This window comes from Pollicipes pollicipes, unplaced genomic scaffold (genome assembly GCF_011947565.3).
Source record: "Pollicipes pollicipes isolate AB1234 unplaced genomic scaffold, Ppol_2.1 Scaffold_7261;HRSCAF=8764_pilon_pilon_pilon, whole genome shotgun sequence".
In the NCBI taxonomy this organism is placed as follows: Eukaryota; Metazoa; Arthropoda; class Thecostraca; order Pollicipedomorpha; family Pollicipedidae; genus Pollicipes; species Pollicipes pollicipes.
In genome coordinates this window covers 5,094,637-5,238,815 of record NW_023597054.1, presented here as the reverse complement: position 1 = coordinate 5,238,815, position 144,179 = coordinate 5,094,637, and the positions used below count along the sequence as shown (strand labels likewise).

Sequence of the window (144,179 nt, the reverse complement as noted above, 5' to 3'; positions counted from 1 at the left end):
CGTCGACACGCCGGCGTTTTCCCATGTCTGTATCGGGTGCAGTCATGCCCCCAAACAGGCGTTGTCGGCCACTGTTGTGTCCGGCGTCGTCGACACGCCGGCGTTTTCCCATGTCTGGATCGGATGCAGTCATGTTCTAATCAAATAGCGCGCATCAATGCAAGTCCGACTGGTGCATCACTCTCTTCAGACCACGATTTACTATCAATCAGTTACCATACAGCAGGTGTCACTCGCGGGTCTGCGTGCCGTATTCCACAAGCGGGTCTGCGTGCCGTATTCCACAAGCGGGTCTGCGTGCCTTATTCCACAAGCGGGTCTGCGTGCCGTATTCCACTGGCGGGTCTGCGTGCCGTATTCCACAAGCGAACTGGCCCTCGCCGCGTCCGTCAGCTGGCGTCAGTGGCGCTCTCAGGGGACGTCCGGCGAAGTCGTCGACAGATTCGCTGTCAGGGTGAGGGAGAAAAGAAGAGTACAGCAAACTCAGTGGTTTCGCTATACTCTGCAGCGGATCTGGTTACCCCGTAGGACGCGAGGGACGTTTAATTTCATATAATGAATAGTATGGTTAGTCATGATACTTAATCCGACAAACGCAGCTGTCGCTGTCCATAACCATTCCCTTCACTGGATGTGGTAGCTCCCAAAGTGATACTCAATCCAAGGCCCGGCACGAAGGATCAAGATTTGCATTCCAGCGTACAGCACACAGCTGCATGCAAAGTTTTGCGTGAATACTTCATGAAACGAGCTTTCTCTCTGACGGACATTTACGAAAAACTGTGTGTACTTCCATCAGATATCGAAATATAAACCTTCGCCTGAGCTCTTTTGCCAAACGAACGTTATTGCTGACTAGGATTTGCGCCCGAACACTTGGATATAGCCGTTTGCTTACGACCTCTTCGGCCTCTGTACCAACTTTTACTCGTGTGGACATTGTCGTTACAAACTAGTTTACAACGAAAACTTAATGCTCCGATCTTAAGCCACTGGTTCGTACTTTTTCCATTACGAACTTCTGCCGTGGCAAACAAACGGCCCTACGTACCTAATGCTGACGAACGTCACGCACACAAAATTTACCTTACGACCAACTGACATGTCTGCCCTTCTCCGCGTATGTTTATCCTCAACGCTTAAAATTCACCGATGCGGCCAATGACCTGCACTCACAAGCGAAGAAAGAATATTTCTCTTTGATATCTGTCTTCCTTCTTCCTAAACGTCTAACTTCCCTGATGCAATAACCAATCTGAAAGGAACTAAAGCTAATCATCATACACTGGGTGAGCCATGTCACTCGCAGTGAGCACAGCAATCAGGTTCCGGATGGATCCTTCACCTTGAATAGTCCCTTGCTTTGTCTCGTGCACGGATGTTATTTCATACATGAAGTGCTGATCGCAGTCATGATCATACATGATCTTCCCTTCATGATCATGGTGAGTAGCAGTCTTTCGCTTTGCACCGTGCAGGTATAGTGCGCCGGAACAAGTATAGAGCGCTGTGTGATGTGTGTTAAGCATTTCCAGCTCGGGCTTGGCGATCTTGGCTCGTTCCAAGGACGATTACAAGCTATAGGTTATGTCAACCTTTACATACAAGTTGGCACGATAACGGATTGGACCTGAGGATGTAGATACACGGGAGGCGAATACTTGGGAGTTGCAAAATCTTCAGTTATAGAAACAACGGTCCAAAACCGGAAATCGGAAATCCAATTCTGAAAACGCTGTCGTGTCTAGCAAGCCATCATCTAAAAATGCTACTGAATGCATTGGAATAGCTCTAGGCTCAAGCCGTCCAAAAAACTAGTCATCCCTTGACAATGTTTGGGGTGCATCGGACTGAGTCACACGGCCTGCGTCTTATTACCATGCATTCATTACCGCCGGATCTAACTCCTGTGGTTTCTGTGCTTCCCGCGAAGTCACCGCGTCGCTCTTGTTTGCTTTGGAAACAATAGCAAAACGGACCTTTCAGCAACTTTGACAGTTAAAGGTGGCGCCGCGTATCATCAGCAGGGAGAGAATATGCAGTTATCCAGAAAGCTTCCATCATATAAGAGACCTCCTCAATCTCAAGGCGGAGCTTCTCGAGCAGAGCGGACCGCCACGCTCGATGTGCACATAACCTCAATTATTCAGCCCAATTCTTAATACGCGCGCGGTTGGCAAGTTGAATGCGAGGCACTTGGGGGAAATTTGACCTCCCGAGACTAAAAAAGGCTAAGAGAAATTGAAAGCACCAAGTTTGGCTAGCTAAGCCTGTATGCTAACTATTTTGTGTCAAGTTTTCAGATCATCACGTTATGACCCTCGGGCTAAATAATGCAAAAAATATTAAACTCAAGGTCGTCGTCCAAAGTGCCTGCAGATCGTCGTTCAAAGTGCCTGCAGATCGACGTCCAAAGTGCCTGCAGACCACGTCATGCGCCTGCCTTTGCCATTGATGCATATTCTAAACGAAAGGTCACTGGCGTTAATTTCAATTCATGGGCCTTTCTGACTTGTAAAAGACATTTAGGTCATAATGACCAGAAACCTACCATACTTTTTCATTTTATTCATTGAGATATGCATGAAGGGTTACCTTACGCTGCATGTTCCACGAAACACAATGTCGATAGAGATCATTATAGGTCATTATCTCCTCTGACCTTCAGCATGCTTAAACAAATATCCGTCGACGTCTCTGTGATCAAGAAATTTGAAATAAGGTTAAACACTGACTTTTAAAGCAAGTTCTCAGCTAAAAGAGCGGTTTGATTTTGACCTCGGTTGATGATTTTCATGCTTAACCCAAAGTCAATGTGATGAGTCGTAAACGTAACAGTTGAATGATGTGGTAATGCTCAATAACTGTTATATAACGGTACTCAATGTAATCGTCATTTGACGCTAAAACTTCGCTTTACCAGTACCTTCCCGTATATTCAAGGTGGTCAACTCAACATAAATGCTTTCAATTCATTGCACCGGGAATCCAGGAGCCGAAAGATGCCAAAAGATAGTCTATTATATATGTTTTTTTCCAAAAGATTATCCATTCAACTGCCAACAGCTATGCCAGTTTTGGCGTGGCTACGCAACACCGGTTCGCAAGCACTGGGAAAACCTTCGGTCGGATTGGCCCCTACCTGACGGCGTGTTTGTTTTCGGGACGTAGCTCATCACTGCGTAAGTGCAAGACAAACCCATGTGCACCACCTTTATCTAAGAATTACAGCCAGATAAGGTATTCTGAACCCAATAAGCATCTTATTATAAAAGCATTGTCTGTGCGTGTTTGGAAATACGTAAACCAAAAAACCCTTGAGCTCTTCCTGGGACTGTTCGGTCTTGCCGTTTCTGAAACAGTTAATTAGTTTTGATGTAGATGTATTTGTAGCACAACATAGTAGTAGGCACACTGTGTAGTTACTGCGTTAAAGGTAGATAGGCGCAGTCCACTTCGTCCTGCAGTTTCTGCGCGCATCGTTAAAAACCAAAGCATGGACACCCACGCAGAGTGGCACCATTCCTCCCTACATTTTTGTTGGACTTACAAATGCGCCGCTGGCAGAAACGTTGAGAACAGTTAGCCAGTAAGTAATGACATCGGTTGTCATAAGTCTCGAGTGAATGCTATACGACGTTGGGGTTCGAAATTTTATTGCAGATTGGAAGCTTTCCAAAAATTTCCGAATTTCCTATACCTATCCGAATCCGAATCAGAACGCCAATTCACCCATGATCGGATTTAAATGACAGATTGCAGGGTTTGCTCAGCTCTAATGTGAGCGTGTTTTTCCAGCACTGCAGCTAATATAGGCTTTGATAGACCATCCACAGACGATCGACAAGCAATGGGGAAGCCTAATGCCTCTTGAACTTATGCTATGAACATCGCAAAGCGGCTTATGTTAGGGTAGGATCTCGGCCCTCTATTCACGACACATGGTGATTAAATTTACATAAGCTCTGTAGTAAGGTCATTGCTAGTGAAGCCGATGGTCGCGAATATGCAAAATTGTTATTCAAGACAGCTATATTTTAGAGGCACACCCTGAACGTGCCAAGGCTGGTCTCAACTTGCCTAGGCCTTGCTCGCTTGGAAAGCAATTGCGCACTGTCATTGTTGTGAAAGCCCTGTAGTCGACTCAGTGATCCGGTACCTACTCAGGAGTGTTAACGACATCAGAGAGCCTCTTGACAGTCTCTAGGTCGTTTTAATACTTCAGTCTCTGATAACTATTCAGTGTACAACCTAAGATCTGATAGCATTTTGGGAAGTGATACAAATTTTGTTTTCTTCCCCCACTGAACCCAGTCTTCCTTCAGTGCCCCATCTGATTGGATGGGCGAGTTCATTGCAACTCGGACTATCCTCTAATGTTGAGACGAGAAGCATGCGTCAATAAAAAATGAGTAGCTTGACTGGACGAAGAATTGAACGGACTCTTGCATCCAATCCGATTGCATATAATTCAATGGTGTCATATGTGTTGAATATGACGGCATTCACTTTGCGAAAATTTACCACTTCTGCCCTGCTTGGCGACAAAGGTTTGCAATATGCGTTTGAACTGCTGGTAAAGCTTTCTTTTTCCCCACCTCGAATGCTAGCGCTTAATGATACCTACCTGTCTCATTCGGTACTGGAATCGTATTGTCGAGATGCGTCCAGGCCAAAGATTTCGAATCCACCAAAGCTTTTACTGTTTTCCCCGTAGACAGCAATGATACTAGGTGTTTGTAGATGTTGTTTCGTTTGCGCTGTTGTATTTCACGTCAGAGATTATGACGCAACAATGATAGCAGCTAAATGCAGTCAAACAACGGAATTGATAAGGCTGCCTGTCGAAGAAATCTAACTTTGCCCTTTTGCTGAAGATAAAACCGAGTGTTGGGAGCTAGCACAGGTTGATGGTTGATGCAAGGTGCCCTGCTTTGTGCATGGGCATTTCGCAGCATGTACAAGAAAAAACGCGTACAAGCGAGTTATGCAATGCATATGATGAACACACCAGTGATGCGATGCCAATAAAGCGGTGCATAGCGACCTTCACGATTTACGACTGAGCTGGGATCTGGAGGGAGTTTAACGTTCTCAGCGTGTGGTCGGTCACACGTGTATCGAGCACGTCTCTCCGCACGCCACCTCGTGACTGGCGCTCTGCCGTTCACCTCGTGACCGGACCGTGCTGTCCACAAACGCTCAGGGAGGTCGCGAGACACGGCCGCCGGTGGCGTCACATGGGGGTACCACGTGACGGCGGACCGATAGGCGGGCTCGCCGGGCCGGTCCGGCGCGACCGCCAGTGTTGCTGGGGGACTGCTGGCGGGCGCTGCCGACGCGAGACGATGGCGAGCAGACGGCTGATCGAAGCGCTGGTGCTGACGACCTGCACGGTGCTGGCGCAAGCTGGTTAGTTGCTGCTCGCCGGGCGGCGCTCGGTCGAGCTGTTTAGCTGCTGTTCACCAGGCGGCGCTCGGTCGAGCTGTTTAGCTGCTGTTCACCGGGCGGCGCTGGGTCGAGCTGTTTAGCTGCTGTTCACCGGGCGGCGCTCGGTCGAGCTGTTTAGCTACTGTTCACCGGGCGGCGCTCCGTCGAGCTGTTTAGCTACTGTTCGCCGGGCGGCGCTTGGTCGAGCTGTTTAGCTACTGTTCACCGGGCGGCGCTCGGTCGAGCTGTTTAGCTACTGTTCACCGGGCGACACTCGAGCGAGCTGGTTGGTTACTGCTCGCCGGACGACGCGGTTGCTGTCACAAAGCAGCCTTGCTGAACTGTGGAAGGCAACATATGCCTTGCAAAGTCAAAAGCGTGCTTATGTTTGACGTGGATCAGTTCATGTATAAGGCGATGTTGTCAACAACGTGGGGGTTTTCTACGACACATGTTGAGAGCTCGGACCTGTGCTCGGTTGTGTCGTACACTGTCGATATGTTCATAACGCCGCAAAGCACCGCTCAGCCGGTTCTGCGTATCTCGGGTGTCCTACAGGCTGCGTCTCTTCACTCATCATAGGCCAAAAAGAGCATGGTCGGAAACAGTTGCGGGCCCAGCCGCACCAAATCATAAGGTCACGCACTCTGAATTGACGATGTCGACAGTGCGTAGAGTTTTCCCCTCGACAACGAACCAATCCAGTTAAAAACTGCCGTACGCTTAAACCATCTTAGCGGCGGGTTCGACAGAAGCGTTACAACTTTTCAAAAAATTCTCTTTTGACACTCAGCTGCATACAGCAGCTTGATCCGCTGGTTCAATGTCAGCTTGATTAGAGGTTTGTCCAATACCGCCAGCGCCTCCCAAGTGTTTGGTCTGATGGCCAGCTACGCTGAAGCTCAAACCTTAGGTTGACCAGATCGCTTGCTTCGTCTGCCTCGTGGAAGTTTGTGCGGGTTGATAGCAACTGGCGGTAAAACACGACGTGGACAGTTCCCGTAGTTACCTAAAGGTATAACAATTCCGATCTTCCCTAAATGTCTTTGCAGGCAAAACATTTTCCTCGTTTCCAAAGTAAAACGGCTACATATGTTCATCACATGAACATATATAAGAAAACACATGTTCATTCCCAGAGCTTAGGTTGACCAGACTGATTACTTCGCTTGCCTCGTGGATGTTTGTGCTGGTTGACAGGAACTTTCGGTAAAGCACGACCTAAAAATTCCAGGAGTAACCTAAAGGCATAACAATTTTGACCTTCCCTAGAATGCCTTCACAGGCAGGACATCCTCCTTCTTTTCAAAGAAAAGCATCGAAACGTACTGCACTGAGAAACCCGAACTTCACGGCGATAAATATGGGATAGCTAAGGTTCAGTTAGATGACTAGTCCACGACAATTGAGAGAGTAGTTAAAACGCATACGATTGGTCGCCGGCTTAACGAGAGCGGTGGATTCCACGAGCTTTGCTTGCATTTCATACGTTGCATTTCACACACTGCATTGTCTGCCTCCTCCGAAGAGACATGCGTAACTCGAGATTGAAAACATCCTCCAAGTCATTCACTACACATTGCCCCCCCCCCCCTCCCCTGTTTGTCACGCTGTGGTTGGAGGGAGCGGCGCACGCATGTGTCTACAGTGAATGCATTTCGAGCAGAGGTGAGCGTTATGTGCCGAGTTTCTTACACTTAACAATTCAGGAGATGAATGCTGTATAATGCTGGCACCGCGAGTGCTTTAGCGGCCAAATACGTGTTATTCCACTGGGAACAACTGGGTTACGTGCAAGCGACCCCAGACTTGCACGCACGACCCCTTCATTATAAACGCGGCCCGCTGCCAACCGCGCCACCGATGCCGTGCGGCGTCGCCCGTGTGTCCGATGAAATTTCTGCTTGTTTGGGAAACAATTGACAGGATGATCGTTGAAGCCCAACTAATTAAGTCAGCTTATGGTGTTAAGTTCATTGCAATCTTCTGAGTAGGACAGGCCGAACAGCTTTTAAAAAATAATGGTTGTCCGCCTGTACCAAGCGAGGTAGTAGAGCTACAACGTTGAGCCACGGAACTACCACCTGAGTTCGGCTGGGGTCTGGATGCACAAGAAGTTAAGAAAAAAAATTCCGCTGTTGCATTTCGTGCTGCGCCACATTTTCGCACGAACCAGTCAACGTGTATGCTGCTAAGTTCCTTGTAAAACATGATTTTGCCTGGAAACTTTTGACGGGCGAACTCCAGAACTAAATTTGTTTTCTGAACAAGTGTTCGTTGCCTGTTCTATGCAAATGCAAAGACCCATGATTGCAATAAAAAATCTAAAAGCATTACGGTGAATCCCGGATCACCGAAGATTATGTGCTATGATGTGCTATACTACACGCCAATGTGCTACACTACACTATACATATGACTATACAGGCCTTCGTTACTTGCGGGTTGCAAGACCAAAGAGCTAGCCCTCGTCCTGATAGTTAAGGGTCGATGCAGCCTCCCTGGAGTTTCTGAGCATGCTTCTCCGGCGTGATGTGTAATCGCGCCGAAAGCTCGTTGGTATCCTCTGGCGTGTCCATGGCGCATGTTTTTGACGCCAGTAACGTGACCTTAGTGTATTGGATTTCTCAGTAGGGACGGTTGTCTTGCAAACACTGCACGGCGATCCGCGGCCGGTGCGGGCGACAGGCGGCGACCGACGATGCCGCGGAACGCACATGGGGGGCCGATATTGTCACACCTTAACGGACTCTTTAGCATAAGTGTGCGCTCAAAATACACAAAATACATGCCAGTGTACTCAGTATTAAAAAGGAGCACTCCTGTTCAATTTTTGCCACTACGAGACATGGTGCTTTAAATAGGGGCATGTACATAAAGTTAAAAAATCGATTGAAGAAAAAGTCGTCATTTCTTTTGGTTTACGGAGGTCAAATATTGACCTAGAGACATGAAAAGCATTCCTGATCGTGAGATCTCGTTGGGACCAGCCCACTGTTTTTGTCAGCCATCTCGTCTTTCTTGGTTTTGGAACTGCAAAGGCCGGGGATGAATCGCCCCCCCCCCCCCCCCCGCCTATCAGCCCAAGTTACGAAAACGGTGAATCAAGGCGGTGGCTTAAAGAAATAAAATTTTATCCTCACCTGAAAATACTACCGTGATATAGGAAAGGCATACTCCACATAACATAGCACGTACCTCCATGGACATAACATACGGCAAATGCATAAATACGGAATACACAGCAAACCCACTGCGGACTTACAGACTGAAAGCTAGGCAAGTTCCCAGTTGTCATATTCTTTGCTTTAGCTTTGATACACCTTTCGTCATCGAGCATTTGCATGTTACGATCATTTTTACCTCATCGCGCGGTTTCTGTGAAGTTGTTTGTGGGAGGAGAATGATAACAGTGATCTAATGCTACTTTGCACGTTCCAGATCCGGGCCATGAATGGACATATGAAGGCGAAAGCGGTAAGATAATCCGCCATCCATCGACCGAGCGTTGCTTGAGAACAATGTGCGGTTCCTAAGCATGATAAATTTAGGCCACGTCAGAACACTGATTCCTTACAGAATCCAAGGTAATTTACCAGCACTTATTCACAAACAATCATACAAGACACGCAACAAACGCAATGACCGCCATATTTTAACTTGGCTTATTTCAACAACAGTGTTGTTGGTGCAATGATCGCATTCCTTAATCGCCAATGCCACAGTGTTATTGGTTACGCCAGCAATGCCTTATCTGTATAACGACAAAAATAAAATCCCTTAGATCTTGAAAAAAAACAATGCTGCGAGTGCGGTTTCCGCTTTTATATCTAAAACACACTCCGTCTGGGGCACGATCATGTGTTTACCTTCCTTAATATAATGAAACTATTAACAGAAAGCATGCATAAACTTGGTAAAGTGTTAACAAATATGTGTATGAAACACACCACTTACTACGTGCTACCAAGGTTACGTAAAGTCTACTTTCCCAGCGTCAGGACAAAATGGCCTCTAGGTTACTCCAGATAAAGCTGGCGTGCGTCGAGCACCACATATAGATCACGAGAGCCAAAGCCTCAAACGTTTGGAGCGGTAATCTGTCATGTGCTCTCCATCGTTTGGAGCGGTAATCTGGCTTGTGCTCCCCATCGCTTGGAGCGGTAATCTGTCATGTGCTCCCCCATCGAAATGTCTCCGCGATATGCACCCGAATGAGTACCACCTGCGCACAATGACACCTGGCAGGGCCGGACCACTGGAGCAAGATGGGCTTCAAGAACTGCGAAAAGCACCGTCAGTCGCCAATCGCCATTGAAACCAGCAGCACCATCCGCAAACGCTTCAAGCCCATGGAGTTCTATCACTTCGACGAGATTCCACTCAACATGAGCCTCACGAACAACCGCCACAGTGGTGAGTGGTTCACCTTGCCGATTTATCTTTAAGTTAGTGATAAATATGTTTTTACCGCACAGTTTTCAGTCGACGGGCGCCGCATCACGTTTGTGGTTCGTCTAGTACATGACTCGACCAAGTTGTAGGGCTGGGCCGCTCTTCCCCAACAGCTACGGTGTCAGTGCCGACACGTTTCTCCGTTGTAGTATCTCATGCAGCACTGCCGTCGCCGCCCCGATGCTCCTCGCTTGGGATCCCTCTGACTTTGGTCCGCCGCTGGCACTCGCTCGGGGATCCCTCTGACTTTGGTCCGCCGCTGGCACTCGCTCGGGGATCCCTCTGACTTTGGTCCGCCGCTGGCACTCGCTCGGGGATCCCTCTGACTTTGGTCCACCGCTGGCACTCGCTCGGGGATCCCTCTGACTTTGGTCCGCCGCTGGCACTCGCTCGGGGATCCCTCTGACTTTGGTCCACCGCTGGCACTCGCTCGGGGATCCCTCTGACTTTGGTCCGCCGCTGGCACTCGCTCGGGGATCCCCCTGACTTTGGTCCGCCGCTGGCACTCGCTCGGGGATCCCCCTGACTTTGGTCCGCCGCTGGCACTCGCTCGGGGATCCCCCTGACTTTGGTCCGCCGCTGGCACTCGCAGCCGGGGCCGTCATGACCACCAAGAAAGTGCCGTTCATCCGGAGCGGCGGACTGCCCGGCGAGTTCGAGGTGGTCGGCTTTCACTTCCACTGGGGCCAGGACAGCACCAAGGGCTCCGAACACATCATTAACGGCAAAAGGTGGGTCTCGCTCCTGCTCCCCTCCTCTGCATCGTCCAATACATATTGGGTGAATGCGTCGCAAACTGGACGCATTCACCCAATCGAATGCGTTGCAAACTGGATGTGTTCACACAATCGAATTTGTGAGGGACTACCGTGAAGGGGCATGAACGTTTTCACAGCCGACCGTCTGTCTACATAGTTACAACACTCCTCGTCCTCCTTGTCTGTATTTATGCATACACAGTGCTGCTCTTGAGAAATAATGTCTATTTGAATATATCCCAACCACGAGAGCACTGTCACATGCAGGAGGTCATTGCACTGATTAGAGCACAGTCTAAAAACACACGTCAAACAACAACAAAACAACTAAAACGGGGACACAAATGGGTTGCACGTGGGCGAAGTCCGACGAGCGCTCGTTGTGCGCATTCCAAAACAGCACACTCACACATTCCTCATTCTGTTCAACAAGATATATTCGATTCCTTATTTGGTATTGGTCTTCCGGTGTGCCACCCGGAGGATCAGCGCAGCACTCAGTCCACAAATAACCGTGCCGTACGTAGCATGCCTGTGATGCGTTTGGGCATCAACTCGCAGTGACTGGCACACAACGGTCACTGTTGCAGCTACCCACTGGAGATGCATGTCGTGTGCAGGAACACCAAGTACACAAAGCTGCAGAGGGCGCTGGACCATCCGGACGGTCTCGCCGTGCTCGCGGTCTTGTTTGAGGTTTGTTACGTAATTCCTTTCTTGTGTCAGACCACAGATATGTGTCATGTTTCGAGGTTTCTGACAGATACTGCGTGCCATATCGTTTTTTAACGATGGATATACCACTGGCTAGTTGGGTGCATTCGCTTAAAGGTGGCTGTTGTGTGGCTGGTGACAAGTTAGAGGTGATAGCACAGAATGCTCTTCTCTAGCACGTATTTTTTGTCACGGGGATAAAAGCGCCTGCCTGACTCGTTGATTGTCACCAGCGCCAGGATGCAGTGCAACTAACAACGCGTATTACAAATATGCACCAAAAACACATTTACCACTCCCCGTATCGAGGCGGCGATGGCCGGTCCCCGGTGCCAAGCGAGCAGCTGGCGGTGCCTCGTCTGGGCAACTCCACCGGTCGACAGGTCAGCGATGTCAACAACCGCGCCATCGGCCGTCTGGAGAAGGCGCTGAGCGAGATCACCGAGGGCGGCGACTCCACCGTGGTCGAGGACCCTCCCCGGCTTCTCGAGCTCATGCCCTGGAACACCAACGACTTCTACCGCTACGACGGCTCGCTTACTACTCCGGGCTGCTACGAGGTCGTCACCTGGACCATATTCCAGCACACGGTCAAGGCCACCGAGGACGAGGTACGTGCCTGGTGTACTTCGGGAGACACGGTCTGCCGGCAGGTCTGCTTCGGGAGACTTCGGGAGACGCGGTCTGCCGGCAGGCTTCTGCCGGCATGCAAGAACTCCTTGTTGCCATTCGTCTCGATGAATACGCGATACCGACTGATTTTGCTTCTCTTGATAATAGACTGGTGACAATCTCCAGTAACGCTGACGGCCGACCGGTGACGACCTTGGACCGCGCTTGACCGCCGGTCTGCCGTCCACAGCTGCGGCTGTTCCGGTCCCTGAAGCGGACCAATACCACGGTCATCGGCCACAACTACCGGAACACGCAGCGCCGGTACGGCCGTCAGGTGTACCTGCGGCGGCCCGAGGACGAGGACGAGCTGGACTACGCCCTGGGGCACTCGCGGCAGACCGGCGGTGCATCCTCGCTCGGCGCCCACCTGGGCTCCGTGCTCCTGCTGGTCGGCTGCGCACTGGCCAGGCTCCCAGCGTAAAGCCCCCCCCCCCCCCGCGTAGGCAGATAGAGGTCGAGCAGGCCTTCGAATGGGCGCACGGTGCGGATCTCGTCGGAGAGTGATGCTAGGACAATGTTGGCCGGTGATATTTGCCGGTACGAATGTTTTTCCATGGCGTAGCGTGTAGTTGACCTGTTACGTGTTTTCGTTCAACAAGCCCGTGGCACCGGCGCGCCATGTGCGAGCAGACGCAGTCAGCGGCTTGTTGCGAGCAGACGCAGTCAGCGGCTCGTTGCGAGCAGACGCTGTCAGTGGCTTGTTGCGAGCAGACGCTGTCAGCGGCTCGTTGCGAGCAGACGCTGTTAGCGGCTTGTTGCGAGCAGACGCTGTCAGCGGCTCGTTGCGAGCGGACGCTGTCAGCGGCTTGTTGCGAGCAAACGCTGTCAGCGGCTCGTTGCGTGCAGACGCTGTCAGCGGCTTGTTGCGAGCAGACGCTGTCAGCGGCTCGTTGCGTGAGGTATTTTCGGTAAACAAACATTGCATGCCGTATGCTGTATTCACTGCATGCTGCTGTGCAGTTTTGTAATTTGAGTCGCGCTACTCTGAAGCCATTATCGATTTCCTAAAATCCACTGCTGATGATGCATGACCGTACTCAGTGTCTGCGTATTGGGCCATGCCACTGGTGACAGAAGGGCACTTCTCAGCTTTTCTTCTGCCAGCATTAATGACAGCATTTTATTGTATTGTTGTCAGGTCTGTTTTGTTCATGCGTTACTTTGTCAGCAATAAGCGGAAATCCCTGCTAAACAGAAGCTCCGTATGTACCATAGCGCATTGTTCTTTTCACCATTGTGATCAAAGTACCAACACTACACATGCACTCTTTTATCATGGAATTTCCTGCACTTGTGTATCAAAGCTGACGCATTCAGTGTGCGTAGCTTTGCATTCTTTTATTTGTACTGAAAGTGGCTACTATATTGCACTAGTGTCCGTTTAGCGTTGCAACAATGTCTGCCAGATTGCGTATCACTGGATACAAAGCTAAAAGGCAATTACTCTTTACCAAAAAAAGAAAACACGAGCAAAACCGCATTAGTTTTGCCACAATTCACTTCAGTAGGTTTACGGTTATAAAAACTCGCGTAGATCATAGCCCCTGTGACTTTTCCTCCATGTTTGTCTGCACTCATCTCACACCTGCTGCGTTCCTTCCTCCAGAAACATGATTTCACTGAAGTACGTACAAATCTAATTTCGCACTGCACTGTGTTGCGTCGCATTGTCACCCGCTGATGTAACGAATACACTTTGAATCGTCGTCATGCGGAATTTACGAGGCTGGTTCTTCTCATTCAGCAATGATTTCTTTGAGCACCCAATGATGTTTGAGCACCCAATGATGCGAAGACACCAAACCGTCAACCGATGCCAACGTTGTTGGATTGGGACAATCCGATGGTTGTTTACAGATGAGTCCAAAAGTAACACATCACTTCGTTCACCCAGTGACGTGACAGCGACCCCCACCACACGGAGCCCAGATGGCAGGGCGGACAGCTGCTGTCTGGGTGCAGCCGCGCCTAGGGGAGGGTCGCGCGCCCCGCCGGCGGCCGCACGCTCCAGCGTCCCGGCCCGGCCCCCCGTGCCAGTCGCCGGATGTAGAGTTGTGGTCACCGAGCACCGTCTGGATGACAACAGCTATAGCAGAGGTGGGCTGTCTTACATGCACAGCCAGTTCGCAAACGTTAAACCGGCACCGCGTCGTTATCATCATCAGTCACACAAAATTACATTTATGCGAGTTACTGAGCCGCGGGCCACGACCCGCCGCGCGTCCTTGAGGACCACCGCGTTGCAGCAATGCTTCCTAGACGTAACTGAGGGTCATTGGCCCTGTTAAGCACTGGCTGCTGTCTATAAATACGAAAAATGAATATTCGATGTTAGGATATGCTTAAGCCGAAGACCTGTTATGTAATACATCTATGACGACCGCGTCTGATACTTGAATGCAAAATGATAGATAGCAAATGAGTTAAAAGTGTAATGCATCGAGACAGGGTGTGTGCACAAAAGAGGCTATCAACACCGGATTTGTGCTTCCTCCGATTTGTGATTTCTATGATTTTCTCTTTTTTCTCTTATTTATGTTTATCAACCTTGGGTTTATGCTTTCAGTGTGAAAGGCACCGTATGTGTGTGAGGCTGGAGAAAGGTACACAGGGACCGTGTCTAGCTTGCTAGCGACATTTAGGGGTCAGAGCTGTCGCCTGCTGGTATGGTCAGAACTGTCACCACTGCACAGCGGTAAGATCGTGGCGCAATAGTCCAATAGGGCCCACATGCTCCTATCAACTACCTCTTGCACAACCTTCGGCTGTGCAGGATGTGCGCGCTAATCTGTAATCCGAAAGAACCGTGGGATTTTGAACTTTTTATAGAATTTATCAACTCGTTTCCAAACTTTATTCTCGAACTGGTCACTGGAATGCGTCATATAAAGTTCATGGTCGATTTCACGAACCGGCCTCTTTGTAGCCGCGCGCTTTCGAAAAATGCTCTTGACTGTCACGACGTCGCCTGGAAGAATCAGCCTTGACAATTCAAAGTGTAGGCTGCTAAAACTACCCGGGCCCGTTGTTAGATATGACACCCACCAAAAAAGCTTCGATTGCGAAAAAGATCCTTGAGGTCAGCACGTGACATTGCACGCCAGCCCGGGGCCCGTTATTTCTGCGAATGATCCCGCGAGATGTGCGAGTTTTGCAAGGCGGTCTTCGGAGAAGGCGCACGCGTACAGCAGCCGCCGACGACCAGAGCCTGTCGCCGCGGTCGAAGGACGACCGGCCGGGCCGCCGCTCGGTCGCCGCTGATTTATGCTGTGTCTCCGGCTGTTGCCGTGCATGGCCGCCAGACAGTTAGTTTCGTGGAGAGCGCAACAGTCGGCTAGATGGGACGCCCGGAGTGCGCCATCAGTCGCTCGCACGTCCGTCCGTTATGCATGAGCGACGTGCTGCTGAATGCTAAGGAAGTCGCGACGGAGGTGCCATGCCTGCAGAGAGCACGTGATACGCTGGGAAAGGCGGCCCACATCCCGCCACCGTCAGCCGCTTTCGATCGGCATGAGCATGTGTTCCGGTCCATGTTGCCAGCCACGATTCGCGTTCCCTCCAACGGAAGACGGCGAAGGAGATCGCTATTTTGTTACACAGGCTGCCAATATGGCCCACTGTACGTCTGTGCATATTCGCAGATAATGAATGGCAGGAAGACCAAAATGACATTCAATAATCAAGAGTACTTCTCGGGGCATTGCCTCGCACGTTTGGATGCATTGCTACTTAACGTCGACGGACCTGCCTATGTCGTAAGGTCCGCGCAGATCTTATCGAGCTCAGTATGCAAACACGTTGCGTTGCTCCACGATAGGCAGAACTTCAAAAGTGTGCATTGCCCCTGAAAATAAGATTCCCTATTGTTTTTCATAATAAGAACCCCCCTCGGCCATAGAGCGGACGACTGATTGTGTTTCAGGAGCGTCGGTATGTGTGCATTATTGGGGGAGGGGCGAGCCGAGGTCCCGACTCCTAGCTTCTCCCATACGTATGTTATTTATCAGATTTATCCACTTTAGCTTGGCGAACGGCAAGTTGTTTTTCATTTTGTATTTCTGTCCTCTATTGAAACCCACAAATTAAACATAGCCAGGACAAGAAACCCCAGGAATATAGGATTGGGGTAGGATTTGACTTTTTTCTTATTTCGGTACCATTTCACAAAAACATCAAGGGACCCAAACATCAGTGGGTAAAGCGACAAGGCCTCACAAAGCAAACAGAGCTAACCACATGATGTGCACTGTTTTAGTGCACGACGGAGCAAGTAGTACATGATACCCACTGCAGACGTGCTCGAACGGGAAAGCCTTCGATAGATCGCCGTGCAGTGTTCCTGAAGAACAATGAACAGTCGCTCGCCGTTACTGTTCCAGCTCCGAAGCTAGAAAACATAGGAACATGTACATGTCTCTTGTCAGAACACGTGCAGTGGATGCCCTATAGGCTACTAAAAATTTGAGCGCGATGGCAAAACATACCGGACAGATATCCACAAAAACCTCAGGGGCGCTGGTTTACCCCTTCCTACCATGGGGATGGAATGTATTGTGATTTGAAACAGCTCTGGATTTCTGGTATCAGCTTTTCCTGATTTCCTGATTCCTGATCCCAGCAGAGCATGGCAAAGGTGTCAGCGGGATGTATCAACCAGCCCGAATCTTGACCCAAAAGCAATACTATCTTACTTCATTTGTGGCACTCCCGTCGGATAAGTGTACTCTAACAATGAAAATCTCACTAGATTTCAAACATTTTGGATTGACATACCGAGCTTATCCCCAAGGGTTATCTAGACCAATCCTACAATAAAATTTGGTTCAGGGGATGTGCCAACAAAATACCGTCATTCCTAGGCAATTTCTAGTGACTTTTTCAAGACATTAAACGGAGCGCTTCACATTTATGTGGATCGTTGCACCGAAATAGTCACTTTGAAGGCCTTTCAGTGCTGTTCACAATACTGCTCGTCTTAAGACCTAACCCCTCTAGTTTCTGAGCTACACGCCCGCGAAAATGAGGAAAGGTGTATGGGGGAGAGCATTTTAAAGCCACATTGGCATTCATGGCGTCATAATGACGTCATCCAAGTCCTCTCATTCCCTAAACCATGCGACGTTCCAGGCCAAGAAAATATAATTGCCGAGACGTTCATAGCTGGCGTTCGCGAACACGCTTTCCAGATATAAGGGCCACCAATTCGCTCTCAATTAATTTTGTACGGAGTGTGATGACATATTCAAACCATGGCGCATTAAGAAGCATATTTACTAACCAGAAAATTGCGCAGTCTGGAGCAGCCGTTTCCACCTAAAAATTATGTCAATTCTTCTAAGTAAGCTTGTTTCATCGTATTTGATGCTTGCTTCAATATATTCAAATATGAAATATTCCAGTGCAAATAAATGAATTATTCAATGATGCTGTCCCCAAACGGAGGCTTGGTGCTCAAATCTTACTATAAGGTGTCATTTGCAGTGAACTGAACATCGTCACATAGCAAAAGAACACATGTTCCGAATATCAGTAACCAGTTTCCTGTCCTATTCAGAGCCATACAGACTACACAAATTATTTGACTGACATATATGCAAAATTGGCTATCTCTGAGCTGCCTACTTCAATTAAGGTATGTAGGTAGTTAGCTACTACTTACAACTCGCACTACTCACCCACCAAACGTTACCTTGAAATTTACCTCCACTTACCAGCTCCTCACAATTCCTCTGGCAAAACACACACCGAGACACGAGCCCAGGTGATTGACAATGCTCAACGTCGTAATGGCACACTTCAAGACAGACCACGGCGTTCCACGGCACAAGAACCGTGTTATGCGCAAAGATAATAATGACGTCTGTAGTTTGGATCACCATCACTTCACTATGCCGTGTCTTGATAAAGATATGTTGAATACATTCTTGACTCCTCCATTAAACAGAGCTGCTGCTCAAACAAAAGTCACCTGTTCCATTTGTCCCATTGTCCCATACGGTTCATTTAATGGCTTTTCGTCTTCAATGAGCGCTGAATTTTATTCCCGCCGAGGAGGCAGCGCGGTAAGGATGAGGTGCACATTGAGATCTAAACCAAAGTGATCATTCGAAAATTGGGAGACAGTGGAGTGTGGCCACAAATCGCCCATGAACTGTCTTCCCCCACGGCGGCGCTGAAAAACGTCTAGGCCACCGAAACATATTTCCGCTTTCAGCGTTATAATGCGCGCAATTTCATCGCAATGGTCACTTCATGAAAGAATATGTTAAACAGAAGTTTGAACACTGAGAGCGTTTCAGTCTGCATTCATGAAGGGCAAACATTTATGTGGGTCTCCCACGCTCGTAGGCGAGTGAACGCGTCTTTTCCCCTCCGAATACACGCCGTACGTTGTGACTAGCGAAATTTTGCATCAATCAGCTTTTCTGTAAGTGTAGACATCCAGACATGCTTCAAAGGCCAAGAATAGCGCTACCAGACTAAATTGCGCGCCAGTCTGCGGTGCGTCTAAGCGGTCAAATGAAAAACAGGTTATGCAAACTTCGGCACCATTGCTCACTTCCTAAAAATTGAAACGTCAGGTGATAAACGTCTTGGAAATCAGGGACTACATGCATTCCATACAACTTACCAACCTTGGGCGAGCGGACATAACGGTAACGGACCAACTGCTCGCAGCCCTGCTCTACCACTGGGCGCTGCACTATGAGCTAGATCTCGATTGCCGACAAATAAAGGATCTTTATGAAAAAACAAAGTGATTAGTCGTAGTAAGCTTGAGTTGCGCTGTAGGCCACATTTATCAACAGAATGCAAATGCGATGTATTTTTACATGCAGTCAGGCACGTTGAAGCCACGATACCGTGCTCTTGGGCTCCGTTGCCTAAATGCTTATGCAATGATGCTATTTGGTATCCGTGTCTTTGTCTCCTTTAGTTGTAATAGTGGATAGGAATGGCCAGCCATGTTGGGTCCTGCTGTCTGGTCCGACATATCTGTTCAGCAAACAATAATCACATATGAAGCGAACAATGGCCATCACGTATTCGTCACCCCGAGATTTAACGGTGTGAAATACACCTTATGCCGGATACATCAGGCTGCTTCCTATCAAGTAAAACATGGGCGGCGTCCATTTAGTAGTTAGGCCAACATATTGCCATGGTAATCTCAGGCTGCTTCTTATCAAGTACAACATGGCCGGCGTCCATTTAGTAGTTAAGCCAACATATTGCCATGGTTACCTCAGGCTGCTTCCTATCAAGTACAACATGGCCGGCGTCCATTTAGTAGTTAGGCCAACATATTGCCATGGTAATCTCAGGCTGCTTCCTATCAAGTACAACATGGCCGGCGTCCATTTAGTAGTTAAGCCAACATATTGCCATGGTTATCTCAGGCTGCTTCCTATCAAGTACAACATGGCCGGCGTCCATTTAGTAGTTAGGCCAACATATTGCCATGGTAATCTCAGGCTGCTTCCTATCAAGTACAACATGGGCGGCGTCCATTTAGTAGTTAGGCCAACATATTGCCATGGTAATCTCAGGCTGCTTCCTATCAAGTACAACATGGCCGGCGTCCATTTAGTAGTTAGGCCAACATATTGCCATGGTAATCTCAGGCTGCTTCCTATCAAGTACAACATGGCCGGCGTCCATTTAGTAGTTAAGCCAACATATTGCCATGGTAATCTTGAAAGCTATTTCGTTCACAAGGTAGCGAATAAAATCTTTACATTTTTAGATCGTCCAAAAATCTTAACAACCTCCTCTTAACCATTTTAGAGAAAAAAGCAAAAAACCCGAGGAAAGGTCGAATGGGCTCTCACCCACAGACGCACCAAGAACACAGGTAAACCCGGGGGAGGACCGAATGGGGCCTCACCCACAGACGCACCAAGAACACAGGTAAACCCGGGCGAGGACCGAATGGGCCCTCACCCAAACACGCACCCAGATTACAGATAACAGCTGTTTGTGGCAGATCAAGATGTTTTAACGCTGCGGACTTACGATTTTTATAAAGTACTCGTGGTTATGCGCTCAGAGTCAACAAAGCACCAAGAGTCGTTTTGAGTCTGTCACTAAGAAAAAAGGAATAATATCTCTCTATAATAAAGACATCGCAAGCTCACTTCGTCGCCTGCGGAGTCCGTCAGGGGAGTCTAACGGAGAAAGATACAGGACGTTTCATATTGATAAACAGGTTCAAAGAATGTGATATTAAGCAAGACAGTACGTTCATCGTATACTCCTCGAAAACAAAGAGTGACTAAATGACATCATCAGAGTGGGATACGTTAGCCCGCGGCCGCAGTCTCGTGGCGGCTCGTCATTGGTTTCCATGGATAAGGGAAGTGGCCAAGGGACGGGCGGGTACCTACAGTGCGGAAATATACATTCTCGTAATTTAGACCAAGTGAGGAAGAACTAAAAGACATGCAGGAAGAGCTGCAATAGCTCCACATCCGTTCTAAAGCACACATTTGGATCACCAACGCGGTGGTCAAAGTTAAGACAGTTGCATATTATCGACACCGCGGGCCCCAACATTATCTTCGTGACAGCGCCCTGTCACTTCTCGTCACAGAGCAGTTTGGCCGCCATAGGATAATGCGTGGACATCTATCCCCTTCAAAATAACGTAAAGGCAGCAAAAGCAAGGCGCTGCGTAGATGGTGCATTTATCGCTTCCTTCTACGCTGAAGTCGCACTACCGCTCTCGTCTTTTATCGCACCGGTACGCGACTGGTACATGGAGTTGCAATAACATTTTTTTTTGCAGGTGGCAAGCGAGCGGCGGGCTGCCGACCTAGAGCTGGTCCGCAAGCGGGGCTACGAGCCGGTCCGGCCGGCCAGAGCTACCACAAACAAAGCGGCGCGGCAGGGCCAGGCAGGGGCGGCCATGTGTTCTGCACCTCGCTTGTATCGCTGCAGCTGACTGGCCCCACCGGCCTGATGCGGCAGAACGGAACGCTGGCCTCTTTCAGGCCCTACCGACTGCTGAAGCTGATACCCTGCCGTGAGTCGGCCAGTCAGTCGGCACCAGTCTGCCGACTGGAATCGGTGAATCAGCGACCTGCAGCACTACGACGTGTGCCTGGACCAGCTAGACGTCGGCGTAAGCTTCAAAATGAATTAGACAATGATTGACGACAAGGTTACTGCCATCATGACCAAGGCAGGGTTCACAGAGTACTGCACCATCGGCAATGCTATACCGACAATGGCCAACGATCTGCAGGCAGTGAAGCGGAGAACCGTCCGGGCGGCTTGTCCGACGCTCAGTCCGAAGACACATGGATATGGTTTGCCGAATGTATGGTGCACCTGAGCTAACAGCAAGCTTTCCGCACGTGGCTGGAACATGCGCGACGCTACCTTCAAAATGCTCACCGCATTGCCTTCCCGCCGCATTGATCGGAACCTTTTGTCTCGGCTGCAAAAGTGTCAGGGTCCATCAGGTTAGTACATAATATTCATAATGACAACCAATTATCTCATATGCGGCATCGCCTCGCTTCTTCCACGCCGCACGAGGCGTCTCACACGCGCCGCCCCCGCATCGGGTGCTCGATGGAGCTCCTGTGCCCAGTGAGCTAACACCCGGCGCCAGCGACAGCTCCAGCGCAAATTGAACCCCCACCTAGCGCTTTGCTGCAGATGACCTTCATGGTCCAGCGCACGAATGCACGTCGCACGTGTATGCCTGCAGAGCGAGCAGCAGCAGTACAGTCATGGACCACGACAGCTTCCTTCTGCGACCCATAATGAAAGTGAGGCGTTTGTCGTGACGTGTTTAATTCGTCCAGTCACGATCGTTCCTCGCTAATGTGCTGACATTGCAGCACGCTGCTCCACGAAGACCCCACACTGTGTTGTTTCTGTCCAGAGCGTCCTCTAAAGGCAAGGTGGTTATTTTGACTAGGAGATGCGGGTGGGATGTGGTGCGGGCTGGCATATCTCGTCTGACCCAAGCACGCGTAGTTTGATTATATTCACTTATGCATGTCATGAAACACGTATCGGATTCTCCCATGTCTTCCAACGGACGACCGAAACAACCCAGTTTAACAAGATAAAACATGACATCATGCCACAACATGACATCATGCCCCTGTTCCTCCCCGTGACACGATGCTGCCATGGCTGAGGGGGTTGAATACTTCACTGGAGAGGGCAGGGGGGGGGGGAGGGGGCTAAGCCCCCAAGTCAATGTGTTAGAGGCGGCCCAGTCTGTCTGTACTTTACTCAAACGTCATATTTGGTCTAAATGTGTCGAAATGCCGAACGAAAAAGCTGAGTTCTGTTGTTTGACATGAAGTTCTTCTTTACATTTGAAGATCCCATAGTTTAAGGAATGGAATCTTCTACCAAACTCGTCCAAACTGATTTTTTGAGACGAGGCGAAGACGAGGCGAGAATACAACGAGAAAAAAGTAAGCATTCTACAAGGCTGTTCTACGTCTTCGACTAAATCCCGACACCTGAAATATTTACATTGACACTTAAACGTTTTGTACTCGGTCGAAATGCCGAGGAACAACATCCTGCCATTATAACAGCCACTACTATGTAGTAGCTTACTTTCCACTGGGCTACGATTAGGCCAGAACTTTCCAGAACGATTTCAACATAGGAATAGACTCCCCTACACCAAGACCATGTACTCCTGGTTTACACCATTTTTTTTGTGTGTGGAGTCCTTATGCTCATAATACTCGTTTTTCAATACTTCATGAGGTAGTTGTCAGGCAAGCATTGGTTGCATCAGCAAAAATGTCTTAAAGTTAAACTGTTTTGTCAAAATAAGGACTGTATGCTTGATGGCGTCATTAAATCAGTGCTTGCTGCTTTACGCTAATTTCTGAATACTTCGGTCCTTGAAAAATAAACTACAAAGAGCCTACGTTCAAGATGCATGCAATCGATGCCTCCTCAGCCAGGCAAGGCGGTGAACAAATATAGCTGCATTGCTCTACCGCCCATACGACACGTGGACGTCCTTCGCGTTAACATTATTGGACAGGGACCCTGATACAGTGTCAAACATGACATATACGAAAACTGGATTGAAGAGGGAGAAAGCAATAAATGAAATAGCCACCAAATTTTCCTCGGGAAACGTTTTCACTTCGTCATCATGCACCTACCCATCGAGACACTTTGCAAACGTAAAGTGATCAATCGGGACATGGTTACGAAACCGAAACGCTTCCTGATTGACGATCATTGGCTATTTTGATAATCTGTCAAAAAACAGTGGGTTTTACCTTAAGTCTATCCCATTTTCTGTGCAATCCATGTTTGGTATCAACTTATGTCTCTGTCTAATAATACTAACGTGAAAAGGCCTACAGTATCTTCCCCGGCGTGAGAAAAGCCAACACAGCGTAATGGTGGACAAATGCGCTCTAGTACGTGTGTAATTGCTGGCAGGTGCTTATGATATTTGCGTATGTCACCATAATAAGTTATGGATTCGACGCAATGAGAATGTTACCTATCCTTGTTGTTAGGGAGCCAGGACGGTATGTGATACTAAGGCGACACCGATACAGTACAAATGTGATACTTATATAACAACACTGAACTTGAGGCTGTGCACACAATCGTAAACTTGTCGCTTATGAAAATCGAAGCTTCGCCTTGCTTCGGCTGCAATTTCTACCGAGCTCTCACTGAGACTACAAAAGAGCAGAAACTTGGGCGAAGATACCGATACGTCTGGACCGCACGGTTTTCGAAAAGAAAAGTGGACACTGTCTGAATAAGATGGCACAATCATTACTAAAACCTTATCGTTTTAACCTATCCATTCCCTGCTCCTGTGTCTTTTTCCAGCAGTTTTAGCTCAAAACATTGTGAAGACCGTCGTGGGCCGGCTAAACTCGCAGGCACCCAAACAAAACCGGTGAATTCGTGGGCTCGATATCAAATTCAAGGTTTAGGGGAGCACCAAACATAGCAGGTGTGAGTTTGGGCACCGGTCCAAGATCTTTAGAGTACATATGCGTTCGTTCACCAGCGCGGAAGATGCTGTCAGTTTGCTACCTTGCTGGTAGCTCTCTTCTCAACTGATAGTATGCTGAGCATCCAAAATAAAGTGGTCAAAGCCAATCGATTGTGATTTTTTTCGTAATGAATTGGTAATGACACCAGCATACCTGAAAAAATGTTCATGATATACCCATTGAGAGCTAAAATAAATCGACAGGGAGGGTGGATGATACTCAGGTAAAAGTTTGCATGAATATTACAGGATGATGAGTGAATGGCGAGCAAAATAAATGCACCGTATTAATCGAGAAGAAAATCGCAGCTTTTGACATATGCTGTAATGTAGACAAATCAATAAGCGGTCTGAGTTGACCCCGGTATCAACCACTCTTAATCGAGTTCAGGCGAAAGTGATGTCTTACAAACTTACGCTGCAAGTCGGATTCGGAGTTTAATTACAAAATCACCGATGACCCAGTCACAGAAAGCGGTAAGGAGCATACATAATGCATGAGCTTTTGTGCGCTCCAAACTGGACACGGTCCTATTCTAACGTGTTGTTATCCGAAGAAATGTTATCAGAAAAATAAAGGTTATATGCTGGGAAATCAGTTCGGAAGTTAGCGCTGATATTAAGAGGCATTCCGTGTGAGTCGAAGTCAGAATCGATGCCGCTGAGGCGAAGGCAGGCATAAGTCTGCATCCAACACAGGACATGCTTCCGAAGCTGTACCGCTGCATTTGGCGTCATATGGCTACTATAGTAGCCATCTGATATGAACCGTATATGTTGTCGGGACGAGACAGGGCACGAGACCTGTAAATTCACGGTTGTTGAAGCAGGGATAGCCTGTTATGTGACCTTGGCCATAGTCATTGTTGGCTGCGAAACACGTGCCCTGATGAATTTTAAATGAGTCGCTCACAGGTCACGAATGCGTTTGCTCTCTCGAAGCAAAGGCTCGCCAGCGTTACCCAGGGCAGCCCCATGCACGTGTCACTCACATGCAGCCATCACCAATGTTATTTCATGATGACGTCAAAAACGGTCAGATACCCTCGCTGCTTAACCCATCACTTTAACCAATGCGGGCTCCAAAGGCCGGAGGCAACCCTATTTGGAGAGAGGAGAATTGACTCAATTTCAGTGGGGAGATTTGAAAGGAATACTGATCGGTATATTTTTTCTTGGCACAACACTTCTGAAAAGGTCAGCAGCGCAGAGAGTGCTACAAGGCGAGATAAAAAATATTTCCTTCGTCATATTTTTAGGTGTGCTCTTCACTGGCTGCTTCTCGGAACATGCATCAGTACAGAGATGATGCCAAATATCACAAGAACACACAATACAACGGCATCAAGTAAAGCTGAAATTCAGAGGCTCCATCGCCGGTCCGACTGCGCTCGTCACTCTCTCCCCGCCCCGGCAGGGGGCCGCAGCGCGATGCCCCAAGACCTCGTCCGGAGCGTGATTTCACTGAGCAGCGATCCGGAAATGTGTACACTGCCGTGCATACTCAGTGCAGCTCCGTGTCAGCTACCGGATGTAGGCAAGAGTAGCTTGGGCTTCGGTCGCAGAACCATCTCTACGGTATGCAGTGCTTTCATTCAGACTGCTCCGCGCATGGGACTTCTTCACCAAAAAGTACCCCTGTGATAGTTTACGTTCGGCGACGAGGCCGCCTACGGCTGACCTTTTTAGGTCGGCCATTACTGACGTCAAGCAGATCCTCTGGTGTCCACTGACGTCAAGCAGATCCTCTGGCGCCCACTGGCCACAAGCAGATCCTCTGGCGTCCACTGGCGTCAAGCAGATCCTCTGGCGCCCACTGGCGTCAAGCAGATCCTCTGGCGCCCACTGGCGTCAAGCAGATCCTCTGGCGTCCACTGGCGTCAGAGAACAGTAATTATTTTATCGTGAATGTCTCCCTAATTTGCTCAGCGTTTTAGGAAAATGACGAAGTTTGGTCTCACACCGGACCACAATGCACAATCAAAGCTCAAACATGGGTTCGCTACACTCGACAACTCAACATATTTTCGCGGTCGGAGATTGTCTGACGGTGGCGTCATTATCCGCAGAGAAATTCTGAAGAAAGGCTGCATTAGTGCAGGCTATATGAGTGTATGGACTGTCTGGTCCGAAATTATTTCTGTACTCCCTTCACTAACCAGCCGTATGCGACGGTTCCAGTGGGTTCAAGGTGTATTTGTAGTTTTGAAAGTTTTGGGTAGACTAGAGCAAAACGGGAGCATTGTGGCGTGCGTGGTAATTTCGGAATCACTTACATAAAGCACAACCGTTGTCAACGACAGAAACAACGGTGGTCCATGAGAGATCCCCGGATAATGCGGTGCTTGGTGGGCTGTGTTGCATGCTCTCCAGATACTGCCTGCGACTGCTCAGCATTGGCAGGCTGGCAGGAGTTTCGGCACTGATCTACTTGCCAGGGGACAGCGTCATAAAGGCACGTGGTTCGTTCATGATCGGGCTACACTACGAGCCTATGTAATCTCGCTTGTTATCTGCGGCTTATCTGAGCCCGAGGAGCCGCCTATCAAGGCCAGGTACAACGCCTCCTCTCCAAGCACTGCACAAGCCACCGCCCGTGTGCCTGTGTGCCTGTGCAATGCCTGTTCGCACCTCCCCCCTCATCCGGGCGAGTGTACGGTCACATCTGGCGTTTGGGCACGGCAGCGGACAGCGGTGGTGTTGAACCTAACTGGACGCGCAAGTTCTCTCCGAATCGCCCGAGGGCTTCGCCCTGGCGTTGCCCCTGCTGCACTCATGACCGGCTGGGCGTAGGGTGCGATTGGTCCTAGCCTTGAGACTGATCATTTTTTTGCCATGAATTCGATGATATCGATCGAGGTTAAGCATATCTTGTTTAGGCAAGTTGTCCGCTGATGCTTCCACTATCGGTATGATGAGATCACTGTGCAGTTTCGCGCGAAACTGTCTCATGTGACACGGGCGTGGGCGTATCATCCATCCGGTATAACTTGAAACCAGCTTCAGATTAGCTGTGAGATTTTAAGCCGGCGATAGGAGAGTGACGAAGCGTCACTCTCACTCTTCAAACATCGTCGACTACGTGGGTTGTAACAGCCACGGCTGGATTATGGCTTCAGCCGTCGTCATACAGGGGTCATCAACATGATCACGAACACGGTGTGGTGCTTGACGCGTGTCCATATGGTACCGACATGTTCTGCCACCTAATGGTCCGCCTTCATGGCTGCTTAGTCTCCTTTGAATCTTAAGAGTAATGGAAAAAAGTTATGGAACTGTGCACGTGTGTTCTTTCCTCTACGAGTTTGGAACTCTTATGGTGACGATTACAGATCTTCAACGTGCCAGGCAGCATGGTTTAATCACTTCATCGCATAAACATTTGTGATATTGTCAAACCCCGACGCATGAAGCTTTGTTCGTGGCCACGAAAATATGGCCAATGTTTGCTTGATAACGACATTTAACCAGCTGAAGCCGGGAGCTCACGACCTTCCTTGCTCGCGTCAGGTACAGCTTCCCGTTCTTGCCTATATCAAGCATAATGCTCGTAACCATGAGATCAGGCTGAAAATTCTAATTTTGACAAGATATTGCAAGTCTGCTTTTCGTGTTTCAAGCATGGTTGCGCCATCAATTTGACTAATTAAAAAAATACGCATCAGCGCTTGCATCCAACGACTTGTTTTTTTTAGTCCACCTGCTTGGCATTTAATTTTTTTTAAAAAATGCTACCCTATAACTATTCAAACCAAAAGCAGCCAAGATCCACCAACGCACTACGGGCTACCTGGCGCCCATCTCTATTCACTTCTCTTCGGCTGCACTCAGGAGTGTATGCAGAATTTTGCGAGTGGAAGAGGGCTGGCTTATGTTTTGGATTATCGACAGATTGTGTCAAAAAATTCGCGCGCCTCCGGTGCGTGATTTTTTTTGCGTCGAGTAAAACGGTGTCGCAGTCCTCGATGCGTTTAATTGTCCTCGGTATTAAGCTGTTTGGTGTCTAAGCTGACATTGTAATTGTTGACAAGTACTCACGGAACTTTAAGTGCATGCAATAGGTTTAACAAGGAGGCGAGCAGGGAAAACACATGCAGCGGAGACCACTACGCGAATGCGCCCTTGCCTATACCTCTACATTTCACTTCTCATGAGGAAACGTCCGAGGGCGGCGACACGGGGTGAATAGCTGGCAGCAGTGGTTGAATCGAGGGGGCCTTTCGTCCCGTGCACGGCTGCAGCGACTGCTTGTCACCGCCTATGACGTCAGACGCCTTGCTAGATGTCTGCAGGAACTGGTTCTCACCGGGTATGACGACAGACGCTCTGCTTATGTCATGCAGATGCAGAGATGTTATGTGTTTAAAGTGGTTTTAGAGCTAAGATGCATATGTAGAAGCATACCGGCGCTGAACTGAACGCGCAAGAGACCATTATGTGAAAGTCCCACGAAATGGCGTGGTACGACAAACACTCAAACGGCGACGCAATTATCCCGAGATGGTGGGCTAACCAACACGCCAGCGGGCGGTACAAAAGCATGCAACAAAACGAGTGAAGCTGATGAATCGCTGCATCCGAGCGAAACCAGTTTTGGTGAAGTAGAAACATTGTCACCGTGAAAGAAGATTCGAGGAGTCCGTGGCGAAGGGCATGTAGAACGGCCCGCTTTTGTGATGGCAAAATGCTGTTTGACCCACAAGAGCCAGGCAGTTGGACAGCGGTCCTTGCGCATGTTTCTCAGGGCGGCTGCAACGTCGACGTATGCTGTCGTGTCGACAGGCACAATGAACCAGGCCAAGTAGGTCGTGTTCGTCGTGAGCTGCGCGATAAAGTGGGGCAGGGGAGTCACAGGAGAAACGTCCTGACGCGTTTCCCTGAAGAAGTGTTCCACCAACCGAGGGCGTCTGGGGTGGCGTCGCAGGCGAGTCAATCTTAGTGGACACGGCAGGGTGAGTGTTGCTGGGTTTTGGATGGGCACTAGGGATGGCGCGAGAGGTCTACGGGTTGTGGGCGAGCGGGGTCGCCATGGAGTACCATGACAGTATTTTGCGGGTTACCGGTCGAATGAAGTCTAGCCGGTATCAGTTTTGAATTGTTATGCTGACAAAAGCAGACCTCCAACATAACCAAAGGTTTTCGTTAAAGGACACTGTCAGACAAACATGTGTGCATCATAAAGAACAACAACAAAGCTGTGCATCTACGACATTAGTCTTGGCGCAAAAAAATGATTGCATGCTGGCCAACGAAATATTCTGGCTTATCCGCCTGTGTGTGGCGCAGCCACTAACACCGTTCTTTATATGGGGCACGATGTGGGCACTGCGGGGTGGTATGCTAAATATCTGGGATGTTTGAGCAACGTTCGCAGTGTCTGGTGTTCGTGGTAAGCAACTGCTTACTTTTTACTCGCTATGGATCATGGGACTTTCCGACTTTGCCGCCTGTGTTTCGTGCAGCTTTTAGCAAAGTAGCATGCATCGTGCATTAACATGCGGGGGCTCTAGTGCCTGATTATTTTTATACTTTTTAACAGCGGCGTCTGATTCGGAGCACTTTCTGTATTCACGCGTTGTGGTGTTACTGTCATTTGCTTGCTTATCCTGAGGGACTAGGCTGACCAACACGCCAGCGGGCGGTACGAAAGCATGCAACGAAACGGGCGATATACTGAGTCCTTTACTGGCTATCATCACCACAGCCTGAAACGTAGTTTCGACAATAGAACCAATCTTTACTTGATCGAGCCGTCTATAGCAGTGCCTTTTGGTGAAATGATGACCGACTATTGTCCAACCTCAAACTCATCTTTCCGAAAAGTCAGGTAAATGATCACCGGCAAATGTACGATGACCACAGCTACTGCCTGCATCACACTGCATGACTTTGGAGTGTTCCCAAGGTCCATATGAAATAAACTACCCGGTGGAGGTGCGATGAACGCTCACGAAGAGTCGAAGCTTAGGCTGGAAGAAAATATGAAAACAAAATATCGCGGAAATGGATGTAACTTTATGACGGAGAGATGAAAAGAGTTGGCCAAGGGGTCGAAGGGCAGCCCAGACGCGATGTGCGAAAGAGAGACAGTTGGCGGGCTGAAGTTGCCCCACTATCGCACCCTGTTGTCGGCTTTGAATGAGCGAGGAGGCAATAAGATAGCCTGACTGCACCGGGAGCATCAATGACGACGACTGCCTGGCTGGCCGCAGTCTCGTTTAGAAACGGAACGTTTCCGACAACAGTCATCAAACATTCCGTGATAGGAGCATTTAGGAACATTTAGGACACTGCGGAGGAGATACGGGATCCTCGGCTGCGCGTGAGATGAACATAATGAAAAACCACGAATGAGCAAGGAATGAGCCTTTTTGTTCGCAAACGAGGCTGCAATAGGGGGCGAATGCAACTCAGGGTGATGATGAGCAATGAGGCTGGCCGGCGTGGAATTGTAGAGCACTGCCCTGTTCCCTCGAATTCATGCGCGCCCATCTCGTTAGGTTCCCGCTCGGCGATAAGATGCTCCGAAGAGGAAAACGCGGGCCCAATGTAAGAGTTGTCAGGGGACATTGAAGTCGCCAACAGCTGGATGGTCTGTAGGTCGTAGCACTAAGAGCACGAATATGCATTACCAGTGCGTAAACTAAGGAGGGGCAACATTAACCGACGCGACGGGGGTTGAGGGAGATCCGGTGTAAACAGAGCGGGAGAGCACGGTTGGGGGTTAAGTTTATATCCCTGAGGCGTAGGAAGCTAGTCACGAAGAACGCGCGATAGTAGCAGGGTCCAGCAGCGAACGAGCAGCATTAGCGGGGTCTAGCAGCGAACGAGCGGTATTAGCGGCGCCCGGCAGTGAACGAGCAGCATTAGCGGGGTCCAGCAGCGAACGAGCAGCATTAGCGGCGCCCGGCAGCGAACGAGCGCGCTACCGACCCCCAGAGAACGGAGGCGAGCCGGACTTATAAAGCCGCTCGAGCTCGAGCCGCTCCGTCGGGGCACGCTAGGCCGAAGACACCAAGTAACACCACTGCCGTATCGGCGGCGATCGCCTGCGGAACGTGCAGCGACGACGCTGCGTCTAGAAGCGGGCCAGGCCGTCGCTCCATGTTCACAGGCAACGGTTGCCTCGGCGGCTGGTAGTACCCCTGCCGAGGAGCAGAAGGAGGGGGTCCGCAGGCCGCCGCTGGATGCGCGGAGGGGACAGCTCAGGCAGCCACAGAGCGTCCTTCTCGTCCGGAGGAAAAAAAATGTTCTCGCTTCCAAGCCAGCTTCCAAGCTTTAGCACCTGATGTTCATGGTGTTCACGAAGCCAGGTACGACAAATACAAAAAAGAGCTCCCTGAAAACGTCACATGGTACTGAGATTCACTTAGCGGATTTCGGCAGGTCGTTTCCGCACCCCTTTGTCCAGGGCCACCCTGCATTCGGAGCGATCTATCTTGGGGTCACTGACACCGTACTGACACCCACATGCTGCATTAGGGTACCTCTGTCGCAGGAGTCACGCAGTGACAAGGTTCTGGAGCTCTGTTCGGTGTCCATGGCGGCGTAGATCCCGTCCGAATTTGCAAGGCGTCTAACGGTAACGGCATACCGCAGCAGCCAGGTAACGGGATCGGACATGCACGAAATCCTCATGCATCATGCACACTGCCAGTGAATCCAATGCAAGTATCAGAGACATCGCCAAATGCCATTGCCTAACCGGCCTTCTGTAACGACTATGGAATGCCGGGGAGTTGTTGGAACGGTCACGTGTACACGTTTGTAACGTACGTTTGTCGCACGCAAGCTGTTCACTGCCTCTTAACAACTTATGGGTCGACTTTTGCCCAAAAGACAACGAGTAAGGCAATAAGTCGGCCCATGCGCAATGCAAAATTCACAGCATACCTTGATTGGATTGTTGACTAAGATGATGTATATGACACATCCTAATGTATTATTTTCAGAAGTTATGACGAGGCGGTCTCATGTTCAACGTACATGTTGAGTAAACGTTATTGCCCCATTGCCCTTGGCTGGGCCCACAATCCCATTTACAGCAGCAGGTTGTATCGTCTGTTCAACTAGGACTGCGCAATTCCGCAAACGTGGGCAGCGGGGCGTGTCGTCAGTAACGGAACAGGGCAGCGGGGCGTGTCGTCAGTAACGGAACGAATCGCCGGAGTGGCACGATTCAACTCCATGCCTATGGAATAGAAAATAGTGTTTCAAGCGGAAAGGTGAAACAAATGCAAACTCTTCCAGTGTTAAGTGGAAACTACACGCACGGATTGCCGGTTGAATGCCCTTCGCCCCGGTGGGGGTCAATTTGAAGCCCCTCAAATCTCAGAATCTAAGAGAGCTAAAGAGACCAAATTCACAGGGTGTGTTGGTCTGTGCGTGATCTCTTTTGTGACGACATTTGACATTCCTAGGTCATGACCTTCGGGTCAAATAAGGTTAAGTAAGGTTAAACTCCAGATTGGTGTCCGAAGACCCTCTGAAACCCAGATAGCTATTTCAAGCAAAAGATCACTGGTGTTCATTTAAGGTCTGTGGCCTTTTTTGACCCTCCGCAGATCATGGTTACAAGGATCACACAAGACTTCTTTGAGCTACATTTTGGTAAGCGTGAAAGATTACGCTAGGCAGTATGTTCCTTAAAATAAAATGTTGACAAAAGATCCTAAAAAATGCGTACCGTTGATTGCTCCACGCCGGTTTCTTGGCTGACTGGATTTATTTAAACTTTGTATAAACATGTGGAATGTACTACCATGCCATATAAGAAATCCCAGCTGCAAGTTGGATGGGGGAGGGGGCTAGGCTGTAAGCAGCTTAGCTGGAGTTGGGGTGTATCCGCAACCTGAGCGGCTCGAACTCCACAGCCGACTGCAATCTGGTGCCCTGTCCCGAGCAACATCACAAACTGAACAACGCGTATTCGGCATCGAGGCCACCAGGCATGGAGGCTCGGACTCCCCAGCCGACTGCAATCTGGTGCCCTGTCCCGAGCAACATCACAAACTGAACAACGCGTATTCGGCATCGAGGCCACCAGACATGGAGGCTTGAACTCCCCTGCCGACTGCAATCTGGTGCCCTGTCCCGAGCAACATCACAAACTGAACAACGCATATTCGGCATCGAGGCCACCAGACATGGAGGCTTGAACTCCCCTGCCGACTGCAATCTGGTGCCCTGTCCCGAGCAACATCACAAACTGAACAACGCGTATTCGGCATCGAGGCTACCAGGCATGGAGGCTCGAACTCCCCAGCCGACTGCGATGTGGTGCCCTGTCCCGAGCAACATCACAAACTGAACAACGCGCATTCGGCATCGAGGCCACCAGGAACACTTTCAAAAGCTTTACGTTTCACAATCATGCACTTCAAACATGTTTTTAGGTGTTTCGGCGACTGTACAGAACATGTAATGGCGCAAAACGTTATCTGACAAAAAATGCATAAAATACTTTCATGCACATGCAAAATACATCCGTGACATTGACCATTACGTTAACACGCGCCCGGGTGGCCGGCTAGGTATCCTTCGTTCGGGTGGGGGGGGGGGGGGGCAATCTGACCCCTTGAGATCTCGGGAACTAAAAAAGCTAGAGACGCCAGACTTGTACGTGAACTCACCTAGGTCAAAGTTTCAGGTTCATGCGTCATGACCTTCGGGTCAAAAAAGGTCCAACGAGGTCAAGTTCCAGGTCGGTTTCCAAAGTGCCCCCAGAACCTAGATAAACATTTACAAGCAAAAGGTCACATACTCATTTAAGGTCAGTGACCTTGTTTGATCTTCTGAAGGTCAGCGTGACCAAAATCATAGAAGATTGCTTTGAGTTTTGCATTTAACTAAGCGACAAGGGTTACGCCAGGCAGTATGTTCGTAAAACAAAATGTTGACCTGTGTCATTTTGGGTCAATGACCTATTCTGACTTCTAAGAAGTCCATGGAAGATATATATAAATATATATATATATATATATATATATATATATATATATATATATATATCTTCCATGGACTTATATATATAATAAAGAAAAAAAGTATAACGCGATTCCCGCAATCAATAAATTCGAAATGAGCACTAAAAATTCCACACGGCAAACCCTAGAGTAACAAAGCCGGTTGGTTTTGAGAGACCTTTAGAGAGACCTTGGTGATAACTTTATGCCTGACCTTAGGTCAATGTCATTTGCTCATTCAACTGTTGTGTTGACTAAAAAAGTATCTCAGAGATGCATGGCTTCGTGTAACACTCCGTTGTTGGATCAGATCGAAGGATTTCCTAGAAATTGCCTTTGCTGAAACCATGGCCTGACCTTGACCTGTCATAGGTCAGTGAACGTACAAAGTACACCCAAATGTTTATGCCAAATGATCTGCTATTCAATTGTCTACAGCTATGCAAAATGTGGCGCGGCTGCGCCGCACCGTTCGGAAACCATTTTGGAAAAACCTTCGGGGGCTCAATTTGCCCCCTTACCCGAGCGCGTGTTAACGCGCGCTCGGATGCAGATCAATTTTACCCCGAAAATTTAACAACATTGCATAACATATATTTTTGTGCACAACCAGATGCACCTTGTGAGATCGCTGACCTATGGCAGGTTAAAGTAAGACTGCAACTGTCAGCGAAGGCAACTTCTAAGAAATCGTTCGATTTGATGTGACAACGAAGTGTTACATGAAACCATTCACGTCTAAGATAGTGTCTTAGGCAAAACAGCGATTAAGTTTAGGGTTACAACAAATTACATAGTCTTAGGGCCTGGTATGAAGGTCAGACCGAGGTCAACGCCAACCTGCTTTTCACTGGGGAGACGCCATGGGATAGTTTCTGATGCTAATTTCAACTTTCTTGACAACAGGGAAAGCAACAGATATTTTCTGTGCTTTTTTAAAGCCTGGAAAAGGTCGCTGGCCTGAAACAACCCAGATCAACCCTTAATTTGCACAAGTCTTTAACGGCACTTTGGACATCAATCTTGAATTGGACCTTGTTTGAACTTAGGTGGTCGGTAGGCCATGTAGGCCACCTGGCCTAGGCCATAGGTCATGTAGGCCATGTAGGCCATAGGCCACCTGGTCTTGTTCCCTATGGCCTTCACAATTCTTCAAAGTGAGTTCACATGCAGGTAAACGCATCCTGTAACTTTGTGGTGACCAATCCTCTTATTTTTTAGATCTCAGGTGGGTCAAACTGCCCCCTTCCCCTCCCTACCCCATCCGAGCGAAAGATATTCTACCGGCCACCCGAGCGCACGTTAAGAACAGTGCAAAGCGAGCCATCGCGGATCATTGAGCAGTGGCACCAGGAAGGTCTTCCCTCGCCTTGAAAGCATCGTAACAAAAATTGCTCTGTGTTTGAGAAAGTTTGCGGCGTGGGTGCTGGAGATGTAACTTCAGCGACCATCGTGTTTTACAGAGTGAAATATCAGCATGCTGCTGAAGGCCGTTTCTGGAAACTCTGGGCGTCCGTAGACTCTTCATGATCTGGAAGATCTTAAAGAGATCTCATCTGGTGATGAACGCATTGTGTGTGGACTATGCTTATCTCTCAGGTGCTTGAGTGACGTCGTCGCTCCTCTGAACGTTGTTCAATAATGGGACGACGTAAGTAATGCACGCGATCCTGCCGATGTGTTGTGACACTTCTTTACACCGTAAGGCAGCAACGTGTACGTGGAAAATGTGGGTGCTGCTAATGGCCTGAAGACCATTCGCTGTGCAGTTTCTTCCGAATTAGTACAGTGACAAAATCTTGGCGTTCTATCTCTTCACCACCGCGGACAAATGTGGGCCTCTCATGGGAGCGTTGTATCCTTGGACACGTCCAGCCCTCTCAGTGTCCGCGGGTCGTGTCGAGGATCTAGAGACCTTCGTCGAGAGTGAGATCTCATGCGGACTGCTGAGCTGAATGCTTTTGTTTTTGCTTCTAAAATTTTTTGTTCAGCGTGATTGGGTCCGCAACAAACCGAGGTTCAATCTACGAAGTGAAGCTGAAGTTGAAGCTGGAGTACACTTACGTTGATATTTTAATGAACAAACCCATTGGTGTCAACAGTGCGGAGATGAGCACATCGTGTGTGCCACCTGCTCACGATACTAGTGGGCTATGGATCGTGCGACACACCATGGCTTTGAAGACAATACCGAACATGACCAGTTTTACAATGGGTTCTTATGTGCCCACCGTGCATGACTAGGAGAGTTATATGTTTTCCCCCACCCCTGCCTCCAGCGATGTTTTGCTGTACCAATGAGGACTGGTGAGTTAGCCATGCTGGACACTGTCACACGCTTGGCCTAAATGTTTTGCCTTCATTGAGGATAACAAACCGCTGTCAATATTCCCAGTTGCACATCCGACAACATCCAGCAGTGCCTCCACGGCCGAATGAAATGGTCTTGTGGGACGAAATGTGAGACGTGCAGTGATGCAAAAGGAGCTGTTGGCGGTTTCTCAGCTTCCTCGAGAAACCGCCAACAGCTGTTTAATGTGTAACATTACATGTGATCAGAAGGAGGCTGGTCGCCCCGTGGTTGCTGTAGACGCTCCGGTCACCAGACATAAGGAGAGGCACTGCACGGACACTTTCCCAGTTCGTCGGGAGCACTCCGCCCAAAACAGGTGCGTTGGTTATGTGCTGCAGCACATATGACCATTACACATGACCATAATGGCCTGAAGCGCCCTGGTCAACTTGTACCTGATGCTGACAGTGTGAGATAGCGGGGTCGTGTGCATGACCTTTGTATGAACACTCCTAAGACGAACGAAACCTGGACCGGACGTTTCGCACCAGTGAAATGAGGACTGCAGATCGCGCGAGTCGAGTGAAACGTGCGATCTTTGCATTGGATCCTGGTGGCGGGAATGAGTACATGCTTGGTGTTCTGATGGAAATCTGAGATGCAGGGAACGTTTCTTGCGTTTTTTTTCTCACAACTAGGTTTGTTGCCAGCACGGATTACAAGCGGGGGACGATTTTCGCCGCGACGAGGGCGGCAGCAGATGTAATTAACGCTTGCCCTGATTTGCCGTTTTTCATAATGCGGAATAATAGGCGAGGGAGGCGGTTGATGCGGAATGATAGGCAAGGGAGGCGGTTGATGCGGAATGATAGGCAAGGGAGGCGGTTGATGCGAAAACCCCTGACATTTCCAAAATAATAAAGAAAAAGCTTAGCGGGAATTACCGGTTATCAACGGCCTCTCGCGATTGGTACTAGTTTCATGTTGTTGCGTTGGTAACTGACCCCATGATGTCAGACAAAAGTTTAATTGTTAAGAAAACCGCAATTTTCAGCTTTACGAGGGGATCGCTACAAAACCACAACTTGTGGCGGCACGAATCCTTAACAGAAGTGTTCCGTGTTCAATTCTGAGTACAATGGAGTATGATGTGTGTTTTGAGCCTACATATATCATAAATGGCTCTGTTAATGTAACAGTGGCAACCCGCCGGGTGCGTTCGCCGGCAGCGTCAGTCGTCGCCCGCCTGCCCGCCCGCTCAGGCCGTAGATTGCTGTGCAGTGCTCCCGAAAAGGAAATGTTTCACTTTTGAAGATTTTGAAGCAAGCATTAGAGATGAAGCAAACATTAGAAGCTCCCTTACAACTGTTGGTACACCTTTTAATGAAAACAGACTGCTCTACACAGCACAAGGATCTGTTTAGTAAATATGCTTCTCTGTGCACCATGGTTTAATTGCACCATTGTACCTTACACAACACTGATTAACGGCCAGTCGACGATTTGTTATTTGGAACTCGCGCTAACAAACGCCAGATATGAACGCCTCGAAAATTTCCCTATTTTCGCGGGCATATAACTCAGAGACTAGAGTGATTTAGGCCTTAAGAAGGACAGGATTGTGAACAGCACCGAATGGTCTTCAAGATGGCTATTCCAGTTCAAAACTTCATAAAAATGTGGAACGCTTCCTTTACAAATGTCACTGCTCCGAAACCAGAAACACCACGAACACGTGTTTGATGTAAATACGCGCAGTGGAATCCCCTTAGGCTGCTGTAAACTTGGGAGCAATTATAGCACATTCCCCTATGGAATTTTCAAACAACCTTTAGGGTTGCATCAACCCCAATCAGGGCGAGGGTGAAGACGAATGAAACATGGCATGCCTGGGTCTTAGCTATGCATGCCATTTTTCATCAACCCTGAGCGTAAAACATTGACACTAATTAACGAGATCATCCTCAGGAGGCCCTGAAGTGTAAAAATGAGGATTGTCGGTTGGTCGACGGTTGGCTAAATATAACCAGATGGGTATGGGTGGCTAACGGTGTCGTCTCATTAGTTGGCTGGGCTTTAAATTTGGCGATTTTTGGATGGCGTGTCTTGCGTACAATGAAGACGCATTATTTTAGCTATGTGTCAACATACCGAGATAGGAATCACACCTCAGAGAAGTCAATGTACGTTTTTACTAAGCCTGTTGAAAGAATTACTCTTATTCAACATTGGTAGCGCGCAGCCGGCGCGAAATGTTGATGGACCAATTTTGACTCGCCGGGCGTATGGCTAGCTCCCACGCGCCCCCGCCAGGTGCAGGCGGCCGGCCGGGAGGGGAGACCCGGCGCCCGGCGGCAACTCCGGACGGATTGGCGCCGGTTAGTTTCTTGGCAGGACTCAGAGTGCAATCGTGTGATAAGTGAGCCGGTAATTGATACGTCCAACTGCATAGACTTAGCTCGATCGCTATGCCGCGGGTGCGATATTTCACAGTGGAGGAAGCAGCGGACATGGTGATGAGCGATCTCGATTCGGCTGATGGTGATATCGATATGTTAAATATTCCGCCCGACGGCAGCGACGAGGATGAAGGCGATGATGAACACCTGGGTACAGCACATGTGGTCGACGTGCCAGGCGAGGTGGAGGTACATTACCATGAGCCGGAAACTGAGGACACCCTGTCGCAGCCGGCCAAAAAACGGCGCTCGGAAAAAACCGCACCGACGTGGCGTGAGATGCAACCGCAGTACACTGGTCGGCAAGAAACATCAAACGCATCACAAGAGGCGCGGGAAATGATAGCCAACGAGCTGGGTGGTAGTGCAGCTGGAGATATGTTTGAGAAAATGTTCACACCTGAAGTGTGTCATCTCATTCAGCTGGAAACACCGCGCTATGCGAGAGATGTAAATAACGACCAGCTAATCTGACCTCGATCTGAAAGCGTTCGTCGGTATATTACTTTACTCCGGCTACAATCCCGTACCATCTGAACGGTCGAAGGATAATAACCTCTCACGTCCCATCGTCCGCCAAGCGATGACGAGATCTGAATATCTGAAAATAAAGTCATACCTGCACGTGCAAGACAACAACAAACAGAACCAGATCAAAGATCGCGGCTTCAAGGTCCGTCCACTCATGGAAATCATCAACAAGTATTTTCGGCAGTTCGGCATCTTTCAGTCCAAACGAGCCATAGACGAGATGATCGTCAGGTACTAGGGTCACAACAGCTTGAAACAATTTATTCGTGGAAAGCCGATACGCTTCGCTTACAAGCTCTGGGCAATTTGTGGCAGTGACGGATACTGTCACAAATTTAACCTCTACTGTGGCAAAGAGGAGCGTCCTGAACTAGGCGACCTGCCGCTGGGCACAAGGGTGGTGATGGACGTGTTGAGCGTGGTGTCGGACCCCAGCGGTCATGAGGTGTCTTTCGACAATCTTTTCACCCCAAGAAGCCTCCTCGCGCAGCTCAAAGACTGTGGCATCCGTGCGACAGGCACCGTTCGAGAAAATACGCTCGATAAATGCCCCGTGACTCCGAAGAAGGAGATGGCCAAGTCAACGCTTGGCAGCTACGAACAAAAGTTCGATCGGACGTCGGAAGTGCTGCTGGTCAGATGGCATGACAACAAGGTGGTTAACGTCATGACCAACTACGACTCAGCCGACCCGCCCACTTCAACAACCCGCTACGATCGTTCGGCCAGAAAACGTCTCCCAATACCGCAGCCCAAGGTTCTGAAAAGCTACAACACGAGCATGGGCGGAGTCTACCTGCATGACCAGCTACTGGGGGCGTATGAAGTGGCGATTAGGGGCAAAAAGTGGTACTGGTGCCTCATCACAAGGATGCTAGGTATGGTCGTCATGAACAGTCGTATCTTGCACAAGACGACAGCCGGTGGCGAACATCTGTCACTCATCAACTTCCGCCGTGAGATTGATACGACGTACCTGGGACTGGCAGCCTGTGGCAGAGACACAGCCCGGCCGCTGCCACCTCACATACCCGTCAGCCTGCGGTATGGCGGAGTCGGCCACATGATGGCACCGCTGAACTCCCGCCTCCGCTGCCAGCTGGAGAGCTGCACTCCACCAAACGCTGCGCCAAGTGTGACGTCGCTATCGGCTTCAAGTGCTTCGCTAAGTACCACCAGCAGTCAGTGTAAGTAGATGTACCATGTACAAGATGCGAAGAGGCTAGGAATTGCGGGTGGTTTTGATCTAACCGTTGTTTACCCAGATGTTTTGACTGGCAAAACGTTACAGTACTTCATATAGCGTATTGCTTTCGGTGAATGTGAAATACTGATGCAGTGTTATGACGTGACTGGTTTGGCACATAGTGTTATGACGTGACTGGTTTGGGACATAGTGTTATGACGTGACTGGTTTGGCACATACCTATACCGACAGAGTTGATCCTTAGACGTTATTACCGCGCTTCTGTTCCCATTTTAGCGTAACGTGTTGTTACGTACCTACTGTGTCTTGTACGCTTTTATATGTTCTGTGCTTTGTCTATGATGGCGATAGCATGGTTAAGCACATTTGAGACAATATAACCCGAAAATGAATGTCATAATTATTTTTTACTGGACCGACTAGGCGGGATAAAGGGCGAGGGGCAGGGGAGAGAGGGGCGAAACCGACCAGCGCGGCCGAGCGGCGGGCCGGCCGGCTGGCGCAGCGGGCGGCAGACGGCGAGGCACCTCTGAGTGTGCGCCCGGCGGGTCATTTTTGGACGGTGTCGTATCTCAAAAAGTTATTGGTATTTTGACCTAATTTTTTTTCAGGATCACTTATTCATGTACCTAAAACTAAGGATATACAAAATCAATGGTGAGAAATCGGTATTACTATGGTCGGACGTTAATGGGTTAATGGTTTCGTTTCTGATCGACAGTTTCGGGAACGCCGATCGGTGAACGCTTATTAGCCCAATGACACCAGAAATCGCTCAGGCAACCGGTTCTGAGTGAAAAGTGCAATATTTGCGCACCCCACCGAATAGCTCGTAATTTCCTTCATACCACCAGGGCCATTAAAACAAAAATGCGCATCGCTGCATGCAACCAACTGGATCCAATACGGGCAAGCCTTGAAGGCACCCGGTGGCGTGATGCAGCGCCCCCCCCCCCCCCGCCCCCCGCCCCCCCCCCCCCTTCCTCCACGGCCGTCGTCAGGCGCCGCGGACCTTCAATGACGAGCACAACACAGCTCTGAAGGACATGTGGAAAGAGGGCCGCTGGGCCGTCGGCGGTTAGAGCACCCTCCCTGCGGCTTTTGAGTATTGTCTAATGGAGCCCGCGTGTTTCCGTGAAGGTGAAACAGCCCCCCTCTGCTAAACGTACCGCCCCCTCCCCGCCCCCCAAAAATGTTGGGTACCTAACTGAACTTGAGATGTGAAGCCAATAACAAGCACGTTGCGAGGAAGTCCGTGGTTAGCTTGCTTCAAGGCTTTACTTTTTGCTGTGGGTTTTTAGCATGAACCGCAACCACACCTGAACGCAAAGTTACGCTGTCCAAAACCTGCCCCCCCCCCTTCCTGTTACACTTCCGTTACGCTACATCAATACCCCTTTCCCTCCCGCTCCAAGCGTAACATAATTAATGGATGACCATTTAGTACCAAGTACCAGTTCACAAGCTGAATGTCGTTCGGTTTTGGAGATAGGAGACTCACACTGTCCACCACCATTATTAGCTTTAACGTGCATTACATTTAAAGGTTTTTTGTGGGTTGTGTAAGCCCATGGGTATCCATGTGTAATGTTAAACGGGTTTGGTCTGTTGCATATTTTTAGGAAATTTCATGTGCGGGTATGGGTGAAACGTTTATGAAATGTTCATATAGAACTAAAATGACAGAAAATGGGAACAGGTGGGTGGCAACGAGTGGGCACAGCTGACTACCGAAAAACAGCAGGTGTGTATGGGCACAGGCTTACAACTAGCTAGTGTGTATAGGCGCAGCATTATGGACGGCGGATGGAGTAAGTCTCACCCGAGAGTAGTAAAGTAAGTCTCACCCGAGAAGGCCTCCCATTCATAGGCATTTATCGATGAAAACAGCCTTTTTAGGCTGAGGTCGAATGCAGGCATCACAACAAGAATGGCTACGCCCACTTATTTCCTGCCTGCAAAATGTCGGGCGTCTTTTCAGAGCCACAAGGCGAGGGTTCGCCGCGGTTGCCGCAGCCGGGCACTAGCACGCTGTGTTGTCTCGCAGCCGCTGACCAGCCTGCGCAACCTTGCGCAGTTATCACGAAAGTGCTGTGGTGGCCTACTGGTAAAATTGCATGCTCTTTCCATGCATCTTGTTCATGCAATATGGAGTATTTGCTGAACGGTTTGGAGCATAGCATGCACTAGCTCCGCAACAGCAGCGCTGATCAGCTGACAATGCATGTGTGTGTGTGTACATGTATGTCCAGTGTGTTATCATCCCGTGCGGCAGATGCCGGAGCCCGATACGACTGAAGAAAGATACCATATGGCGATGAAGGGACTGGGCATGCTTTCCTTTATCATCTTACTTGCTTTCTAGCAAGGCAGACATACTGATCTCTAAATCGGCTTTTGATTTCCAATTGCGTTATTCAATCCTTAAAAGGGCACGGTGACCAAAAACCTGCGACATTATGTTGGGTTTTGTTACTGAAATAAGTGGCAAATATTACACAAAAAGGTATGTTCCGAACAACAAACGGCTGATCAGGGTCATTTTAAGTCAGTAGCCTCCTCTAAACTTCATGAGCTTCAGAAGTCCAAATAAGATGTTTGTTGACGTCCCTGTGATTAATAAATTGTTAATGAGCGCCAGGAACTACCTCATAATTCAAGTTCATCAGAAAAAACTGGTAGGGTTTGACCTCAGTCCTACCGTCATACCTGAGCCAAGGTCAGTGGGATTGCTTGCAATGCCATTTCAATGGTCTGGCTGTCTAAAAAGCATCAACGGTGGATAGATTCGTATAATACTCCGCTGTCAGTGAACGATTTCCTTGAAGTTGCTTTTACTGACAGCCATGGCTTGACTCTGGCATCCCATAGGTCGGTGACCTTGCAAGGAGCATCTGATATTTTTTGCCAAAAGGTTTGCTATTTAAGCGTACACATTTGCACAAAGTTTGATGCGGCTACACCCTGCCCTTCGGAACTTATTTAGGAAACACCTAGGGGGGTGGGGGCAAATTGACACGTATTCGAGCCTGTGGTAAAGCCCATGTTAAAGCACAGACATTGCAGTTATGACTATGTAGAGAAAATTCCTCAAGCAAAGTGAAATTTAATTAAAGTGTATGTGCAACAGCATGGGTACATGGCTTAAAGCATGAGCGGCATATGACGGCATGCATCATGCATCAGTGTCCCTCCACGCTAACAACGAAACCGCGTTTCACTGGGCTCAATCCCTGAAGACCATTATGTCTAAAGTTTTGCGCCACGGCAAAGGGATCACTATTTTGTTGGACCCCATGGGCACCAGACAGACACGCACCAGTGACGGTGGCTAGGATTACGCGCTTGCCACATTTGCCAACCGCAACCACCGGGGCCATTCATTCAACACCCGTCAGTCGAGATCTTGGCAATCCCGCAGTATCGAGTCCGGTTCTGGGGCGAGCGCCACGTGCACGGAGCGTGCGCCGTGTGGCCGGAGGGCGGCGTGGCTGCGGCGGCTCCGTTGATCGTGCGCTGCTGTGCGGTCCGCTCCGAGCAGGCCAGGGCGAGCGTCTGTTCACACATGCGGGCCGCAGCAGGATGCTGGCCGGCTGGTGATGGCGTGTGACGGGATATTGATCCGGTTTAGAACGAGAAGGCAACAGAGAGCAGATGCTCCAGCTGGTCACAGAGGAAATAGACATTCGTATGCCAACCAGTCAAGATGCCTCAGCCAGTTTCAGTGCTTCATACTGACCAGCTTGCTGTTTTGTGCTGCCAGCCAGAAAGCTTATATGTGATTTGCTTACTGGAACAATAAGATGTGGTTAAATTCCAATATCTGTCCATGTATGATGCCAGAAGCAAACTTGGTCATGGGTTGGCACGAATTTATAATGCATTTTTGTATGCTGGACCGAACAGAATCCAATTACAAAACCCGAAACGGTCGGATTGGCAGGAGGACAGGCGGAAAGGACAGGGCCTGACTGCACCAGTCTGTGCAATGCTTTAAAAGCTCCTCATCCGCTGTTGCAGCCATTCACATAAGCGAAGGCGGGCACGTGCGAGCACCTCATGTAATCCTCTGGTGGATGGGACCCTGTCACTCGCAGCTTCTAAACCGCAGCACAGGCGTTAAGCCCTGCCGCCCGCATCACCACAACCAGCACGGTTGCGTAATGCTGAGTACACTTACTTAACATTAGGACTAACCGCCCCATGTGCGCTTAGATCTTGCTGTTCGGGTAAAAATGAGTTTGGAATTACGAAAGTACTGTGGAAGGCTTTACCTTCGTATGTCCTCTTGACCGCACCAATGAGCACCACAGGAATACAACATGACAAGAAGATCCTCGCAATGAACAAAAAGGGCCAGGCTGCAAAGGCAGGTGTGACCCGTATCGTGATTCTTCAAGGTCCCAACTGCGGCAAGTCAGATTATTTGTTGCAAGCTCTAGACTGGAAACACTGGTTGCAGCGGGTGCCGTTCCTGCGACGCAGGCACGAACCTGTGGTGGGAATGGATACAGCGATACTGGACACATAGACATATTGTAGCCGTAGATTTCATATTTTTACATAGCCATAGTCATACTTAATTGGATGGTGTACTACTGTAACGACTTTATAAACATCAGCTGGTGCCATCTCCGAAAAGGAACACAGTTCTGTTTTACCAATTTGGTGTAAAGTTCTTGAACTCTTGTGTTTCAATTACTGTCGCGTATGATACAAACACTGATTATCGTCGGTCCCATAAACACTGATGTTTGTTTGTTTGTATTGCTGTTTGTATTGCTGTTTGTATTGCTTGTTTGTATTAAGCTGTTTTATTTCGCTACTACAGCTTTGGTGAGCCAGAATTCTCTCGCCGCTTTGCAACTTGGCAACATTCCTTGCCCAAATAGTCGAGAAAATTTGCCCCCTCCCCCCTCAAACGGCACCGGGATATCTAGGATGCTGGCCCATCATGCTAACCGGGGAGCTGTTTAATCGAGCGCTAACCTAAGTGCTGTTAAATCGTATCAAATTGCAAAGAACATCACCAAGCTGCAAAACGGCTGGGTAATTTTGGTCCACGAAGTCTGGACTAGCTGAATTAAAACAGTTTCACACAAACATCAGCATACCCAGCTGGAAAAATTTAAACATACCAATCAGCGAAAGCACAACATGAAAAGCTGTCAAAAGCGCATTTAATTCATTGAGCCCTCGGTGTAAGGACATTCTTTGCCTAGCTTGACTACTCGTCTAACCAATTATTAAACTTTTAACATGTGATATGGGAGGCATGTTGGAGTGGCATTCCACACATTCACTTATCTGCATTATCTGACGAAGCATATCGCCAGGCTGCCAATCGGCCATGCAATTCAGGTCCACCAAAGCTGGAGTAGCCAAGTGAAAACAGCCTTACACAAACTTTCACCGCAGCACCTCTCGTTAAATGCCATTGCCGCCCGCGGCAGCGCCAATCACACACATCTATTTGCATTAACGTTTGTCATATCTACAGTAGTCATATCTAAACCTTGTTCGCATCGAAGGCTCGTAGTCTTGTTTGCCAGGCTCGTATTTCTCTACGCAATCATGGATGATTGAAGTACCAAACAATTCAATTGATGTATATAGCTCCATTTTTCCCACAAAATAACTTAGCCCAAGTAACCCAAGTCTACCTGGAATTACCTAATGGGCAAACACCTTGAGATGCGTCTCTTATATTGGAATGGCACGCCATAATTGGAGCTGAGATTATACTTAACTAGACTTAATTAATTCATCAATTAGGAACATAATTAGACTTAGTTGAGGAAAAGTGGGTCCTAAGGCGAATGATGATGCATTTTGCATGATGCAAGAGATGATGATGATGCATTTTGCTTAAAAAGCTGTAAAGAAGTGCATCTTGCATCGATTGAGATCCAGCACCCAGCGAAATTCATCAGTACATCTCGTGAAAAATAACGTAGCCTACCTAATAATAAGATAATAAGCTGACTTCGACCGAGCAGATTTACCCGTTTTCTTTCCAAAGTTGGGGCTGAGGCCTCGCTCCCCCTCATCCAACTGAATAAGAAGCTACAGTCCTGTAGATAGGACAACGTAAAGATTAGATGTGATCACGGATGGCGACAGGTATTTTCTGATGAGGGGGACGGAAACGGGGTCAGCCATTGGTAGCTTACAGTTTAGCCCCGTGCTCCAGAGCTGCTCAGTGTAGCCTCCCAGCCCGACAAAAAATTGCAAACATATGACCCGCAGTGCATGAAGAGTGCTACTCCGTTTTACCCCTTAGCTGCTATGACTTTTAACTGGCGCCAAGAGCAAGCATCTTTTTTCCTCGTGCACTGCTATCAAAAATCATTTGTGTTCGGTGTGTTGTGTGGCATGTTTGTTCGCCGAAGCGCAGCGGGACGTTTCAGTGGTGATAGGTACTCTGCCATGCACGACAATCGTGCCGTATAAGGTTTGCGAACATCCCGCAGCCATGGAAGCCAAGTGCCCCGTGCTCCGGCCCAGGTTCGCAGGTCCACGCGCACACACTGAGACTTTCATAAGTGGTCGCTGCTTGTCTCTCCTTTTTTGCATTTTGTGGCTCTTTCGTGCCAACTCCGCCAGCGATGGTTACTTGTGACACCCGACCATCTGGGGTCTCGACATATTATACGAGAAATTGCATCTGTCTTTGAACACGATGCTGATAACATTAGAGTGATTAGAGCCACTTTTCGGGTACAGAAATTATCTTGGTTTTCCATGTTCTGAAAAAGGTTTCTTTAAATGACTATATCTATATATCTCTCATGGAATTGAATTGAAAAATACAGTGGTATGTCTTACACGTACAGCTACAATTAAGACGCTAACAGTTTTTTGGATTAGCATCTTAGATACTTTTCGATGTGCCTAAATATAAAAATATGCAAACTTGTTTCGAAAAAATAAGTACGAAATCAATCAAGTGTTTAAATTAATAAAACACATGACCACTGAAAATTCAAAATAACGATGTTCCTTGTATTTCAAAGACGTACTTACACTAGCATCAACTAAATATGTAATGGGCAGACTACCAGCTACCGATTTCCATATTGACTCATACAGTGAGTCCTGGATCACCCCTCTCGCGCGCAACACCCGGCCGCCGCGCCACCCAAGCGCCCCTCCCCTGGAGTCGGCGGATCGTCCTCCCCCCTCCGCGTGCAGCACCCGGCCGCCGCACCATCAAAGCGACCCTCCCCTATAGTCGGCGGATCGCCCGCCCCCCCCCCCCCCCCCTCCCCCTCCGCGTGCAACGCCCGGCGACTGCTCCGTTTAAGCGCCCCCTCCCTCAGCGTCGGGGGACTCAAGCTGTCTGTGAATTGGCGCAAAGGGAGAAAGCGAGCTGCAGGCGCTGATAAGACCGTGTCAGGGATAGGCGCTCACACTGTGATGCCCTGCTCACGCTAGTTGCATACCAAGCATGCGACTATTAGCGTTCAGTGTGCGTTGCGAAGATGATGGGGCGATATTTGGCTGGATATCCCATTCTAACCACTAAAATGAACTGGTGTATGACACTGGAGAATCTGCCAGTGATCCTTAAGGGAGCCAAGGGGCAATTGAGGAGTGGTAAAAACAACTGCTCCTTTACTCGGCCACAGCGCTTTTCATAGAAAATTTACCCCAAAACGTACATTTGAACCGATTGGGAACCATTTGTGAGCTGTCCTGATACAAAGATCAGGCGTTGGCGTAAATGTGATAGAGGCAATATGCTCAAGCACGAGCAAGAGCTAGTGGTGCAAGATGTGAAAGCGAAAACTATTGTTGTGGGTGTAACACATTGTACCGATCCGTTTGACGAAGCCAGAAAAGAAACCACTGCGTCGACGTTTGTCAGATGCATTCATCCGGAAACCATAAGCTGCATGACATTCCAGACGTCGAGGAAGTTCTATGCACATCTTGCGCGACACAATCTGCATAACCTACTGAAAGTGGAGGGAAACCTATGCACATATTGCTGGTGTCTTGCGACCAGGGAATTTTTTCATCTGAGCAGTCCGTAGTAATTCCTCCAGATTAGGACCAGCCGCTGACCGGATGGTCACTGACAGCCCACTCCGGCCATAAGAGAGTGCTCTCCTTTTTGCTGTTCAGTGCCAGCGATGAAGTTGAGTACAAACAATGGGCTCATACAGACCCCGTCTTATCAGGAAAATGTTGATACGCTTTTATAACATTTTCAAAACTGACACAAACCGTTGCGGAACTAATTGAGACGATGAGCACAGAAATAACAAACCTGATTTGATTTCAAAAGCGCCAATCGCCTACTTGACGGGTCTAAATCATCCTTCCACGCAGAAGAGCTCGTTTTGTGCTGGCGCCTTTTTATGGAACATTACTATTTTTAGGTCCGGATCAGGTCCAAATTGCACTGTATTAGCCAACAGGTCTTGTAAGATAAGCAGCTGTGCGCGGTGCAAGGCCGAAACGATACAAACATTTAAAAAGACGATGATTTAAATGCCGAGCCAGGAAAACAACTTATCCCTAGACATAAATTGATCCACCTTAGGATCAGCTACCCAATATACAAATAGCTATGGGTTCCGAAACAGGTACCATCGCAAAAGTGAATTCCAGCTGTAGTTTAACTTCGCGCTTGTTCACAAGGTACCAAAGAAAGGTCATTGTGGTGGAGTAAGTGGAGCAATGAAGAACCAGTTTGGCGAGCCCGCTCAGCTCGAGGCAGTTTTCAAAGACCGACGAATAGCCAGATCATCGACCCCGAGAACATGCCCAACTTCTGCTCTGTCTATCAATGCTTTTCATGTTTTTGTCAGCGGCAGCAAAAGCGTTCTGGGCCTGATCTCGCCAGCTGGCACAACCTGGTCAAGGTGTCGACCGAAGCGTTTGTGCCAGCTGCGTTATTCTCTCAGTAGGTACTGCTATTGCCGCAAAGCATGTGGATTCCGGTGCACGATTGCAGCATCATATTCGAGAAGTAAAATATCCTACAGCTACAGAGTTTTGATTCCTCATTCAAGTTGACCTACAATCTATGATACATCTTAATGTGAAAAATTACTTTCTTTCCAAATAAAAGTGCATACGTCAAAGATTGTGTGTTGGCTAATATGCATTACAAATCGTTATCATACAGCAGGCAGGCAACGCTTCACACCACAAGGAATCTTCCTTTACATGGATTGTGATGCGTGTGAAGTTCACATGCATCACAACCGACTGTACAGCAACGGCTGACCGTAAACCAGCCACTGTCCCTCCGCCCTCCCTTCCCGTCAGGCATCCGACAGCAAGGTGAACGGGTGTTGAGGGGAGCGGCAGCAAGAGCGGCCGGGCGTTGAGGGGAGCGGCAGCAAGAGCGGCCGGGCGTTGAGGGGAGCGGCAGCAAGAGCGGCCGGGCGTTGAGGGGAGCGGCAGCAAGAGCGGCCGGGCGTTGAGGGGAGCGGCAGCAAGAGCGGCCGGGCGTTGAGGGGAGCGGCAGCGACGGCGGCGGGGGGTTGAGGGGAGCGACAGGCAGCGGCGCGTCGAGCAACCAGTCGGTATGGAAATGCCTGTTACGTTTTCCGATGATGTTATGGTAAAAATGTATGTAAAATTAGAAAGCATAATTATGATCTGAAATACCAACAACGAACTGATATATGTAATCCAAAAATAACGCATCACATGTAGACGGGCTTAAGAGTCATCGCCTCGATATTGAGTTTTTGGTCTAGAATAATCAGTTTTTTTAAGAAACGATCGTTTCATAAAATACTCCTTCCAAGCATGAACAATACTAAACCATCTGTAACCCGCAACAGCTATTCCGTCGCTGTAATCGTCCTCTAAATCGTGTTCATAGATAAAGAAAACCCAACGTACATAGTGCCATGGAAATCTTATCAGGTCGAATAGCATTGGTTTGCTGAGTTGGCATAGAAATTTGAAAATTGTGGGTGAACCAGTCCTGACTTGAATCGTCACCTTCAAACGGAGATGCACTCCATTGTTCCTATCTGGTGTGCTTGGAAAAAGTACGAGACATTTTGCCTTGTTTTGAGACCTGTGCAAAGTTCTGGGGGTGGCCTACGCAGCACCAAGCGATGCGCGACTTTCGTTAAAAACCAGGCCGTAACTATGCAAAGGATGTGACATACAGATTCCCTCGCGGACATGCTGATCGAGAACGCACGCTTATATTCATAATGGTCTGAAATGTGGTGTTTGTGACTTAATTCAAGTCATAATATTAGCACGACTCGCGATACTTTTGACAGCTAATAGGCGTAGTAAATAATGGGCGTAGCACACCCATGTTTCATGTTTTAGAGCCGCATCATAATTTCGACTTACAAGTAAACATCAGAATGTGTATCAAAATATAAACTATTCATTATGTTTCAAACTCAAGATTAACGCGCGCACGGGTGGGGATCCAATTGACCCCCTCCCCTCCGAAGATTTTCCCGCAATGGTTTCCGAACGGCGCGGTGTAGCCACGCTAAATTTTGCATAGCTGTAGATAATTAACTAGCGGATAGTCTGGCATCAAAAATTTACATGTACCTTGTAAGGTCTTTGGGCTATGGCAGGTCAAAGTCAGGACATGGTTTCAGCAAAGGCACGCTCTAGGGAATCGTTCAGAGTGTTAGACGAAACCATACATCTCTGAGATACTTTCTTAGGCAACACAACAATTGAATAAACAAATAGCATTGATCTAGGGTCCGGTATGAAGGTCAGACCAAGGTCAAAACCAGCCTGCTTTTTTACTCTCAGGTTTGCTGTATGGGCTGGATTCTGGTACTCATTTCGAATATATTGAGGGCAAGAACCGCATTATACACCTTTCATAGACCTCTTATACGCCAGAATAGTCACCGGCCTAAAATGACCTGGGTCAAAATTTTGTTTTTAGGAACATACTGATACGCCTAATTTTTTCGCTTACCCAAATGCACAACTTAAAACAGTCTTATATCATTTCGGTCATCATGACCTCTAAAAGGTCAAACAATCACTGACTTGAAATGAACGTGTGCTATTTTGCTTAGAACAGTTGCCTAGACTTTGGGGGCCGTTTGGAGACCAGTCTGGAATTCGACCTTGTTTGACCTCATCTGACCTGAAGGTCATGCTCTGTGAACTTCAAACGTTGACCTAAGTTAGATCACGTACAGTTCAACGCACCCTGTGAATTTTGTCGTTCTAACTCTCTTAGTTCCCGAGATCTTCGGGGAGGGGGTGTCAAATTGACCCCTCCATCTGAGCGAAGGGTATCCAACGAGCCACCTGGGTGCGTGTAAAAAAACTCAAAAAAGGTCACTGACTTTAACTGAACGTGTCATAATTTTCTTAAAACAGTTCCCTAGGTTCTAGGGGCCTTTTGGAGACCAGCCTGGTATTTGAACTTATTTGACCTTATTTGACACGAGGTCATGGCCTAGTAACCTCAACATTTGACCCAATTGAATTCACGTGTAGGTCAACACACTCGGTAAATTTGGTGTATCTAGCTCTCTTAGTTCCTGAGATGTCAGGCGGTCAAATTGACCCACCCCACCCGAGCAAAGGAAAGCCAACCGGCCACCCGGACGTGTGTTAAGAATCAAAATAACGACGGGTCTTGTCAATGTACGCTTACGTGCTGTGTACATTTTTTCTTACTCGTTCTCCTGTGTGCCGAGATATCTGAAAAGAAAACATGAAAGCCGCCGAATATAGCCAAATTGTATGAGCACGTGTGCATTGTTACACGTGACACGTGTGGCCGAATATGTTCGCCAGACGATCGCCCATTACGTTCGTTATCAAACCATACCACTCCTGAGTCGTTTGAAGCCCTGGGTGCCGAGATATGCCCCAAAACGTGGACGCAGGTAAGACGGTAGTATTAGCCTTATTTCTCGGAGAAAAACCAGGAGAATGGAGATATAGTTAGTTTGATATTTCGGCAACATACCTTTATCCAAACAATAGCAGAAGCGCAATTTTTATTGTTTCACTTTTGGCAACATGCCTTTATCAAGCAATAACACTCCCGCTTTTATTTCTATGAAGGCATGCTGCTGAAATATCAACCCAACCATATCTCCATTCTCCTGATTTTTCTTCGAGGAATAACGCTAATGCTAATACTTCGATGGCGATTGTATTTGAATTAATATGTGGTACCCTTACAGAATACGCCGCAAAATCAGCTCTGGTGGGAAATGCTTGCCGATTTTTAAGAGTGAATCTCACATCTACGTCATTTACAAGTAGCGGATGCAATCAACAAAGCTTGTCCTTTCATACGGACTGAAGACTGCCACATCATTCGTCAACAACTATTCGAAGCACGAGCAGGCTTTGCTATACACTGCATGCAGAGTCATAAAGGACTAGACAGGACAGCTTAGTGAAGCGTCCCTCTTGCTAGAACGTGAAGCCGGCCGCTATGTTAGTATTGTAAAGAAACATGGACTCGCTCTGGCAGGACCGCTGCAACGCTTGGGGCGAGGTCCCTGTGAAAGATCGCCGAAGCAAATATCAAAGCTAGAGCCTATTATAATGGGCTTTACGAGATACGGTCGTATGCCAACGATCCTGACACACCTATTCCTTGTATTCCACTGTTAAGTGAGTTACCTGCACGGAGATATCCCCGCCGCCGGCCTCCACGCCTGCTGCCTGCGGGGACGCCCGTCGCGCTCACGCCGGGCGATGATGAGGTCACTATCTTCCTGTCCACCTGCCTGCTGCCTGCGCGGACGGCCGTCGCGCTCACGCCGGGCGATGATGAGGTCACTATCCTCCCTTCTATGCTGCCTGCGGGGACGGCCGTCGCGCTCACGCCGGGCGATGATGAGGTCACTATCTTCCCTTCTACCTGCCTGCTGCCTGCGCGGACGGCCGTCGCGCTCACGCCGGGCGATGATGGGGTCACTATCTTCCCTTCTACCTGCCTGCTGCCTGCGCGGACGCCCGTCGCGCTCACGCCGGGCGATGATGAGGTCACTATCTTCCTGTCCACCTGCCTGCTGCCTGCGCGGACGGCCGTCGCGCTCACGCCGGGCGATGATGAGGTCACTATCTTCCTGTCTACCTTGCGCTCTAGAAACCCACAGTGGTCGGCTACAGCTGTATCCGATATGGCACGGGTGATATCCGTTCGGAAAGCCTGGAGAGTGTAGGCCCACCACTGGTGCCGCCGCTGGCTCGGACGGTTCCTCCACGCCACGTCGAACATAGGCGGGACTGACGTTTTCCTTGGCGTTCGTGTGACAGGTGGCGTAGGGTTTAGCCACCGTTGTGCCGGATCCCGTGGTAGGGTCCCGGAGCGCGGTATCTGGTACTGCCGTGGTATGGGCATCGACACACCTGGTGCCGCAGTGATGCTGCCGGTGTCCGCAAGTCGGCAGACGCGTATGTGGCGCTAACGTACGGGTCAGTACCAAATCTTCATCGTGTGGGGCGTGATTTGTCGCCCTTGCCTGCCTTCGCCAGCTCCAGGGCATTCGCATAAAGATGAAGAGCAAAAGTACTTGCCACGTTCAAATATGAGTGAGCGTACGAGCAGGCGCCAAGCCAGATCAGAGATTGGTTAGCCAGCTTCCAATAAATGGAACGGATACTTCCCGAGCGCTCAAGACCAGGGAGAAAAGTACACAGTAAGATAATCGCAGTCAACAGGAAAATGTACCAGATAACACAGACCCACTCTCCACTTTCCGACAGTATCATGATGTCTTGTATGTTAACACGACCGGATTGGCGCGAGGTGCCACAAACTCCTCCAAGAAATTCCAAAGATTCGGGTGTGCATATCTACGAGCTCACAGTGAAACCTTAATTAGAATACGAACAATTGTGAGGCTAATTGGTACAAAACATCAATGAAGCGTCTCACAAAAGTTATCACGCGTAACAGAAGCCTAAACAGAGAGCAGGGAGTGAGCCGGACGAATACAACGATCGGAGAGGTGTGCTAACTGTAGAAAAGGGTATCTGCTAGCTACGCCACCGGACAAATGGATACAGGGTATCGGCGCCTACAGCTGGTTTAATGTCTTATAAACAGCAATGCTTCAATGAATTTTTGCCAGATTTTGTTCCTCTGCAGGCGTGCGTTGTGCAGCTTTGCCTGATGATGAAGACACATCCGTCAGAAGGGGCCACCAGCATCCTGATCAGGTCGATATAGTGGTCTTTTAAACCGTGCTGAGTTTCCAGGAGGTGGCGGCCGGGAGCTCACACGTCGCCGGTACCGATGCGGTACACCACTGCACTCTCCAGCATCCGCCAGGGCACTGCATGGTAAGCCGCGTCCAGCTGCACAATGTAGCGGCGCAGCTCCTCCTCAGCATTCAGGACAACCTCTTGACAACTCCTGCGGAGTGATTTATCAACCCACTACTATTTTTCAGTCACAGACGGCGTCATAATGTGAAATGTGGGTGCACCTGACTCCCCACGGCTCGCCAGCGCTTCTTAGCAGGGCTCGCGCCCTGCTCTGTCCAGTGCCCTTCGGACGACGAATACGGTGATATAGCAAACGGCATTGGCGACCACAAAGGACAGCTACGGTCGGTAGCTATGATCAACCAGTATATCGAGCGCCTCGGTACTGTCGGTATCATACGTGCCATCGGCACCCCGCTAACTGGGACTGTAATCCACAGCTAGGATCCAGCCCGGTGATCTTCCTGCTGCGTCCGTCCACGTGCCTGAATGTGGCGACGAACCGACCTGCGCTCGGGTTGTTGGTCCATCCATACTAGAAATCACGAATGAATGATAACGAACGAGGCCAAGATTTGGGATATTTTCTGGGCTTTAGGACACTGTAACGCTTGTTCGCAAAAAGTTAGAGTAGATGGTATGGATGTCCTGTTCTCAAACAGGCGGAAGCAGCCTGCAAAACAAGGAGCGCAAATTTATTTTACTCCAGCGAAGTAGGTAGATCATTAAGGCCACTGCCAGTAGATGACAATGCAACAATGGAGCACAGCACTACACCTAAATGTTGAAAGGTCACCGGGAAATTAGTTGTTTGTTGGAGGCGAAGTAGCTTGTGACTGAAATTCAATGTGATTTCCATCCAGGAACCAGGCAGGAATGTGTCACGACAAAAATAGGTAATCACAATGTATCTGGTGGACCACGAAAATTCGCGGTGTCTCTGAAGCCTTCAAAAGATACTTATCTGGTAAAGCTAAATACAAAAAGTCAGACAGCCCACCTAAGATGCTGAAAGAGGTCTTCAAAAATAGAAAACTGATGAGCACCGGCCCCACCCAGGCCATAACCGTTCCGCTGAAAGGAAACCACGCGTCACGGTTGGGGCCTCAGGCTGGCACCGTCACCACCATACTCGCCGTGACACGAGAAAGAAAACACAAATCCATGGCCAGCTGGAAATATCTGTGGCTTACGGAGGCCATGCCATCACCCAACATATTCAACAAAAGCAACACAACAACTAAGTATTTGCCACTAACTACAATCAACGACACTCTCTTGCGCCCGCCGGCAAACCGGACAGCTGACTGGACTGCTCGACGACCGCATCTAGTCGTTTGGTCGGTCTGGGCGGCCTGCTACAAGCTAACAGAGCTAGTATGCTGTTAGCTTGCAATTTAACGCAGTGTGTACGGACAGTCGTTTGATCTTGAAAACCCGCCGGAGCCTGCTGGGAGTTGGGGCAGCAGCACCATTTCGTTGCGGCGTAAACCGCTGTAATGCAACTTCGTTACCCGAAGCTAATTCGCGATCGAAATGCTGCAAACAAGTCAACAAAAGGATGGGAAACAGAAAGAATGAAGCGACCAACTCGCTGGTGCAGTTTTCAACACCAAGCGTATTGTATTCGTCATAGATTTTTCAAATGCCGTAATTGGCAGCTTGACTTAAAATTTGCGGCACAGCCCTGCGTCGCATTAACTCGCAATGGGCTCTACAATTGTAGCGGCTGCAGTTACAGATATTGGGAAGCTGAATTCATTCCTCCACCTGCGCACGGTGGTCAGATGTGACCTTAGATGCAAAACTTGTCAAAAAAGGCTAATTTCATCTCCTTTATTCGTGTGTACATGTCACGCAACACCACAAACTTGTCACCACCCAATGACCCATTTGGTTGCCCATCTTGATGTGCCAATTTCGTGTCGCTCCGCCTTGTGGTCTATATATGGCTTCGGGAGTACACGCGTGTCGGACGGTCCCTGGAGTTCGTCGAATTTGCGTTGCCCGTGTTCATCTTATGGGCATTTTTGGACATGGGTTGGCTTACCACGAGATTACTTTGCGAAATGCGGGCCTCACGTGACACGGACAACGGTTGCCGGCAACACAGAGTCATGTGGAAAACTAACGTGCGGTGTGCAACACTTCCCCCAAACAGACAAGTATCCAGATTTATTGATAGCACGATATAAACCCAGACACCAAGAACTAAAAGCACAACCGTCCGACCGAATTCCGCTTTTCGACTGATGACGTTGCAAGTGTACTCGGCCCATAATGGTGAACGGCAAATACATGCCTACCGCAGTTTGTTAAGCTTTTAGAAAGGGTTTAAGCTTTTTGAAATGGTAGCCAGCTCTCTTCTCTTTCTCTCTCTCTCTCTCTCTCTCTCTCTCTCTCTCTCTCTCTCTCTCTCTCTCTCTCTCTCTCTCTCTCTCTCTCTCTCTCTCTCTCTCTCTCTCTCTCTCTCTCTCTCTCTCTCTCTCTCTCTCTCTCTCTCTCTCTCTCTCTCTCTCTCTCTCTCTCTCTCTCTCTCTCTCTCTCTCTCTCTCTCTCCTCTCTCTCTCTCTCTCTCTCTCTCTCTCTCTCTCTCTCTCTCTCTCTCTCTCTCTCTCTCTCTCTCTCTCTCTCTCTCTCTCTCTCTCTCTCTCTCTCTCTCTCTCTCTCTCTCTCTCTCTCTCTCAACATTATCCAAACAAATTTCGAAAACTCTGGTAGGAACCGACCGCAGAATGACATCACGCTAAATACTTACTATAAGCGCCGTAAAAATTTGGGTAAGTGATGAAACAAATTGCCTGAACACATCTCGGCAATATAAGACGCAAATTTTGTGTACAAGTTTCATTGCTCATTCGGTTACTGTGCGCCGACATAACTCGATGTACATTGGTCACACAACTTCCCTGGCACAGCGCATAACAATGCACTTTCAAGACCGTACGCCAGAGCAACACGTTTATGAAAGCCACAACGCTTGGCTCACGGGTGATGTAAGCAATGCGACTATTCTAGGCCATAGCTCACAAAAGTGGGAACTCAAGACACTTAAAGCCGGGTGCATAAGAGACAAAAATCCTGCTATCAACATAAAAATGAATAGGAGGGGTGCGCTCTCACTGTGATGATAAGCCTCTGGCATGAAGTTTGTAATGTGGTAGACGAGAGAAAAAGAAAGAGAGAGGGAGAGAGAGAGAGAGGGGGGGGGGGGGGAAGGGAGAGAGAGAGCTCAGGATAACAAATAAACCCACGCCAGTGACATCTTTTGTGCGTCCCTTGTTTTGTCTTCTCTTGTCCCTCTTGTCCGCACTCGGTATGAAGTTTCGGAGGGAAGATTCTTCGCGTATGTGTGAATGCTTACGGCGTCTGTTGAACGTTTGTGGACTTAAGTGGTGAAGTCACAAACGCTTATATTGCATGCACCCGGTATGGTTGTGAATTATTGTTCGGCAGGCATTGTACCGGAAACTGCTTTGCTTTTATATATGTATATATATATATATATATATATATATATATATATATATATATGTATATATAGATAGAGAGAGAGAGAGAGAGAGAGAGAGAGAGAGAGGTATATATATATATATATATATATATATATATATATATATATATATATATATATCTATCTATCTATCTATCTATCTATCTATCTATCTATCTATCTATCTATCTATCTATCTATCTATATCTATATACTTCTCGTGCAATACTAGGTGGGGTCATCGAAACACTTTTGTAAGTTGCCTATGTGTTGGGCAGTACTTAGCTCAAAACTGTTTATCGGGTGTTATGACATAAGAGGCTGAATGACCAGGGCGTTCGTGATGCTCGTGTAGCGTACGTGATGACTGGTTATCGAGGTAAATATTTTTTTTCATCTTGCTTTTTGCATAGGTGATAGAAGCGTTTGGGTTTAGCAGCTTGTGCTTCGTGCAGCCCTTAGCGCACCAAATATCGTGTGTCGGATGCTAGCATGTGGAAGCTAGAATGATAGCCTATTTTAGTATCCTTGAAATGATAGCGGTCCCACAGATCCTGAGCATTTTCCGGATTTTCTTGTCTTACTTTTTAATGTTGATTTTTCTTAGCGTTGCTCACTCGCGACCAAAATCACAGCTTGCCACGTCGGATATTATCACTATAGCCAATATTCCTTGATAACGTCACCAAACTCGTGCCGCCGGGCGGACTGAAGGTTTACAAACGTCACATTAGTAAACTTAAAACCGCAATGCCGAACACCCAGCAGCTCAAGGCACTTCAAAGGTATATTAAGTGCAATCAGACTTGAGAAAATGGTGTGAAATATGAGGAAGGTCTTAGCAAGGGAGACAGGATTCAGCCAAGCAGTGCTCCTTGTCTGGACTGATATCAGTTGAACTTGGTGTCACGACACTGCTCAGAAAGTAGATACTTTACTCTGTGCGGTCTGTGAACATCATGAAAAAGTGCGGCAGAATTTGGTCATACCATTTCCAAAAACGCTGCTGTCCGCCTGCTCAAGCTATTGTGATTGGCACGGTGGCCAGCGGTCGACTGGAATGCGGGCCTGTATTGTACAGGTTAATGACAGCATGTTAAGTATCGATAGATGATTACAACCTTGGCTGGCTTCTTTATGTAACGCTGCCCTCTCGACTTGACCATGGATTAAGGCAGGAAGATACTTTTACAACCTGTGTGTCGAGTGCCCGTTGGTGCGGCTTTCAGATATAATCGTGCGCGACGCAGTGGATATTACGGGCAAAAACCTGGGAGCACTCACATACCAACGCGCGGCAGGATATTCCAATATTTCGTTATGTGCCCTTACTTAGCCTGGGGCTACATCTGGTATTACTCTATGGTCTTGCTCCCCGGCATGGAAGTGATATTTCTCCAAACGGTCAGGTGGCCATCCTCTGCAATGCGCCTTCGTATTTCACCGCAGATATCCCGCCGAGGGGTGGAGCCCACTATGTGATTAAGCTCTTCGCAGTTCTGAGACCCGCGACTGAAGACCGCCAAAGATTCACGGTCGCGATGCCTGTGCGCGGCGACGTGGTGGTTTGACCCATCCCCAGCGGTTGGTGACCCCTTACGAGACCGATCATGGCCAGCCCTTGCCACCCTCACGGGGGGATGGTACCGGTGGCCTCGTCCGGGCGTGTTCTGGCTGCCGTTCAGTGGGAGGACCGGCGCCGCCCGTGATCCGACTGGAAGTTCCAACTGCTAGCCGCTCGTAGCTGGAGAGCTAGGGCGGCTGCCGTCCTAAACCGATCGTGAACCATTGGTAGCCGGAAGGGTGGAACACAAGCCAGCCTGGGGATGGGAGGGCACGGCCGGCTCAGCGCCGAACACCAGGCCAAGGGCGTCTGGAGGGCAGCTTCTTGGACGCCGCTCGATGTAATCGAGATCAACTTAAGTGTAGCAAGAATTTTCAGATGATGCAGCTGCAAAACGGAACCAGTCAGCCACAGGTGTCCTCGTTACTGTGGGTTTTGCTGCCTGTGCGCATGATTTGTGAGAGGACGGTGGGGATATCTTTGCCTTGACAGTACGGCAGTCCTTGCCTGCTGATGCGACATACCTGTCTTGGTCCTTTCGGATCAAATTGTTCGGCCTCCCTCCTTTTCCTTTTGCAGGATGATAAATTTCTGCGGAGGTAAACACACCCGCAGCTGCGGAGGTAAACACTCTGTGCAAGCAAACCATCGCGTGGGGTCCCGCCACACTGCAGACATCCTGCATTCCATTTACAAATGCTTCATGTTTAAATTATAGTGCTGACAGTGCAAGCACCGTAACTTTTCTTCCTTTTTCTAACTTACCTCTTAGTCCTAGGGCTGTGTCCTTACCCAACCGCTGAACTATTCCACCATTCGTTTCCACCCATTACCCACCCGTTCGTAATTCCAACCCTTTAGTTGGAATTATCAAAATGTGTCACGAATATGTTCACTCTCACTCATGTTTGTGCTGATGAACGCAGCAGTAGGATAAATGAAGCTTCTTATAATTAACAGATCCGTGAACTGTGTAGTAGTTCTGGAAAGTTTTTTTTCTAATACTGGGTAAACATCTCCCCCATACCTGTACCTTTCCGTTATTTCCAAAAATACATTGTACCTAACGCAGCCCGCCACCGATTCCACGTGAGTGTAGCTGTGCTTACCCAACCCGTGAAGTCCTCTGTGCACAAGTGCCTGTTTGACTTGGTGAGGAGGATGCCCGGCTGTGGGTGTCTGTAACAGTCGGGTGGTTCCCAATGTCATGGCGAGCGGGCTGCTGCTCGACGCTGACCATCTCAAGATGTGTCAGCCGTATGCCGAGGCGCACATCTTCCGTTTTGAGCTACGTCAGAGTCACCTGATAGGCGATGAATTGAAGCATAAGGCGGGAAATTTAAATGAAGTTCACATTGGAAGATATGAAGCAGGCATGAAGTATTATGAAATAAGCTCACCTGAAAATATGGGTACGCTTTTACGTGAAAAAGGCTGTTATAAAGAGCACAAATTCCTTGTTTAGTAAAGATGTTTCTCAATACGTTATTGCTTGTTTACGTCATCGCACCTTGTATAACATTGATTGAGAGCCAACTGACGGCCGTTTTGTCTGGAAATGGTGCTAGCGAACGTCAGCTATGAACGGCGCACCAATAATATTCTTACTGGCGTAGATCACCGCTGGGCCAGTGGCATGGGGGTATCTGAATGATGTTATGGCGTCATGGGCGCCTGGTTAGCCCTCAAATAGTCTCTCAGAAAAAGTCTGCACACCTTCACTGGCTTGCAGCTCATAGACTAGAAGGCTCTTGATCATAAGAAGGGCAGAGTTGTGAACTGCACCGGATGATCTTTAAGATCGCTATTTCATCTTAAATCCGCATACAAATGTTGAACACGCCCTTAAAGAGAGGGTCCGGCATGCCTAGCGGACATGAACGTTCTGAGAAAATCCTGATTGAATCGCTTAGAAACCTTAACCAATCGATGAACTTGATTGAGTGAGTATGACGGTCGCAACATTGCGACCTGACCTCGGGTCAAACACCTAAAAAATGCAAAGGAACATTTCGTACGCAAAGGTAACAACTCAGACCTCATAACCTATCGCACCCATCGGTGTGAAACCTTTACAATTCCGTAAGTCATACATGATTAAATCCAAAAGCAAGTAGTTGTAGTTGCACTTGTGGTGTCAAAAATGGTGTCACTAGATTAGTTAAAAGTCATCGATTTTAAAGAATTTCAAAATGACTCATTTCAAACAACTCAGATCTCAGAACCTACTGCCCTGACCGGTGCGAGAACTTCGCCATTAGATCCACCATTTCTGATTTCCTGCCGCAGTTGCGAATACTGTGATTCCAAGCCAGATCAAAAGCCGTATTTGTTTCCTCATTCCAAATTCGTTCTTGCAGACAGCGTTAGCTCGGATAATCTGCCGCAGCGATCGCGGTGAAGCAATCACCACTGCATGTAGACTAGCTCCTTACTTCTTGCAGTTTATTTGTTCAATTGTTTATTTTCTTTTATCGTCAACAAAACAGCACACTACTAACGGAAAAGTCGTTTCAATGAAATACAATAAACACACAGCGCACAAAAGTATGCACATAATTGAAGGACGAAATGCCTCAAAGTTGAGCGTAGATAGCACAGAGCTAAAACATGCTTAATCACTTAAACATTAAAAACGTCAAAACTGTCGTGAAAGATTTACGCACCAGTTTTGCTCGCTGAGAAGTGTTTCTAACGCTTGGCAGCCCGAAAAACGGACGGCACTGGCCGCTCTGCACGTGAGCACGAGGTACAGCGGGCAGAGTTCCGGTGCGGCTCGATCGAGGCGGCACAAGCAAGGGGAACAGCTGGGCAAGATTTGAGAGTCCAGATTACCTTGAAAAAGCCTCTCAGCAACAGTAAACCGCGCTGCGCTCTTTGTGCTGCTAGGAATGTGATTTTGAAATGAAGCAGAAGGCTGTGGTCCGAAGGAACAGCTGTTTTCCTCGAGAATATTTGAGTAAGCAACCAAATAAGAAACTTGTACTGCACTCGATTGACACGCACTGCGTGGATATTGGTTGCACCCGTTCAGACCATGCTACAAAATTATAAAAAACCGACCACACGTTTGCAAAAGTACGCAGCCATTACTGTGCTTCGGTTCAATTTCGACCTACTGACACCGACTTGGAAAGACCAAATACAGACCAGACAAGTGCTCAATTGCCCCTACTGACCTACTGACAGTGTCAGAGACATGTAAAGCGAAGGTAACTTTGGTAACCAGCGTTACGCCAAGGTCCCTAGTTTTACACATATGTTCAAGCTTAGTTCATTTGATGAAATACTTCTGGACGGGAGCACGCCTGAGGGTCAACGTGAGTGTTTTACATTTCACAGGATTGAGGGTCAGCCCCCACCTGACCGACCATGCTACCAGATGATCGACATTGAAAAAATAGGGGAGCCAAGAGTGCTCCTTCCGGTACGCCGGAGGTCACCGGTTTCCAATCGCAAGCTTTTCCGTTGACGACAACCCTCTGACGTCCGTCGGACATATACGAGACAAACCATTGTAGTGCAGATTCCCTCAAGCGGTATGAATGTTTTAGCTTGTGGAGTAGGAGCTCAAGGTTAACGCTCTGAAAAACAGCCGAATAACCATTGTACGTGGAATCCGTCGGGTATCCGTCCGACATGATTTACCAAGCCGATTTTAAGTAACCTCATTAGTTGCCCTGCATGAACGTCAAGAATAAAACCATGCTGATGATGGCACGACACAACATTATGGTACAAGGCAACATAAACCATGCCGATTATGGTACAACATTTAAGTCTTTACAGGGTTTGATGAGTTGTATTCGGCAGTGCTGGCAGCAGCCACCACATGCGGTATCCACCTGGACTGCGCAGCAGGCTGGTGTAAAACACGCCTATCTGCTCGCCTCAGGGGGCCAGTGCACGTGGCCAGGCAATGTCACGGCGGTCGCTGGGTCGCTGCAGCCCTTGTACGGAATAAATCAGCTGGTGGTGGCGGCTGTTCCTCGGCGCCAGAGGCTCCGGGCCGAACCGGGATCGGCGCCCGGCAAGGCCGCAGATGGGCGCCGATAAGACCGACGATCAAGGCCCGGAGCCGTGCCTGCTTGTGTCGGCGGCGGCGGCGGCAGCGGCTGAGCACGCGGCGCGGGAGCGCCCGTTCCGCGAGCAATGACGTCCGCGGACCTTGCGGTCGCCTCGGTAGCTGTGCCCTGTTCGTCGCGGCGGCGGAGCGGGGAGGATCAAGGGATTTCAGAGAGGAGGCAAGCCGCAGGTCCACCGCCGTCAAGTGGTCTGGAGCTGCAATGACGGATCTTCTGGCGAATTGGGTGGAAAGGCTTTTGTCACGTTTTTGTCCATGCAAGTCGTGGGGTAATGTTCAACTTCGCCGAAGACGTGGGTAACCCGCCATCCTGCCTCACCCCACCACTAGTTTGCCGCTCCTGTCCTGTTGATAATAAGCCCGCTGGTTACGACCACTGGTGCGCCCCGGCTCATGTGCTGCTGAATGGCTAGCACCGCTTTTGGCTGTGGCAGATCGAAATGGGTTGATAGCGATTACAGCATCATTCATGGTTCATCATCATCATGCATCATCATCAACACATCATCATCATAACATGGTTATTCCATCCCAAGACTCTGGAGTAAAGCGCTCAGTGCATAGTGGTTCAGCGCCTTTTTGTCGCGCGCAGGTTATAGATTTCTAAATGTCGATTAATCGATAACAATATGAAGAGGCCATTACGTTAAAAGGGTGGGCGACCGCCAAATGGGGTAACACGGTGCAAAACAGCCATGTGCAACATCAAAATGGGTACCTATGATAAAGGAGGACAGTTGGCTTGGTCAGCAAAACATTCGTCTAGCTGTCGCCGACTAGTGCCGCTTATTTTTTCACCAGGCTTAAATTCCGGTATGATTAAAGCGTTGAAAGAAGTTCTCAAACCTTGACATGGATGCCACACAATACAGCAAGCAAAAGCTGCACGTACGACAGCCACACATGGATAAGTGAATTTAACCACGATGTTAGCTTGGAAAAGGCAGTGTGTGGTAATATAATGGTAAACAGCAGTCTGCCAAAGCCTTTAAGGCAATGAGAATGTCGAAATTTGACCTATGCTCTTTCAGGACACAGCTTGACCCGCGACACGAATTATAAACGCGATTTGACTTGCGACACACGCCATAAACGCTGCATGACCAGTGGGACGGGCTATGAACGCTGCACGACCTGCGGAACGGGTCATGAACGCTGCACGAACTGCGGAACGGGCCATGACCACTGCCCGACCTGCCGGACAGGCCAACTATATGGACAAACGTCGCTTGAAGGTAGTATCGTGCCACGCACGGTCTGTGGGGCGCGAACATCCGCGCATGTTATTCACACAGCGGTCAGATGGTGGAAGCTTTGCCCCTGAACTGAGGACGAGGCATGGTCACAGCGGTCAGATGGTGGAAGCTCTGCCCCTGAACTGAGGACGAGGCATGGTCACAGCGGTCAGATGGTGGAAGCTCTGCCCCTGAACTGAGGACGAGGCATGGTCACAGCGGTCAGATGGTGGAAGCTCTGCCCTGAACTGAGGACGAGGCATGGTCACAAGTAGCAAACTCGCAGTGAACAGTACGTAACGCGTTGGTAATAGAGGTTCGATGAGCCGATGTTTTTGCCAATGTGCCCTGTTTTGTGCTGCTGGAAGGAAGGGAGGACTTTCAAACTACTTGTTTGACATGTCATGAACTGTAAACGTTCGCTGCACTACACCAGAATCGGATGCGGGTACCGGTGGCCGTGCTGGTGTCGCCTTCTACTCGGGCACATCGCTCATGCCGTGTGACGTCACCCGACGCACCAATCGGCAGGCGGTGTTGTCGTTACCACACGGTAAAAAAGCCGATGCACTCTCGGATGACGTCACAGCTATCTGCGCATGCGTTTTGTGTGATGCATTATTGACATTCTCTTCTTTCAACTGCAGCTGTTTTCAAACCAGTGCATGGCGGTTCGCAGTTTTATCCCTGGTTAGCGATGGCTTTTTTGCGTGTCGCCATTCGGTCGCTTATCTGACTTTGCTATCGATCTACCTCCCACACGTCGCCATTCGGTGTGTGATGCACACCACTCATCTGTTTGCTACTGTAGATTTTTGTGACCAATCCAAACAGAATCCAAAGATACGACCTTTACAATGTCCAACGAAGGGACCACTGTACGACTGTTCGGGGCAGAGCCGCGTTTCAGCCCCGAATGCCGAGCAGTGAGCCGGCCTGTCGAAGAGGCCCAACTGCACTGGACTGCACTCGACTACGCGGCTGGTCACTCGGGACATCCCTGTCGGGTCATATACTGCAGGCTGACACTGAAAAGCTGTTCTCCATCGGGACTTGTATCGACATGGAGGTACAAGGACGCATCCATTGTGTCACGGCTAAATAAGCCAACAAGGACCGAAACCTGCTGAATGGGGCGGTTGACTGAGGACAATGAAGTCATGGCTGTGTGGACATAGTGTGGCATTCGAAGCAGTGCCCGGAACGGTCAGACCTCCGAAGTAGTGCCCGGAACGGTCAGACCTCCGAAGCAGTGCCCGGAACGGTCAGACCTCCGAAGTAGTGCCCGGAACGGTCAGACCTCCGAAGCAGTGCCCGGAACGGTCAGACCTCCGAAGCAGTGCCCGGAACGGTCAGACCTCCGTCTCGGCTGTTTGCCTGTGGGGCGACGAATCGTGATCATGGCGTTCATTACGGGACCAGAACCTGATCCCGCCAATCCGCGGATCAAGGCAGGCGGACTCCCCGCGGCGCGATGGTGTCACTCTCACTTAAAGGGATTGTGAGCCCAGAACAAAACTCACTTGGGGTCAATGGGTATAGAGTCGCAGTAACTTCTCCTGGTGAAAATAACGCATTTTTCGATAGGAAGCCAATATTAACGCCGCAGTAAATGTTCAAGTTTCGATAACTGCACGGGGTTAGTGGCCCTTTGTAATATGGCAGCACCTATGCTGACGCCACTGGACTCCAAATAGCATTGGTATTCTCTCATGCTGGACCACTTCAGGGCGTAACGATAAAGTGGTGTCAGCTAAGAAATATATGCAAAAGTGGTCACGCTTCTATTTTTCACCTGTTAGGCATAAAACGGCACTCACCGATCAGCATTTTTGCTCCGTAATAACAATTGCAGAGGAACAAATTCTTGATAAAGCAAATTTGTGTGACACCCTTTACGTGCTAATTTTGAAAGGGATGTTCCACATTTGTATGGGGTTTCGAACTCCAATAGCCATCTTGAAAATCATTCGGTGCGGTTCATGGCCGTCAACTTCTTAAGACATAAACCCTTTTAGTTTCTGAGATACACGCCCGCGAAGATGTGCAGCCTATTTGGGGAAACTGTTTCAAGTTCGCCTAAGCATTCATGACGTCATAGTAACGCCATTGAAATCCTACCATTGCATTGGTCAAGCGGTGATCACGGCCAGGAATAACAAAATTGTCGAGTCGTTCATATCTGATATTCGTGAACACAATTTCCAAGTGCCCCCGATCGTCTCTCTGTCAATGTTGTGCGGGTAAGATGACGCAATCAAGGAACGCTGTATTAGGCAGCAACTTTACTAAACGGAATAATTTTTGTCAAGAGCACTCTTTTCCACTTAAATGCATACCAATAGTTACACGTGAGCTTATTCCATTATGTCTGGTGCTTGCTTCAAGATATTCAGATATGGAACATTCCCACTTGAGCGTATACTATCGACGGCAATGCTCCGCCACGCCACGTATCTCCACAGGCGTGACGTGTTATTGGGGAAGGGCGGCCGTCCGTAATATTCACAACGCAAACCTCAATCCTTGTCGTAGGTTTAGAATATGATTTCTCCGAAAAAAGTTTGACTACCTAGAGTACTGGAACGATGTGTGCTTGATAGAATGGGATCCCCATGACTCGTCAAGTGAGTTTATGTTTCCACACACGTTCATGCATTTTATTGAAGACAAAGCACGCCATCGGGGGATGGTGAGTCGGCGGAATGTTCTCACTTCCTAATGACTAACACCCATGCAACATTGCCGGAATAAAATCTCGTGTGAACTATTTGGTCGGTTTACATCGAGTGCACTGAACATCACCTGTAGTTGGCATTTGAACTCACGCGAACGAATTGATTTTATCTCCAAAATACGATCGATCAATTTGCCATCGTATTTCACGCTGACTCAATCTGCATGTGATGAGAAGAGCGCGAGTCGTAGGTAATCGTTGTATTCCTGGTCAAACACGTCTGGAGCTGTCCACATTTCTGCTCGCCTTGCTCGCACCAGGCCCGCCCCGTATGAACTAGCAGCAGCGTCTGATGCCTCCACACCACACACACGAGCTGCATTCACTGTATGACAGTTGGTGCTGACACGTGGTTGAAGCTCCATAGAGACCTCTCGGCAAGTTAGTCCAGGACGGCGTCGATGCAATGGCAACGGTGTTTCGCCTTCTCACTGGCAGACGGTGAAGTGCTGAGGAACTGCACAGTTTGCGTCAGAGACAAACACAACGCCAGACCGCGGGGAAATCCGCCGCGACACTGAACACAAAACGCCGAGTCATGGCGCATTGTGGTCTCCCTGTGTCATTCTTGAGCACAGTCCGTCAGGCACACAGCGTCTAATGACTGCGTCAACCCGCATGCCAGTGTTGAGTCACTCACAATACACAATCAAACCCAGGGCACGTCGCCAAGTGACTTCCCGACCTCCGCAGTATCCCGTCATCGAGCTGGCACACTCATCGCCGTGAAGGGCGCGCCCCTGCGAGACCTGCCACTCCTGCCAACTGAGAGCTGCAACACAAAGCTGCCCCATCACCCGCACCACACACCTTTGTTATTTATCTCGGCTTTCCTTGCGACGAGATCGGACGGTAGGCGGATAGCGAGGGGAGGCGGGCGCCCGCTGGCGCCCCGGCTGTATTACGTCCCGGGCCTCGGCGAGAGTGAGGCTCCGTGTCCCGTGTCGCCGTCCGCAGCTGGGCATGTAGCCGGTCTGTCGGGTCCGGCCATCCAGCAGCCCGACGGCTGTCGAGCCGGTTTGCAGAGCGCTATGAAGCTCGTGACATTATGACGGCACTAGACGGGTCGGAACAGGGACAACCAGAAAGGGAGAGCCAAAAACAAGGTGTCACATCAAAGTAGTGCCACATACGGCTGCATAATTTTGAGGAAATGAGAAATGCAGGAATTATATGTAGGATATGCTCGTATGCAAAATTTTTCAGTGAGATGTAAAGCTAAAGATGTCTACTGCTCAAGTTAGCGCAACGGACGGGCGTGACATTTCTTGCCTAGGGTTGATCAAATAACGTGATTTTTTTCGGCCGCTTGTCACATTTCAACCTCGATTTTTTATCATCATTCCCTCATATTCTCATTAATACACGTCAAACAGTGATGAGATAATGGGAGGTGTGCTCCGGTGTCAGCTTCTATATGTCTTTGCTTCAATGCTACACGGGCTCGTTTCGCAGTTCTGGTCTGTTGGTAGCGTGTTCAAGACGCCCAGATCAGTACAGGTCAGAACAAAGCCGGGAGTTGAGCGACGAAGACTGGTTTCAGCACGCGAGCTGAACACGCCTCGCTTCGCGTGCTGCTGTTACCAGCTGTCGGCCGTTGGCGGCGGCCTGTGCCGCGGCTCATCAGCCGGTGTCCAGTAAGGAGCCAGAGAATGCCAGTGCCAGTGAATTCGCATGTTGGGTAGCGTATGCGCGCCGCAACTTTGGGATGCTGTAACGATCCGTGTGGTGCTCAATACTTCAGTTGTGCGTGCCGTACGCCTCTGGCTGATTGTTCCTAATGCTTTAAGCAGGAAAATGCGCATGGTGGCGAATGATGATACGTGATAATATTTTGGGCAAGTACAAGTACGAAGAGTTGTGAGTTGTAAACTTTTACATTTTTGAATGTAGAAGATTCGTGTCTTGCTTGAAAATAAGCAATGCTAATGCGTTTTGAAAGGTCCATCACCAGTCAGATTCCTTGAGGCGTTTTAGCTCCCCAAAAAAGATACGGCCTGGTCGTTGATGCAAGCAGAATTAGTAAAACACTAGGCGATATATGCTCCTGCTCAACATCTGATTCGTATCTTCGGCAAACTAGGACGCTTATGGAGAAGATCCGAGCTAACAAGTATAAAGCGAGCATTTATATACTTTTATACATTACGCTATCTTTTCTGACCACTGCACTATCTGTGCGAATATTCTCGCATTCGAGGTATCCTGATGTAATAATATGGGACTGATCATGAAAATACTCGTGCAAAACAAATATCCTGCACTGAATGATGCATTTCCAAAAAAGTAGGGAGTCGTGCACTTTTATTCGTGGCCGCAGGGCGGCCGATGATTGTTGCCACAGCTCTGCTCTGAAGCGATGGAGACGGGCAAACACGGACATGCAAGGTTACTGATTAAAGGGTGTCCACGGTGCCATCAGCTCTGCTCTGAAGCGATGGAGACGGGCAAACACGGACATGCAAGGTTACTGATTAAAGGGTGTCCACGATGCCATCAGCTCTGCTCTGAAGCGATGGAAACGGCCAAACACGGACATGCAAGGTTACTGATTAAAGGGTGGCCACGATGCCATCAGCTCTGCTGTAAATGATGTTCGCACAAAGCGGCAAGCCTCTGGTAGCTGTAACATCTCCCTGCTAGTATGTCCTGGTAGCTGTGACGTCTCCCTGCTAGTGTGCTCTGGTAGCTGTGACATCTCCCTGTTAGTATGCTCTGGTGGCTGTGACGTCTCCCTGTTAGTAGCTCTGGTAGCTGTGGTGGGTGTTTCCTTGCTAATATGTTCTGGAGGCTGCGGCGATTCCCTGCTAGTGTGTTCTAGTAGCTGTGGCGTCTCCCTGCTAGTATGTTCTGGTGGCTGTGACGTCCCTCTGCTAATATGTTTGAGACCGTTGGATGATAACTACGGGTTAAAAACACTGCAGCCACCCCGCCACTCCCGGCGTCCTGCACAGCCGGATGGCACCCAGCTCAACCGGGCGTCTTATGGATACCAGCCTCGCCAGTTTTCTTTTGTGCAGCTTAGATACGGACTGTCCCAACCAACAGCATTTTTCTATGCTTTGTCCGGGTGCGGCGCAGTGAGAGTAGACAGCATGTAATGTCCCGCCGTGTTATCGTCACACCAATGACGGTCGGTCCAAGGATTGGCGCGATGTCTCTCCAAAAATCGAAATAAACTAATCCTATCCCAACTGGTAATCCTGCACGGGCTGAATGCCATATCGAGCCGGTGGGGCGAGCTTTTTGGTCAGCATTGTCACATGACAATGCCAATCATGGCTCCATGACGTATCACAGGTATGGCAGCGACAATAGAGACCTGAAGTCCCCAACCTTGGAAACAGTCAGCTTATGCCAGCAGTAAACATGCCCTGCCAATCCCGCGTGCCCCGCCGCCACGATCCCACACCCGAGGGTCGCGCTCACCATAGTTGTTCAGTACTCATAGGTCGTCCGTTTACGAGAAACAAAGACACGCTGCAAGCGATGATCGCTGGTTGCGACGTTACGCAGAGTGTGTGTCCACTGTAACGTCACTTTAAGCGACTGGCGTGCCGTGTCGTGCATATATGCATGGATTTTCGGACTCATGCATCAACCCATGACGGAACCCACGCGGCTTCCTTGCCGCGCCATTACGATGAGCAGCGAGCCGTCCGTGGTATGATAAACGTCAGTAAGGGTACATCAAACCCGCTTGGGGTCCTCTCTATCCCCTGTGTTGGCATACTAGTGCTATGCTCTTTCGAAAACATTACGGCTGTTTCAGAGGAAAGTTTAAAGATACGTAAAGCACTGGCTTACATTACAACATTACCTATGCCACACCAGCACGTTTCCGACCCGAACCATGTCTGAACCATGGCATGGCATGACACCTGAAATGGACTTGCACACATGGCCGTTTCTCAGCGACATCCGAAGCACCAGACGGATCCATGACACTTGTCATCCGAAGCACCAGACGGATCCATGGCACTTGTCATCCGAAGCACCAGACGGATCCATGACACTTGTCTGTGCCGCTATCAAAATCTGTGCACCCTGGTCGATAGTGAGCAGGTTTTCACAGATACTGCACCGCTTCGCACGAAACGTACTTCAAAAGGCTGTGCCAGCACGGGTCACGACCTCAAAGCACTGATATTGCCATCAAATGATGAGCGGTTCTGCTCGAAGGCAACACGACTTGTCCCAATAAACAACGCAAGCCAGGATCGTTTCGTCACTGAGAAGCGGTGCGTGGTCGTCAGCTGAGCAAGCTCTTACATGTGCCTAAAATTAGCGCTTTCTGGAAAGGACTAGAAGCGGCACGTTTGTCGTGTATTCAAGGCACGCGTTGCAAGGTGTCTGGTGTCATCATGGACACTGGCGCGTCAGCGAAAAGCTAATGGAGGCACAAGTATTGCAACTGACGGTATCAACGCATACAAATGGGACTTATAACTAATATCCAGCGCAAATAAAACCGCGTGAACCATAAATAGCTCGCTGGCACATTAGGCTAATGACAAGAGGTCACCATCCAAAGCTCTGTCGGCGGTCAGTGCATTGCGTGTTATTACGTCAGCCGAGCTCGTGGACCAAGTCATTCAGCTGCCTCTCAAGCAGGCGATACTCTTCCTTCTCACTTCTCAGTTTGTCAAATAGGCGCTCTGCGGTAGTTTTCAGCATATAGTTACCTTTCTTGATCGCTTTCTCGTTGTCCTCGTGACGTTTCGCGCGTTCCTGCATCAGCTGAGTCCTCTCGTCCAGCGGAAGATCTTCGTCATCCGATTCTAACTCCTCTGATGATTCCTCGTCAGTATCGGACTCGGTTGCCGACTCAGATTCCTCACTGGTCTCTTCTTCAGATTCTTCCTCGCTGTCTTCTCCACTGTCCTCATCATCGCTGTCCTTAAGCATGGCTCCCATTTTCTTCACCTCGCGTTGCAACTCTTTATACTTCCTGTTTTCGTCTCTCATATTTTGATTGAGGGTCTTGATGCGATTTTTCAAGTGCATTCTTTCGTCCTTAGCGTGTTTCACCTTTGTCTGCATATGAGACACCTTGCTTTCACACATTTTGAGCTCTCTCAACTGTTTCTTCTTGTGCTGATCTGCATCTCTTTGCCTCTCCCCCTCACTATCCAGATCTTCTTCGGAAAGCTCTTCCGACTCCTCGTCCTCCTTGGCATGCTCCTCCTTACCCGTCTTCACGTTCCCCTCCCTGCCCACCCGCGCCTGCGACGCCGTCTTGGCGATCTTGTCCTTGGTCCTGCTCCTGGCCATCTTGCCTGAGGACTTGTTTCTCCGCACCTCGCCGCTGTTCTCGACGGATATCCTGCGGCTCCTCTGCCGGCCGTGCTCGGCCTCCTCCAGGCGGGCGCGCAGCGCGGCCAGCTCCTGCTCGGCGCCTCGGCAGCGCTCCTGCCAGAGCAGCGCCTCCCGAGACGAGGCGCCCGCCTCGTCCCGCATCATGGCCATCTCGCCAGCCAGCGCGCCCAAGTCGTCCTCGAAGTCGTCGGTCGCGGAGGAGGGCGCCGACCCGCCCGCCTGCGGCACAGGGCGCGTCGTGGTGAGGACACTGACGCTTCAGGCCCACATATGGGCAGAGACATCTCTACCTCTCCAACACTGCGCCGAGTGAAATGGCCAGGGATTGGCACTCCGTGCACATGTGCTTCACATGTTATCCATCTGGCGGAGTTAAGTGTATCAATACGACGCCCACTTAAAGCAATAATAATTTTATTGGCGTACACCTATCTGTGAGGTTTAAGGGTTTATTCATTCCATGCGCTCGTGCACATTAGCTTTGACACCGTAAACCGGGGTCACTCAGTGTAGTGTGGCAATCTGACATGATTTCATCCCATTATTTTGAACTGTTATTGCTCTCCCAAAATGCATATTTTCGGTGCTTCTTTCGAAGCCTTTTCAGCCTGACAATGGCGCCCCTTTGCTGATTGAACTTTTTCAATTATATTTCCATACCGATATCCCACAATTTCCTGAGCAGCTTTTTCAGTCAGCTTGAAATTTTCAAAAAGATCCCACTAACTCCCATCTTGCAACAATGACAACACTCATCCCTACTATGTGAGAGTGCGTCTCCTTGTCTACCATTGATATTAACTATAGGCACATCTATATGTGTACATACAGACAATACATGCATTCTCTTATTCACATCGTGTTTCATAGATTTGTGTTCTTGAATACCTTCAATATTCCGAATTGAAGTAGACTGGTGAGTTGATATCACTAGCCATAGTGAGCGGATATTTGATCCTCCAGTCTTTGACATCCATTCTGCCGTCAGTTGGTAAAAGTTCAGAACTGGGACTTTTGGCCAGCATGTCTGAAGAATCGCCCTGATTATACCATCTGGCATTCATAAGAGTATTGGTTGATTTGGAGCTGACCAAGTTGAGGTGCTGGTCTGCTGGAGCAGATGACAAGCAGCAGCTGAGGCTATGAGAAAGCTCTCAGCTGACGTCAATTCAGCGTCGTCTGGGGCAATGGCGCGGTTGTAACTGCGGCGCTGTCTGGCTAGTCATGAGATTGTGACTACGGCACTTTCTGGCTACTGATGAGGTTGTAGCTACGGCGCAGCCTGGCTAGTAGTAAGGTTGTAGCTGTTAGACTGTCTGGCTAGTGGTGAGGTTGCAGCGGTGGCGCTGTCTGGCTACTGGTAAGGTTGTAATCGTATCGCTGTCTGGCTAGTGATGAGGTTGCAGCTGCGGCGCTGTCTGGCTAATGATGAGGTTGTAGCTGCGGCCCTGTCTGGCTAGTGGCGAGGTTGTAGTTGTGGCACTGTCTGACTAGTGATGAGGTTGCAGCTGCGGCGCTGTTTGGCTAATGGTGAGGTTGTAGTTGCGGCCCTGTCTGGCTAGTGGCGAGGTTGTAACTAAGGCGCTGTCTAGCTAGTGGTGAAGTTGTAGCTGCGGTGCTGTCTGGCTAGTGGTGAGGTTGCAGCTGCGGTGCTGTCTGGATAGTGGTAAGAATACAGCTGCGGAGCTGTCTGGCTAGTGGCGAGGTTGTAGTTGTGGCGCTGTCTGACTAGTAGTGAGGTCGCAGCTGTGGTGCTGTCTGGCTGGTGGTGAGGTTGTAACTGTAGCGCTGTTTGGCTAGTGATGAGGTTGTAGCTGCATCGCTGTCTGGCTAGCGATGAGGTCGCAGCTGTGGTGCTGTCTGGCTAGTGGCGAGGTTGTAACTGTAGCGCTGTCTGGCTAGTGGTGAGGCTCCAGCTATGACGCTGTCCAGCTAGCTGCTGGTGCACTGATGATTATGCATGTCCCTGTTCAGGTGGGCTTGCTGTCCTGTCGATCGCTTGCCGGCCTTCCAACATTCCCGCTTACACCTTTGCACCCAACGTTTCTGAATCAACCAGGATGTTTCATTTTGCGGCTCATTTTGTTTAATGCTTGGGACCTTTTTGATGAGATGTTTTAAGTGGCCTAGGTAGATTGGGGATGCACCCTTGGTGGCCTCCGCGGTACATTTGAAATAGGCTCGGTGGAATGTGGATGAACACATTCGCTCTTAGTTCGCTAATGGCTCTTATCTAAAACTAGACAGTGTACGGCTTGACGAAAGTAAGGTTATTGTGAATTGAGCCAGTTTTGGGAAATAAATATATGTTTTAGATCACGCTTTTCATTGACTTTTTAAGAAATCACCACTACATCAATTTATGACATACACTCCGGAGTTTATCAAAGATCAAATCACCTCAGGAGGTGATTTGATCTAAGATTTCTCCTGAAACAAGATTCTAAAATTATGTTTGTATCCTTGTAAAGTGAATTTATTCCTCATACTACACTTTTGGAATCCTAACCTTAAAACTACACAACACATACTGCGGTCCGACGAGTGCCGAATCAACAGGTTATAGACAGAACTCATGGCAGCAAGGACTGTCGAGCGGTCGAGTTGCCTCATTACAAATGTCTTGTGGCCAGCATTGCAGTTTTTCAATTCTACTTTTCCATCAAGCAGAACATTTTGATAAGAAACATCTGTTCAAGCTCCGCAAATGCCGAATAACTCCTCCCTTTGTGCCATGGATGCAAACCTAGTGCTATGCATAATGGTTATAGCATACAAAGTACGCTCACAGCAAAAACAAATGCACCACAGCAATTACCACAATGTGTCATACTATGCCGGACTAAACCGGATGGTTTTCCGGTGGGCCAAACAGCCTAAAGCTCATTATGCAAGAGAAGGTGGACACATTCTCACGAAAGCGCGGGAAATTACTGAGCAATTGTTGGAAGCTATCTAGGTGAAATTTAATCAATACCTAGAAAAATAACATAAACGCTACTAAAATGCAATTTATACACCTGCACAGTGACTGCTGGTGCTGCAATAGACCTGCATAAGCAGCCAGCTTGATGAAACTCTCTGTCACCAATGATGAAACGTCACATGTCGTTGCAACAAGTGTTTAAAACTACGACTGCCAGTATTCAGCCACAGGTCACCAGCGACAACTACAAAATAGTCTGACTGCCCATGAGCTTGGGAACGGAGGGCACTGATCGACCGCCCGAGGATGTTTTCAGTTTCCGCCGGACTAATCGATGACACATCATTTTTGCAGTTTAATCTGTTAAGTCGCATTTGGTTCAGACGTTTGTCATCGCTTGTTACGTTAGTCTGGTCGTCGCTGATGCTGCGTAGCATGCTTTTAGAAGTGACACGATTTATTAAATATCGCGAGGGTTATTTGCGTCATTAGGCGTTAACCGTACGGCCGCACGGCACCTCCGTTATTACAGGCAGAGACATTCCAGACAGTGATAGGCCAAGACAGACGGCATTTCTGAAGGTCATGTTCGGCATCGAGCCAAGATCGTGCGGTGCGCGTTTAGCTGAGACCGACTGAAAGTGGCGTTTCCCGCCAGCTTTATGTCTGAATCAGTCACAGAACATGAACAGCTGAGCCGGAGTTACCGGAAGATCTGTGGGGAGATCAATACATCCTGCTTGCAATCGCAGTAACAATCTGTCGAGAGAGCAGCTTAATAGAACTTTATCGTCGAAGCTTCCTTATAGAATGTGCATGAACCAGTACGCACATAGAATGTCACCAATGAGAGGTTTAATGGTCTTCCTGCCATCACATATTTTCGCAAGGTCAGATATGTTTGCTGTCTGCTGCGAGAACAACAACAACAGTGTATGTTGTGAACGGCTTGAGGCGTGGTGTCAGGAACATATGAAGCAACACAAGGAGAAAAGCCTGCGCATGTGTTACACAAGCCTCCCGTGCGCTCATCTAGTGTCATTTGCGCAAGTATCGAGCTTTGAGTGCTTGAAAAATATTGGACAAAGTTCAGGTAGTGACAAAAACAATAGCACCTTTGTTTCTTTCAACCTAAAATACAAGGACGAAGGCCGTAAGACGAGCCGTTGTTCTTTCAACCAGTGGAAATTCAGCGTGTACCATGCGAAAATAAACCGACACCAGCCACCAACAAATGCCAGAGGACACATCTGAGCAGATAAGCCCGGCCCCTGGCGTGCACACGTAAGTACGCACATGTGCTGGCGGTGGCGCGTCAGAAATCCGAGAGCACTCCAGCTGCTCCTGGACCCGCTTCAGTTCTGCCTTCAACTGCTTGTTCTCCTTGGCAAGGCGCTCCCGGTTCTTCACCTCGTCGCCCAGCATCTGGCGCGTTGACTGAAGGTCATCGCGCACCTGATGACAGCGGCCGCAGTCAGGTCGGCTCTGACAGACGCGTGTCTCCAGCACCGGCCCACCGCTGCTGGGCCCAAACCGCACGCTTTACAGCCAACAATACACAACCATAGGGTGTTATGACGTGCCTACGGTGTCACGCTTTGACAAGCACAACGAGCCGCATGACACGTGGCGCCTCAGCCCTGGCGCTCGGCGCGGGCGGTCTGAGAGCAATGTTGGCAGGAAGGGCCGCGCGGCCGGCCCGCCCGCATGCCAACCGGCCTCCCTGGCGCGTCCGCTGCGGTCACGACGCGCCCTCGCCGAGTCAGGCGGAACCTGGCGCCGGCTCGTGCACACAGTGACACTGCAGACGGGGCCGGCGGTCTTCCTGCGTGACGCGCCCAGCCACGTCAGCGCCGGCCGCCTCAGCGCCGCTCACCCGGTCAATATCGTCCAGCTCATCCGGCTCCGAGTCCATCAGCTCTTCCGGCGGCAGGTTGACGAACGCCTCTGAGGTTCGCTGTCTGCGCAGCTTGCGGAGGCCTGGCGACCGGCGGCGGTGGTGCACACGTCATCACGGATGTCCGGCGATCCAGTGCAGGGTAAACAAGGGTAGGCAAGACTAGGAATGACGCAAGACCAACGCAGTTCAATTCACGGACGTTCAGATGGGCAGGTGAACATCACATGTATAACTGAGGCAGGTCGTGTGTGACGTCATATGATCAGCTTGGTGATGATATGATGAGTGGTGATGCCATGCAGGATTGGGACGATAACTGTCAATGGCTGATATGCTCTTTGGGACGATAACTGTCGAGGGACATATATTTTTTGGGACGATAGCTGTCGAGCACGCAAGACTTTCCTGTACGGAACAGAAATGATTCACCCGTATTCTTGCATGAGTTGTGTTTATTTCTGCTGATTCACGCAATGGACAGTCACATCCACAACCACTACAATAAACACCAATATGAAAACCTTCCCAAAGCCCCCTGTACAGCATCGGCGGCCAAAGAGCCCTTCTGCGCGGTTTTTTGTTAGGAGTAGTGTTATACACCTCTGAAGAAGGATCGCAGTACTCTGAAACAAAAAATACGCTCCCTGAAAAAATGCATAGCGTACGTTAAATCGTCTGTCTAAACAGTGTTTTGTTTTTAGGCAGTAACTTTCAACACCCTTCAGACAGTATCAAGGAGTCTTTTGATGCTAAGGAGGCTCTCCTTTTAACCTCCCAATAACACCCTTGAGACGACTGAAATAATACATGGAATGATATTTCCTTTGCTAATGTTTAAACCGTCAAAGCCTTACCCCAGAATGTCCCGTGCTCCATCATATGCTTGTTAGATATCTACAACTGGGGGTTTACCCCGTGGTTACAGATTGGGTCTTATCGGATTCGTTTTGGCTTGTTTGAATCAGCGCCCTTTCAACCGTTCGTGGCCATTTCATGGCCGTAGAATGAAAGAGAAAGGATAATGGTGGGACGATGCTACATGCACCTGGGAATCCTCCGCCGCGATTTAGCCTGCATAGGGTCCCTCTTCTGGGTATGTACTCGGCGCTTGGATAGGCCCTCCGCTAGTGACACTTAAGCCCACTTGTGGCTGGGGCATGCAGCTTGCCCTCGGTAAACGAGGCGCCGCGAGTATGCAGATGACGTGGATGAGGAAAACTGTGAATGGATTTGTCGGGTCGAGCATAAGGTGGATTTATTTAGGAGGGCGTCTAGGCACAAAATCGACGAACACGCCAAACACTTCAGACAGAATGAAATAAAACGTCATAATAGGCTGTAAAGAAAAGTCGTGCATAATACCATGCATTGCTCCAAAAGCAGCAACCCGACGTCATGGGAGCTAAATTATGCGTTACAATACCCTGCTTTATAGGTTACCATACGTGGTTCGCACCGGAGCCATGTCGATACATGTCTTGGTATTACCAGATCGAGGTCACGTTTGAGACTAGGCCGTGTCAGGCCTGACGAGATCCAATGCACATGTGATTGAGAGCGGTCGGCATCGCCAGAGCCAGCGCAACGGCCGGATCTGCCATAGCCAGCAGATGATCCTGAGTCGTGATAGCCGTCACGTAACGGCCAGTCCCACCCGAGTCATAGCGTTACGGCATGCAACATAGGCACCAGGGCAGCTGTTAGACCTACCAGAGCCAGCGCAGCGGCCGGGCCCCCTGGAGCCAATGTGGCGGCCAGAGTTGTCGTTTTATCGAAGTTCTAATCCAAAAACCAACACGCAATCCCATGCTGGACCAGCTGCCCGTCAAAAAGTGCCCCAAAATCAGGTTGTCCAGAAATAGGTATCTTTTAATTCAAATAATTACTGCCTACAGCCAATAACCTTAGTCACTACCAGCCTCGCTGTATTCGCTCGCTCAAATCAAATGAGAAGAAACAAAATTATTGTGGTTAAGTGATGTGTATCTGCATCAAATGAGTTGAAACGCAATATTCACCTGGGATACCACAGAATGACATCAGCTTTAGCAGAAAAAAACAACAACAAAAGCAAAGATTTCTGCCCCTGTCCGTCCAATTCCCCATTCGGGCTTCGACTTATTTGGAATTCCACAAAAATGGAAATCAAACTAGCACTTCTAGTGGCGACCTGCGTTGCTATTCAAACACACCGATCAATTCCAACAGTGCCAGCACAGGCCCGAGTTCCCCAGAGGTGGCATAAACGCAGGCCCAAGCTGCCCATAGCCGGCATAAACGCAGGCCCGAGCTCCCCATAGCCGGCATAAACGCAGACCCGAGCTCCCCATAGCCGGCATAAACGCAGGCCCGAGCTCCCCATAGCCGGCATAAACGCAGGCCCGAGCTCCCCATAGCCGGCATAAACGCAGACCCCACCGAAGACCCCGAGTTCGTTCTCACTGTCGGAGCCCCAGCTTACAGTGCTCCGACAGTAAACAGAGCATCGCTATTGGTGTAGAAGGTTTCTTATCTACTATCAAGCGCAATTAGCTATATCGATCTGACGATCCAAGAACTTTGTGAGTACGAGGTAACTTGTAAGGCCTGTGCTCATCTTAATGAAATAGGGTCGAAAAATAAGTTACCTGCATACGAAACGGAGCGTTCGTGAACTGCCAGTGCCAGTTGCCAGTCCGTGCCAGTTGCAAGAGATTACTAGTTCCAATATGCAGCGAAATCAACGACAGATTCCGCAGGTATTTAAAGGGTAAATCTGGAACAGCTATGAATCTCCCATTGCACAGGGATGTCCATACATCAGCATACCGCTTATTAACAAAGGCATGCCAATCAAGTTTCATCATTAGTGCAATTAGGCGACTGTATATATATATATATATATATATATATATATATATATATATATATATATATATATATAATGGTCAAGAAATGGTTCCACTTCCGTTCAGTGTGAAAAGCAGACGGTTTTTCCGGCTATGACATCCCACCAACCGACTACTCTCATCTGAAGCGCCGCCACTGGGTGCCGGCAGTGCAGCCATGACAGGCAAGCACGCGTCACGCTGCAGAGCCATGCAGGGTTCGCCCCGGTCGAGAGGGGCGTCTTGGAGGGTAATGAGCCTTTCTAGAGCCCAAGGTCAGACAAGCTATTTGAGGTGGTCAGCACAACATTTCAATTTGTAGTTTGTCATAACACCATATCAAGGGTCGTGGCATTTATAAAGCCGCACCCAGTTCAGTGAAGGACGTCATTAGTCTGTATTGTGCTCAATCTTTCAGGTTCTCGCTGGACCGGCATCCCCCCCCCCCCCCCCATTGATGCACCTGCGCCTGCCATAGGCACGGAGAGGCGTGTGGAAGTATTACACTGTGTCAGTCCTTGGTATGAGAGGCGGTGATCGATTCAAGGCTTTTAAACATGAAACAATGTCAAATAAAGTGGATATACGAAATGAATATGCCACTACAAGCTTAAAAGGCCCGTAGGCGGGACCTTACACGACAGCCCCTGATCGGGGAGCCTCGCCACGACCACAGGTCGCATCATCACAGGTCCGGCTGGGCATTTTTCGCTGCCGTGTTGTTCTTTGCTGCAGCATCATGGGATAAAGAGACCGCTGGGTAGTGTCACTAAACGGATAAGTCTTCCACAAGACCAAGCTAAGCCCCTGCTGTTATTTCGCCGCCGGCTGCCGTAGGGAGCAGTAAATACGAGTATGGGTCATCACCAAAGCCTCTTGGTCTGGCTAACGTCACAAAGCTGTCCAAGAAGCAGTGTCTAGTATCTCACCTCAGTGATCTTGTCTATACGATCAGCTCTTAGCGCACCGGAGTACTGTGAATCTGATCAAATATGTGCGTTATGGGACCAACCGGAGTTCTGCTACACGTTTAAACAGGCGGTACGGAGGAGGCTGCCAACACGAAACTCCCCGGGGAAAGGGAATCTACCCCTCCCCTCCCTGCTCTCTTTTCTGTCAGGAGCGTTAGAGATGGATTGTGCCAAAGTTTGTATCCTGCTGATGACCTCTTGCATGCAAGGATGTTGTAACTATAGGTCAAATAGTTTTGATTCAAACAAGGCAAGCAGCTGAAGTCGTTGGTCGGCAACAATAAACGGATGCCAACAATTTTACTCGAGCGAAGATCAACGATTAGCAAGTTTACTCGAGAGAAGATCAACGATAAACAATTTCATTCGAGCGAAGATCAGCGATTAGCAATTTTACCCGAGTGAAGATCAACCATTAGCAAAGTGACGCATACAATGTGCGAAGTGTAGCAAATTTGTTATGTGGTTGCCGAGAATTTGGCGCAAAATGATCGCGATACAGCTTTCCAGAAGCTCACGGAAACGTCTGAAGCCACAGATACATGCAATGTGTCCAGTCCCGTTTTTTTCCTAACCCCACGTTGTTCCACTCACGGCGGCGCCACCTTACCGTGAATGTTTTCTTACGCGGTGTGGTGGAACCTGAAGTCGAAGTGAGTGTAGAGCGCTCAATGACAGTGGAACCTGAAGTCGAAGTGAGTGTAGAGCGCTCAATGACAGTGGAACCTGAAGTCGAAGTGAGTGTAGAGCGCTCAATGACAGTGGAACCTGAAGTCGAAGTGAGTGTAGAGCGCTCAATGACAGTGGAACCTGAAGTCGAAGTGAGTGTAGAGCGCTCAATGACAGTGGAACCTGAAGTCGAAGTGAGTGTAGAGCGCTCAATGACAGTGGAACTTGAAGTCGAAGTGAGTGTAGAGCGCTCAATGACAGTGGAACTTGAAGTCGAAGTGAGTGTAGAGCGCTCAATGACAGTGGAACTTGAAGTCGAAGTGAGTGTAGAGCGCTCAATGACAGTGGAACTTGAAGTCGAAGTGAGTGTAGAGCGCTCAATGACAAACATTTTTTCAAAGAAACAGAAGGGGGTTAGCGGACGCATGACTTCAAACGAAGGCAGCTCTTTCAAGCCACGAGCGCTCGTGTGCCAGAGCAGCGGCCAGCGATAGCTATGGATGGCCGTTCAATTCTATCGGACTGCGGCAAAAACGTATTTTTAACCGACTTGGTTGATGTTTGGCTTCACTGACGTGTTGTTCTTCCGCTAATACGTGCACCAAAATCCCTGTCTTTAAGCTACTTAAACAAAAAAATAAGCTGTTCCTAATTTTTCTTTTGCATATTATTCAACAAAAACGATAGGATTGGGTACGTCTCGTAAACGTTTTATCAAAGCACATATCCGTACCCGTGATTTTCCCAAACCTGTATGCAGATCAACCGCTACCCAGTCCATATGAGAGTCAATCGGTTTACCCAACCCATGAACTGAAATCAATGTGTTAGACAAAACTGACACACAAACCGTGGTACAAACCTAATTACAATTCTGCGAAAATAGTGAGATATGATTTCTGCATAGTTTCCAAAAGGTGACGGACTACATTCTCTGAGGTTTCAATTTTATGGGGAAGACAAAAACATTCTTACCTGTTTTGACTTCATCTCGTCTCATCCCACATGCATATGGCGTTCAATGGCAAAAGGTACCTTAAAACGCTGATGTTCTCTTCAACTTCGAACAGTCATTTTGGCCCCTGGTATTGCTTGATCTAGCTTTTCGTCAACCAGATCAGCAGATAGCAGTGATGTGTTGCCATGTGTAGGCCACATTAGACGGAACAAGTGGTCACTAAGGAGCATGCCGTTGCCGAGACAGCCTCAAACAGGAGCCGATACAACGTAAAGAGGATGAGTCAGCTTTGCGGTCAACATGGCGAAATCCATGCTCTGTGGGATAGGCGCCCGTTTGTCGACAGACTGCATCAGACTGACCGGTCTCGGAAGTGGAAAGATAAACGAAAACGGATGGCTGGTTCTCCTTAGAGAACCTGGAACAAGCAAACAATAGCGCTGAAAAGGTATTAATCCGGCAGCATGGACATAAGTGATAAGGAAAACCACAGAGAACGTGGAAGGACGCAAGCATTTTGGTTGCGAGTGAAGAAGGCGGCGCACTGAGTGGTAGCGTGCAGACCCTGCGGGTTCGGCCTGCTCGCACTAAGTGGCAGCGTGCAGACCTTGCAAGTTCGGCACTGAGTGGCAGCGTGCAGACCCTGCAGGTTCGGCACTGAGTGGCAGCGTGCAGACCTTGCAGGTTCGGCACTGAGTGGCAGCGTGCAGACGCACCTTGCAGGTTCGGCACTGAGTAGCAGCGTGCAGACGCACCTTGCAGGTTCGGCACTGAGTGGCAGCGTGCAGACCTTGCAGGTTCGGCACTGAGTGGCAGCGTGCAGACGCACCTTGCAGGTTCGGCACTGAGTGGCAGCGTGCAGACCTTGCAGGTTCGGCACTGAGTGCCAGCGTGCAGACGCACCTTGCAGGTTCGGCACTGAGTGTCAGCGTGCAGACGCACCTTGCAGGTTCGGCACTGAGTGGCAGTGTGCAGACCTTGCAGGTTCGGCACTGAGTGGCAGCGTGCAGACCCCGCAGGTTCGGCACTGAGTGTCAGCGTGCAGACGCACCTTGCAGGTTAGGCACTGAGTGTCAGCGTGCAGACCCTGCAGGTTCGGCACTGAGTGGCAGCGTGCAGACGCACCTTGCAGGTTCGGCACTGAGTGGCAGCGTGCAGACGCACCTTGCAGGTTCGGCACTGAGTGTCAGCGTGCAGACGCACCTTGTAGGTTCGGCCGGCTCCGGTCGTTGCACTTCACTCTCTTCAGCCTCACGCCAGAGCGAATGTCGTTCATCAGCTTATCGGTCGGTGTTTCCTTCTCCTTCTCCGATTCGAATATGAACTGAAATAGTCCAGGAACGGTTGCGAACCTGTGCTGTTGGTGCACAAGCTGGTGCACGACGATGTCCCGAAAGATGCCAGTGGCATACAGGTCGGTCATAAGGGTACTAAACATGTTCTCTATGTTCTCTTAGTCTGTGTTGCACCTAACGAAATAAAAGATATTAAACTCAGCAAAACAACCCAAAGACGCTAGCGCCTTTCGACTCGCACTCATCACACAGAACGTTGGTTCATCCATCAACTCGAGCTGACAGGCAGTTGACTCTTTGTCCTTTTTAAGAACATGCCCCTCTCCACCTGAGATGCGCATCCAGTTTCGCAATTATACAAAATCATCTTTCACAACATCCTGGGGATCAGCCTGCCCGTCCAATCCTCTTTCCATTGCGCCCGCACCCCCTCCCCCCTCCCGCTGGTGCTGCCACGCCGCCAGCGCCCCCGCTTGCCTCGCTGCCGCGTCGCTTCAGGTCGTGTATGATGGGGGCGCTGCGGTCGCGGCACTCAACATGGCGGAGCCGGCGCGCCGGCCGGCTGATCTCCGCCATCATGACGCCCCAGTCGGGCCGGCGGCGCGGCGTCTTCCGCAGCCGCTCCAGCTTCTCATGTTGGCTGGGCGTCAGCGGGGGCTTGTCTGCCAGCGCGTCCGGCCGATGGTGTCACGCGCAACACCAGCAGGATGGAGTCGATCGACATGACGAGCGCTAAAACGCAAGCGGTCAACTACCTGGGGCCCATTAAGAAACGTGACCTTGTCTCTCCGCGCAAATATCAGGCGCTCGTCGTTACCAGCCGCCGTCGAGTTTCTGCTGCAGAAATCGCCTTTATTGAGGAGGAAAGGCTTTATTACCTTTTTTGGGCCTACCTCTCAATTACATAAGTACACCAAGGCCAGATGCACGCTACTAGCAACGGACGAAATACGGCGAACTTGGCAATGTCAAGAAGAACTGGCATGCACTATGGCCATGCCTAACGGCGCATGCAGATAGGGCTGCAAATGTTGTAATCAAAGCACAGAATAAAATACAAATATAATTGGTTACACAGGATGGGTGTCAGAAGACAGGGGGCGTTTTTAACGCCAGATGCAAGCACGGACACTCCTCATTGGCGGAATCGCGCGCAGTTAGCGCAGCTGCCATATTTGGTGACTGCCGCCGAACACGTCCCGTCGCAGGCGATCTAGTCATTCAGGCTCCGTAGCATCGTGTATATTATTTTAAAAAACGCAACTGTTACAAGTGCGTTAATGCAAGGATAAAAATGCAAGATGTCAGAATAAAAATTAGAGGGCTTGACAGAAGAGCAAATAATTACACACGTGAGAGACACACGTTATGTGTCAAGAAGACATCCAATGCGATCTCGACCTTGATATACCTGACAGGAGCGGCGGCAGCGGAAGCCTGGAGGGGGGTGGGGGCGGAGGAGGCGGAGGTGGGGGCACCAGTTTGACCGACTCCCAGGGCGCGGCCTTCGGCTCCGCCGGGCCCTCAGTCGCCTTGGCCCGGCCTTCCAGCTGCTGCAGTTTGCTGAAATCTATTACGCCTGTTGGTTACCATCAATCCATTTCAAGGGTGTTCAATCGTCTTTCATCATGCAAAACAACAACGGTAATATGTCTACAGATTCAGATAAATTGTGCATCATATTCAGTACTGGGAATCGTGCTAGAGAAATTGTCAAACTGGGGATTTCGAAAACAAATGTAGGGTATCAACAACGCAGAATAACGCAATGAACTCCGTATAAAATATTCACGAGAGCATGCATCTTAATGTAAAATGAACTGCTATGCTCTGCTCACGATAAACTTCTTCCATTATTACAGTGCAATCCACGTACAATACATTAAAATACCATCTAGACATTGCTGGGTATCGCACAATAACCTCGTCGCATTGGCTGAAACTATTTAGCGCGTGACCGGTGTCATAACATTCGCGTCCACCGCTGTTACGTAAGTTCGTGGCGCGAGCTCATGTCCTCAAGTCCGCGGGAAAACCACAACCGTTGTTGTCTGGAAGCTAAAAAACAATTCATGATCCATGCTGCAGGCAGCTGTAGCCATGTCTCTATCCTGTTTTGGCAGCAGACCACACAAAAAGATAATTCAACTGCCTCCACCTCCACCCTTCCAAACCACTCTCCACATGCCAATGAAATCTATCAGCATCTCTTCTTCATGATGACAGGACACAGGATTACATCAGCGAACAGGTTAGTCAGCATCACGATTCTCTCGAATCTCGCTCCCTTTGATGGCCGCAACATTTTGTTGAACTAACGGCCGCCAAGTATCAACGTTCACTGCTACTGTTGTTGGCAGAACACCTGAAAGCCGAACAGGAAAACTACGCGCTTCAATTTAGCACAAGGTGACGAAAAGGTAGACTATCTGCTCAATACTGCGATGCTAAAATCAACGCCTGCCTTCTAAAGAGCTTGTCTTAACGAGCATCAGGTGGTCTGCACAATACGACGCTCCGGAGACTGCAGCCTCTGAACGCAGCTACTCTATGTCCACATTCCCATTCAAAGAACTCCACCTTTCTCTTCACGGGGGCAGTTCATTCAGTCACTCTGTTGCGAGACGTACTCCTACAAACAGCACGGGAAGCTACAAACCAGGGGTGGCTACTGAAAACTTCATTTCATGTATTGACCTTCCCGTGTGCCCTCTGAGTCCTCGTCCTCTTCTTCCTCGGGGGAGGATTCCTCCAAACTACCAGCGCCGGGCCGGGCAGGCGGGGGTGGGGGCGGCGGAGGTGGGGGCGGCCTTCTGCCGGCGGCGTCCCTCAGCATCTTCTCCTTCATCCAGTCCATCTTGTCGCTTAGGGCTGGTTCCGGCGGCCGGCCGTCCTCCTCGTCGTCCTTCTCGTCCTCGGACCCGGCCGAACCGCGGTGGTGCCACCTGGCGAGCGGCGGGCGCGCTAAACCTCACCAGCCCGGCGGCACGCCACTCACCTAGCGACTGGCGCCGGTCAGCCCACTCTGGCGGTGCCCTGTCAAAGCTCGCCAGCTTCTCCAGCCGGTGAGCCCGCTCCAGCCTGCCGAGCGTGGCAGCGTCGAGGCGATGTGCGGACCATTCGGGCTGCGCCGGCGCCGGCGTCACCCGCTCCTGGTGGCGTCGCTCCAGCTCCTCCAGCCGGTCCAGGTCGGCGTGCCGGTCTGCCCACTGGGGCCGGCTGGTGACAGTGGCGGCGGGTCTCAGCCGGAGCGGTGCCCGTCCGCCGGCCGGTGGCGAAACGCTCCGGTTAAACGGCATCGCAGCGCGCCCGGTTTGTTTTGTGGCGGACGTAACTTCGGAGGTCATTAGCGCCACCGGCCTCCCACGCCGGGCGATCGTGAGTGTTGGATCAGATCCAGAGGACACATGTTTCGACTACCACACGATCTTTACGAGGCTTCGAAAACACAGCTTTGCCGAGACCACCTCATTCCTTGGGTGATATACAGACGCTGTACGAACACATTAATCTGCGACGCATGCTCGAGCGCCTGCTTCAAACAAACGCGATGAGTGGCAACTATGGGTTTAGACAAAATACACGGATAGTATTATGCATTAGTCAAAGATGGTTGCTTCGGGTACTTGGTTCCGCCGCATTATCAACTACACTACGCTAAGCATTATACATCCGTAACTTCTGTACCAGGCACGTTGCCGCCGCCACCGCGACCCATGCGACTGACCTGTGGCCAATGTCCGGCTTCTGGAGGGGCAGCGGGACATCGCCGAGCCGGCGCTTAGCGTCTTCTGCCCAGGGCGGCAGCTCCGAGGACGGCTGGCGGCCGGCGGCGCTCCTGCGGCCCACCTTGCGCAGCTGCGGCCGCCGCCACGGCACCGCGTCCGCCTGGCCCGACATGCTGTCCACTGGCCGCCGCCGCTCCGGTGTTTCCGACTCGGATTCCGAGAACGGAGACGACCGGTGGGCGCCGTTCACTCCCGACAGCTTGCCGGCCTCGTCGTCGCTCGTCTCCTCGTCGCTGCTTGCGGATGAACTAGACTCGTTGTCGGGAGATTTCCGGGCAGGTTTGGCTTCCTCTTCAGAGGAGCTCTCCTCTTCTGACCTTTCCCCCTCTTCAGAGGAGCTTTCCTCTGAAGACTCCTCTGCCGGCGGCTTCGCCTTGACCGGCTTCTCCTCGGGTGGTGGCTTCTTCGGTTCGGGCTCAAAGGTCGGAGCGTTCGAGTAGCGCGACCTGTAGCTGTTGACGGATGCCCTGGAACGTACCCACCATGGGTCACGGCAGCCAACCGCATCTCTGGCAATTTAAAAGACGCGGCCGTTCAGCCATCATGTTTGGCACGCAGCTGTTATCGTAAGCGTGTGTATGAAAACGAGAAAACAGCTTCATTCACAGCCAAGCATCGCCTGGAACAAATCTCGCAGGGCGATCAGGCGCACATACGGGGCATGTTCGTAGGGAACGTATGATTAGGTCGTGCGGGACGAATCCAAAATCAACACTCCGCTGACCCGGCGTTGGGTCTCAGCGATAGGCACAATTTTTACCAGTTGGACAGGCGGCGAACGCAGGGTTTGTCAAAACCGATCCCAGTGTTGTAACCGTCTGGGCTGTTTTTCTTGGCTGTTGCAAGATCCCTGACCAAACAAAACGTAAAGCAACTGGCGCCACAAGTTGCGAGATTAATGAACAAAAATGTCGTGTCATATGCCAATAAATAATACCGGATGGTGGCTTCCCGGAAACTGAGCCTCTCACGCTCTCGTTCGGCCATTTCCTGAAGCAAATGCACACGAACGTCACCACGGCCATCGCCTCACTCAGCGAATTGCTACGAGCGCTCAAAATGGCGCGGTCCGTGAGCTCGGAGCACGAGGATACCCACGAGCGGCCGTACGCGCCAATAGAGCAATTGCGACTGAAGGAGCTGTGGCGACACCAGGACCAGCTCACGCGGACGGTGGGCCTGCCGGATAAGGCAGACCCAAAGACGGTGGAGGCGGGCTTGAACCCGCGTCTGAGGCTGCTCGGCCACCATGTTTCGCGCACCACTATCGGCTCAGTTTTTAGTGGACAGTTGGTTAGCCTCGTGGAAAGCCGATCTTAGTGGACACGGACCTGAACGCCTGGACGCGCCAGTCTTCGGGCGGTTCTCCGACCTCTCGCTGCCTGTTGCCGAGGAGTGCAGGCAAGCAGCGTCACAAAGCGCCATCGCAGACCTCAAACGCAGGACACCCGCCATGAACAGTGAGGCAGCGTCAACAGGCGGCGCCCGGCGAGCCCTGCCCCTCACGAGCCCGAGCCAGGCGCAGAACACGCAGAACACGACGCCAGAGCTGCTCGCTAGCAGCAGTCGGTTCGGCTGCGAACACAGCACCGAGCTGCGCAGCCGCCGACTCGTTACCGGCCAGCCCAGTGAGAGTGCTGGCGACAAGAGTGGGGCGACTACACCGTCTACAGCAACGTCAGGAAGCGGCTGCTGGTGTACAGCGCACCGCTAGAGCTGATCGTGCGCCTGAAGCGGTTCGAAGCGTGTGGCTTCCGCTTGCGTCAGGCCAACCGGTAAGTGCAGGTGAGCGGGAGGCTGGGCCTGACGCCGCTCTGCTCCATCGCCTGCCAAGACACGCCGCGGATGCGCTCCCGGGCAGCGGCGCATGGTCTGCTCACTGTTCGGTGCGGTGGAGCACAGCGGCCGGCCAACGGCACAGCGGACACTGCACGGCCCACGGGCGCGTTCGCCGCCGCCGCGAGTGACTCACCATCAACCCCGCCCTCTTCACCGGTTTCGTCGGTGATGCGTACCAGCTGGCCTACACGCGAGTCCACAGCGCGTCCCGCCGTCCGACACGTCTCCTACACTGGAACAGGAACTAGACCAGAAGCAGGAACAGGACCAGGAGCCTGCGTGGGTGATGGAGTCGGAGCCAAAGCCAGAGCCGGCGCCGGAGACAGCTTTCTGGTTCCATGTCCGAGATGCGCACTTAACAGAGGCCACATTGTACAAGTGTTCCAGAACCAGGCGTTCATTTTGTTCCACGAGCGCGCTTCCGAAATGAGTCTGATGCGTTCAGTTTTGTCACCTTGGTTTACCTGTGTTTAGAGTCAAACATATTTCTTTATCATCACTTGTTGCTGGTAACTATGTGTGATTGCAAGTTTAAGGTGCAATGTTTCTGCCTACGAAAGGGGTCAATATTATCCTTATTGCAAGTCACATGGTACGTCACGAGGCAAGTGCTTATTTCAAATGATGCCGGGATTATCCAGATATCACGTGTGCGCATGATGGCTGATCTCGCGCACATGCGTCAATGCTAACAAAATTAAACTTTTCGTGCAGAAAAGTCTTCAAATGTAGCTAAAGCCGGTATGCGCGGTTATGTAAGATATTGATTATAAATGCTTCAGTTGGGGGAGGGGCGCAATGGCCAAGCGATAACGCTTTTGGCTCCCGCAAGGGGGGCCGGGTTCGAATCCCGGTTGCGTTATGCCACTGCAGACGCTGGACCCCGTAAAAGGATAGGCAATGGCGTGTGTCGCGTAAGATCTTTGCATGAAGGAGCTTTGGATGCAGCATTCGGAGTCTTCCCGTCTCACGCTTTGGTGCTGCTCGATGCAATACATTTATTTCCGGATAACTGGGAAAATGTATTTCCGGAACTTTTAACTCTGCATGCGCACATGTCTTTTCATCGTCCTGGGAGCAAGAAGAAAGGTGACTGACGCCGCTGTCCGCCCCAGCGTGCGCTCCGACTTCTACCACGGGACGTACGTTAACCGTGCGGGTCTCGAGACCCAGACCCCGTCGACAGCTGAGGCCGGCCGCCTGCAGAGGCTGGGGTGAGGTCAGCCGGCCGGCGGCGGCGGCTCGCCGATGCGATCTTCGAAGTGGTGTGATGTCTGGCGTGATCTTCCCAGTGGTGTGTTGTCTGGCGTGATCTTCCCAGTGGTGTGTTGTCTGGCGTGATCTTCCCAGTGGTGTGTTGTCTGGCGTGATCTTCCCAATGATGTGGTGTCTGGCGTGATCTTCCAAGTGGTGTGTTGTCTGACGTGATCTTCCCAGCGGTGTGGTGTCTGGCGTGATCTTCCCAGTGCTGTGGTGTCTGGCGTGATCTTCCCAGCGGTGTGTTATGACAGCTCTGCCAGAGTCAGGCCGCGGGCCCGTCATGACGTCAGCACCACCCGGTGACGTCATGCCGACCTCGTAAGCGATGAGTGGCGCACTGACCGCCGCCGGACCTGAGGCCGAGCCAGCGGCCGTCTCCGCCGCGATGCTTGATGCGACTAAGAATAGCTGGCGCGAGCCGCAAGGTAAAAACGGGCCGCCGGGCGCCTGAATCACGTGCGGTGGTCGCTGCCTCCGCTGCTGATGTGAGGGGTTCGAGAGGTACGGCAGGGCGGTGCGGTGAACACACGCACGGCACAAGGTTCATGGGGTGTCCGTAGCACGCGGTATTTACGCGGAAATCGTTACATATCTGTGGTATGTTCACTTAAGACTAACAGCTAACAAAGCTTTGAAATTATATATTTAGAGCTCTGTTATGCTTCAGCATTCTGAAACTTTATTTTCCAAGGATGAATCACGTTCGGCGATCTAAGAATGGCTTTTTGTTGTTGGACACGGCTGAAAGCTATGACGCAATCACCAGTAAGGCGAGTCGCTGCCGGGAGCTGTCAAATCAGACGCCAACATTCAGCCTGCTCCAAGGATTTCCCAAAGGCCTACCGTTGCATGCTTTTTATAGAACACTGGTGCAAACACAACCAAATGCGGCCATCGTTGCCTGTACTACAGGTATTTTCAACATACCTCCCTGCTGCTTCACGCCAATTCAAGTAATCAATGGAGCAGCTTGAAAAACATCATTGCTGTCCCTAGCTTGTCCAGCGCTTGCAGACCACGCGCCGCCTCAGGGCTAATTCATGCCTTTAATGTTACCGTGATTTTGGTGTGACGGAAAAGCCTGAATGCCCCTGGCTTACGGTTGGTGTAGGCCACCTATGCCATGCCTATCATGACTGGTTTCGTTTAGTTGTGTCAATGCATTAAACCCTGTCCAAAACAAAAACAACAGCACTAGCGCATTCAAAGTAAAGCAAAGAACCTTGTTGCAATTCTTTGAGTCCACCACTATGAATCATCACCGGTGACCAAGTGGTTTCGGCACGACCTGTAATTGGTTACGATGAGGCACTTACACCGCGCACAAACATGCACATACGTATATATATATATATATATATATATATATATATACATGTTTGATTAAAAATAACTGCTGACTCAGCATTGACGAGCTTTTTGATGCATCGTTCTAGTTTCCGGGCCTTTCACTTTGCGTCATCGCTTAGATTAAAGATGGTTCGCACAAAATTACTCATAAATTCATCACTCCTTCCATTCTAACGTTTCGAGATCTTATCTCATCTTCGGAGAAGACTAAATTGCACAAGAAATAAGTTTTGAGTTTTGAAGGATGAAAAATTGTGTACTACTGTTAGAAAACATCTTTTGGTAAGGAGAACATAAATGAAGCATAACTAATTGAAGTAAGACGGACTGCTATTTTCATCTTCGTACATGTAAGAAACACTCATAATGGGAACATCACAATGACCAATGGGAACACTATTGTCACAATCACATCAGAAGTGCTCACTGCCCACCACCTAGTAGCTCAAGAGTTCTGCAAGAATTTGTCTGTTTAAGGCCGAAGAGAGTTCGTTCATGAATATGCTTTCCCAAATTTGAAGGCGTCTTCTGTCACTGCACGTCCGTAAAATGTCGGTGCTGTCGTATTACGTAGATTACGTAGATTACGTAGATTTAAGTATTACGTAGAGAGAGGATTTGTCCGTTCGTCGAATGATAATGTCGTCTTTTTCTCGAAGTTTCCTTGCCGCCGTCCTGAGTTCTTGCGTGAATATCTTGCTCCTATCATTTCCACGCTTTTTCGTGCTCTCTCCTAGTAAGCTGTTCTTTAGATCCTTGTCCACAGTAACCTTGTTCTCTTTTTCCAAATTCAAGATATCCTGGTAAAAAATTTATAGTTCTATTTTATTCTTAAGTTTGTCATATTTCGACAACACATGGCAATTAGTCCAAGATTAATCACCTCTTTTTGTTCCTCAGTAAGATCATGTTGAGATAAATTGATGTATCCGTCGGCAGTTTCCGGTCATACTACATGTCCACCATGAGAGGTAATACTATATGTCCACCATGTCCAATACTATATGTCCACCATATATGTCCACTGAATCTTTAATCTAAGCGATGACGCAAAGTCAAAGGCCTGGAATCTAGAACGATGCATCAAAAAGCTCGCCAATGCTGAGTCAGCAGTTATTTTTAATCAATCATGTATCAAAGAAAGAATTCTGCCAAAATATTCCAACATAAAGCTGCATGACCAGGCAGTTAAGAAAGAGGGTTTTACCAAAAGGTGTAGAGAACGACTTGTGAATCACCAACTGCAGCAAAATAAGACGGCCTGTGAAATCCTGAAGAAAAAGAGAAAAGTTTTAGAACAAGAGCTACAGGTACGTTGCCCTGAACATGAACTTAAACAAAAAGTACTTGACGAACTGGACGTGCTTGAATGTGACGCTAGACGTCTTACTAGAAACAGAATCGTGAAAAAGCTCTCAAGGCTCCATGGTGGACATATAGTATTACCGGAAACTGCCGACGGATACATCAATTTATCTCAACATGATCTTACTGAGGAACAAAAGGAGGTGCTCAACCTTGGACTTAATTGCCATGTGTTGTCGAAATATGACAAACTTAAGACGAAAGTAGTACTAGAAATTATTTACCAGGATATCTTGAATTTGGAAAAAGAGAACAAGGATACCGTGGACAAGGATCTAAAGAACAGCTTACTAGGAGAGAGCACGAAGAAGAGTGGAAATGATAGGAGCAAGATATTCACGCAAGAACTCAGGACGGCGGCAAGGGAACTTCGAGAAAAAGACGACATCGTCATTCGACGAACGGACAAATCCTCACTCTACGTAATGCTTGACAGAAAGGAATATCATAAGAAACCAAACTGCATCTTGAACGACGACAAGAAGTTCCGGCGCATCACAAAAGATCCAACAGACAAACTCAAGACCGAGCTTAACAAGCTGATCACTGCTGCCAATGCCGCTGTTGATGGCATACACGTTTCCAAGATGACGGGTGAATTTGCGCCTGGCTATGCTTATGGGTCTGTGAAAACTCACAAAAACGGCAACCCCTTCGTCCAATAATCTCACAGATCCCTTCACCAACCTATAGAATTGCAAAACGTCTCAATGGTCTTCTGTACCCATATCTTTCCATGTCTTACAGCTTGTCATCAACAGATGAGTTTATTGATATAGTGCGATCTCGTCAACCTAAGAGCCTACTAGCCTCTCTAGATGTTGAAAATCTATTTACAAACGTGCCTATCGAAAGAACCATATCCATCATCCTTGACCACGTCTACAATCATCCTGAAATTCCCCCTCTCAAAATATCAAGGCGCCTTCTTGAACAATTACTAAAAGCCTGCACGTTGGAAGTTCCTTTCCGCGGGCCTGATGGCCGAATGTATTGCCAAATTGAGGGTGTTGCGATGGGCTCACTTCTAGGAACTCTATTCGCTAATTTCTTTATGGGACACGTAGAAACCGACATACTACAAAATGACGACATAAGACCGGACATTTACTGCCGCTACGTAGGCGATATCTTTGTAGAAGTTAGGGACACTGACCAACTAGGACATCTCAAAAACACCTTTGAAGAACGGTCTGGCTTAAAATTCACAACAGAGCAAAGTGTGCAAAACGTAATACCCTTTCTTGACGTAGCTGTCGATGGACAAGGACAACAGTTCAAAACGACCGTATACCGAAAACAGACTAACAACGGACGGTGCTTAAATGCTGACAGTGAGTGTCCTCGACGCTACAAAATTAGCGTCATAAGGTTCTTTCTTCCACGAGCATTTAAGCACTGCTCTGATTGGACAGGACTACATGCAGAATTGACACGAATCAAACAAATTTTGGTGAACAACGGTTTTTCGAATTCTGACATTGAAGACGAGACACAACGACATATATATGACACGACATATGGTGGTGGGCGGTGAGCACTTCTGATGTGATTGTGACAATAGTGTTCCCATTGTGTCTTTGTGATGTTCCCATTATGAGTGTTTCTTACATGTATGAAGATGAAAATAGCAATTCGTCTTACTTCAATTAGTTATGCTTCATTTATGTTCTCCGTACCAAAAGATGTTTTCCAACAGTAGTGCACAATTTTTCATCCTTTAAAACTCAAAACTTATTTCTTGTGCGATTTAGTCTTCTCCGAAGATGAGATAAGATCTCGAAACGATAGAATGGAAGGAGTGATGAATATATGAGTAATTTTGTGCGAACCATCTTTAATCTAAGCGATGACGCAAAGTGAAAGGCCCGGAAACTAGAACGATGCATCAAAAAGCTCGTCATTGCTGAGTCAGCAGTTATTTTTAATCAAACATGTATCAAAAGAAAGAATTCTGCCAAAATATTCCTACACACACACACACACACATATATATATATATATATATATATATATATATATATATATATATATATATGTAAACATATATATATATATATATATGTGTATATGTAAACATATATATATATATATATATATATATATATATATATATATGTATATATGTAAACATATATATATATATATATATATATATATCATGGGGAGCACAAATGTTGTGTATCTATAAGCATGCATTTACTGCTACTTGAATATTATGTGAAAAAGTTTCCTTCACTGTCTAAAACCACCGTGCTTTGCTAAATGCTAAAACACCGTTATTTTATGCTGAAAGGGAAACACGGCCAGCGACGACGTTTTGCGTTAGAGTGACGGCCTCAGTTCATTGAAGCTAATCGTTCCTTTGCGTTTACATTGATATGGACCAAGGAAACGGGTACCAACATGCCCCAAAGCCAAGTAACATGACGCTGGCTACAATAAAAACGTCGCCAAGTGAGTGACGTCAAGATAAGAAATATTTCATTTCTACTCCTCGCTTTCCACTGAGGCTCTCACCCCAAAACCGGGTCTTTCTCTATTTACTATATTACATGAGGTAATTCTAAATCTATGCGGCTATGCCTTCACAGCAAGCAGCTCATGTATGTTCCTGGCAGTAGCTTGCCTCGGCCTGTACGAAGATCGTGAAAATGGCATCGTTCACGGCTTGAGTTGCTACTGAAAAGGAGCACGTGGTTAATGCTCGGACAACTCAAATTCACGCCGATGCCTTCCAAACGACTTAAGACGTCTGCTACATAGGCGTCACACCATAGGCCGGCCCGACTAGGACCCATTCACACAATGTCTTGCCTGTGCCATGGCATGTATTTACTACGAACCGTTCCATATGTAAGGCTTAAGGTTTGATTCGAGTCAATGGGTTACAGGTTACGCGACAAAACGAAGATGCGGTGAAAATTCTAGAGCCTTGAGAAATGCCCTATAAGTGAAACGAAACCCTCCTTTTACATTGGTCAAGTTCAGATAGGAGCGCAGCACGGCTCCGGAAGGTCAAAACGGCCGGCGGCCGGTGGTTTCAGGATCAGGCCGCTCGATATAAAACCGCAAAATTACGACTTCTTGCACTCGGCCGAGATAGCAGCCGGCGGTCCCGCCCCAAACTGATGGGCGGTGAATGATGTGGAGAAAACATGGGCCTGGATAGGGAGTTTGCGGGCTTCAGGTGTGAGACGATGACGACGTTTTCAGCAAAACAGAATGTAGTTGAGCTTTTTGACCACTTTAGACGTGTGCTCCTCGCAAGACAGGGTACGGTCGATGGTCACCTTAAGTATATTTACGGTCGGCGAGGGAATTAATACTAGGCTGGAGATGTTAGGATGGAATGATGAGGCATTTCATAACCTGGGGCGTGCTGACCAGAAGAAGGGGCTTCATCTTTGAGGAACTGGCAGTAAGCACAGTTGGAAGACAAGAATGGTTTCCTCCTGTCGATAATTTAGGGTGGACGGGGTGCGCGGAGTCGAGGAGATGGGTATCGTCGGCTTAGGAAACTAGGGGTAAGAGCCCATCGGTGCTCATGTTTTGCCCCTGATCTTATGTGTGGCCGCTGTCTCCTTCTCCGCCGAGTGTAAAAGTTGCGCTTGGCCACCTGGGTCGCCTCGTGGGCGCGGGGCCGGGACTACATCTTACCGGTCTTGGGGTGGCCAGGTTGGCGCTGAGTGAAGGAGCTTGTTACGCGCCGTGACAACATTGGCGTCTTCGGGGCCTAACTGAACCCCCACCCCACCTCCACCCCACAGGGTGGCGGTCAGGTCGCTGCCCACCACTCCTAACACTGTTCGTCAGCGCGTCACGAGGTCGGTGCTAGCCGCCGCGCTGGGGCTGCCCGCCCTTCGTTTTAGACAGCCGGAAATACTGTGTGAAAAACTCGGCCTCTGTCTTGAAACTGTCTACCGCCGCTGTGGCTTCACGGAGCCGTGCCGTGTCCATGTCTAGACTTCACCAATGTGACCAGCGGTGAAAAAGCTTCCGTTTTACCGGATATGATCGATGACAAAGACCCGACACTTTCGCGAGCCAGTTGGTGACCAAATTGAAAAATGAAAGCAAATTTCAGCAGACCAGACCATAGTACAGCAGATTATCCCAGCTCGACGAAACTCAAAGCTTAGTATCGGTCTGCACTCGCTAACGCTTGCAGCGTGAGCGCATGAAACGTTGACATTTCGCTATGTGAGCAGGGCGAGCGATCGGATGTTGCCAAACATAATAGCTATAATCAGGATAGTTTTTAGCGGGTGGAGGAAACATACTACAAACTATACTATATCGGTGCTGATGTCACAGATCAGTGGTGACACAGTGTTTTTCGAATGCCGCTCAGATCAGTGCTTTTCGCTGATTTTTCAGCCAGGATTCACTTCACATACTAAAAGTGTAAAATACCAAATAAATAGACTTATCGTATCTAGTCGTAAGAATCGTGGCTGGCCACAACATCTTGCGACAAGCGTGATCAGTTTGCTATGCAGCGTTTTAAAGCGTTGTGCCATTTGAGACGGATGGGCTTGATTGTTTGCCATGTGGTAATGCGTTGGGCTCCGTGCGAGGCCGTGGGCTGCTGTCGGTTGTGTTCATGTCGTGGAAGCTGGCTGGCTTAAAGGACGTGGCTGATCGTCAGTTTTAAGGCAATAGCGTTAAAAAGCCCTGCCGATCAAGGATTGTTGTTTGTGGATACCTGGGCCGTAGTCAATGGACTCGTGTGAAGGTCAACTTGGCCCCCCGGGCGCGTGTGAAGACGGTTCCAAATTTTGTCAGTGACGGGAAAGGCACTTTTTCACTCCTGAATGTAACCCAAATGTGTTGTTTATGTGCGCTCTTAGCACGCTATCAGTGTGTTAGATCATTGTTGAATCTTCGTTTTTACCGAAGAAACTGAAGCTGATTGTCTCAAATCAGACTTTCAGTTACAGATATTGAACTATTGGTAATAATTACATCGTCAGGATGATTATGATGTTGGCAGCCACATGCAAGAGTTCCGTTCAAGGCCATGCAACTTAGGTTCTATTGTAGCAAACTGTGATCACACAGTGTGATTTAAAACTCGTTGACAGATGGCAGCAGAATTGGTCAAAATTCCGGGAGAGGATCTACGAATGGCCACTCGTTTTGGCCTTACTACAGGAACTCCCAACTAAAACGCAATGCTGCGAGAGCTGCTCAATTTAATGTATAATTTAAGTTTTTATTCAATAAAATTTAATTCAACTTAATAAAAATGAAATAAAAAGTAATAATTTGCCTTAACAGCAAAAACAGCACCGGGGCAGCATAAAAACGGCAGAAGCAAAAACACAAGCTGTGCTAGTAGTTCTAACCTGCCTAGGAGCACATCAAAATTAGTAAGCCATTTCAGTATCCCTTGGTGAATTTAATATCCTTCCACTGACTTACGTTCGTCGGTACCATGACCAGTTCTGAATTTTAGCTCTTTGATTAAACCACGCTGTATTTATATGGTGCACGTTGGTATATTCATATTCGCATGCACATCGCGCTCTATTAATATTCAAAATTACTGTGAAACTTTGCGAATGAAAAATGTATGGTACATATATCACGCAAGTTCTTAAGAGATATGTGATTACTCGGCAAACTGCACAAGGCTTTGAGCAAAACAATTTTCTTCAATGATCAAGTAACCGAACAGTTTTGTTCCGTTCCTCGGGAGCCGAGATGAGCGAAACAGGAGGGCATCAGAAATGAATATGACGGAATTTAGACAGCAAAAAATATTTCGTTTTCATCAATTGCGTGTTAAGGCAGGAACAGGAATATGTGAGACCACGTTAACCAAGTGGGAGATGCCCGGGGAAACAAACCACTGTTCTCGAGCTTTTCGGTCAGCAATGGATGAATTGGCAATGCGGATGAAGGGGACGCAAGCGGTCACAGTGATAAAGCACACTACGCAAGCCAATGTCAGGGGAAAGCTGAAAGCAACAGGAGCGCAAGTAACACGTCATAATGGGAGGGGTATACATCAAACTTCCCACTGAAATCGAGTTCAGCGCACGCATGCGTGTCGTAAAAGAACTTCGATTTTCCCGATCATGATATATTATTGTGGCTAGCTGGGAATTTCAGCCGTCAACTTTAAATCAAGCACACATTAACACTTGCCAAACATTTGGTAACGGAGCATGGCCTTCTGGGCTAATTCATGCCTGTGCCCCTGGAAAACGACTACGAACGACTGCGTTATGCTTAACAAACGGCTTTTAGAAAACTGTCTAGCGTAATAAGATAAATAAGCGAATCCCCCATAACTCAAGCCGTTCAGGGATATTTCTCTCTAAAATCGGTTGGGCGTGGCTGAGGCCAAAAAACTGTATCCGGCCTACCCACAAAACCTGCTTTGTCCCCGGATTTCGGCCATATAAATTTGCGTCCTGGATGCTGGAACAAAAAATACATGTTTTGGGGATTCAAAATTGTTTCCTGCAAAGGAATGAATTATCATTCCAAGTTAATATCTGCTGCCTTTATGTAACAAAATTAGAACAGGGTGTTTTTAAAGAAAAAAATGTCAGTAAATCTTAGGATGTGATCACTGATGAATAGCGCTGTCGCTGATCGTGCTACACAGGCACCACAGCTACGACTATGTGACAAATATACTTGCTACTGTTGCGAAGAAAACACACGTTAGTTCTTTCTGGGCCCCCCTGTACGTTTGGAAGCTGCAACACATTGCAGCCAATTTTTTTTTGTCCAATTTCAGTCGCAATCATTTGAAAAACTTGTCAACCACTTGCAGATTGGCTAAACATATGAAGGAGATAGCCTGACAAAAACTTTGGGTACATAAAAAATACTACTTGATACAAAAACAGCATGATACTAGTGATGATGTGTTTAAGCATATTTCACCTAGTCTACAAACGGTTGGGATAATTGTTAAGTATGTCTTTGATCCAGCGTTCCCTTTTTTCTCGCATGCATGGAGGAGCCCCAGAGAATCATTGCGGGAGGGCTCAAGTCAGCATTGTAGAGCTCAGCCCCCCCCCCCCCCCTCCCCGCTCGAAATATGTCAAGTGTTCCCTGAAGTCGTTCCGTAGGCATGGTGTAGTTACCGTGTCATCACGATTTGCCTTTTCAACTTGCAAATCCATGTACAAATATATTGCACTTAAACATGATGAAATTACATCGACATCTGTTTATTGGTGAGGAATCTGCAGCCAATAACATGAGACCATCTTTTCATTGCGAAACAGAGAAAAACAGCTGAGGGCAATTGGTATCTTCTAATGCCTATGCTGAATGTCATACGTCAACATTTTTGGCACCTGAAAAAGGTCAAGAACACGTGGGTCATGGCGTAAAATATACGCCGGGAGCATTCCGGCGATTTCGCCGATATTCCACGGTGACGTCACTTCCAGGCCGGCCGCGGGAGGCATACCGGCCGGATCGTTCTCGCCCGCTGCGGTGTGTTTTTATTTGACGTGTGCCGCTGGCACCTCGCCAGGTGCCACGGTGCTCAGGCGGCCGCGACGGGGGAGGGGGGAGCGTGACAGGAATAAACCGAATGGGGGTCAGCCGGCCGGCGCGGCGGCGCTGAACTTGACTGTAGTGGGGCGGCGGCCTGCCGATCGCAGGCACGCCTCGTCACGCGGCCCGCACGCTGACGCGTCACGGACGTCGCCGGCTGAGGCGACGCCCCGCCGAAACGGAGGGGGATCCCCGCAGCTGTCGAGCGGTTCTCGGCGACCACTTGTCACCGACCACGTCGAGCGCCCATTACCATGACACACGACTGGTGTTTTTGAGGACTTGGCTTAGGACTATGTCTCCGGCCAGACGGCACGGGTTTAGAAGTTACTGGCGCCCCGGCCGGCGGGGCTGGGCTTGGGGGGCAGAAAGAGACAAGTCATACAAAGGAGGCCACGGGTACTGCGACGCAGCGGCGAGGAGGCTACTGAGCGGTGACCGACGCCAGCCAGAACCGACGACGTTAGCGGTCCCAGTGGGGGGAGGGAGGAGAGGGGGACGCGGAGCATGCCTTCCAAACGATGATAAAAGAGAACTCTCACCCACTCACTGGCAGCCTCTTTCGTCTCGGCATTTGAAATCGTTAGCATACGCCGTTAGCATTCGGTATTGTATTTACACATACGCCTGATGGGGGACCGCTACGGCAGCTTCACCCTCTGATTGAGCACGCTCGCACGATGGGTTGGTCAGATGTGGAGCCAGCTTCTGCGTCCCTGTTTTGTCCCGAGAGAGCCAGTAGGCAGGTGGGCACTCCGCTTCATGAAACGTGGCGACAGTGTGTTTTGTTTTGAGCATTTTGCCAAACCTATTGGTTGATTTTATTGGCATGTCCGTACACAGACTGTAACTGATGACCCGAGTTGAAATTGTACCAACTGGGTTGACCTACTGACATTTGATTGATTCCTGCCTTCTTACAGATTGGCTCAGATCTTGCATACTCCTCAGTGTTGTTCAGAGGCTGGGCAACGACGGGGTCAGGTGCATGACGGCGGGTCTGGGCATGCCCAACAAACAGATTCCAGGGATTTAGGCAGGCGTTGCGATGGACTCCATATGAGCTCAAACATGAAGAATAATCCAACGCCTTGCCAAGGAGTTCGTTTCGCGTCTTGCCTCTCGTAATGATGGGTGCACGTTACAGTGGTTTACTTTTGATGTTAACGAAGCGTGAAGCGGTCGCTTTTTAAGCAATCGCAAAAGAAATCTGAGCTAAAACATAAAATAATCACTTAAGCTTAGTTCAACTTAGCAATATGCACTGGATACACATCATGAAAGATGAGCACTGTGTCTGCGTTGTGCATGCGTACGGCCAAAATTCGGTACGCCAGTCATTTTATTTAACCAAGGAAAGAATTAGACAGGTGCCGAGTCACTTTTGTTAAATTGGGTTTTGGGGCCAAAACGAGTGTTATTAACACCATTACCAGACAACTTACTGACTTTGTCTTCTGTGCTGCTGACACCAGTGTTCAACGAAAACCCTTACTGGAAAAAACAGAGTTCAAGAACGAAGTTTAAGACGGTTCAGATGCACAAACTGCAAAAGCGTCCGCGCTATTGTCGGTGTTTCTGCACCGAAAAAGGGCTCAGCTTGGGGAACACAACATTGTTAATACACCAAACCGTGCCTGCTGACTAAAAAGGCCCATTATGTTTTCTAAGAAAACTCGGTCAAAAACTTGACAGGAAAATCTCATATGTACAGGTCGTCAGGTCAAACCAGCAAAATTCACCGGTCAAATGTAGTGGCACGAACTTGTCTGCACACTTTTCGAGGCAAAGGAATCGGTAACTATTTTTTAAAAGCGGCATCTCACAGCCTCTCACGCAGTTTCGTGAAGGCGGCTATAGCAAATTCCTGATGTTAAACTTATCGCCAATGAATGGCTCATCATGCGCAACCAAGAGTGACACTACACCAGCCCGGGTGGCCAGGTACTCACATGATGTGGTGCCTAACTATGTCTCTTCCCCGTGCGTGGCTTACGCGTCCAGACGGCGGACTGGCGCCGCCGACGACGCCGCCGCCGCGCGGTCCGGTGCCGCTGCATTGGCTCGCTGCCCTGCCCCGGGTCGACCGAAGCGGCAGCCGACACAGCGCAGAGGTGAGGCTGCCGAGGGCCACCGACCATGGGGAGCGGTCGGTGTGCGGAGAACCTCTGAAGCAGCAGCCGACACAGCGCAGAGATGAGGCTGCGGAGGGCCACCGACCATGGGGAGCGGTCGGTGCGCGGAGAACCTCTGAAGCGGCAGTGGAGTCTTTGTGGAGTACAGCCAGCCTTCCATTCTTCATGAACGACTCGACCCTGACACATAATGAAATACGATAAGACTTGTCTTGCTTTTTACGTTTAGCGTTTAATGTCGTCGCGAAGCGAATCCAGCTGGCACGTGTTCCATACGCATGCGCAAGAGCAATCGGCGCACAGTTTGTATTGACTCAACTATGTCGGGCACGTCGCGTGTATCGCGTTTTTGTATATTTTAGCAAAGATAGTGGTTGAGTTTGATGGCATGTCGATAAACAGACTGGAACGGGTGAAATCAAGACTTCAACAAGCCAATAGAGGTTTTCACAATGAACACTTCCTCTACCCACTTCACCGGCTTTCCATGGGGCTGTGGGCTTCCTTCTCCTCACCCGCCCGTTGGTATTTTCCGCCATTTTGATTTCGAATTAAGGAAAAGTTTCAGGGACGTTCACATGCAAATTCATTTTCTAAAAGGGAGTGTTAATAGACAGGGGAGTTTAGTTTCGCAAAGGAAGTCTGGAAGAACTGGAACGAAAGCTATGGGAATGAAGCGGCCCCCCTCTAGCAAACTGAATGGGAAATTACGCCCTGGAATGAAGCTAATTATTACTGGAAGGAGCGTTACAATAGCTATGCAAAAAGCAGCATTGCTTCATATTTCTTAAAGCATTTAACCAATATTTCGTGAATGTCGTACCCATACCCGTACCCACGGCTCGTGTTTACACAAACCCGTACCCACTCTAATCCGTTGCCCATTGCAAACGGGGACCCACGTTTCACGCAACCCAAGATGTTCCACAGAAATCAATAAACACGGACGTAAAAGTCGCACGGCAGGAATACAGCACGAACGTGATGCACATTCGATGCTTATGTCTGGTGATAATCATGGCTGATGTCTCATTGTCATGCCATAGAATTACTTTGCAGTGCAGCTCACGATGGGCATTTCCACCAAGCGCGCAAACTGTTCCCGCCATACTATCTTCCCGTCACGCACTCGCACAGATAGACCTGTGCGAGTGCGTGATTTCCGGAGGGCTAACAAGCGGACGGACACAAGGGTGGTAAAAGTGCGCTTTTCGTCACCGACCGCTTTGAGGAAAATTGTCACCAGTAGCGTAACGCGATATCATACGACAAAACGGTCATTAAATGCATGTCCAGTAGCCAGACTTGTGCTGGATTCGAGCTGACTCATGAATCGACTCATGAATCAATCGTTTTGAGATGAGTTGTGAGCTGAATCGATTTACTGCAAAAAAATTAGTTTTGAGCTATGAGCTTAGTCACATTCTCCGTAAATTTTATGAGATGAGTCGTGATTTAGTCATTACCAACAATGTTGTGTCAGTGAGTCATATGACTGAAATGATAATGGTAACACGAGGAAACACGGCAGACCCCACACAAGACACAACTTAGCAGACCATTTCAAGGTGCTAAAAAGTAGCATTAGCATTAGTATGTAGTGTGTAGTATGTACCAGTACATGTAGCATTAGCTGTAAAGTTTTCTACAAAATCAGCACAAAGTTTGTGATTGTTATTTCTAAGCAGCAAACATAATGCCGTTCATTATGAGCTAAAGCTTGTCAAATCTCAACTCGGAACCAGAGGTCATCGCATGATACAGACATTCTGCATCCGTAAAATCTAACCTAAAATCACTGAAAGATTGCTACCTATTATATCAAAGGAATAGCCATATTTGTAATGCCAGTTGTCATAATAATGAACTTATCCACATCTGACCCTCATTCCCCACTTCCTGAAATGTTCTAAGCCAAGGTGGTATACACCAGGTGAAACCATCCCGACAACGCACTTCTCAGCAAAGATCTCTATTTGACGTCACCGGGGCCGCTCCTTTAACGCAGGGACGGCCGCGCGCGTGATAAGGGCCATGATGGACCGCACGTATTACAACACTTTTGGTGGGCGGAATGACTGGCAAGGCCAAATTAATTATAAATGAATGAAAACTATTGGCAGTTTTGCCTGATTTTGAAGACATTTCGAGAAGCGAGGCGGTAGTATAGAACCCAGGAATACAGCTTCTCGAGGACGATCCGCCGCGCTTTACGACAAAGAAGTGCTTTACTAAGGACTCATCTATAACTTCGGAAGCACCAGACGGACTCAAAATTGCACCCTCGGGTTATCAGTTTGTTTCGTGCATCACAGCTGCCGCTCTGCGGGGTACCTACCCCAAGTGAATCCATGGAACTTGTGAGCCCCAGCTGGCATTTGGATTGCGCTTCGGTTTGGCACATCACCCGACAGAACAAAATGATTGCATCGATATAGCCTATGACAGTGTACCGGAGCTAGTGCGGGCGTATCTCCCACCTTCCTGGCTGAAATATCTTTCAGGTGCAGTCGGGTATAGCAGCGCAGGAAGCTTGTAAGGTGCCCCAAGCTCCTCGACAGGGGCTCCCGACCCAGACCTGGCCAGGCACATTCGTGCGGCTCCATCTAACGGGGGCAGTGAAGTCAATGCACACGGGAGCCTAGTGATTCACCACAACTAAGCCCTGATGGTTGCTAGTTTCATGGTGCAAAAGGTACTGCTGGTTTGCTCCACCTTTGCCTGGCAAATACTGGATAGGACTTGCTCGGGTATTAACAAAATGCAACCTAACAGCGCATCACATCCCACGTCTATGATCCTTTGGCTATTCATGATGAATGCAATGGATCAATTGACAACGATATTCCTCGTCTGAAAGCAGGCTCAAGTCATAAGACTGTCGACCGTGCAATGTCACCTCGCTAACGCAGAAGCAAGCAGGAACAGATGCACTCCAATGGATCCATGGTCACCACCGCCGGCTTCAGCACCCGCAGTGCCGCATAGGTGGTACCAGCATGGAGCTGGAACTTGGTAGCCACGCGCCCACCTTGATGCCGTGCTGTTTGAAGGGGGCATGTTCATGACATGCTGGGCGAGTGCATAGGTTTTCCGGCAGGTGGAGCGTGGTGCGACAGTATTGGCGACATCAAATCCCTCCATCGACCCTTAGCCAGTCGATGCTGGCTGAGTTGCTAAGTTGAGTGACTGAGTTGCCGCCGGCTGAAGACATTCCCGGTCTGGACGTGCTGCAAGTCCCGAGTATTCAGCAGGAGCTGGCACACCTGGCGCAGTAGGCAAGCGATCCCCGAGGACGGTTAGTTCCGTGCTAGGCATGCGACTTCATCCGCCGAAAGTCAGATGGGTATGACTGCGTCTCGGTGATAAATCCAGGCCTGAGGATGACAGGAACTCCAGCAGTAAAACGAACACCGCATGCACCATATGTCCACATCATATGTTATTTGTTATTTACCCAGTGCATGCACCAAGAGCGTACTCAAGCCTTCACCCTTTCAATTTGGACCCAACCGGCCACTTTATTCACTTTAGAGCTAGACTGGCACAGATTGAGGCTGCGCCCTCAAACGCTAGTATGAGAGGCGCGCCCCGTCCCACGGATCCTGAATCGATGTAATGACTCGGTGACTGGTCTTAAAGGGCACGGCCCAACAGACAGGGTGCGTTTTTATTGCAACCTACGGTGAGTCCTTCTGGCTCTATGACCTCTTCAGCCTTCCAATCGGGCCCTTGATCCTTGGTCCTGAAGGGCCATTGGGCCCTTTTTCGGCCTCCTCAAACAGAGCCCGTGACGGATCCGGGGACACTTGCCGACATATAGTCCACTGTTAGGCACCTTGGACCCATGACCGACACTGGGGCCGATTGTTTGGTGTTGCAATGTCTCAGGGATCCTCTAAAGGTATAAGGGGACCCTGTTTAATATTACAGGGGGGCCCAACAGTTTTACGGGCTGTGATCCCTTGCATGACCTACAGCCAGCCCCTCGGGCCCTTATGTCGTCCAATCAGGTTCTTGATTGTCGGTTTCGGCGAGCCCCCATGTCTTTCAGAGTCTTCGGGTCTCACTGAGCACTACTCTTGGTCTACTCAGGACCCCTTGCCAACACAGGACCCTCTGGTAGGCACTGTAGGCCCCTGATAGATACAGGGACCCCAGTTTGGCCGCTGTTCGTTCTGAAAGTGGGCCCTCATGCACATACCAACACGGCGCTGACTGTACGGCACTCGCGGTGCCAGACTCAAATGCCGGTGCCAGTGCCAGTGTCAGCGCCGGTGCCAGTGCCAGTGCCAATGCCTGTGCCAATACTAGTGCCAGTGCCACTCTCCAGTGCCAAACCTTTAAGGACTCCGGGGTCCCCTATCTGCGCAAAGGATCCGCTGGCTGTCATCTGAATCTGGCTGTCTCTGCGGGTCAGGCCCCTGAAGAAGACTCCGCCTGGTCGTGTCCTTAGGCCCTCCGATAGGGTACTTGGTCGTCGGTCCGGTGGGCCCTCCTGAACCCTCGGAAGCTGGAACCTACGGAGGGGGGAGGGCTTGTGCTCCTTGTACCCCCTCCCCTTCTGCATGTGCTATTGGCGCCGCATTTGGTTCAATTTATGCATGACATGGTTTTGACGCAAAGAAATGATAGGAAATGCAGAGCTTTCAAACATACATGTTGCGCTTTTTCCTAAATGCAAACCGCCAACCGGGAGCCAGGACACCGGCGGTTCTTCCCGCGGGCGGCAGACTGGAGGGGCAGACCCCTCCCCAAACTTCGCGCAACATTGGACATTTGGGCATTACACAACCACTCTTTGACGTTGCATGGAGAGGAGCAAGGCACAAGTTATTGTCGCACAAATCACAGGTACAAATAGAGTCACCTGCCCCCTCACCCTCCCCACAAGTAGACCACCGCTACTGCTCCTTTCAGAGACAAAAACCATACTATATCTACAACCCACTGCGTTAATACATACCAGCCTTCGCCACGATAAAAATATTGAAGACTCAGAATAGCATTCTCTACGATGTTTTCAATATTGAATGCAATTTACACCCACTATTCAGCTCTCAAAGGTCTTGGGGTCCGTCAACCACCCTTGCGTTAACACGCGCTCGGTGGGAGGCAAATAGACCCCCCGATGGTTTTTCCAGAATGGTTTCCGAACGGCGCAACGTAGCCGCGCCAAATTATGTATAGCTATAGACAATTGAATAGCAGATCGTTTGGTATAACAAATTTGGGTGTACATTGTGCGGTTACTGACCTGTGTCAGGTCAAAGTCAGGCCATGGTTTCATCGAAGACAATTTCTAAGAAATCCTTCAACCTGATCCAAACAACGGAGTGTTAGACGAAGCCATACATCTCTGAGATACTTTTTTAGGCAGCACAACAGTTTGATGAGCAAATTACATTGACCTGAGGTCAGGTATAAAGATCTCACCAAGGTCAAAACCAACCTGCTTTGTTACTCTAGGGCTTGTCGTATGGGATTTCTGATGTTTATTTCGAATTTGTTGATCGCAGGAAACGCGTTATACTGCCTAGCGTAATCTTTGTCGCCTAGTCAAATGCAAAACTCAAAGCAATCTTGCATTATTTTGGTCACCTTGACCTTCAGAAGGTCAAACAAGGTCACTGACCTTGAATGAGCATGTGACCTTTTGCTTAGAAACAGTTGTCTAGGTTCTGGGGGCACTTTAGGGACTAACCTGGAACTTGATCTTGTTTGACCATTTTTGACATGAAGGTCATAATCTAGAAACCTGAAACCTTGACCCAAGTGAGTTCACGTACAAGTCAACACACCCTGTAAATTTGGTGTCTAGCTTTCTTAGTTCCCGAGGTCTCAGGGGGTCAAATTGACCGCCCCCCCCCCCCCCCGCCATCGGAGGGTTTCTAGCTGGTCACCCGGGCGCGTGTCAAAAAGCCTTGCTTGCGTCTGCGTTAAAGCGTCACGCCGTCACTTATAGTAACCGATGGCATTAAAGGCAAAAACTGCCTACAAGTGCTGTGATCCGCCATAGCGGTCCACTTATTCACTTCAAAATCTAAGTGGAAAGTACCCGTTTCACGATTATAAAAAGTGCTAGAGTTGATAAGATATACTACAAACGTCCATAAAACCTCAAAGAACTTTGCTTTCATTGAACGGGACGGGCTTCTCATTCCCATGGATTTCAATGGGAAGCCTCAAAAGACGATGAAAGTGTTCCCCCGGTGACGTCAGTCGGCTGAGTCGTGCAAACACGTGTAAAGGCATCGAGATGACAACGTCTTGCTCCAAGCATGCTCCCGTTGAGGCTGTATGAAATAAACAGTAATGTTGTCTTGCCTCATGTGCGCATAGTATGTCGCAGATGGCCCGCCAGGTATATCGTCAACAGCAACTTCACGCAACAACTTATCTTGTGTCTTAATGTTGTGTCCAAATTAAGTCGTCTTGGAGTTCATGCAATGCAGCGCACAGCGCTAATCTTCGCGCAGTGCGGGAACCTATTTTCCCCCCTAACCCATCATAGTGTCCTGATGAGATATCCTGTTGGAAACGATGGTTGACGCCTAGGTTATCCTAGCCCTTGTTCAGTTGTTCAGGGTGTAGTGCCTCGCTGACTGGAGGACGTGGGTTATGTGAAGTGCCTTTTTACTGGGATTGTGCGTGAGGTGTGTGAGAAATGCAATTGTAATTGGTTATAGTTATAAAGTTCAGGTAAAAAGATGAGATCATATTGTCCTCATCTTATAATACCTGATTCTATTATAGCGTATGATATGATTACTATTATATTATATAATGAATATTATCTTATGTCCTATTACGCCCACATCGCGTGCTAGCTTATTGCTATTGCAAGAGCCGCGATTCAATGTCAAATCGTTAACATATCTGATTCCGCCGCCGACGGCGTGGCAAGAACTGGGGAATGGAAATGAGATAACCTGCGTGCGAATGCACTTGGCTGGCGCCTGGCAGGTGCAGACTGCGAAATGTCAGGTTAAATGCAGTCAAGTCCACACCGTGTGCTATCGGACTAGCAGGTCTGGGTCGTAGGTGCCAGGTAGAACATGCTAGCCTTGTAGCTGAGATGTGAGAGAGCTGGTAGGTAGCAGGTGACAGGAAAGGTATTTTCGCTGATTTGGTAGGTCGAAACTACACGTTTGCTTCCAGGCTATTTGCATTGATTATATATATATATATATATATATATATATATATATATGTATATATATATGACGCATCCATGATGTATACAATGGGTCATCAAAACAGGCCAAAACTGAATCAGATATTGGATTCTGGAACTGTGTGAGTTATCCGCCAAATGACTGATTGCACAAAATGAGTCCGAACTGTGTCAACAAAAAAGTGTGTGTGGAGCAGCTATGAGTCGTGAGCTAAATCGGATCCCGAGATCTGTGAGTCAGTCCTGAAACGACTCCAGCCTATTAGTCGAACACAAGTTTGCCAGTAGCGTCATCAGTAACTAGCCTGTCACCGAAAGTCTCTTTCATCACTGCAATTGTCAATATCATGCATACAAGTGAACCGTTCCGTTAACCGTTCAATCATAGACTGTCCTTCAACAAAGGTTATGGTAAGTGCTGCTGCTAGGAAAGCACGCGCACCTGCCCTAGACTGATGAGATAGCCCAATCCCAGCAGGCGTTTTCTTCCACCCCCGGGACTCGTTTAACACCCACTACAGCACTCGACACAACACACTCGACACAACGCACTCGACATACACGTTTTTAACACTCGACACTCACGTTTAAATTTGATCTGCGGCTGTATTTGCTTTCTCGACCGCAAACAAAAAACGAAGGACCTCGATAGCCAGGGCTCCACGAGGCTATGCCCAGTTTTGAAAACGTGTGCGCTTCGAGCCCCAACTCAACCGTCATCAAACTATTCACCATACCTCAGGCATGCTCCAAGCCTGGCGTGACATGTTTTGACTGGTGGACGCGTTTTGGCGTGCCCCAACAATTAAATTATATCGAAATTTGTCAATAGCTTCACATCAGGCGGCTAGCTCTTTCTGAACAAGTTGCCCGCCCGGACAAAGGAGGGGGCGGGGCGATGCGGCCCTCCCCCCCCCCCTCCTACGGTGTTCTGAGGATGACAATGCGGCATATTATACAGTCTCGCTCAAATATTTGGCAGCCTCTCAGCAACCCACTGCCCGCGTCGACACCAAAAAAGTGCCTTAAGTGCTTCTAGTTTCAGAGAAGCGGTGTTTTTTTTTACAAGCATTGCAATACGAATGCAGGCCGGCGGACGCGGCGGGCTGACAATGCACTGTTTGTTTATTTTTGTGAGGCTTTACCTCTCTTGGTTTACAAGCTCAGGGAATCCCCCTGCACTAGTACGCATTTCGAAAACCGCGCATCAGGCTGATTGTCAAAATTGTTGACTGTCATCCTTTTTTACTTATTTTATACATGCTAGTGTAAAAATTTGCATTTCAGAACACGAAACCATCAACTGCTGCAACAGAATAACACATTTCATTACCAACATCCAGATATTGGTTGAAACTCAAGCAGCAAGCCAATGTTGCCCCAAATTTCTTTTAAAATTTATTTCTGGGGCACCACCCCATTTTACGTTGGGTTGGGCCGCTCAGTGCTGATTCCTGCCCCCCCCCCCCCCCCTCGAACCAATATTTATAGCTGGAAAATCTCCAAAAAGATATCAGACAGAGCTAACCATAGCTCAAAGTCATCTTTTCTGAACTTTGTTTATTGACTATGATCAACGGGCTGCTACCTCCCCTAATCATGCATAAAAATTGACGCTCCTGTCATGCCACCACTACACAAACCGCATTCATTTCTATTATCACTGAAGCTGCATATAAAGAGGACTGTCTGCCTTCATAGCCTGTACTAAAATGTATGCAATGATTGTGCTAATGGTTTTATCAGGACCATTTTACAATTCATTGTTATCAAAAACAGTAATGGAATGCATCATATTTATATCCATGCAGTGTCATGCTCACAGGGAAAAAGAAAATATGCATATGAATAAGCAATGTAGAACAAATTACTTCTAGCGCTTTCCTGTTACCGTATAGTTGCTATCATAAGGAAACAGTCGACATTGTGCTCAGAGACAGCCAAATGCTAACCTTTCACTGCGCGCATAGGACAGTGGGACCACAATACCATAAAACCTTCTGCTATTTGAAGTAAAACCTTTGATAAAGGGGAGATGGCAATACAGTCTGCACCCTCCCCCTCTCATTGCCTCCATTTGCTACACCACTGCACTCCTCCCTTTCACTGCCTTTCCATGGCCTCCATCATTGGTTATCAGATAAATTTCCGGCAACCATGATGTGTGTGAGCAAAAAGTTGAGTTGCATTTCAAGCAGGGGCATTGTTTTGAAGATAGATTTGAGAGCAGTGAAAAGTCATGCAATTTGCCCTCAAAATATGGATGTCTCACAGATCAGCACACTTTTTCATAAACTTGCGTGGGAGAGATGGAACTTTGAACTGAATAACTGTAGGAACGCCCGTGATCCGAAGACCTATGAGACTAGTTACCATTCTTTATCAGGACAACAGCAAAAATAGAATGAATTTATATTTCAGAATTATCATCGCCTCCTGTTGTTCCCCTTCATGGGGGGGGGGGGGGCGCAATCAGACATCAACATCAAATCCGCGGTTCTTTTCAAAGGGAAGAAGGCTGGTCGCTTGTGACTGCTTCATTGTATCAACAGCCTTTCCAGTGTCTTGAAAAGGTGGTTTGGAAAATCACAGGTCAATTTCCAATTTGATCGGGTCATCCCGCCGACTTACCCTGAACTGTCAATGCCTCTCGTCGCTGAGGATAGGATGCTGCATCGCGGCACCGCCAACGAAGTAAGCGAGATAAGAAATCAAACTCTAGGCAGGTATTCATGACACCGCAATGCGAATGCCACTTGCAAAATTGCAGTCATTGAAAGTCACCCCCCACCTCATATTAGTCGCATCGCAATGATTGAAGCATGCTCTTGCGGCCAGATCAATCCTCATAACTAGATTTTCCAGCATTTTATACTGTCTGGTTCGGGACACTGAGGGCCGACTGTTAAAAACAGCGAATCGGCCGAGCGGCCGGGCCATAAGAAACACACTGATATGTCGCTGACCTGTCACCGAGTCGGCCGACCAACAAAAAATCATGGGATATTTGTTCGTCGGGCTGGATTAAAATCTAGCAAAGATACCATGGTGCCGTAGAGTACGGTACGGGATCTTAAATGAAATGTTCATTGGTGTTGTATGACAAGCCGCATTACCATGTAGGCATATCTATGTATGGAGATCTCATGTTATGTTTTGCATAGTGTGGTGTATTGTTTCGTCTTCGCCGTCACCAAAATTTGTTCTCCAAAACATTTTTGGCACCAAACTCGTGTGAACGTATACATTTTTGTCGCCAACCTTATTCACCACGTCGACAGATTTTACCACCCCTGGCGGATGGAACGGGTCGTGGAAAAAGTACGTGTAGAAAAGTGCGTGTGGCAACTGTTTGCAAGGAAAAGTTCGTAACCTTAAACTCGTCTGGATGAATTGCGTACGGCATAAAGTTCATAACGGCAAAACTTTCCAGTGGAAAAAGTAGGCATAAATAAAGATCGAACCGCGAAATGTTCGTCGGAATTAAGTTCGTGATGACAGTGTTGGTACACGCAAAAGTTCGTGTGGAAAAACGTCGTAAGCAATTGTTTCTAAGCAAGTGTTTACCAAGCATAACGGCCGTTTGATCAAAGTGCGTATGCAGAGATTCGAAGTTTGATGATTATTGAACAGACACAGAGTTAATACACAACTCTTCAGCGGGGCTGAAATATGCTTGGCAGTTAGTGCGCACGCCAAACTTCGTATGCTGATATGCACTGCAGTTTGGAATGCAGATCTTCATAATTCGTGCCGGGCCTCGGACGGCGTAAAACCTTTGAGGTCACCACATCCAACGTGGAGGGAAGACGGTGGGTAGCGGTATTTGTGGATGCCAGGCCACATATTATGACTGGTTCATTCCTTCATGACAGTGCAATGAACGTTCTTTGGCGCCCACCAAATCAACCCTATCAATGGGAGAAATGCGAAATGGCCATGGGATGAAAGGGACCCGAGATTAAAATACTAAAAGAGAAGTGTCCACCGCAGATCGCCCGCAGTGCGTGTTGAGTTCCGTCTGCCTCTCTCATCTCCGCTCTTGAGCGCACCACTGACGCCAATTGACGGACGCGGCGAGAGTCAATTCGCTTGTGGAATGCGGCGGGCAGGCCCGTGAGAGACGCCCCATGCCATATGTATGCCATGACTTATTTAAAGTAATTCAGGGTCCAGAGAGAATGATGTATCAACTAGACTTGCTTTGATGAACGTTTTTGACTAGGGCCTTGCTTACACCCGACTTAACAGCACCCGAGAGCGTCACTGTGCACCAGATAGAGCAAGAAACTGTTCAGTCGAATTTCTGGCTCCGACCATCCCCGGAAAATAAACTTAGGCTAAATTTGAGAGTTGATGGTGATAGTTTCGCGTACTGGTGGTTGATCTTTTCTGGAACACTTCCATATAAGCATGATCCACCATCCAAAAGTTAATTCCCTCCATGCATCGCCATTCGCGTAATGGATAGCATTCCGGGAGATTGTGGGTGCACCCACGGGTTCCCGCTCTCCCGCCTATGTCGCTCACGAGCTTTTGCGCACAAGTTTTGTGAAACCGAATTTTCCGGTTCCACGGGCATTCGTGTACGTTCGATTGGTTACTAAAAATTGCGCACGTACTTGATGCATATAAACTTTTCCATGCGGGTTTCATCCTGACGAACTTTTAGGTACTTTTTACTATTCGAACATTTGCTTGAAAACGTTTGCGTCCGACCTTCCGCGCTTCTACCATGCAAACTTAATGTATTATACGCTTCTGCCATAAAACTCTATACCCTACTTGCATTTGCTTGCGAACAGCTGCGTACGTAATGTATGCACGTTTACTTCCCCACGCATACATTTGTCGTAAGAGCATATGGGCCAGATCACTAGCGCCATCACTCGGGCAGACGGTGGCGTCGCCTCGGCGCTCCCGCCCGATCTGGGCATGCTGTTTGCCGCTTGTTTACGTATCGAATTTAATGCATTAACAGGGACAAATCGTACACCGTACTCTCGCACTTTGACGAATCGTACACCGTACTCTCGTACTTTGACAAATCGTACACCTTTTACATGGTTTCCTACACAATAAAACAACTATTTTCGGATGACAACTTATTCCGCTGACCTTTGGTCGGTTCAGAATCAATGTAAGAAAACTGCAGCTCTTGTAATGGAAAGGTTGCCTTCCGGGCTAGTTCCTAATATTTATTCGAATTACTGCATCATAAAGACGTAACCAGACGTCTTATGTTAACTTAATGAGCGGCAGCAGGGGCCGTTGACCTACAATGACGTGGAGCAACCTTTCGTTCTGAAGAACTTGCTACTTGCTGCCTAGGGTAGTTCTTGACGCCGAGTTCAAACACAAGTACTAAAATAATCTCAAAAATTATTTTTATTTGACCTTATGCAGGTCACTGTCCTACATGACTCTGGCTGCCATTCTGCTTCCGAAGGTACCTAGGCCAGCACGCTCCCAGAAGGCCGGTTGGATATCCTTCGCTCGGGTGGGGATCAATTTGATCCCCCTGAGATCTCAGGAATTAAAAGAGCTGGAGACACCAAGTTTACAGGGTGTATTGGGCTGTACCTGAAATAACTTAGGTCAAAGTTTGAGATTCCTAGATCATGAATTTAGGTTAAACAAGGTCAAACAAGGTCGATGTCTAAGTTGGTCTCCAAAGTGCCCCAGAACCTAGACACCTGTTCTAAGCAAAGGGTCACATGATCATTTAAGGTCAGTGCCCCTATTTGACCTTAAGAATGTCCTGGTGACCAGAATAATACGCGGCTGCTTCGAGTTTTGCACTTGAATAAGCGACAAAGATTACGCCGGGCAGTATGTTCACAAAAGCAAAATGTTGAGCTGGGTCATTCTAGTTCAGTGACCAGTTCTGACCTTTGAGAAATGCATGAAAAATTATAATGCGGTTCCTGTTATCAATCAGTTCGAAAAAGCACTAGAAACTACCCCACACAGCAAGCCCTGGACTAATAAAACAGATTGGCTTTGACCTTGGTCTGGCCTTCAAAACTGACCTAAGATCAATGGAATTTGTTGATTCAATTGATGTGTTGCCTAAGAAAGTATCTTAAAGTTGTACGATTTCGTCAAACACTCTGTTGTGGCATCAGATTGAATGATGCCCTAGAAATTGGCTTCGCTGAATCCATGTCCTGGCTTTGACCTGCCGTAGGCAAGGGACCTTACAAGTTGCTCTCAATTGGGAATATAGAACGATCCGCTATTTAATTGTCTACAGCTATGCAAAATTTCACGCGGCTGCACCGCGCCGTTCCCAACCCATCCTGGAAAATCTTCAGGGAGGTCAGTTTGACCCCCACCCGAGAGCATGTTACAGCTGGTTGTTTGAGAAGGTCCTAGGGCACTTCCGCCAATGACTTAGGGATTGGTTGTTTGACCTAGGTAAATGGTCACGACCTAAGGGTGTGCAAATTTCAAACAAACGATCTCTTAACGGTTTTCTGCCCCTCCCCTCTTCGGTGAAAGTTGGTAAAAAGAAACTTCAATGGACTGTTATTGTCACTGTCAAAATACGATTTAGTGTGGCACCGCTGCAGATGTACCACCGACAACCGTTCGCCCTCTCCCCAAACAAAAAAATCTAAGGGCGTTCGTTCATGAGCGCCCGGAAGCGTCTTCCCAACCGTCATTCTGCTCTTTCCTGTCCTTTATTTTCGCTAGGCACTCAACAAAAGACGACTGCACGGGGGACAGAAACCTCGCTCACTTTGCAGGGATAAAGCAAAGTTTGGGCATCTGTATGATTCCTATCAAATACGTACATATAGTTGACGATGGTGTTATTACCCATCGCGTTGCGTTAGCCATATGATAATGGTTGAAAGAACAGCACGAAAGTGATAATTTTTCCGCTGTGTTTTATTCCTTGGGGCTGAAAAACTGGCTTTGCGATCGCCTTTCCGCTTATGCCACTAGAAATGCAAGCTTTCTTGTACTTACAGTATCGTTGAAACATATCTCGCTGTTTCCGTTTCCAGATACTTCTATCCGCACCTATCAGCATTACTGTTATGGACAGACATAAGAAAGGAGACATTTTCCTTATATTTCTTGTAGAAACACCTGGAGACGAATCATGCGCTGCGTGCACAATTCTGTTCTGGTATTGTTCAACTTTCAAACACTTATTTCCCCATGCGCCTCGTCTACCAGGTGAAGCCGCCGTGGCGTCGTCGCCAGTCCCCAACGTCGGCCGCTCGTCAGCCGGCGCCGTCGCGTCGGTCGTCGATCGTCGGCTGGAAGCGGACGCCTGCGCACGAGCCGGCCGCCTGACGGGGCCCGGATGTGGTGGTGGGCGTACCCCGGCCAGCCCCACTGGTGCGCTGCGGACTGGGAGCGCCGCTGTGTGCAAGCGGAGAAAGGTGCTCGGCGACGAACGCCATGCGTGTGAGTCCCTGCGGTTTTCCGTTCCAACATGCGCACACGGTAGGATGCACCACTATGCGCATATGCATGCAATCATATGTACACACACCATCAAGCTCGTGCAAGCGTATTCATCCATGCACATAGGAGCACGATCGCGTACTCAGGTCTCAGGTCCCAGCACGGAGGCTGAGTGGGGCTGGCGATCCCGGCTCTCTGAGACCAGCGTATCGATCAGCTCCTCAGTGTCCGCTCGATGCTGCCCAACATCGCGCGGCACAAATTTCGCGGACTGTCGGAGGCTGGCAGTCTACCGGAGCTCGAGAGCCCTCTTCAGTTGTGCACTGCCGGTGAGCATGCCGACCGGGCCTGCGTCGGCATATTCAACGGAAAGCAGCACGTGGAACGTGTTTGTGCCTTGTCTCTCTTGGAACATGCCGGTTTGGGCGACTGCTTGTCACGGACCTTAAGTGTGGTGCCCATGCAGTGGACACAGTTGTTTATCACTGCTTAGCCGCAGCTATTGGTGGTACTGCTACGCGTATGGGAAACCAAATGTGCCGGGTTCGATTCTCCGCGTTACTCGCGCCTTTTGCCAGGGTGAGAGGCGGGCAACGCTATGCAGCCTCAGCAGCTGACTGTGCCGTAAAATTCCCATGATAACTCTGTCAATACATCATTGATCTCAATCCAAACGACCCTGATGATGTCATTAGACCTTTTTCCATGTCATGCAATGATTTTTTATGCAAAGAGCTTTGCCGAACTTCATCCGATGCATCCAAGCCCACATCCCTATGTTTCTTGACGTTACGTCACGATTGCAGTTGAAAAAGTGCCTCGTGTGTGAACTACACCTGATGTTTCCAGAGCACACTTCCATCCAACGTTGCCGCGAAACTGCGTCAAACTTCAAACCTTGCCCGTGTATTTCCTTTCCACAACTGGTGATAGAGCTCTACGGTGAACGGATAGACTCCGGGATTCGCCCTCAGTATCTAGCAGAGTGTAATAGTACTTACTCCGGCATCATTACAGCGTCTTTGACAGGGTTTGCTGAGGATGTACTGCTCTGTTTGTAAAACACTCCGAAGGTTAGGGGGAGTTCTTTTAGTAATGAGTCCATCAAAGTGTTTTTTACATTGCAAGCATTTCCTCTCTTGCGGAATTTGCTAACTTTTTGATAAATCTAACCATTCAGAATGTAACTGAGCATTGTTTTGGGCCTTTTGGGGGTGAGTCAGTGCACACAGTCCTTTTGGTGTCCGCTCGAAAGACATGACCTCGGACTCCGCCGATCTGGCGGTCCGTTCGCCAAGGTCACGCTCATTTCCGTCCAGAGTTGTTGCGATGACGAAACGAAAACGCTCGCTTTACTGTAGCGCTACCGATGATGACGGATGTCTGACGCCCAATGAGGACTGAGACTGTCTTGACTGCAGCCCGGCCGGTCGCAGTACTGAGACTGTCCAGACTGCATCCCGGCCGGTTGCAGTCAGATGGCTTAACCGAACATATCGACATGATATGTTGAACACGTGTGTAAGCCTCGGATGCTGCTGTATGTGCTGAACGCACAAATTTGGCAGTAGCGTCGTGTGTTCTAGGAAATCCATGCGGTAACAATCTGTGCAGAAGTTGACACGTAAATCACATCATCTACCATACATAGAAAAGATTGTCCCCGACTGGGCGCCTGCATTCATGTAGGACCTGTGGGAGAGATTTGCCAAGCCTTCTTAACGTATGGGGCTGCAGGGTTTGGCTGAACACTAAGTGAACTTAAGGGAAAAGTGCATATTGGCCCACGCCAGGCATGCTTTCACAAAAAAGCGGAATGAAGAAAGGCGGTCGTTCTTCTCTGCCAACGTACATGTTATCATGTGCCACAAACCTTATATTACAAACATTATATTACCGACAACAGTCCCAGGGGCGGATCCAGGATTTCGTCACGCCACGTAACGCGCTTTTTGTTAAGGGGGGGTCACGCAACATCGCGGGCCCCCTAAAGTTTGTGTCTCCCCTCAAAAAATACCCTTGCATTTTGTTCAATACATTTTAAGACAAGTCCAACCTAACATACATATATATATATATATATATATATATATATATATATATATATATATATATATATATATATATGTATATATATATATGTATATATATATATATATATTTATATATAGGCACGTATATATGCATGTATGTATTTGCTAATTCATTTATTCATTGATACAGAAACCCATCTTACTGCGCACGGTCTTATAAAACTAGGCGTGCTACGCATACATACACATAAAATTCAACTCATTTTCTACAGATCATGTTAAATGCTCTGATTTTGGAGCAAAGTGTTTCGGAACAACAGGCAAAATAAACTTGAGTTAGCTGCTAACAACCATCAAAACCAAGCATGGACTTGATTCCTAGCTTATGTTTTACGGCTAGCCGGCTGAGCGATGTAATCAGTTGATCGCTGATGGCTAGTGCATAATTTTTTCCTTGTTATAAAGGAATACAACATATCCTAGCATTCGAAATATGTACAGAACGTGACACACTAGTATAGTAGGTGCCGTACACTTAATGGCCTGTGGAAAGGACACGTAGTCGGCGGCATGTAAAATTAAATTCGGCAACTGCGCGTAAAAATTCATCGGCGCATGCTCGACTGTTGCTTTAAGGCGAGAGCACCGAGGCCAATAGGGATGGAGCCTGAGCGATCATGGGTGCCGCAGGAGGCTAACAAAATGGCCCCGGTCAACAAGTATTGGGTCCTCGAGGCAAGTAAAAAGAATCCAAGATCAACATTGTAGGCCCCTAAACGACCGGAAGTGCCTCGGCAGGCTGACTTACAAAGCCCCGGCCAGAGCACAGAAACCTCCGAGCAAGGGGGAATTATCGAAGACCATGAATTCACGCCCCTGTGTGATCCAGAGCGTGCGGGCGGGTTAACAACACGAGCCTCGATAGGAGTGAAGAGTTCTCCGCAAACGAGGCCAAAGGGAGAGACCCCTTGATCAAAGTGGAGGGTCCCTGAGCGTCGAGTGTCTCCGCGCCTTACCTTATAAAAGCTCTAGCGACAGCACAAGGACCTCCAAGCAAATAGGAAGAGCCCGAGACTTCAATGAAGGGCCCCTGAGCAACTGAGTGTACCCTGGCATACGGGGCCTGGAAAAAGCCTAAAGAGCCTTTCGGGCGAATGGGGAGAATCCGCGGAGGAAAACCTGATTGATCAAGAGTGCTCAGGCATGGAGACAGATAGCGCCCCGACAACACAGTGGGCATTACGAGAAAATGCAAAGAGGTCAAGGGCAACGTGGAAAGCTTCTTAGCGATCAGATTGGCCCGGCAAGTGGACATATAGGGCCAAGAAACCAACAGCGCGATGGCTCTAGCCAGCGTGATGAGCTCCAAAAGTTCCTCCAAGTAACACTTTCTCAATTAGCAAAAAATGCACTTGGTCTGCTAATGAACTTTTTACTTTTGCTAACAACTGCTCTTGGTCGTCTATAGGCCGAAAATCTTCCAATTTTGTTGTAAGAAAACTGCGTCCGTCTGGCCGGTTATGGGCGCCTTCGGAGCCTTTAGGTTCCCTCGGCGTGGTCATGGGGCATGGTCCTGTGACTCCCCTCCCCCCCCCTCCCCCCCCCCCCTCTACATCCGCCACCGGCCCGAACAGCTTAATAGATGAGGCCCGGCAAGAACATAGGGCCATCTATTCAAAAAATGAATACTCACGACACAATGTGTGGGGCTCTGAACGATCGAGCACGCCAGAGCAGGTTAATATATAGGGGCCCCCATCAAGAGCGTAGAGCCATCCACTCAAATAGGAAGTACCCAAGACCCAATGTGCATGGCCTCCAAATGATCGAGTGTGCCCGAGCAGGTTAGCAGATAAGGTTCCCAAAAAGGGCGTAGGGCCCCCCATTCAAAAAGGAGGCATTCAAGACCCAATACAGAGGACCCCCGAATGATCCAGTGCTTCAGAGCAGGTTAACATATAGGGCCCCCGCCAAGAGCGTAGAGCCCTTTATTCAAATAGCAAGTACCCAAAACCCAATGAAGAGTGCCCCCGAATGGTTGAATGTGCCCGAGCAGGTTAACAAGTAGGGCTCCCAACAAGAGCGTAGAGCCCTCCATTCGAGTGGAAAGCACCGAAGACCTTATGTGAATGGCCCCAAAATGATAGAATGTGCCAGAGCAGCTTAGCAGGAGGGGCCCGAGAAGAACATAGGGCCCTCCACTCAAATAAGAAGTACCCAAAACCTAGTGCGGAGGGCCCCCGAAAAATGGAGTTTACCCGAGCAGATTATGAGGTGGCCCAGACAGGAGTGTAGGGCCCTAAATTCAAACACCAAGACCCAATGTGCAGAGCCCCCGGACAATTCAATGTGGCCGAAGCGGCGAACAGATGGGGTCCCCTACAAGCACGTAGGGCCTTCCATTCAGGTACGAAGTGCCCAAGACACTATGTGGAGGGCCCCGGTTATTTGAATGTACCCGAGCAGGTTAACAGATGGAGCCCCGGCAAGAGCGTACGGCCTTCCATTCAAATATGAAATACTCACGACACGATGAAGAGGGCCCCGAATAGTTGAGTGCGTCAAAGCAGGTTAAAAGATAGGGCCCCAGACAAGCACGGAGGGCCCTCCATTAAAAAAAGAAGTACCTAAAACCGCATGTAGAGGTCCCCCACGATCGAATGGGCCCGAGCATCTTATGAGAAGGGGCCCCGACAGGAGCGTAATGCCCTCCATTCAAATAAGAAGTATCCAAATCCCGGTGCGGAGGGCCCCCGAAAGATGGAGTGTACTCAAACAGGTTATCAGATGACCCCAATAGGAGCAGAGGGCCCTAAATTCAAACACCAAGAACCAATGTGCAGGGCCCCCGAGCAATCCAGCTTGGCCGAGGAGGCAAACAGAGGCGGCTCCTGAAAAGTGCGCAGGGCCTCAGTCAAATAGCACGTGCCCGAGGCCCAATGTAGAGGCCCCCGAACGATTGAATGTGCCCGAGCAGGCTGTCAGATACACCCCCCCCCCCCCAAAGAGAAGGGCCCCCATGAAGAAAAGAAGTATGCAAGACCGAGTGTGAAGGGTCCCGAACGACTGAGTGTGCCCAAGCAAGCCATCAGATGGGCCCCCGACAAGAGTGCAGTGAACTGAGCAAGTGACAGGGAATTGGAAGCGCCATAGACCAATGAAGAGAGCCCATGAGTATATCGCAAGTTTGTCGGTAGGTTAATTGAGACCCACGTAAAGGACCCCTGAGCAACCGAGAATACCATTGCAGGTTAAGATATGGGGCCCCGGCTATAGCCCACAGAGCCTTTCTGACGAATGGAAATAACACGTGGAAGAGCCCATGATTGACAAGAGTGCTACGGCACGCTAGCGTGAAGGGTCCCAACAACAGCGCAGGGCTCTCCGAGCAAATGCAAAGAAGTGAAGGGCAACGTGGAATGTTCATCAGCTATCGAAATGATCCTGCAAGTGGGCATATAGGTATTTTAGAAACAGCATGGGGCCCCTACACAGAGTAAGAAGGCTTTAAAATTTCCATTTCACAATTTTCCCAATCATTGAATAATTCATTTGACTTCTTACAGGCCCTTCACTATGGCCTACAGCTGTTCTTGGACGTCTGGAAATCCAGAAATATTCAGTTTTGTTGCGCTTTGTGTTAAAAACTACACCCGTTCGACCGGCGATGGGCCCCCTCAGAGCCAATGAGCCCCTTCGGGGCCCAAGGGGGGCATGACCTCGTGCCCCCCTCCCCCTCGGATCCGCCCCTGGACAGTCTACTCTGTCTGGTGCTATTTTCTCACTAACCGTGCACCAATTGTTCATTGCTTATGGTGCATCACAAGTGCAATTTTTTGGACACGTTGTTCGAAGTCTTGCCTGTCCTGACATGTGAAATGGCATGCATGCTGATGCGGCAAGGCTGCTTTGTTTTGTTTAGTTCGTTCAAATGCACTGTTTTTTGTTGTTGTTGCTTTGTTTTGTTTTGTTTTGTTGTGATCAGTACTTGCATTACGGGACCAGACAGACAGGTAACCGACAACAAGCGACCTTTCGCAGACAACGAGCGGCCTTTTTAGGACCGGTGCGATTTGTGGTTATGACGCTTATAAATCTAGTGTGGGAGCGGCATAGTAATACGCAGTCGATGCGTCGGAAGCTTCCGAACGACTGGAGCACCTCCACCGCACACACGAGAGACACATGTTAGTCTCCAAACTCCCTGCCACACAAAGCGACCGGCACATGCATGTTGTGTTGCGCGCAGGTCACATCCTAGATCGCCGTTGATGATCTTGACTCCACCTTGGGTGGTTACCTGCTCCCGTGTTGTGTATGGTAACTGGACAAAAAAAGTAAAAAGCCAAGAAGTCAAGGGACAAAAGTCAGATGAGATAAATTCAAATGTTAGACACCTTAACAGGATAAAAGTCACCGCCAAAAAGCCAAAAAAGGCAAAAGGACAAAAAGTCTACTAGCCAAGAAGTCAAAAGGGGTAAGAGTCAAGTGGATGAAAGTCGAACGGCAATAGTCAAAAGGACAGCAAGCCAACTGGCAAAAAGTCAAATGCTAAAAATTCAAAAGACAAAAGCAAAATGTTAAACGTCAAAAGATAAAAATAAAGGTAGCTTGCGACAGGGTAAAAGCTAAAGCGGCTAACGGCTAAAACTGCTAACGGCTAACGGCTAACGGCTAAAAACTGTGTCAATAAAAGGCTTCCCACTTGTTGTGCTTTTCTCCCACTTCCACGGTAACCTTCCACACTTGTACGTGAAAAGGGAAAAGACGAGCCTAAGAAATCCAAGTCAAAATGAAAGAGGCGCCTGAGAGCCCTGAAGCAGACTCGCAAAGACTGAAGACTCGCCCATTGCGTGGGGAACTCTCAGCTCAAATCCAGGGATCCATTACATGTCAGCATAGCTCCTCGCATGCCTGCAGGGACCCTTTTGTTTCAGGTTAGGTCAATGAGGGCGCGGCAGGGAGGAAGCAATGGAGCAGTTACTCACCCCCATAATTGAGTCAGCAGATCCAAATTCGTGTTTCTGACCCGCTTCTGCATGAACGTAAGTCTGACTAAGGCTTCCTAGCAAAATGTGTCTCCTTACAGAGTCTATGCAAAACCGCTTAGCTAATCCGATGTCAATATCTGCCCACACAATTCTTAAAACATCATCACTTTTTCGGAAAACTCGACAGAACCTGCTGAACACTTTTAACAGCGACTGTTGACTGTTACGACTTAAACCTGTTCAGTCATAAAAGTGGCTGCTAGCAAGCAACAAGGTCCGTTTACAAACTTAAGTAGGTGCCTTATATCTACTTTTTCCTTTCATTGGTCTTAGTAACCCAACAAATGGGGTTACCTATGCCTTTCCAGAGCCCGAAATGGTCAAGAAACGTGACATGCACTTTCTCCAAATTAGACAGGTATAGTACAACTCTGGGAGTTGGAAAGGGAATCGTGATAAAGTTGTTATGCTATTATTGACGCTCCCTTATCGTCTTCCTGCCAAAGCTCAAGAGACCAATTACTTGGTCTCGCCCAGGAGTTTCTCTGCGAGGAGACTAAATTTCGTATAGAGCGTCTGAAACCACCTTAAAAGGTCTTCCCTGTCTTAAAATCCGCGGCACCGCTCGTCAGAGAAATGCTCTTTTATGGCCATGGTTTGCTATGGTTAAGGAGATTTAAAGCAAGGAAGCTGAAAGGCAACATGTCGTGAAAAATAATATTGGGTTAGTCGCTTACCCAGGAGTATAGTGTCCTATTCAGTTGCTACAAGACGTCACATCGCGAAAAATCGTCGTGAGGTAAGGCATGCACCCAGGAGTGGGATTTCTTCTATAGATTGGTCAGTGGACTTCAGTCCACTGGGGATCCTTTTTCAATCCAAAGCTGGGAACCGGCATATGCTCCTTTTGCGGAGTCAAAGCGCCGATAAGTGGCTTATTATAACTGGATAAGCGTGGCAGGCTTTTCATCCCCTCCCCTTCCCTTGCTTAGCTCTTCCCGCGAACGGGAAGGGTGAGATATGTATACACATAAATATATATATATATATATATATATATATATATATTTGATTGACAAAACAATTTGGTTGACAATATATATATATACATATATATATATATATATATATATATATATATATATATATATATATATATGTACGCATATATAGTCTGTTCTGCACCTTTCTATTTGACATTTGTCCTTTTCGACTTTTTGTTATTTGACTTCCCCTATTTGTTTTTTTGCCCGTTTGGCTTTTTGCCTTCTTCCTTTTTTATTTTTATCGCTTTTGACTTTGTGTCATCTGACGTTTTCTAGTTTTGATTCTTTTGGCTTTTCCCTTTCTTGCTTTGATTTACATCCTGTTTGATCTTTTTATCAATTGAGTTCTTTGCCATTTCACTTTTCTTGGGTACGAGAATGATGATGATGATTGGGGTTTTAGGGCGCGCCGACTTCTAGGGTCATTTTGCGCCCATTGGGTACGGGAATGGGTAAGACGTTACGTAAGACGAAATGTCGGCAGACGCTTCGAGGAAGACTACACAATGTTGCTGTTTGTGCTTAATTAGTCCTAACCAGCCCCATTCACACTGCATTTGCAATTACCAACGCAGAAGAGCACGCGTATTTGTGAACTTCGTCAAAACTTTCTATAATATTGAATGGAAGGCCTGGAAAATACAAGCGGTTTTGTAACGGGCGGGTACAAATTATTAGGAATGGGTAGCGCGCGGCTAGCGGCGCAGTTGCCTGGGTAGCGGGTGGATTCGATGGAGGAAACCTTACTCGTGAGAGCCTCCAATGCAGCTGGCTGTGTTAGACAGAGCGGCTGATTGGGGAAGCGTTACTGACAGAGAGGTAGAGTGGGGAGATATGGTCGACGGAGAGACAGGGAGGAGCAGCTGACCGTGGCTCCGTGACCGTGAATGGCGACAGACTTGAGAGCAGCGGCAGAGTGGAGAGAGCGGGAGTCGCGGCCGCGGCTCACCGCCGCCGATCGATCAATGTGGCCTCTGTGCGACGCCCAGCCCAGCCTGCAGCCCCGGCGGCGACAGACGTGCAGCCCTGGCCGCCTCGCCCGGACGCAGGCCGGCGGCAGGACGCAGTGAGCCTGCCGCCTCCGACGGTCGCGCGCCTGTGCCGTGTCGCTGCGTGGATTGGGTGCAGGGAACGCCAGACGTCCAGCTGGATTCTGCAGAAGAGCACCCGGTGCCGGTTCATGGATCGTGAGCGCGTCGGCGGTGCGCAAGCGCAGCGATCTGACGCCGTGATGCGCGGCTGGCGGTGATGTTTGCCATAGGCCAAAACACGCAATTTCCGGATTAGGGAACAAAATGTTCGTAGTGTAGTGAAAGTCACCGCGAGTTTTTGTGTACTGCCTTCCCCGTGTTCGCAAACCCTCTCGTAAACGGAAGCCTTGATCTGGATCCAGATTTGGAAACGGATGACCATGAAAGCCTCTGACGGCTGTGATCTGAGGAGGCGTCTCCCCGCAGGTATGGTAGACCCGAGCGTGACCGAAATGGCTTGGGTTTTTAAAAAAATGTACATATTCTCGTTGGGTCATGTTGATACTAACTTTCTTTATTGAACATTTACGTGTCGTTCAATTATTGATGCCTGAAGTCAGGAGCTTGTTGGAACTGGGTGCGCTGCAAGACGAAGATGGACAGGCCCCCGCTCCACTCTCGAGGTAGCCTTAACGACGTTGATGGCTTTGGTCGAAGTAATGAGCCAGTTACCATCGAGTCCCAACAGATGTTTTACTGCCCTGCCGGTAACCCACGACACGGCCTGCTTAGGACAGCTTATTCCCCGCTTGTGAGGGCATTTTAATGGCGGCGCCGCGAAAGGACCGATGATCGACGCCCATCGCGCCACAGATGTGACCTGGGCTCGCTTCCATGCAGCCACGAGACCTTACGACGCGTGTATGCTTGTCCGCAGGATACAACGGCTTAGGGACGCTGATACAAGTCCCAGCAGCAGCTCATGGTCGCCCAAGCCCTGGCTCAGATTCAGCCTGAGACAGGCGGAAAACAGTGGTCCCAGCTGGAGGTCTGGAAGGTCGGATAGGCTGCGCCTCCACCCGTTCATGGCAGGCATCGTACCGCTGCCACGAGACTACGAGCGTGACCCAGCCGCTTCATCTCAGATCCCTCTCAGCCAAGAGTTCCCAGACCAAGCCAACTGTTTGGATTGTCTCGGCGGCGCGTTCTCGGCGAAGCGTTCAGCTCGGTCCAACGGCCCGCGAGCCACCGACCGCAGCCTGCCGGCCATCGCCCCGGTGACGAGGAGTCCGGCCAGGAGTCCGGCCAGGAGTTCGGCCAAGAGTCCGCAGCCGGAGCTGGAGCAAGGGAGTCCCGGTCCGGCCCGCGCCCCAACTGGGGCCGTCCTGAGGCGCCAAATCCCGACCCTAGCCTCCGCGGGCCGGCCTGCGCCAGCTTCCCCACGGCGCGGGCCGGACCGGGCGCAGCAGAGCGGCCTGCCGCCGCTGTCGGAGCCCGCGCCCGCGCCCCCTCCCCGCGCAGGCCGCCGTCCGGCCACCATGGAGCAGGCGGAGGACGCCAACTTTAACCCGCTGCCGTCCGGCGCCGCCGCGTCATGCGTCGCCAATGCATCACCGTCGCCGCAGAGACGGCTCGCTTACCAGGCGAGGCCGGCGCCGAACGTGGCGCACTCGCCAGCGAGAGTGAGTCGTTCCGTCAACAACAACCTTCCGGCGCCGAACGGGCGAGGCGGCCTGGTGGGCGACACTCTGCCGCGACCTCATGACAGCAGAAGGGCGCTAAAGGACGGCGGAGAGATCATTCACGTGCCAAGGGGCTGTGACGACGTCAGTTACGACCTGAAGGGCGGTGACGAGATTAGTCGCGCCCCGAGGGGCGGTGACGAGATCAGCCGAGTTCCGAGGGGCGGTGACGAGATCAGCCGCGTCCAGAGGGGTTGTGACGAGGCCAGTCGCGTTCCTAGGGGTTATGGCGAGTTTAGTCACGCCCCGAGAGGCTGTGACGAGATTGGTCGCGCCCCGGGGGGCTGTGACGCGATCAGTCGCATCCCGAGGGGCTGTGACGGGATCAGTCGCGCGGTGGACAGAAAGGGTGAGTTCAAGCGCGCGGTAAAGACAAGTGACGTGTCCTTTCGCGCAGAAAGAAAAAGCGTGCAGTTCAGTCTTGCACCAAGCAACAGCGACGAACTCAGTAGCGCTACGAGGAGTAGTGTCTATTCTAACCGCACAGCATCTAACAGCAGCGAATTAAGTCACGCAGAAAGAAACAGTGATGGGTCTAGTCCTCCATTTCGAAACAGAAGCAGTCATGCAAGGACGAGCGGTGAAGAATCAAACTGCAACTCACGGGGTGAGGGAGCCTTCAGCCACTCAGAATGTGACAATGACAAGCTAAGTCGTACACTGAGGAACGGTGTTGCCTTGGATCGGGTGATGCGCAACAGTGACAAAGTCGGTCGCTCAGAAGGGAACGATGGTGGTAAATATCGTACAGCAAGGATTGGTGACGTGTTCACTCATGCAGAAGGCTACAGTGACGAGAATAATCGTTCGCAGACAAACAGTGACGATTTTGATCGGGTGGCTCGTAACAGCGACAACGTCGTTCGGGCAGGAAGGAACGATGGCGGAATGCATCGTACAGTAAAGAGCGGTGGCGAGTTCACTGATGCAGAGGGAAACAGTGATGAGAATAATCGCTCGCTGGGCAACCGTGATGATTTTGATCGGGCAGTTCGTAACAGTGACAGCGTTAGTCGGGCAGGAAGGAACAATAGCGGGATATGTCGTACAGAAAGGATTGGTGGCGAGTTCAATCATGCAGAAAGAAACAGTGACGGGTATAATCGTTCGCTGAGAACCAGTGACGATTTTGATCGGGTAGCATGTAGCAATGACAAAGTCAGCCGGGCAGGGAGGAACGGTGGTGAGTTAAGTCGTACAGCACGGAACCGTGGCGCGTTCACTCACGCAGAGAGGACAAATGACGTGATCAGCCGCGCGCCGAGGAACAGTGACGATCTGTCTTGGCAAACGCGCAACAAGGAAGACCTCAGCCTTACAGGGAGAAACGGCGGTCGGACAAGCCGCACAACGAGAGACAGTGACGAGTCTAGCCGCACAACGAGAGACAGTGACGAGTCTAGCCGCCCAGCGAGATCCGGCGGCGAGCTCAGCGGCGATCCGCCCAGATCCCTGGACGACACTGGTCACTCCTCCACCGTCCAGCGCGCCGTGGGCAAGGCATTCATCACAAGAAGTCAGTCGCCGCTCTCGACGGACTCATCCCTGGCGAGCTCGGGTACGCTCACGTCATGGAGGGAGGGGGCCAAAGCGCTTGTTGAGATGGGCGATGATGGGTGATGTAGTAAAGATTCACCCATGAGGTAATGAAATCTGGGCACACAGATTCCTCTTAGCCGTGTAGACTGATTGGTAGTACACTTCGTCGTTTCAGGGGTCTGGTTTGTAGGGGAATCCTTTTGAGACTCCAGATCCCATTCGTTGTTACAGGTGGCTGTTTTAGGGGGATCCTTTTGAGGCTCCAGATCGCATTCGTTGTTACAAGGGGGCTGTTTTATGGGGCGGGGGTGTTTTTGAGGCTCCAGATCCCATTCCATTTTCTCAAGGCTCCATCGTGGATGGCTTAGAAGCCCAGCGGGAGTCCGAAACTGCCACAAATGCCAGCTACGTTTTGGGAGTTTCAGTCATGTTGGAAAATAGAAATAGGGTATACGACAGAACTCATATAGATGTATTAATTTTATGGAAGCGTGGCCTACAAGTACCTAAGTACAGATTTAGCTCGTATCGTTTTGTCAATCCTTGCGTAGTTTTGCGCACCAGTTTGAATTTAGATAAAATGTCATGTGCTCCTATGTTCCAAAGGTAAATACCACCATCATTTGAGGTTTACAGAGTCACTGCCTTTCAGGGTCAGCGGTGGCGCAAAGCGATTTCAGAGATTCCGAAGCTGGTCCAGAGGTGGCGCTGCTGACGAGCGGCTTGTTTTCGCCTGCTGAAGCACGTACGTAGCAACGAACACAAATGTGCCTGTCCGCTGCTAAGATACCCCAACGTTTCCGATCAATATGACTCGGCTCAAGGACTGTTCAAGGACCTAAGCACCACCAAAACAGATTGAAGGGGCCACAGAAGCCACGCTCTGATCACGCCCTCTGTCACGTGTTCAGGCCCCAATCTCCATCACCCCAAGGTGCGAAGTAAGGCCTTAACAGTATTGCTCCCATAACACACGGAATAAGGCATACTCGCTTGTCTTTATTCGCTTGTGGGCCCACCAGCACGCCTGGCCTTAAAGTCCCGTACTAATGGCCCGCCTGCCCTCGGTCTGCTCACGAGAGCACCTGCTCTATAACAGCCACTCGGGACGCTTATCATGGCCACCGTGCCGCTTGGCGACTGGGGCTTCCCGGAACGGTGGCAGAGCCAGCCGCTGCTGCCAGGCAGGCGATGTGTGCAGCACACTGCCCTCTAGCAGCGCCGCTTGACTGCTGTACAGCGCATCAGCCGCGCCAGACCAGCCTCGACGGCACCAGCTTGAACGAGCGGCACATGCTCAGTATGCAGGCTGCTGGAATATGGCTGAAGTAGGAAATCACGAGCACCGGTGCGAACCTGGGAGCTGCGCTTGCACAACTGCAAAACCGGATTGGAGCTCAATGAGCCGCCTTTGTTTCTTCGAACTCGAGGATAGCATGCTTGAGGTTTTCGCAACTCGCTGAAATTTCGCGGTGCACTGCACGCCTGGTGCCCGCGTGCGGTGCGGTGCACTGCACGCCTGGTGCCCGCGTGCGGTGCGGTGCACTGCACGCCTGGTGCCCGCGTGCGGTGCGGTGCACTGCATGTCTCGTAGCCGCCTGCGGTGCGGTGCACTGCATGTTTTGGACCCGCCTACGCGGGTGAAAGTATTGCACGCGCTGTCACCTGTCTTGCACCGAGCCGCTGATGATACGGCTGGCAGCAACCTGTCATATCAGCGATACGGCTAAAAGACATCAAGCGTAAAGTTTCAATATTCGCTGATGGCATTCTGCATGTTAGAAGGATCAATTTAGAGTTGCCGGCTACTTCTTGGTGACGCATGGGTCTTTCCAAGGTTATTCGGCCTCTATCCGAACGTAAAAATAATACGGATGATGTGGGCGGACCATGATGCTTGAAATACAGGTGATGTGGGTGTACCGTGATGCTTGAAACAAACCAGAGCATGCGAGCGGTCGAAAATGAAACGGGGAAGAAGATGAAGGTCTTGAGAATCGTGTTCGAAAGTGATGAACAGGAAATTATGCGTGAGAACTGCAACAAAAGACTAAATGAAATGGCATCTGTTATACCGATGACCATTCAGAATCGCTTCAGACGAGTGTTGATCTGCGCGCCGCTTCTGGCTCTCCTTCGAACGTGGTCGATAGACTGAATCTACCTTGAAGGTTTGATATTGTTATCGGAAGCCGGTAGAAGAAGGAAACGGCATGTTCGATGGATTTGATTCATGCTTCGCGATTATCTGGTTGTGTCATGCTTGATTTGCTTGCAAAGTGCATTGTGTTGAAAGTGACGGACGTCGTGCGATTACCATTGCACAACATATCAAGCGAAGTGTTTATTGCATCGGACTTCCTCACATGAAAATACGCATTATTTGTGTTTTCGTTTGCACTGTTTCGGTTGTTCACGTCTTGCATGAAGCTGTTTAAAAAGTTGACATCGTTGAACCCATTCCCTAAAAGCATTCAACTTGCGGCACATGTCTAGATGGCCGAACAATGATGTAGACATGGCTCGCATCCATGTAACGAAATGGCAGGCGTGTTTGACTTCAGTCTACAAGTGTCTGTCACTTTGAACTCGTCCCTATCAGGTATCCATCCATCGACTTCTGCTGTTTTGGCAACATTGCGCCGCTCATCAGCGCACATTCCTTGACTATTCCTTCCGAGCGAACAGTGCAGAGCATGGTCGGTTACCGGGCCGGTGCGGGCCAGAACCCGTCAGGACGCAGCCAATTACTGACCATGGTCGGTTACCGGGCCGGTGCGGGCCAGAACCCGTCCGGACGCAGCCAGTCGCTGACCATGGTCGGTTACCGGGCCGGTGCGGGCCAGAACCCGTCAGGACGCAGCCAATCACTGACCATGGTCGGTTACCGGGCCGGTGCGGGCCAGAACCCGTCCGGACGCAGCCAGTCACTGACCATGGTCGGTTACCGGGCCGGTGCGGGCCAGAACCCGTCAGGACGCAGCCAGTCACTGACCATGGTCGGTTACCGGGCCGGTGCGGGCCAGAACCCGTCAGGGCGCAGCCAGTCACTGACCATGGTCGGTTACCGGGCCGGTGCGGGCCAGAACCCGTCAGGACGCAGCCAGTCACTGACCATGGTCGGTTACCGGGCCGGTGCGGGCCAGAACCCGTCAGGGCGCAGCCAGTCACTGACCATGGTCGGTTACCGGGCCGGTGCGGGCCAGAACCCGTCAGGACGCAGCCAGTCACTGACCGTGGCACGCCTGGCCAGTGTTGCAGGAGATGAGCGTCACTGGGGTGCTGGGTGTCAACGGCAGTGCTGCGCCGCCGCTGGCCGGCGTGACGCCTGACCCGCGGCCGGCTCGACCCGACCCCAGGCAGCGTCGGTCCGATCCCACCGCTGGCCTTCAGAAGCGGCACAGGTACGTTACGACCCGCCCGCGCACGTGCGGCCCGTCCCTGGTTGCCGGAGGTGCCCGTCTCTGGTTGCCGGAGGTGTCCGTCTGTGGTTGCCGGAGGTGCCCGTCTCCGGTTGCCGGAGGTGCCCGTCTCTGGCTGCTGGAGATGCCCGTCTCTGGTTGCTGGAGGTGCCTGTCTCTGGTTGTCGGAGGCGAGCTGGACGGTGGACAGGTTTCCCGACAGCCAGGGGAGCGTCATTAGATGAGCAAATGCGTTGCATGAGGCCCTGGTTATTAGTGTTCTGCCCAAGAGAACGTTATGCTTTTATAATAAAAGAGATGGATGGTGAATTACGCATGCCTTTTACCGAATGTTGCTGGTTGCAGAACTCTGAGGAACATATCCATGCCTTTTTATACCAAAGTGGCGCAGTTTGCTGAAAATAAATGAAATGCATCACTTGGTCATTTGTTTTAATCCCACTTAACAGCATCACACATGAACTCAGCGTGAACTTAGCATCCACATCTGCCCCAGAAAAATGGATTAGATGTACTGCGTTTAAACGAAGAATTACCGGTGGATGTGCCTGTAACCCAATTATTTGTGTAGACATGCATTTTAGGATCCATTGGTGAACGATATTATCACGGTGCTTTGTCTCGAAATATCGCTCCGCTTACGTCCCGATAACCTGAATTCGAAGCAACATTTTCAAACTGTGTGCAAACGATGACGGCGTTCCTACTTCGGTAGAGAAGGGAACAATTTTCTACGTGTTTCTATTCGAATTGCTCTGCTGCAAAATGCAATTGCTTTCAGTGCTGTATGTGACACTGCCTCCTGCCACCGAAATTGTGCACAAATTTTTATCACATTTTGAAACCACCCAAGTCCGTGACTTGTGCAAGAGTGCAGATGATCGAGTGCCCGCAAGCACACGCGGACGCTCACAGAGATCGACCATGTGGTCTATCCTCAATGGCTTCATGTGTTTGCGTGTCGCTGTCACCCAGGATTTCTGAAATGTGGGCCCACACTCGACATGTGTTCGGGGTATCTTTGAAATCACCTAAGAGGAAAACGACACAATGCCCACCGTGTCCACCGCGTCTATGTTGAACGAATGCAGTAAGTTGTACGCATGCTTTCCAAATGAGCGCCGTACCAGCGGCACGTCGTTCACGTCGCTCAGTGCCACAGTGCCATGGCGGCACTGTGGCACTTGAGTCTACTCCGAACTCAGTGTCTGCGTCAGCTGCAGTGTGTGGCAGAAAAGGCTCAGGTGTGACAGAGAAGGCTCAGCTCCGGTGGTCAACATCCTTTCTTGATGGCGAACACTCGAATGGCGATGTGCATTGTGTGTCTGTGCAAAAGACGCAATGCTAGGGTGATATCTGGCACTTGGCATTGCAAAGCCGATCGAATATAAATTGCAGGTCTTCATTCACGGTGAATACTATCTTCAAATCTAGTTCATTTCAGCAAAGCCAGCAATCGCTCGAAATCAGCTTTGCAGCTATCGTGGTAATGCCTGCCGACGGCTGCAGCGCATTTAACGCAAATGGTGCCTGGAGGTCGCCAGCCTTGAGGCACGCGCTCAAAACTCGTTTCAAATCCGGGTTTGTACAGGTCTGAGATGGTGTGGAAACACCTGCCCAGCGGCTCCCGTCGTCCCCCAGCGGCAGGTCGTCAAAACTAAGTAGCATTTAAGCATACACACATTCAACATGCGCTTGGGTGGGGTGAGGTGGGGAAGCAAATTGACCCTCAAAGGTTTTTCCACAATGATTTCCAAACGGCGCGGCGTGGCCGCGCCAAACATTGCATAACTGTAGGCGGGGGTGGAAAAAGTGCCTTTTCTGTCACCGACGACATTTGGAACCATCTGAACTGTCACCTGAGGTCAATCTTTCAAAAACTGTTGCAATACAACCATACATGCAATATATCTCTTAATACAATAAGCCACAAAAACAAAGACAACTTAAATGCAATGTGGTATAACCAAGAAACATTTCAATTTCGGGAGTTCATTTACACTAAGTTTCATTTGCTGGCCATCAAACACTGAATGAAGGTTGAGACCAATCAGTCAGAAGTATCAGATAAAGGCATACTTATCCTAACCAGCATAAAGACGCGCGGTTTCCTACTCAATTGGGAAGGGTGGGGGAGAGGTGGGATTGTGCCTCGTAACTAGGGGTGCAGTTTCCTATCTAAGCTATCATTTGTATTCATTATTTCTCAGTTATCATAATTTCGGGGTTCAGCCCCAGAAAACTAATTTTGAGGAACTATACCCCTGCTGGCAGCTGCAAAAAAATTGCGTCAAATCTGAAAAAATCGTTTTAAGTGCATTTCGGAGGCAAGCTTAACCATTTTTTCTTCCTGCATCCTCTCCCTTCCCCTTCCATCCCTCACCACTACGCATTTTGCAAAACTGCATCCCTGTGGCCCTACATTTACCGATAACATAGTTCTACAAGCACTTGAAACAATATCACATTTGTTTTGTGGCGTCATCGTACAATCAGCTAAATGCGTTGGCGACCTTAATTATCTTGGCATAACCATTGCCGGTGCAGAACTCGCGCTTCGTAACATGATCCCAAACATTTACAGCAAACCCATACAATATTGGTGTCAGCAAATGCACATACATTTTTGAACACCTCTAGCGCCTTCACTTAGCTTTATATGCAATATGATAACAACTTAAAGCGTTTTATTTCATGCTTGTCCACCGACCAGTGCGCTAAGTGTGAGGTGCAACGGGCAATGTGAGAGGCCTACACCAGCGCCGATGCTCGGCCTCTTGGCTCAAAGTCGCTGTTTCTCTCAGTAGCAGCAAGCCCCGGATGAATCCTTGACATCTGTCGCTCCAGCGACATCCGTTTACCCCTAAAGCTATGGCTCAGGTATCCACAAACAACGATCCTAGATTGGCAGGGCTTTTTAAGGGTATTACCTAAAAGAAACTGACGATTAGCCAGTCTGCTTCTCATGACATGAACACAACCGGCAGCAGCCCGCGGCCTTGCACTGAACCCAACGCATGAACCCAACGCATTACCGCGTGGCGAGCAATCGAGCCCATCTGTCTAAATGACACGGCGCTTTAAAACGCCGCGTGGCGAGCAATCAAGCCCATCTGTCTAAATGACACGGCGCTTTAAAACGCCGCGTAGCAATTGATCACGTTCGTCGCGAGATGTTGTGGTCAGCTACGGTTCTTGCGATTAGTAACAAGCGTAGTTATTTGGTATGCTGTGCTCTTTAATACATTGGGTAAATCTTGGCTGAAAAATCAGTAAAAACCACTGATCTGAGCTGCATTCGAAAAGCACTGTGTCGCCACTGATCTGTGATGTCAGCACCGATATAGCATAGTTTGAAGCATTTTTCTGTCATAAAATAAGAGCAGTCTCGTAGGTATCTCGTCAACTTGATCTTAGCAACGTCAAACGAAGTCACTGGTCTCATTGGCATTCTCCTAAAAACAGCTTTCTAGGTTCACAGTGGTTGCATGAGCAAGTCTGGGGGCACTTGAGACATCAGTCTGGAGTCTGACCTTGTTTTATCTTATTCGACCCCAATGCCTAGGAACCTCAAATTTTGACAAAAGAGAGTTCACGAACTTTAAATCTACAGTATTTAGGCTACCCTGGAAATTTGGTATTTCTAGTTATCTTGGTTTTTGATATCTCAGGGTCAGATTAACCTATTGAGCGAAGGGTATTGAACTGTCCACCCGGGCGCGTGTTAAGCAAAATTACGGCGAATTATAACTGAGATAGTGTCTTAAGAAAGCTGTGAAGTTCTACGTTTCCATATGGCGTCAGGCTGAGAGGGAAGTGGCGTTGGGTCGGGCATGAACACGCTGTCATGCACAAATACAACAAACAGTCTGGAGACAGATAAAATGTGGAAGCAGGTACTGGGTTTCAACCGAAAAAGGTTCGTAGTGTCCAGTCCACCAAAACCGCTCGACACCAAGGGTCGTTGACACGCACGGGACGTGCGAGACGACGGCATCTTTCCTCGGCATTCCACAGCCATCTTGTCTGCTATCTTGCAGACCTCATAGAACAGAAGGAAGGAACGAAACTGTGATAAATTATCGAGCGCAGGCCTAATTGTGATGAGAAGTTCTTCCGGTTTTTCTGCCATCGTGAGCTACGAGAACTTATCAAGAAAAGAGTCCCTGGCGTGAAACAAAGGATAGCTTGTAGGAACTTGAAGTCTGGTGGAAATAGTTTATTCTCGGACAACGGCGTTCAACCTTTGACAACGTGAAACTATCCCAATTTCCAGGTGGTGTTCCTCGTACTCGCAGGATGCCGCCTGGCCGCCTCAGTCGATCGGTCCATTACGAGGGTGGCAGGGGCGCGAGCAGGTTTCCGCAAATGGGGCCAATAGCTCAGAGTTTTTCACTAGAAAACTCTTAGCACGCCGTAGCTACGCCAATTTCTAGCCTGAAAGAAATAAGCAGCATTGCACATTTAATCTACGCATTCCCACATGTCTGTCTTGATTTTGCATAGCAGAATATATTAGCAGAAATATTACTGCGTGTAAAAAATTTACAAGAGTGACCGACAGGTGGTAAGAGTTAAAAGTTGTCGTGCCCCCGACACCTTAGCTCGAACGCGCCACTGAGTGGTGACATGCATGAAATGACATGAGGCTGGAATTAAAAGAGCTCGTAGCATGATGCTACCTGCATGCTCGGATTCACCTGCTTATCGAGTGCCCGATTTCCTCCGTTTTCCATGGCTGGACTGGCTGGCAGCTCATGGCGCCAGCTGACCAAAGAGCTCGTCACCACGAACTGTTTCCGTGGTGTGGATGGCCAGCCATGGAACCAGCTCACTCGGCTCCCACGTGACCCGCCAGCTCAGGTGTGACGTCACCTGTCAGCTCAGGTGTGACGCCACACCGTCAGCTGTTGGTCCGACGCCGTCTGATTGGCTGTCGTCTGACGTTCCGCCTCGTGCCTGGATGATGTCACCTGTCTCGGTCAGCTGTCGTTATAGCGCCTTTGGCCAGCCAGCCTGGTCAGCTGGCGGTTAGTTCGGGTCCAGCCCTGCCCCCGGGCGTGCTACCCTTTCATTCCCGCGGGCGAGGAGGCTGCGATTAGCCCGCTCTCTCTCTCCGTATGATCACTCGCGGCGCTCACTGGCCGACGGCCACTTTCCATACGCTTCTCTGGGCATAATGCGCTCCTTGAGCAATAGTACAGCTCGCTTTCAATGTTATTCAGCTCCATTTGTTCGCTGGCGGTCCTCAGTTCCAGTGAGTAGCTTTGGTTCCTTCGACGCGCCAACTTGACGTGCTTCTATGACATATTTTTAATACCTATTATTTACACCGTCAAAGTGCACCCTTCTGTTCGCTCCTTTGGCGCTCTCATTTCCGGTGGACGCCATTTGCTCTCCGTAGGAGCTCGTCCTCGCTCTCGGCGTGCACAGATTGCCCATTCGGCGTGCTCGATCTCCTCGCCCACCAAACGCTCCCTGCACGCGTCCAGTTCCAGCGAGGTCTCATCGCTCTGGGGACGGGTCAGCCCCAGTGACCTCTACAGTTCGTGCCTGGGCGGCCAGCCGGGCGTTGCCTGTCGGCCGGCCGCCGCGCCACCGCGGCCGCCAGCGGAGGACACACAGCTGTGACGTCACAGGTGTGTCGCTCTTGCTTCCGAAGATCGCCAAGTGAGTCACGGGTGCGTCGGCACTGCCGCCTGGCGCGGCGAGCATCATGCTGTGCACATGCGATGAAATGCGCGGGCGGACAGGTGCCGTCTGCCCCGGCCGGCTCCACAAGAAGGGAGCGCCTGGGCTGTTCAGACAGGCGCGCAGGGCTTCGATAAGTCCCCTCCCCCCCCCCCCCCCCAACATACCAGCCGGACCGTCTGGTTGAGCGCCGGCAGCTCCAACGCCGTGACGGAAAATCGATTGTTTAGACGGTATGATATATAAGCTGAGCTTGGAGCGTGGGCTTGCGATCTGTTCTCCCGAGCTGGCTGGAATACCAGGCCGACCACATCGCGTTGCCGCGATCGCTGGACGTCGACGGACTCTCACTGCAGCGGCCATTGTTGGACGGCGACCTTGGCGGGCCGCCCAGCCGACCGACCGCAGTCGTATCCGGCGATCAGCTGACGGGCCGGCCGTGAGCCGTGCCTCGCAGGGCAGGCACGGTCAATGGGGACGCTCCGGCGGTCACGCGGCGGTAAGGCTGCCGCTCGTGACGCGCCAGCGGGATTCCACGGGCGGGCGTCGGTTTCAGAGGCGGAGAGGCTCGATGTGGGTCTGGAGTCGGCCTGTCGTCGTCACCTCGTGCCCAGGTGCCCCACCCCGGTCCGGCCTCGGCCCCGGCCTCTCGTCCGCAACACAAACTGTGACGTCATCAGTCCTGGCGGGACCGTGGCCATATTTGGTGGCGGACGGCCAGCGTGGGGCCGATCCTGAGCCGATAGCCGACGCCGCGCCCTCGCGCCGTTTCGAAACGCGCCCGGCGGCCGGCCGGTGGACTCGCGCCTCATTTGTAATGCGCTGCGATGTGCGGCGCCAAACCCATCGGCGGCTCATGCATATGCCGGCGGCCGTGCTGGGCGGCCGTGACGCGGCGCCGCCGCCGCCGACGTCACGGCCGGCACGGCGCGCCAATCGGCGGCGGCGGCCGTGACGCGGCGGCCGCGGGCGGGGCGCCGCGCGGCGACCAGTCTCCGCGCGCGCCACCGGCCGGCCGCACCGCTCGACCGAGTGACGACGGCGGCGGCGGCGGCAGCGGCTGCCAACCGGTTGGCGGCGGCACCTGGCCGGCCGGGGGCAGGCCGGTCGTCGGGTGGCTCAGTCGGCCGCGGTCGGTGCGCACGTGTGCGGCGACGGCATGGCGTCCCGGGCGCGCGGCGGTGTCGGTGAGCGCGGCCAGGTGGCCATGAAGCGCGACGCGCAGCGCACGTTCCGCGTCAAGGAGCGGGCGCGCGTCGAGCCGCTGAGCTCGGCGCGCTCCGTGCAGCGCGTGTTTGGCGCCGGCGCTGAGCGCCACTCGCGCTCGCAGCAGCAGCTCAACGCCTACAGGAGTGACGACTCGGACAGCTCGGCCGGCTGGGAGCGCGACTCGCTCGAGGGCGGCACGCGGCCGCGTACGACGCGACTCGCCAAGTCGGTGACAACAGCGAACCTGGCTGGCCGGCGTGAAGCGCGCGGCACCGGCCGCGACCTGCAAACATCTCGCTCGTCCACGTCCATTCACGAGGCCGGCGCCGAGCGGCGGAAGCCCCGCATGAAGACTACCGACATCGACCGGCTGGTCGACCGGCTGTCGAAGCGGTCCAGTCGCGAGCCGGCAGCCGGCGTCTCGCGCGGGAAACGCGGCGAGGCGACGGTTCGGGCCGAGCCGGCCAGGCAGTCGCCGCCGACCGAGTACCGGCGCTCCAACACGTTTGACCTGGACAAGGATGAGGACGAGGAGCAGGTGCGCGGAGGCCGAGACAAGGTCGGCGCCGCGCGTGGGCACGGCCTCGATGTCACCGTGCCGCGCGACTTCCTGCGTTCCGACACGTTCGAGAAGGATGTGGAGAGCGCGCCGGCCGGCCGTCGCCGCAGAGAGTCGCCAGGAGGCGGCGAAGCGCCGGCCATGGCGTGGCCCTCCAACGACGGTGACGACGACGCCTCCAGCTACCGCGTCACCATGCGACGCAAGACAGACGCACGAACCAGCTTCGAGGCTGGCACGTTCACGCGGCGCAGAAAGGTGGAGTCGACTAACGTCAGCAACCGCTGGTCGCTGCACTCCGAGGAGGATGTGTTAATGACTGGCAGGGAGGAAAGAGACGCCTCGAAAAGCAGCAAGAACTCGACCAAGAATGTGCCATCGCTGTTCAGCAGGGCGAGGATTTCGTCTCGCGACAAGGACGCATCAGACTTCATGTCATCTAGTCCTGATCTGACGTCGTTTACGTCTTCTAAGGACTTCAGCCCCTTCCCAAGTGGCAAAAAAGAAAAGGCAGACGCAGGAGACGAGTCGGCCACAAGCGAGTCGAATTTCCGTACTTCTCGCTTCTCCAGCAAAGCCCGCGCCACCTGGTCGGAGGAGGGATCAACTGAACGTGAAAGCTCTACGCCACGCGCCGACCGGGTGGACCTGTCGGAGATCCTGGCACGTGCCTCGCGACGACGCACTGGGCGGCCAGCCAGCGCCGCCCCTGCCACCGACTCTCCAGACCCACCGAGCTCCGCCGCATCCGACCAGGCCCCAGCGGGCGCCCTGCAGGGCTCCTACAGACGTCTGTTCGCCTCCACTCCGAGCTCCAACCGGGAGAAGCCAGCGGAGGGCGGCCGCGAACACAACGCGGCCGATTCGCTGCGCGCCGACGGCCACGGCCGCCGCTTCCGGAGCGTGTTCAAGACGCGACGCGACAGCGACGAGTCGGACAACTCGGGCAAGGACACGGGCTTCAGCAGCGGCCGCTCCAACAGCCCGTCCCGCGACGGCGGTGCGGGGCAGCGGGACACGCCGGTGGGCCGGCGTGGCGAGCTGACGGATCGCGCCCGCCCGCCCGCCCGGCTCTTCACCAAACGCAGGTCCAGCAGCCCCGAGTGCGAGTCGGCCGGCAGCCCGGCGCGCTCGCGCGGCTCCAGCAGCGCAGCCAAGAGCGGCAGCACGACGCCGCGACGCCAGCTGAGTCCCGAGACGGCCGCTTCGCCGGTCGGCAGAGCGTCGCAGCCGGCCGCCGGCGCGCCGAGCTCGCGGCGTGAGGTGGAGCTGACCGCGCCGGACGCGTCGCCAACCAGACCCAGGCGGTCTGAGATCCGAGCGAGACAGTCACCGGCATCGGACACCGCCGACGCCGAGCCGCAGCCCGTCGCGGCCCCTGCGCGCGGCGTCCGGCCGCCCCGCTCCGTGGCCGCCATCCGGCCCACGCCGGCGGCGAACGGCTCGGAGCGGGCGGGGGAGAGGGGCGCCGAGTGGCCGCCGCCGCCGGTCGACCGGAGGAGGCCGGCCGCGGCCGCCGGCGCCGGCCGTGCCCGTTCCCAGGAGCGCCGCTCGGAGTCGAGCGAGCCGCCGGAGGCCGGCCTGCTGGGGGCGGACGGCGACACGGACAGCCTGATCGCCGTCGGCGAGTACGCCACCGACTCAGACCACTACTCGGACCACTCGCTCGAGATCGAGTTTGATCGGATGCAGCTCCACAGGTAGGCCGGCGGTCCTGTCCGCAGGCGATCGGGCGGCGCCGTTGCTCGCCTGGCGCTATCAATCTGGAGTGGGTGGCGAGGCTCGCGGTTGGGATCTTCGGTCAACAATGAGTCAGCGCCCCTGGCGCTCGGCCAGCATGGCATGATGCCGGTGTGTGTGTGTGTGTGTGTGTGTGTGTGTGTGTGTGTGTGTGTGTGTGTGTGTGTGTGTGTGTGTGTGTGAGCGCGATGTGTTCCTGGCTGGCGACCCTACCGGTCAATTGGCGCTTTCTCTTCGCAACACTTCAGACCACCTTTGTCTCATATTGTACCGAAAACAACGGAAAACTTCGCGTTCATTGTTGATGAGTCATCGCGCCTGTCATTTTCTTTAGAGTCCGAGAACCATTAGCATGACGATATCAGTAGGCATTCGCCTGCGGCTCATCTAGTGACTACCATTTCCCAGAATGCTACCGGAAAACATTGGGACAACAAATTCTATAATGGGGGAGATAGGAGATAAATGGGACCATTCCACGTGGCTTTCCGTGCGTCGTTTTTTGGGGTCAGCATTTGCTTTTCCAGAAGCGGGTGGACTGGCCCTCGCCCTCTCCCCCCACCTCACCCTCTCCATGTTCTTCCACCGCCTTTGAAAGAACAGATTGCTTAAATGTGGCTGTCGCATGTTTTGCCTCC

At 49.9% G+C, this 144,179-nt stretch overlaps 4 protein-coding genes across 11 annotated transcripts in view; 3 read left to right on the top strand and 1 right to left on the bottom strand.

Annotated features, from left to right (window-relative positions):
- The first annotated feature begins 5,328 nt into the window (after nt 1-5,328).
- LOC119113143 (putative carbonic anhydrase 3) lies at nt 5,329-13,732 on the top strand. The gene is made up of 7 exons (XM_037237492.1): nt 5,329-5,412; nt 8,872-8,907; nt 9,679-9,846; nt 10,478-10,616; nt 11,234-11,339; nt 11,741-11,968; nt 12,220-13,732. The coding sequence occupies exons 1-7, from the start codon at nt 5,349-5,351 to the stop codon at nt 12,451-12,453; spliced, it is 975 nt and encodes a 324-aa protein (XP_037093387.1). The 5' UTR covers nt 5,329-5,348; the 3' UTR covers nt 12,454-13,732.
- Nucleotides 13,733-72,136: 58,404 nt separating this feature from the next.
- LOC119112274 (cytokinesis protein sepA) lies at nt 72,137-103,864 on the bottom strand. Of its 8 annotated transcripts, none has more exons than XM_037236383.1 (10): nt 103,814-103,847; nt 96,961-97,013; nt 88,457-88,984; nt 87,427-87,674; nt 86,141-86,299; nt 85,207-85,391; nt 84,638-84,758; nt 77,946-78,049; nt 77,366-77,524; nt 72,137-73,362 (listed from the first exon to the last, which is right to left on the bottom strand). In XM_037236383.1, exons 2-10 carry the CDS (start codon nt 96,990-96,992, stop codon nt 72,394-72,396), a joined length of 2,505 nt encoding a protein of 834 aa, XP_037092278.1. In that variant the 5' UTR covers nt 96,993-97,013; nt 103,814-103,847; the 3' UTR covers nt 72,137-72,393. The 8 variants fall into 8 exon arrangements, with proteins under 8 accessions (XP_037092278.1, XP_037092279.1, XP_037092283.1 ...); XM_037236384.1 differs by having other exon boundaries at nt 96,961-97,010; nt 103,814-103,834; XM_037236388.1 differs by lacking the exon at nt 96,961-97,013 and adding an exon at nt 103,307-103,355 and having other exon boundaries at nt 103,814-103,829.
- Nucleotides 103,865-129,588: 25,724 nt separating this feature from the next.
- LOC119112696 (translation initiation factor IF-2) lies at nt 129,589-140,476 on the top strand. Its single transcript, XM_037236953.1, has 4 exons — nt 129,589-130,939; nt 131,573-131,665; nt 134,174-134,324; nt 140,320-140,476. The coding sequence occupies exons 1-4, from the start codon at nt 130,072-130,074 to the stop codon at nt 140,474-140,476; spliced, it is 1,269 nt and encodes a 422-aa protein (XP_037092848.1). The 5' UTR covers nt 129,589-130,071.
- A 2,829-nt stretch (nt 140,477-143,305) lies between these two features.
- LOC119111745 (transforming acidic coiled-coil-containing protein 3) overlaps nt 143,306-144,179 on the top strand; it is a 22,174-nt gene continuing 21,300 nt past the window's right edge. Inside the window, exon 1 of the mRNA XM_037235545.1 lies at nt 143,306-143,501. Coding sequence (XP_037091440.1) covers nt 143,488-143,501 — 14 coding nt within the window. The 5' untranslated portion in view covers nt 143,306-143,487. The remainder of the gene's footprint in view (nt 143,502-144,179) is intronic.

Excerpts from the sequence above, each read along its gene's own strand:
- LOC119113143 (XM_037237492.1), top strand. The coding sequence starts at position 5,349 with ATGGCGAGCAGACGGCTGATCGAAGCGCTGGTGCTGACGACCTGCACG. Across the intron at positions 9,847-10,477 it reads CACGAACAACCGCCACAGTG|CCGGGGCCGTCATGACCACC; the intron begins GTGAGTGGTTCA and ends TGGCACTCGCAG. Across the intron at positions 11,340-11,740 it reads TGCTCGCGGTCTTGTTTGAG|GTCAGCGATGTCAACAACCG; the intron begins GTTTGTTACGTA and ends ACCGGTCGACAG.
- LOC119112696 (XM_037236953.1), top strand. The coding sequence starts at position 130,072 with ATGCGCAACAGTGACAAAGTCGGTCGCTCAGAAGGGAACGATGGTGGT. Across the intron at positions 130,940-131,572 it reads CTCATCCCTGGCGAGCTCGG|GGTCAGCGGTGGCGCAAAGC; the intron begins GTACGCTCACGT and ends ACTGCCTTTCAG. Across the intron at positions 131,666-134,173 it reads GTTTTCGCCTGCTGAAGCAC|TGTTGCAGGAGATGAGCGTC; the intron begins GTACGTAGCAAC and ends ACGCCTGGCCAG.
- LOC119112274 (XM_037236383.1), bottom strand. The coding sequence starts at position 96,992 with ATGCCATTTTCACGATCTTCGTACAGGCCGAG. Across the intron at positions 86,300-87,426 it reads CTCAGAGGGCACACGGGAAG|ATTTCAGCAAACTGCAGCAG; the intron begins GTCAATACATGA and ends CAGGCGTAATAG. Across the intron at positions 77,525-77,945 it reads AGCTGGACGATATTGACCGG|GTGCGCGATGACCTTCAGTC; the intron begins GTGAGCGGCGCT and ends CGCTGTCATCAG.